General features: G+C 41.3%; 4 protein-coding genes and 2 long non-coding RNA genes across 7 annotated transcripts; 4 read left to right on the forward strand and 2 right to left on the reverse strand.

Annotated features, from left to right (window-relative positions):
- Positions 1–27,757: 27,757 nt before the first annotated feature.
- On the forward strand, positions 27,758–34,039 carry LOC124262630. 2 transcript variants are annotated; one of them, XM_046697138.1, is made up of 3 exons: positions 27,758–27,898; positions 31,583–31,893; positions 32,618–34,039. In XM_046697138.1, the coding sequence occupies exons 2-3, from the start codon at positions 31,599–31,601 to the stop codon at positions 33,595–33,597; spliced, it is 1,275 nt and encodes a 424-aa protein (XP_046553094.1). In that variant the 5' UTR covers positions 27,758–27,898; positions 31,583–31,598; the 3' UTR covers positions 33,598–34,039. The 2 variants fall into 2 exon arrangements, with proteins under 2 accessions (XP_046553094.1, XP_046553095.1); XM_046697139.1 differs by lacking the exon at positions 27,758–27,898 and adding an exon at positions 27,936–28,066.
- LOC124262632 lies at positions 29,541–46,905 on the reverse strand. Its single transcript, XR_006894656.1, has 3 exons — positions 46,846–46,905; positions 29,702–30,031; positions 29,541–29,649 (listed from the first exon to the last, which is right to left on the reverse strand). It is a non-coding gene; the product is annotated as an uncharacterized LOC124262632 (long non-coding RNA).
- LOC124262633 lies at positions 34,681–53,991 on the forward strand. The gene is made up of 2 exons (XR_006894657.1): positions 34,681–35,179; positions 53,535–53,991. It is a non-coding gene; the product is annotated as an uncharacterized LOC124262633 (long non-coding RNA).
- On the forward strand, positions 45,588–52,156 carry LOC124262631 (tripartite motif-containing protein 59-like). Its single transcript, XM_046697140.1, has 3 exons — positions 45,588–45,761; positions 49,911–50,218; positions 50,793–52,156. Exons 2-3 carry the CDS (start codon positions 49,927–49,929, stop codon positions 51,230–51,232), a joined length of 732 nt encoding a protein of 243 aa, XP_046553096.1. The 5' UTR covers positions 45,588–45,761; positions 49,911–49,926; the 3' UTR covers positions 51,233–52,156.
- A 3,922-nt stretch (positions 53,992–57,913) lies between the features above and the next one.
- Positions 57,914–92,134, forward strand: LOC124262617 (neural cell adhesion molecule 2-like). The gene is made up of 24 exons (XM_046697123.1): positions 57,914–58,133; positions 63,713–63,887; positions 64,906–65,048; positions 66,294–66,406; positions 68,870–69,044; positions 70,152–70,294; positions 74,567–74,729; positions 75,638–75,834; positions 76,115–76,220; positions 77,464–77,628; positions 77,948–78,088; positions 78,325–78,452; positions 81,647–81,851; positions 83,507–83,671; positions 84,009–84,149; positions 84,556–84,683; positions 85,537–85,741; positions 85,930–86,094; positions 86,427–86,567; positions 88,332–88,499; positions 89,196–89,336; positions 89,915–90,010; positions 91,084–91,211; positions 91,789–92,134. The coding sequence occupies exons 1-24, from the start codon at positions 58,079–58,081 to the stop codon at positions 92,014–92,016; spliced, it is 3,615 nt and encodes a 1,204-aa protein (XP_046553079.1). The 5' UTR covers positions 57,914–58,078; the 3' UTR covers positions 92,017–92,134.
- A 39,949-nt stretch (positions 92,135–132,083) lies between these two features.
- On the reverse strand, positions 132,084–136,498 carry LOC124262618. The gene is made up of 3 exons (XM_046697124.1): positions 136,175–136,498; positions 135,204–135,395; positions 132,084–133,101 (listed from the first exon to the last, which is right to left on the reverse strand). The coding sequence occupies exons 1-3, from the start codon at positions 136,488–136,490 to the stop codon at positions 132,899–132,901; spliced, it is 711 nt and encodes a 236-aa protein (XP_046553080.1). The 5' UTR covers positions 136,491–136,498; the 3' UTR covers positions 132,084–132,898.
- Positions 136,499–144,179: the final 7,681 nt, after the last annotated feature.

Consider the following 144,179-nt stretch of genomic DNA (forward strand, 5'->3'; position numbering starts at 1 on the left):
GACCACCACATGCCATCAGTTGCCTTGTATAACAACAACAGGTTGCTGACGGCTAATTCTAATCCAGATCTTCATGGGTCACTTGTCCATGACTACTCTGCTGGTTTATACTTTCAACACAACCTCCTCCCTGGGAAACTCAAGCAAAACGTCCAGGACTTTTGATGTATTTAGTTACCTGCATACAGGGCTCCAGATAACTTTTGGGGGTGCGAGTGTACTTACACATCATATTGCAAGTGGAGGTGTACTGAGAATTTTGAAGGAGTACTGACATGTTTTTGTGTGAGTGAGTTGGTGATGGAGTTTGTCTGGACGATTTATCGATCACTATTTCCAGCCATGTACAGTATTTGTATTTGAAGACGCGTGAGAAATAACTGAGCGACCGTGTGATGCGCGAAATGTCAGGTCAGACTGGATATAAATACGAACAGTGTAGTTATTAGCCAATCGAAAAATTGTGACGCATATCGTTGCATGGCAATGCAATGGATTCCTACTGTTGGGGTTTCCTCATGTGTAAAATCGTGTTTCGCAAAAAAGGATTTATCTGAAATAGATTTCCATTTGCACAATACGCATGGAAATTAAATGTTAAACGTACAAAGGCATTTATGTGCATACGCGATACGCTTGAAATCTTATATTATGTCATACTTAATTGATTTTGAGGTATAAATTACGCCTGGACGCCCTTTATCTGTAGCCTTGTGCATAGACCAACACGCTTCACAATATACTCACCTTGGCCCAGTCCTGGTCCAGTGTAATGGCACGCAGTCCGTCACACAGCGCCTCCCTTCAACACAAGATAACAACAGTAAGTTGTGTTTAACTTTGAAAGACTGCCGTATGAAATTTGCAGGGCATGGAAACCGTAACATTAATTCACATGACACAGCCAATTCATAATTTGATTCTACATGTAGATGTGTATGAATACAATTAGCTCAGTTTTACTCCACATTTAGCCATATTCCAGCGATATCACAGCACGGTACATAAGAGATCTGCTTCATACATTTTGTCCGTGTGGGGAATTGAACCCGGGTCTTCGGTGGGACAAGCCAACGCTTTAACCACTAGAACTCACGATAGCTGTAAACGTGATATGTATTTTGTGATATCATAAAGCGTCTCGAACCCGTGTCTTCGTCGTGACAAGAGAATACTTTCACCACTAAGCTACCCAACATCCCACTGTGTATAGCAACACAGCAGGGATGTAATACTGTACATCTATTTCGAATCTAGGGGGATCTGATTCACTTGGTATACTTTGTTAGCAACTGAATCACAGCCTTCAATCATTTGCATTAAATTTCGGAGACAGAAGTTTGGATATTGTGTAACAGAATTATTGAGGTAAGAGGGCAATGTGAACGCTATGCTATATGGCGGCGGTCTGTAAATAATCAAGTCTAGGCCAGACAATCCAGTGATCAACAGCATGCACATCGAATCTACGCAGTTACAATACGATAACCAATTCTAACACTTCATGAACATTTCTTACATGCTTACCGGAATTTTTTCAACTTGAGATATGCTTGAGATCTGTTCCCAAAGAAGATGTGGCTCAGGGGACTGAAATAGACACATGATCATGTCAATCATGTGAGTGAGTGAGTGAGTTTAGTTCTACTCCACACTCAGCAATATTCCAGCTATATGGCAACGGTTTGTAAATAATCTAGTCTGGACCAGACAATCCAGTGATCAACAGCATGAGCATCGTTCTACACAAATGGGAACCAATGACATGTGTCAACCAAGTCAGCAAGCCTGACCACCCGATCGCTTTAAACGCCACTTACGAAAAGCAGGGTTACTGAAGGTTTGTTCTAACCCGGACCTTCACGGGTCGTCAGTCATGTTAACTGTGTTCTCATTAACCATATTAACATGAATGGAAATTAACTACACAAAGACAAACTCGCAGGGCTGATGGAATTATTTTCTACTAACCTTGGCAGGCCTTATAACACATCTGACAGGTATCACCGCATTTTGACTGTCTGTTAGCATTACTATTAATAACCAGCATTAAAACAGCGTCATTTTGTTCAAAACCATGAAAATTTGTCACAATGTTAAAATTGTTTTCTGAAATTTAGAAGCATTTAATATGTGACAATGTAAAACAAAGCAGTAAGTCTCCTTATAGGTCCTCCCACCAGTAAAACACAACCCACCTACATGAAGCCAGGACGTTAGTTAGATAAGTTGTTACAACAAAATGGCTTTGGAAATACTGAATTTCAATTCTGATTAATGGTCCTTCAGCTACTTCAATCCCAGCACTACTAACGGACAATCCGACATCATGAGCATCTATCTACGGATTTGGGATACGATGACATGTGTCAACCAAGTCAGAGGGTGTGACCACCTGATCTGGACCAGAGCCATGGAAACACTGACTGACTGACTGACTGACTGAGATTAGTTTTACGCCGCTTCTAGCAATATTCCAGCAATATCAGGGCGGGGGACACCAGAAATGGGCTTCACACATTGTGCCCATGTGGGGAATTGAACCCATGTCTTCGGCATGACGAGCCAACGCATTAACCACTAGGCTACCCCACCGCCCTGGAAACAACTGAGTGACTGGTGGTGATATGGCACTTACTCTTTTTTGATAGCTTGTGTGTACCATCTGACAGCCAGGTCAAATTTGTTCTCTTTGAAAGCCTTGTTTCCCTTTTCTTTGGACTGCTCTGCGTCATCAGGAGACTGAACACGGAGGAGGAGAGAGGTTACATGTAATACAGCTTCTGCACCAGTCGTGACCAATAGTCTAATACTAGTAGCTTATAGACCAGTCGTGACCAATAGTCTAATACAAGTAGCTTATAGACCAGTCGTGACCAATAGTCTAATACAAGTAGCTTATAGACCAGTCGTGACCAATAGTCTAATACTAGTAGCTTATAGACCAGTCGTGACCAATAGTCTAATACAAGTAGCTTATAGACCAGTCGTGACCAATAGTCTAATACAAGTAGCTTATAGACCAGTCATGACCAATAGTCTAATACAAGTAGCTTATAGACCAGTCGACCAACAGTCTACCAACAGTCTAATACAAGTAGCTTATAGACCAGTCGTGACCAATAGTCTAATACTAGTAGCTTATAGACCAGTCGTGACCAATAGTCTAATACTAGTAGCTTATAGACCAGTCGTGACCAATAGTCTAATACAAGTAGCTTATAGACCAGTCGTGACCAATAGTCTAATACTAGTAGCTTATAGACCAGTCGTGACCTATAGTCTAATACTAGTAGCTTATAGACCAGTCGTGACCAATAGTCTAATACAAGTAGCTTATAGACCAGTCGTGACCAATAGTCTAATACAAGTAGCTTATAGACCAGTCGTGACCAATAGTCTAATACAAGTAGCTTATAGACCAGTCGTGACCAATAGTCTAATACTAGTAGCTTATAGACCAGTCATGACCAATAGTCTAATACTAGTAGCTTATAGACCAGTCGTGACAAATAGTCTAATACTAGTAGCTTATAGACCAGTCGTGACCAATAGTCTAATACAAGTAGCTTATAGACCAGTCGTGACCAATAGTCTAATACAAGTAGCTTATAGACCAGTCGTGACCAATAGTCTAATACAAGTAGCTTATAGACCAGTCGTGACCAATAGTCTAATACTAGTAGCTTATAGACCAGTCATGACCAATAGTCTAATACTAGTAGCTTATAGACCAGTCGTGACAAATAGTCTAATACAAGTAGCTTATAGACCAGTCGTGACAAATAGTCTAATACAAGTAGCTTATAGACCAGTCGTGACCAATAGTCTAATACAAGTAGCTTATAGACCAGTCGTGACCAATAGTCTAATACAAGTAGCTTATAGACCAGTCGTGACCAATAGTCTAATACAAGTAGCTTATAGACCAGTCGTGACCAATAGTCTAATACAAGTAGCTTATAGACCAGTCGTGACCAATAGTCTAATACAAGTAGCTTATAGACCAGTCGTGACCAACAGTCTAATACAAGTAGCTTATATTCTGTTTGTTTGATGCTCAACGCCTCAATTAGAAATATTCCAGCTGTGTTGCAGCTGTCTGTAATTAACAGATTCTGGATCAGACAAACCAGTGATCAAGATCACAAACATCGGTCTACAAAAATATGACACAATGACACCTAAGTCAAAACTGGTGTAGTATAAGTGAGTTTAGTTTTACACCGCTTTTAGCAATATATTCCAGCAATATCACGGCAGGGACACCAGAAATGGGCTTTACACATTGTACCCATGTGGGGAATCGAACCCGGGTCTTCGGCGTGACGAGCGAACGCCTTAGTTATTAGGCTACCCCACCGCCCAGTGCAGTATGAAGTACAAAAAGGTTTGTATACCAGTATTGAAAAAGTGCTAAAGCAACAAACACAATCACCAACCTTGTTGAAGCTCCAGAGTGCCTTAATTTCATTTTCGATCAGTTTTCCGTCGCGACCGTAACCAAGGACATGGTAATGAACTGAAGGGAGATTGGAAATAGTATCAGCTTCATTGCTTCTAAACACAGTACACACAATTGGTCAGTGAGACAAGAAGAACAGGGTTTGTAGGGATTACCAGCCATCAAATATGAGTGGTTTTAGGGGCTTTTCAAGGCCAAATCAACAATTTTAAGGAACAAGAAACACATAAAACACACAAGTAGTTGAATACAAACAGGTTTGTCAACTGTAGGACACACCATCAGATTGTGTCCCGCTATGACCAACATCAGTTTTGTCGTAGGGTTTATGATTTACAATCGATTACTGACTGACTGAGTTTGGTTTTACGCCGCTTTTAGCAATATTCCAGCCACATCATGGCGGGGGACACCAGAAATGGGCTTCACACATTGTGCCCATGTGGGAATTCAAACCAGGGTCTTCGGCGTGACGAGCCAACGCTTTAACCATTAGGCTACCCCACCGCCCCACAATCCATTACTGAGGTCCCATTATCGATCTGTGTATTGTGAGTGATAACCAACTGAAATATGGAACTATCTGTGGCACATGAAGGAATCCTGTAAGTTAATCACCAAATGTTCTGTACTAATATCATAAATTCACTCGGGAAAGATAATCTGTAATCACCAGTAGTTTATTGGTTGTTTCCTAAATAGTGAGCGAGTGAGTTTGGTTTTACGCCACTTTTAACAACATTCCAGCTATATCATGACGGGAGACACCAGGAATGGGCTTCGCACAAAGTACCCATGTACAAATTGCAGCTGAATCTTTGACATACTTACAATTTTTAAAGACATAAAGAATACAGAACTGAGCTACTTGGGGGCTCTTCTTCATTCTAGTTTTCCCGGACATGTCATTCCTGAAAGCACAACAGGTATCACTAGAGTAACTATCATTAACAATCTATTACCCAAAAGGGAATTCTTTTTAAATCAAACAGAGCATGGCATAATATGATACAATAAAATATGTATGGCAATTACGACAATAGATGAGGCCAGACCAATTTTTATTTCTTGTTTTACGGATATTTGTTCTCAGAAAACCTAAAGGCAGGAGGGAAAAAACATAAAAATAAAATCACCAGTCAAAGTAATATTCCTTCAAATACTAAAGTATTTTACTTTTGGCAATTTATGAAGTGTCTATGTGGCAAAATACAATCTAAAAACTTTTTTTTTTTTGTAAGTTCACATTTTTGGCCAATAAAAACACTAGGATTTAATTTTTGGTGTGGGGCAAATAAATTATTATTTTTTCTTTCTTATTTTTGAAAAAATATGACCGACGGAACCGTAAAACAAGAGTGAGTGAGTTTAGTTTCATGCCGCACTCAGCAATATTCCAGTTATAAGACGGTCATCCGTAAATAATCAAGTCTGGACCAGACAACCCAGTGATCAACAGCATGAGCATCGATCTGCGCAATTGGGAACCGATGACATGTGTCAACCAAGTCAGCGAGCCTGACCACGCGATCACGTTAGTCGCCTCTTACGACAAGCATGGGTTTTCAATGAAGATCAATATTCTAACCCAGACCTTCACGAGTACCATAAAACAAGAAATAAAATTGGTCTGGCCTGATAAAATATGGACAAATATAAAACAAATACACCCACTCACACACATAATATACACCAACACTCATAATTGTACAAGTTATATGATACATTTACACTTTTCTGTATTCCACGGTAACTATCATTAACACATCATTACAACATCCACATTCAGCATACTGTCGAGCGAGTGAGTATGGTTCAACGCCGCTTTTAGCAATATTCCAGCAATATCACCAATTATAAAAAATGTTAAATCACGGCTGGGGAACACCAGAAATGGGCTTTACACATTGTACCCATGTGGGGAATCGAACCCGGGTCTTTAGCATGACAAACGGACACTTTAACCATTAGGCTACCCTACAGCCCTGCATACTGTCAGATTAACACATCAAATCTCTGTGTATGTGTGTTTGTATGTGTGTGATGTGTGTGATGTGAGGTTCTGTTGTGTATGTTATTCCACTTACGATTAACTTGTGTATTCGGTTTATTGAACTGTGTCCCTTCATGAATTAAATTTGTTTTTCGTAGTCACGAGAATGAAATATCTACAAATATTTTAAGGGTGTTTAATACTTAGAACTAGTTTGTTATTTATCTAAGATAATATACGCAAAATGAAACATATCCAAGACATGCAGGGGTTTTACTTTGCCAAAGCCTGTTTAGGGGCCTAATGTGGCATTGTTCGTTAGGCCACAAGCTGCATTGTCATTAAGCATTGCTTTCTGGATTTACAGAAATTATTGAAATGTTTATATCTAAGCAATTACAAGACATGTTTGTTTTTTAATTCTTTGATATAACAGGGTTTTACACATAATCAGAATCTGGGTGAACTGAGATGTAAATCCACAATCATTGCGTCTGACAATTCTCCACCACCGAGTGAGTCCCTTGAATGACTGGGCAACCCATGTTCCTCTTTCCTTGATGAACAAGTTCAATTTCTGTCTGCTTGTTGTTCAGCCATACTCAGCAATATTCCTGCTATATGGCGGCAGTCTGTTAATAACCGAGCATGAGCACTCAGAGCTCCAGATAAGATTTAGCTCATGTGGGTACTGTACCCACTGTAGTTTTTTGGAGTGGGTATTATGAATGTTGAGTGGGTATTTCATTTTCTGTTACCCACTGCTTTCAAATAAGTGCGTATTTCAGTCATTTTACTCACCTAAGTATTACGTCATTGAGTAAGTTTACTAAGCAGGTATGTTTTGCCTTATGTCATACCTAATCAAAACCAACTTAAATATAATGGAAATGATTTCATAAAAAAATCACTCATCCTACACTGACAGTACAACACTAGTCCTATACTAACAGTACAACTTGATAGCAATCGATGTCTTTTTCAAGTGATTTTTATAAATATATTCCGTACGCATTTGTTTTAAACTTTTTGCCTATCTAACATTTTAAATGCGTAATTGGTATGCAACAATTATTTTTCAATGCGTAATTGGAAATTTTCTATGCGTATTTTACCCGGATACGCAGCTTATCTGGGCCTCTGAGCACCGATACGATGACCCAACCCAACCAGATCCCTTTAGTCGCCTCTTATGGCATGCATGGATTGCTGAAGATCAATTCTAACCCGAATCTTCACGGGTGAGTTACAAATAGGACCCATGGCTCTTCTCTGACATGAATACCGATGGTGAAGGTCAAATACTTACCACAGATTCTGGAAAGTCTTAAATTCCTGCGCCTTCTCTATTGCCCTTTTGACATCTATAGTACCGTTTGAAATCACAGCCTGCTTTTCAATTTCATCCACCAAATCTAGAGCACACTTCAGGTGTTCCTGACATCTCTGTAAACAGAAACACTCCATTTAACTAACTGAGTTTGGTTTTAGGCCGCTTTTAGCAAAATTCCAACAACATCACGGCGGGGGACACCAGAAATGGGCTTCACACATTGCACCCATGTGGGGATTCGAACCCGGGTCTTCGGCGTGACGAGCCAACACTTTAACCACTGGGCTACCCAACTGCCCCCGCTTCATTTCAGCTTGGAGTGAGCGAGTATGTTTTTGCGATTCTTTAAGCAAGAATCCAGCAACATAACGACAGGGGACATCAGAAATGGACTTCACACACTGTACTCATGTGGGCGAATCGTAAATGCATGTCTCTATTATTGGTTCACAGTATGGTGAAGTGCTGATTTAAATATGTAACGATTCATCGATCACTGTTTCCAACCATGTATTTGTATTTGAAGACGCGTGAGAAATAACTGAGCGACCGTGTGATGCGCAAAATGTCAGGTCAGACTGGATATAAATACGAACAGTGTAGTTTTTAGCCAATCGAAAAATAGTGACGCATATCGTTGCATGGCAACGCAAGGGATCCCTACTGTCGGGTTTCCTCATGTGTCAAATCGTGTTTCGCAAAAGAAACTTGACAAGTATTTATCCGAAATAGATTTCCATTTGCACGATACGCACGGAAATTAAATGTTGGACGTACAAAGGTATTTATGTGCGTACACGATACGCTTGAAATCTTATATTATGTCATACTTAATTGATTTTACGCCTGTACGCCCCTTATCTGTAGCCCTGTGTAAACATTTGTGTGATACAAAAACGATCAGATTGCAACAGAAAATGTTCAACTGTTCATTTTGGTGTCTAATTGACAATAGTTGATTCTTAGTTTCAGTGTTGTTTAAGCTGCACTCATCAATATTACAGCGATATGGCATCATTGTGTAAATAATTAATCCTGGACCAGACAATCCAGTGATCAACATCATCAGCATCGAACTCAAAGTTGGGATACAATGACATGTGTCAACCAAGTCAGCAAGTCTGACAACCCGATCCCGATAGTCGCTTGTTACAACAAATATGTGTTGCTGAAGACCAATTCTAACCCGGATCCTTTCAGGTATTTGCTGTATAATTAGGCAATCAGCAGTCTTTCAGATCCAAGACAGGAGTTTACAATAAGTACAACCAGGAAACCTATATATGCCAATGGGTTGGATGTAGGGGTGAAACGGTATGCTCTTACCACGGTACGGTACGTATTGCGGTACAAAGCCTTCGATTCAGTCCGTTTTGGTTCAGTATGTGAGATTATTATTATTATTATTATGTTTTACAGATTAAAGATAATATGCAGCAGAGAGGGTTCGGGTGATCCTGGCAAAGTCAGGCTGGTAAGGCTCATCATCAGCTCAGGGCCCTTGCCCCCTCTACGCGCAGCCCAGACAGCGAATTGGACTTCTCCCAGGAAACACTGCCTAGTCGAACCCACCAAGAACTTTCCGGAGAATATGAAGGCTCCCCAACACTGCAGCCTTCTGCATTACCCAGAGTGTCAGAAGGGCTGTACTCCCTGTGGAGAACCCGGGCACTCTCCTGATCTGCGCCAAAAGATCAGGAGGTACCAAACCAAGGCCACCGAGAACAATGGGGAGCCTGACGACAGTGTACTTGGGATGCAAGCGAGACATTTCAAAGGCGAGGTCCGCATATTTATCATGCTTTTCCTAGATCTTGTCAATCACATTCCTGTCAAAAGGGACAGAAAATTCAATGATATATATAAATTCATTGGCTTTATCAAAAAGGACAAGATCAGGTTTGTTCGCAGGAATTCTTCTGAGGCTGTATATGGGCCTATTCCACAGAATTTTGAAAGCATCATTTTCCATGACGCCCTGGGCATGTTCAGGGTCGTACCATGGATGGACCTCGGAGTCAAAGCCACAGGCACCATGTCGTTTAAGATATGCTGTTTGCGCCAAGGAAGGGCATCCACTGACAAGGTGTTGGACAGTCTCTGTGAATTCATTGCAAAGTCGACATTTCATGTTAATATTCTCTTTAAGAATCACATTTAGGCGATTGCGAGTGGGAAGTGACTGGTCCTGAGCAGCAAAAAGGAAGCCCTCAGTTTCACATTTAAGACCAGCCGACTTCATCCTGGCGAAGGAGTCGGAGGGATTGCTATTCTGTTCAACACACTGCATGTAGACACGATGCAATGGCTTCTCAGAAAGCTTCTCCACAAAAGACCAACTCTGGGCAGACTTGGTAAAGGACTTCACCTGGTTTACTCCCATCGCTGTACCGTCCAGCAGTACATCGCCATCAGCAAAGTCAACCTCAAATTTCAGATTCTGTCCAACAACCTTGGCACACTTAAAATAGCTGTGGAATTCCTTGCTTTCATCATGAGTCTTCACAGGCATCACCAGAGGATCATCCGATAAATAAATATGTGCAAAAGTACACAATAAAATTCTGTCATGAAGAGCCTCCACATTAATCAAACCCCGACCTCCAGAATTGATTGGCATATATAAACGGTTAAGAGAGGAACGAGGGTGGTGGGCTCTGTTATGAGACATGATCCTTCTGGTCAGGCGGTCAAGACTCTGGATGTCTTGTTTCGTCCAATCAACTACTCCAAAGGAATAGGAGAGGACTGGCACAGCAAAAGTATTGGTGGCTTTGACCTTGTTTCGAGCATTTAGCTCTGAGCTCCAGATTTTCTTTAAACGAGATTTGTACTCGGCCCGAAGTTTGTCTTGAATCTGGGCATTCTGGAGCTTATCTCGAACTTGAATTCCAAGATAGGTGTAGGCCTGATCTTCCACAAGATGCTCAATAACTCCTCCCCCTTGTAACTTGACCGATCCATCATTAGTTACCTTGCCACGTTTCAAATGAAGAGTATTACATTTGTCGAGTCCAAATGTCATGCCAATATCATTCGAAAAGGACTCGACAAGGAGAACCTGCTCTTTCAAATTGGAATCTTTGGCAAGGAGCTCGATATCATCCATGTAAAGGAGATGAGTAAGAGGTGTTGGGGATCTGTGCTGAGGGAGGTCGGATGGTAACCCTCCTCTTTATTGAGCAGAAAGCTCAAAGGATTTAAAGACAAACAAAAAGCAAAGGACTAAAAGGAATCCCCTGAAATATTCCCCTTCTAATTGAATAGATTCCAAGTCTGCACCTGCCCCTTGTGAGTACATCTCAAGTTGAGTCGACCAGCAACTCATTAAAGACTTGAGTAAATCAAGTAGTCGCTCAGGGAGGTCAATACAATGAAGAGACTTCAGAATCCATTCGTGAGGGACAGAGTCATATGTTTTTTTGTAGTCAATCCAGCACATGGAGAGGTTGCGGTGATATGTTTTAGCCTCTTCCAAAATCATTTTCTGTACAAGAAGTTGATCCTTGCACCCCCAACATCCCTTTCTTGCTCCTTCTGCTCTCAGTAAATTATATCATTGGAAGAGCAGTAAGATGACAACAGGTTTGTCAAACACCCTGTGAATATTTTGTATTGTGTATTCAAACATGTGATAGGGCGGAAGTTTTTGGGATCAGTCAAGTCTCCTTCTTGGGGAGAAGTATTGTGCGACCTTTGCAGAACCATGGAGGAACATCACCTGTGTCCACAAGAGAATTGAAACAGTGTAGTAATGGTGTTTGGACACAGGGGAACAGTTTCCAATACCGATTTCCGAATGCCATCAGGCCCTGGAGCTGTATTTGATTTTGACTTTTTTATAACACTTTTCAGGCAATCTGGTGAGATGTAACAGACAAACGACCTAGTTACCTTCTCATGCATTGCATGGTCATAATCACGGCCCCATGGTGCCTCAAGGTTACAGTTGCCGGGTACAGACCACAACTGTTTCCAGAACCTTTCATTGGCATCCATGGGAGGCCGTTTGTCATGTTCACCATCACCCTTTGCTTTCAGTTGCCTGTAGAAGTGTTTTTCATTGTTTCTAAACAGTTATTATTATAATTATTATTATAGGATATTTATTGTGCTCACATATCAACGCACTAGTGCATGCTCAAGGCGCTGGTACTTTTCCCCTCAATCATTGGATGTCAATTTCAACTGCACATCGTATTAGCAATCTCAACTCCCTGAGGAGTATGATCATATGTGATCATAATGCAGAAAACTGACAACTAGAGCCAAACCTTACATTGTGTAATAAGATGGAGAGAAAAATAACCATAATCTTTGTTATTTGGAATGGACAAAACGGTCATTTAATGACTGGATAGAAATGACGGTACGAAAACCGAAAATGCCGAAAGTTTGGATTGCATTATGGTTTATTGCGGTTCTACTAATCCTGCGGTTCTACTAATACTGCAGTTCTACTAATACTGCAGTTCTACTAATACGCGGTTCTACCCTAGTTTGGTTCTACCAATACATCAACACTAATACTATGGTACACCGCACCCCTATTGGACGCAGTAGTACATCAACAAAGCTGGAGCGATCTGACTGGGTTGCATTGGGAGAAAAGATCGCTGTGAAAAACTGAAAACCAATTCTGACCAGAATCTGTGTCCCATCAATCAACCCCACACAAGAAGATTAATTCCAGAAATTGCAGTGCTATGGATTAGAAGATTCAGGTTAACATTCATTGACCTAACATGCTTACCATTCTAGGATTGGCATGCGTGAAAACTTCAGTCAATATATCAGTCAGCTCCCATTCTTCTTTAGACAGGGGTGTTACATCCTTCTCTCTGAAATATATCAACCAGGATATCAGGAAAAGCTGGAATATTATCAAGGCAAGTGTTACCTGTCTCGGGTGACTAACACGTGAATGAGATGTTGGGAGATCTCACCTGTTTTTGTTGACTAACACTTGAGAGTGAGAGAGCTCAAACACCAAAGGTCCTTATGTTTATTCACAGGAGGTTTTGCAAGTTCAAGAATCCCAAAACTTGCATGTATTTCGTTAAAAATTCCTTTACGGAAAATGCTCGATGAATGTTAGTTAATTTTACCCTCCGTAAGAACATTTTCAGGTTTTCGTTAAGAGGAAAAAAGATGGTTGATTCTTAATTTGCTTTCTGTTACACTCTTTCATTAGCACACGTGGGTTTCGCCATTATGGGGTTCACATTATAAAAAACAAGGGAGGTAACTCCCAAATATGATAATTAAAGCGATTACCGCTAAATCTCGACTGGAGACACCGGAAGTGGGCTTCAAACATTGTACCAATGCAGGGAATCGAACCCGGGTCTTCGGCGTGACGAGCGAACGCTTTAACCACTAACCTATCTGCTCCCTCGTCCAGAACGAAAACCCTTTGTCCGATAATGATGTATGTATTCCTTTATCGTGATATTTTCGTTCAACAGAATTGTTGTTAAAATAAGATAATTCATGATTCATTGCACTCCAGTGAACAATAATCAGATTGCAAAGACCATATCTTATTATATTTGATATTCTTAATTGATACTCATTTAACCCGGTGGTACATATTATAGTTATGTACAGAAGTATAGAGTTATTTTACCATTGAAAACCTATTCATGAACATCCTCGACCAGACTGGGAAGAGTATGTATACTGAATTTGATAAATACCCCACATCCATTTGTTACCACAGCTTCGTTAGGAGGCCAGTGAGCAGGTTCAGTTTTACGCCGCTTTTAGCAATATTCCAGCAATATTCCAGCAATATCATGGCAGGGGACACCATAAATGGGCTTCACAAGTTGTACCCATGCAGGGAATCGAACCCTGGTCTTCGGCATGACAAGTGAACGCTTTAACCACTAGGCTACCCTACCGCCCATCCAACACGTGAGAGTTTGGGCATATGTTACCTGTTTTTGTTGATCAACACTCGGCTGTCGTGCAGGGCAGTGATCCACATCTTAGGAACATTGTTAGAGAAACCAAAGAGTAGTGGGCCATAGGTGCACTTCCTGATGCTGTGATGGTGTTCAGCCAGGTGCTTCTTCCGACTTGTCAACCACGCTTTAACATAGTCAACTGGAAGAAATAACAATAATAGTAATCCATTCACAAAACAGCACAAAAACATGGTGGAAATGTACAAGAAAGGTTTCCCTACAGTCAGTGATTGTGAGCAGGGATTTACAGGGCGCGAATTACTGCATCCTATACGCATAAAAATTGACAATGGACGCAACAAAATTTTATTAGCTAGTCCATGGGGACTTAGAAAAAGTCCAAATACTTTTTGTACAAATTCCAATCAAGTGACAATTAGTTATCACTGAGTTTGCTACTAGCTGGGTTATGGTATTATTTGCAATTTAATTACTGTAACAATGTGTTGATCATGATACTGAAGACAATAACAGTATTAGTAATAATATTTAAGTATCTGGGACCCCCATTTTGTTGCCCAGGACCCCGAAAATTTACAGTATGAGTCCCAGGGACCCTCAAATGCAGTACTCCATGTAAACCCCTGTTTTGAGTTTCTTGTTTGAAGCAGCATTCAGCAATTTTACAGATATATGGCATTGGAATGTAAATTATAAAGTTTGGACCCGATAATCCCTTGATCAACAGCATGAGCATCATCGATCTACGCAACTGGGATACGATGTTCCAATTCAAACCGGGATCTTTGCGGGGCAATGAATGTAAGGTTGAAAAGTTGAGTGTCTGATCGATGTGAAGAGAGCCACAGAAACATCAAATTCAAGTCAATGAAAAATTTCTGATCAAATGAAATCAAGATGGTGACTGAACATATTCAACCATGAGGTTGATCACTGGATTGTCTGGTCCAAACTCCATTGTTTACAGATCGCCATATAGCTGAAATATTACTGAGGCAGTGTTAAATAAACATCATAGACAGTAGCTTTACCAAATCACACACCCCACCCACTTCCCCCGATTGATTGGATTTGGCTAATTAGCCTCGATCCATTTTATTATTCAGATACAAAAAAACTATTGATTCTTTTTCAATTATTTCTTCTGATATGCTTAGACAACATATTAAAGTATATTATATCAAAAAATGGCCTTTGTTGTTTGTTTAGTTAATCAGCGACAGCGAGGTGAATGTCAGCTTTGGCAATCTGTCAAGGGACTCGTCCCATAGACCCCTTGATGGCAGTGCCCAGTTTCGTCATGGTATTTTCAAAGCACCATGGTGCTGCTGTTTTGTGTTGAAATGTCATAAAAACTGGCGGATCATACAATCAGAAGATTGTCTTTTGGGTGGTATGTTTTATGAAGTGGAACGCTGGGGAATTGGCGTTTGAAAAACTCCCTCGTTTTCAAGTGAGTGAGTGAGTATGGTTTTACGCTGCCTTTTAGCAATATTCCAGCAATATCACGGCGGGGGACACCAGAAAAGGGCTTCACACATTGTACCCCATATGGGGAATCGAACCCGGGTCTTCGGTGTGACGAGTGAACGCTTTAACCACTAGGCTACCCCACTGCCCCCGTAGCATAAAGAGCAATGTTTCCCCTTTATTTTGATGTATATATCAACAATATTAAAATCAGGTAAAACGGCGTAGGTTCACGTAATATGAAACTAGTGCTGTTTAAAACTCACCACTCTCACTGCCTGGAGCCCAACCCGCTAACAGCAGCAGCCTGTAGAATACTTACGGTTTCGGCTACTGCTTTACAATCACAATGTTAAACAGGTACTGAGTGAGTGAGTGAGTGAGTTTAGTTTTACGCTGCACTCAGTAATATTCCAGCTATATGGCATCGGTCTGTAAATAATCAAGTCTGGACCAGACAATCCAGTGATCAACAGCATGAGCATTGATCTGCGCAATTGAGAACCGATGACATGTGTCAACCAAGTCAGCGAGTCTGACCACCCGATCCCGTTAGTCGCCTCTTATGAAAAGCATAGTCGCTAAACAGTTACTGCACAGTAAATAGTGAGATATGAAAGCTAAAATCATCATCTGCTGAAATTGATCTTTATGAAAATATTTTACGCATAATATTTCTTTCTCAGAAACAGTTCCTATCCAGTATTTACCCTTGGCTTGATTGTTCAGATTGTGTCTGTAAACAGCATGATATATAGCCATCCTCGTTATCTCCAGGGTATACGTTACGATCACTCTGCACTATACCCGGGATGCATCCACAGCTTTTTATGTTGAATTTATTACCTCCCTTGCCTGGCTTTTTATCCAATCAGGTGTCTACGCTGGGAAGTTGAGCGAACCAGTCACAACTCACTTTCACTTCTTAAATTATCTAACTGTTTAAACTTGGCAACAATAGATGCAGAGGTTACTCTGAAGATGTGGAAGGAGTTCTTTTACATAATTTTTAAAGTTTCAGATCTGTCAGTTTGTTTGTATTATTTCTCAAATCTGAGTGGTACTGCGAACAAACCTTCGCGAATCTGCGACAGCGACCGCTGTCAAGCTGTTGACACCAGCAAGCTCGGGTGTAACGGCGGCTTAGGTGATTGGCTTCTGTGAGAATGCCGAGCCAGCAAAGGGAGGTAATATAATTATCGGGCCAAGGCATGGATGCATCCCGGGTATAATGCAGAGTGATCGTAACGTATACCCTGGAGATATCGAGATGGATATATGGCTAGTGTAGTCTACAGGAAATGGATACGTATAATACAGCGAGATTAGAGTACTGATGACCAATCCCTACTGGTTATCATGTAATGATTATAAAACAACTCACGATTTGTGGCTAATTTAGTGACTTCCTCCCCATCTGAGGAGTCGACCAATTCCGGCATGTCATCCAGATCACCCATGTTGTTCAGCAGCTAATCTGAAACAAGTGACAAAAGTGACAAAAAGTTAAATAATGTTACAGTCCAGAAACTGACTCACATGACTGTAGCTGGCTGAGACAGAGAGATCACGAAGACTGATAATCAAGGGTGCGATTTCTCTATTTTAAACTTGCACTGAGGCATGTTAAAGATGTTTCGTCCAGGTTACCGTTAGTAACAGGTTGCAGTGTTCACGAATAGCGTCTGACCCTCGAAAAAGGTCTGATTCGAAAAAGGTCTGATAGAAGTCTGCAACCCGCCGGCCCCAGTGTCTGACTGTATATTTCACAACGGCTTTGACTGAAGTTGTTATATGTGACATGTGACACTTGTTTGCAGTTTGTAAATCTTATACCTGTTAATAATTTAATGCCAATTATAAGAAATGTTAAATCTGAAATGTGTGTTTAATTTTATTCTTTGGGTAGTGTGAAATTTCAATGGGTCAGGCAGACACCTGAAACTTACAGGACCCACTGTCCTGTTACTTTGAAACACCATTCGTGAACACTGCAGGTTGGCTCTGTTTTTTCAAAGTGATACATTTTATTTGTGGACATTCAAAACGCGAAGTTACATCAACCATTTCAAAAAGTTAAATCTTTAAATTAGAACAATTTTTATTTTGTTTAGGCCCAAAAAATAAATGTTATGGTTCCGATTTCCTACATTTCAGAACTAGGGTAGGTAGGTAGGGTTTTTTGCAAAATATTTTTACATTACTCATGTGTCAGAAAATAGATTTAATTTATTATGTGGTGAGTAAAATTGTTAGGCTCGGCAGGAATATTTAGGGTCGGGCGGGAAATCGGAACCACAAGCTTTTTTTTTTAGGCCTTATCATGTTTATTGCATGGTGCGATTTTTATATTTACAACCTGCACTGGTGCATGTAAACAATGGCTGGTGCAGGTTACCTATAGTACCAGATTACACCCAGTGCAGGTAACAATAAATCCTCCAACATCTTATTGCTGTCATCGTGAGGTGAGGTGCGGTGAGGTGAGGTGCGGTGAGGTGAAATTGGGTTTTAAGCCGTGCCTGAGAATATTTCGCTCATATGACGACGTGCATGCGTATGTATGTGTATGTGCGGCTGCTTGTACAAGCCCAGACTTAAGCTGGTTTTATAGTGCTAGCCCACTGAGATACCATGCCGCAGTGAAGCATAAAAATACCCCACTCAGACACATTATACTGACTCCGAGTTGAACAGTCCTTGTTGTACCCATTAATGCCGAGCACCAGGCAGGGACCAACAAGTACCATATTTTAACGTCTTTTGGTAAGACGTGGTCGGGGATTGAACCCGCGACCTTCCGCTCTCCGGGCGGACGCTCTAACCACGACACCACGGAGGCGGTCGTGTGTGTTTCAATTGAGAAGTAGTGAGTTTTGTTTTACGCCGCACTCATCAATATTCCAGCTGTATGGCGGCAATTGAGAAGTAAGTGGCTTGAAGTAATATGTTTCTCTTCGCATGACTTATTACAAGCAGTAGGGGTGGTCCGATTAATTGAAATAATCGAAGATTGGTCGCAGTGGCCAAACGACCAAGCAATCGATCACATTTTCTCATAATTGAACTCAAACGATTTTGGAACCGCTGTTCTTGAGTTTGAAATACTTGATGATGGAACATATCTAGGATGTTGTCAGGGCCTGAAAACGTGTTTATTTCTAAGAAAACTCTAACAAGCAGTAACATTTGTGTACGCAAAAATCAGTTACGTAGAAGTAATCAAATAACTGAGATTTATAAATAAAGGTAGTGCAAAATTGAAACAGAATCATTCATCATCATGGGGTCAGGGTTCTGTTGACTGAATCTGATACTGTGTACTTGTTACGAAAATTGCAAAACAAGTATTTATGTTACTTTTTAGAACCAGTGACATTAGTTTATGGTGCAGCCAAACCTATTAGCCAGGTTGCTCTCGGTGCAGATACTGAATAAAAATGAAATCACACCCTGTAAATATGACAGAAACATACTCAATATCTATTATCATCTATTATCATTTATAGTTTCACGGATATTTTCTAGGGCTGCTCAATATAACCGGTTTACCGGTATTTACCGGTTCAGACATGAAAACGATACGTATTGTGATACGCTGATCGAAAACCGGTATTTTGACATGCATTCGGAAAACTTCGTAACACTCGAAAATCTTCGGATATTTCCGTTTTTTGAATTGTTCTTTTTCCTGTTTCATTAGTGCCAAATGTTACTTACATTTTTATTTTGTCATGATTCAAAAAATTTATAAACGGTTAATCAATCATAGTGATTTTGTTGTGTTTATGCTTATAATCAAGCATTAACTCGATTATAAGTAGTTTTTGTTAAAAAAATAATCCTTGCAATATATTGCAATACATATCGCAATATAATATATGCTTCCGCATCACAATATATCGCAATATGAAAATTCTCTGCAATACCCACCCCTAATATTTTCAGAAAACTCTGCGTAAATAACGCAAATATTTATGTGAAAACTCAATTCCTATTAAGTCTATTGCGTACAACTAACAAGTATGCTTGAATTTTTGTAAATACTCAATAAATGTGATCTTACATGCATACAAACAAAACTGTCAAATCGTAGCTTGCATACCGGTGGATCGATAAAATAACTGAGGTATACTGAAAAGTTCTATTTCAGGAAATGAACTTGATCTTGCAGTTTCTCATAATACAGATAAAATATAAATTACAAACACTTACATTTAACCTTTATTATATTTTTAAAATTAATGGGAAATTTCAAATTACCCAATTAGTTTGAGTGAGGTGGGTACAATTTATTTGGTTACTGAAAGGAAAATTAGGATACCCAATTGAGATGAACACAAGTGAGTATATTATAACTCAATGACACAAAAAGTTATCTGTAGCTCTGAAACTCATTCTAATTTATATCAAGTAAACAATGATACAGACTCACTGAATTCATTGACAGAGAAAAGTGCTTTTTTTCACAAACGTATCCAATTAAAGTCTCCTTGTGTTCTGGTGTCAATATCATATAAGCCAACATCTTGTCGACAGGATCCATAGCACAGTTTGTCCTCTGGCGGTTTATACCAAACACAGAAATATTCCAACTATATAACTGGCAGTGAATTGAAATATGGACCTGACAACCTGTGACTGACGTCATGAGCACCAATCCAAACAATTCAGACATGATGAGACCTGTGAAGATCCGGGATAGAGTTGATCTTCAGTGACACAGGCTTGTCGCAAGAGGCAACTATCGGGATCAGACTCGCTGACTTGGTTGACACGTGTCATTGTATCCCAATTGCATAGATCGATGTTCATGCTGTTGATCAAGTGTCCAGACTTAATTATTTACATCTAGATGCCATATAGCCAGAATATTGCTGAGTGAGCTGTAAAACTTAACTCACTCGCTCACAGATGATCACATGCAACCGAGAAAGTCTCTGAGTGCGACCATATGATCCATTTTCAACGAGTCAGTCTAAGCACAGGTTGCTAGTGATCACCTTTGCCTGCATGATGAGATGAGGAGAAATGGGGTTTAATGTCATACTTAAGAACGACTAGTACTAGCCCAACAAGTACCATATTTACTTCAACGTTTTGGGGTAAGATGCGGACATCGTAGCCACGAACTTTACGCTCACTGGGAGGGCACTCTAACCACTACACCACTGATGCAGTCAACATATAATTAATCTGTTTGTTGGTGACTAATAAGAAAGGAAGATTGTTTATGGAAGTACTACAGCACAGAACAGACTTATATACATGAACAGGGATTAAGTAATAACATGTAGGTATGAATCAAGGGGATTGTTGTTGTTGTTAATCCCCTTGATTCATACCTACATGCTGTTATTACTTAATCCCTGTTCATGTATATAAGTCTGTTCTGTGCTGTAGTACTTCACTCTTGCTTGACAACGGTATAAGAATCCATACCAAAACGTCGGAATATATATATAATAAAAGAAGTTGTTATCCATAAACAATCTTACTTTCTTAACAAATAATTAAGTCGACTCTTATGACAAGCAACAGTTGTAGGCACATATTCTACAACAGACAAAATACTTAAGAACATTTTTATTTAGTCTTCTCACTAAGGGACCGGGACCGTTCATAGTTTATGGCTGGGGGTGGACGGGGTATTATGTGTGATGATATTTATGGGCAAGCATGTACAATGTGAATGCCCCCTCCCCCCATGTAATCATCATTACCCCACAGCCATAAATTACTAATGGTCCCATTACACAAACAACAGTTTCTACTTAATATCAGTGTAGGAAAGATAGCCCGTCCCAACGTCCGAGACGGGTGAATTTTGTGGAGGACGCGTTAAAAAAATATCTAGTCCGTCCTCATGTCGGGTCAATTTTAGCAAACCAATGACATATATATAATGATTATAACCTTTTTGAATATTTACTGCCGAAGGTGTTTTATTTATATTTGGAGAACAGGCTAGATTTTGGCAGGACTGGTAACAAATTTGACCTGCCAGTCCTGTGGACAGGCTAGATTTTCTACATCTTTCCTACACTGTTAATATGGCACTAACTTATGCTGAAGGGGTTGTTGTTGGCACGGGTACTACAGATATGTACCCCAGGTACGTTTCTGTATACAGACATGTACAGTGGCCATAATGAGAATACAGAAACGTACCCTAGGACGATTCCATTCCCATTGTCGTATTCTTGACCGGAACTGCCATACTGTTGTATTAGATACATTTGATTGCGTTATGTAAGTAATGAGAATACACAGTAACGGATATTTCGCGATGCACATGAATACCACTCGGAATCGGTTGAACGGGAACAACTACATACGGTTTCGGTTTTGGATTGCGGAATATGGACTCGTCCGCCTTTTAGGGTACCGGGTACGTTTCTGTATTTTGACTTTGTTTAGGGTACATATCTGTATACAGAAACGTACCTGCGGTACGTATCTGTAGGATACCTGTGCCGACGACCCCTTTCAGCCTAACTTATGCGAGACAACTACATCTTTGTATTACCAGTATTTGTATTACATTACATTACATGAAAATGTCATGCACATTATATGCTTTTTCGACTACATGCAGTAAAAATGGTGAAATGATTTACAAATGATTAAGACAGTAAACACAATTATCAAAATATTTTTTTCAGTTCTTGTTTCAGCAAATTTTCTGTCCGCAGCGTGACACAACTATATGGTGTTCGTTAAATCATACATGCCACATGTGCTTGATTCCGAATATGAAACTAGGATTTCCGATCAAGTAAATTTAGCACTTCACGTCCATGTAATGGCAGCACGTGACACGCGACAACCAGTCACGCACATTGTTTGAAACAACCAAGCACAAGGTTAAGGGAGTTCCCCTGTTTCAGAACTTGTGTGAGTAGAGTGCTTGTAATATACCACAAAAGTTAAAATTGGACCATTTCACATACACATAAACATATGTTGAACATAGTACATCGCATTTCAGATCATTTTGACCTCAATCTGTCCTAAACTTTGTTTATAGGTGAATATATTTACCGAACACTTTGGCGATTATATATAAGCCTCTGTGTGTCTATCTCTGACAAGGCTGCTTCGTCTACAAGGTTATGCTGGATGAATCTACTTCCTTCAGTTAACACATCGGACCTCTGCCCTAAGCGTGACCCGATGAAACTTATCTGATCTGTTTACAAAGTGTTGGCGACACTCGCGAAGACATACCACTTGTACCAAGTGACAAACTGTACGTACCATCGCCCAGAATTTCAGACCCCGTAATACGCAGATAACGACAAATAGATCTATATCACTGGTCGCCACTGCCATATGAAACGCAACTTCTGAAACCCTTACCTTCTACAACTTTCATATCCTGTTAGTGAATTCTCTCGCAAGATGGCGTCCGTGGCGGGACAAGGGCGATAACCCGTGTCGCTATATGTTGGCGTTGCCGATATGACCACATGCAAAAGCATGTTCAAGCGAGTTTCGGTTTATTAGAAGGTACAATAGAGTAAGGAGGAGTGTATTAGCAGAAGGTGGTCACATTGATAAGCTGTACAATGATTATCGACAGCTATCGATGGTCATTAGAAAACATCGATTTTTGGGGTATATTTTTAGCACATCATGCCACCTCGCTTGCATTGGATACAAAGAAATGTTTGTCACAACTAAGGCATGTCAACTGTTGTAGTACACGCAAGTTATCACAGATACGTACATTAAGCCATGAAATACTGACTATATTTATAGCAATGTATCCAGTGACTTTGTAAAGCGTCGACATTGTGTATATTGCGGTTGGACTAGCTTCTAGACGCTTTGTACAACGTGGACAACTAACTAGCGACGAATGTAAAACATGTGTTCAACAGACGCGATGTCAAGCGCAAATATATATTCCTTTGTGCAGCCAATAAAGTAATACTTACTGAAAAAAATCAACATACGGAAAATGGAGTGATCGAGTGAGTGAGCGAGCGAGAATATTCCAGCAAAATCACGGCGGGGGACACCAGAAATGGGCGTCACACGTCATAATGGCAGCTGATATGCGGTAAAAACAAACGTGAGTTTTGTGCCAATGTGGTCATAAAACAGATATGAAACTGTTCGCTTATGTGATTATATATGTATGTTATGCCATCTATGAATGTTAATAAATGAAAACAAGTATGTCTTGTTAGTATTTTTTTATTTCTGTGAATATTTTTACATACGATGAAGATAACTAGATCTACCATTTCTGATATGCATGCAACAGTATGACGATCATGACATTTAGTAAACATTGATATTTTCACACAAATACATTAATCCGACATTTTCGTTAATCCGACAATTTCGTTAATCCTACATATTTCTCTGCAACCACAAGTGTCGGATTAACGAGAGTTGACTGTACATTGTACTCATGTGGAGAATGAAACCCGGGTCTTCGATCGGTGTGACAAGCCAACGCTCTATTAACCACTATAAATCTTCCCCACTACCACCATCATTCACGAATTCACGATAGCTGTAAACCTGATATCTATTTTGTGATATCGTAAAACATATGTACAAAGAAGTCGAGTTGTTGTTTTTTTAAAACGTAGAAGTGTTTTAAATTCGTTCTGTCATCATAAGATAATGTTACGGTTTAAGTTTCAATAAATCGATTTTGTGAGATCAGTAATTTTACAGCACAGGTGAAATGTCAGTGCCGAAGAAGTTCTTTTATCCGCACAATTCACGTTAAATTTTTGTAAGAAATGTAGGAGATAAACTTTATGTATTTTCAGATTTAGGGTTTCACAGGGTACCTGATACCCCAAAATGTCAAACCAACGTTTCTAGCAGAAGGCTTCAAATTCCTTCCATTTTTGTACCAGGTGTAATATCACTATTCCACTTGATTTGATTTTACAATGGAATTTTGGTGGTTAAATACAGTTTGGCTTAAAGGTTACGATCTTTGAATCCAAAAAGTAATGGAATTTGTCAGCAATCGTTGGTTAACGCCACACTCAGCAGAATGACGGTGGCTGGTCTCTGAAATGAACATATTTTATAGTGAGTGAGTGAGTTTAGTTTTACGCTGCACTCAGCAATATTCCATCTATATGGCGTTGGTCTGTAAATAATCGAGTCTGGACCAGACAATCCAGTGACATGTGTCAACCAAGTCAGCGAACCTGACCACCCGATCCCGTTAGTCGCCTCTTACGACAAGCAGGGGTTAGGGAAGATTCATTCTAACCCGGACCTTCACAGGTCACATATTTTACAGAAAAGAAACACTTTCTAAATCATAATCATATAATATAAAAAAAGGAGACCAGAGACTTTCTTCATTTTGAAATTGTGGAAATCTAGACTTGCCACTAATTCTAGACTTGCATAGGCTTTCTTTGATATACATGTAGTTGTTTCAGGGTGTGTGTGACACACAAGACGGTGGCTTATAAGTAACGAACGAACGAATAAGAACAATTTCATTATCTTCAGATAATCCGCCACATCCTGCGGACAGTTGTATCCTGTAGCTGAACGTGGGGTAGAAGGTCACTAGATGATGATCTAATGCAAGATAGTGTGCTAATCGTTGACCGTTGTCATGGTGATAGCCCGGAAAATTAACGAAAACAGTGTTTAGAACTCATTCCCGTAGAACTGTTATATGGACTAATTCAGGACAGCCATCGTCCAAATATTTAAAAACTAAAAACTATGTACTCAAGACATGTGAGACTTTATTGTAATTTTTAAATATGACGCTAATCTGTATTCTATGTAATCCTTATCACTTCCGCATTGTACATTGACTTGTCAGGCAGTTAATTACTGTATATGACATTTACAACCTTATTTGGTCATCCCCCCTTTGCCGTGTCTGCCATCACATCAACTGGTCAAGGAAGTGCCATTGTTTTTATATGTGTCCATTGTTGAGTTAGTATACTTAGTATGCTCACATCTAGAGGACCGCCTCCGTGGTGTAGTGGTTAGAGCGTCCGCCCGGAGAGCGGAAGGTCGCGGGTTCGATCCCCGACCGCGCCATGCCAAAAGACGTTCAAATATGGTACTTGTTGGTCCCTGCCTGGCGCTCGGCATTAATGGGTACAACAAGGACTGGTCGGCTCGGAGTCAGTATACTGTGTCTGAGTGGGGTATTCATGCTTCACTGCGGCATGGTATCTAAGTGGGCTAGCACTATAAAACCAGCTTAAGTCTGCGCTAGTACAAGCAGCCGCACATACACATACACACACGCATGCACGTCGTCATATGAACGAAATATTCTCAAGCACGACGTAAAACCCAATTTCACCTCACCTCATATCTAGAGTGTGAAGGAAAACAGAGTCGAGTCCGGTATACCGACTGTCTGTGTAAGGACGACCGCGAGCAGGATATAATGCCGCTCGTAGGAAACGCCCTGGGGTTGAGCAGGTTCTCCGCTCACCACATTTATGTCTTGTGTATTTGTTTGCCATGTACCTAAAGAAGTTTGAACTCAACTATGCCTTCGTCTTCATCAATGCACACTTCATCTTAACATGAGCTTATTCCCCAGTTGACGCATATCCACGCGTTGACAGTAGGGGTGGGTATTGCAGAGAATTTTCATATTGCGATATATTGCGATGCGGAAGCATATATTGCGATATGTGTTGCAATATATTGCAAGGATTATTTTTTAAACAAAAACTACTTATAATCGAGTTAATGCTTGATTATAAGCAAAAACACAACACAATCACTATGATTGATTAACCGTGTATAAAAACTTTTAATCATGACAAAATAAAAATGTAATTAACATTTGGCACTAAGGAAACAGGGAAAAGAACAATTCAAAAAACGGAAATATCCGAAGATTTCCGAGTGTTACGAAGTTTTCCGAATGCATGTCTTCACCGGTAAATACCGGTAAACCGGTTATATTGCGCAGCCCTAGTTGACAGAAATAACGTCATCCTAGTCAAGTGGTTGTCGTTTAGAATAGAACATGTGTTAGTTATCTTGATGTGTGACATTACATACCAGAAACTGTAGGCGTCAAGTGGCACGTGACCGGTATAGTCCCGTGGTCGATACCCGAACTGGTATGGTGTTAGATGTTAGGCTCGATATTGTTCCAATTAAATACATGCGCGTGTCTACGTGCGTGCGTGCGTATGCGCGTGAGCTTACTGAGATAATATGGGTTTGAAGATGAATACCCCTCTTGAACAAAGTGTACCGACTCCGAGATGACCCAGTCTTATGTCCTCAATGCAGAGGGGCGGTGGGTTAGCCTAGTGGGTAGAGCGTTCGCTTGTCATGCCGATGACCCGGGTTTGATTCCCCATATGGATTACAATAAGTGAAGCCCATTTCTGGTGTCCCCCTCCGTGATATTGCTGGAATATAGCTACAAGAGGCGTAAAACTAAACTGCTCGTAAAAGGCGACAAACGGGACGGGTGGTCAGGCTCGCAGAAGATCTGGGTTAGAATGTATCTTCAGTAACCCATGCTTGTCGTAAGAGCCGACTAACGGGATTGCGTGGTCAGGCTCGCTGACTTGGTTGATACGTGTCATCGGTTCCCGATTGCGAAGATCGATGTTCATGCTGTTGATCACTGGATTGTCTGCTCCACACTCGATTATTTACTGACCGCCGCCATATAGCTGGAATATTACTGAGTGCGTCATAAAACTAAATTCACTCACATTAAAGCGTCGGCCTTTTTTAGTCGGCCTCACCACAATAAATTCAATGCTCGTTTCCAGTATCGTACAAAGCTGATCTTTTTGGCATTTATAACATGGACTCCATTAAAAATGTATTCTCCCATTTCATACGTGTTTATTATTTATTCAATATATCTGTTATTTGTCAAATCTAATTTTAAGACACCGTTAGGTTATAAATTGAAACTGATACTTGCACCGTCTCATCCAGTAGCAGAATATGGGTCAGTGGGGTAGCCTAGTGGTTAAAGCGTTTGCTGGTCACGCCGATGACCCGGGTTCGATTCCCCACGTGGGTACAATGTGTGGAGCCCATTTCTGGTGACTCCCGGCGTGATATTGCTGGAATATTGCTAAAAGCGGCGTAAAACCATACTCACTCACTCAGTCAGTTGCAGAATATATTGAGAATTCGTGTCTTATTATATAAGCTAACCATTACCTCAAAATTTTATTTTAATCTTATAATATTTACAGTTGTTTTTTTTCAGGATCAAGCCGTGTTTTGATTCTGGTTACTTCCATTCTAGATTTCACCAACCGCATTACTGAAGACAGACTGGTATATATACATTCGTCACCACTCGCCCATTTCCGTAACCTCCAAGGTATTCGGCTTGTCCCGGAATAACACGAGTTGGTCACGAATGGTATATATACTGCCACTCTCACCACAGCGGCAACGCGTGCGGCGAGCAGCGCAAGCGTAAAAGAACAGACAAACTAGTCTATACTAAAGATGGCCTCGTTTGGGAATCTAATCTATTAATAGTCACCAATATTCGGATTTTCCATCACGTTTCGTTTCCGAGTAATCCAGAGAGTATTAACATGAAATAGACATTGACAGTGCTCGATTGGGGCGGTGCTTGTCAAACACCCAGCCCTTAATGAGGACAACTAAAACAATTCTGGTTTCTCTGTCAGACGAATACTGTCAACAGGCACTGCAAGCTTGTCTGGGCTGGTATGGTAAGGAATAAGAAGCGTTGCTATAAATTGGCTTATTTAAATTTGATATCAGACCGGTCACTTGCTTGACAGTGGAATTGGTGCTCTGACACTTGGACTCCCGTAATATGAATGGGGTGATCAAGCTGTTTGTTTCACCTGGCTTCCGCCATGGTGTCTTTACCTTAGGTGAGGTGAAATAGGGTTAACGTCGAACTTAGAATATTTCGCTCATATTACGACATGCATGCGTTTGCATGTGTGGCTGCTTGTACTAGCCCAGTCTTTAAAAAGCTGCATGTTTTTACAGTGCTAGCTCACTGAGATACCATGCCGCAGTTAAGCATGAATACCCCACACATACACACTATACCGACTCCGATCCTGGTGTTTTGTCAATATTTTTTACAGGCATGTACATTATAGGATCATATACAGGTAGGCAGCAAGCCGTACATGATGATTCATCTGAGGTACATAACATGTAAAAACATGTACACAGTATTATAGATTAATATACATCTATCCTAACAACAAGTGTAACGTTGACCAGAATTGAAGAAAACATTTGTTCAGTACCATTTGATAAATGGAGATATTTGGTAGCATCATAATACTTAATAACGTCTTTTTTAATAAAATTGATATTAGGCAAATAGTTTCCAGTAGCACATTTGAATATACTTTGTTTGACTAGACTGACTGACTGACTGACAGAGTTGGTTTTACGCCGCTTTTAGCAATATTCCAGCAACATCACGGCGGGGAACACCAGAAGTGGGCTTCACACATTGTACCCATGTGGGGATTCGAACCCGGGTCTTTGGCGTGACGATCGAGCCAACACTTTAACCACTAGGCTACCCCACCGCCCCTGTTTGACTAGAAGGATGATTACATTTATAGGATTATTATTTTCACCAAACAAAACCTTTTCAAACGTAAAATTTACTGATAGTTGAACAGCATGAAGCCATTTTGTTACTTCGTTCCAAACTTTCTTTACATGCTCCCATTTCCATAAGCGTTGGCCAGTAGTTTCTAGATCTTTTTGGCAAAAGGAGCATAAAATGTTGTGGATAATCCTGCTAGGGTACATTTGTTTGTAAAATGTTGTGGATAATCCTATATTGTAGCCACCTAAGTTCAGTACTTATAGTACATTTGTTTGGTAAAATGTTGTGGATAATCCTATATTGTAACCACCTAAGTTCAGTACTTATAGTACATTTGTTTGGTAAAATGTTGTGGATAATCCTATATTGTAACCACCTAAGTTCAGTACTTATAGTACATTTGTTTGGGATGAATGTTGTGGATAATCCTATATTGTAACCACCTAAGTTCAGTACTTATAGTACATTTGTTTGGTAAAATGTTGTGGATAATCCTATATTGTAACCACCTAAGTTCAGTACTTATAGTACATTTGTTTGGTAAAATGTTGTGGATAATCCTATATTGTAACCACCTAAGTTCTAAGTTCAGTAAGTACTTATAGTACATTTGTTTGGTAAAATGTTGTGGATAATCCTATATTGTAACCACCTAAGTTCAGTACTTATAGTACATTTGTTTGGGAAAATGTTGTGGATAATCCTATATAAAATGTTGTGTTGATAATCCTATATTGTAACCACCTAAGTTCAGTACTTATAGTACATTTGTTTGGGATAATGTTGTGGATAATCCTATATTGTAACCACCTAAGTTCAGTACTTATAGTACATTTGTTTGGGATGATGTTGTGGATAATCCTATATTGTAACCACCTGTTCAGTACTTATAGATAAAATGTTGTGGATAATCCTATATTGTAACCACCTAAGTTCAGTACTTATAGTATATTTGTTTGGGATAATGTTGTGGATAATCCTATATTGTAACCACCTAAGTTCAGTACTTATAGTACATTTGTTTGGGATGATGTTGTGGATAATCCTATATTGTAACCACCTAAGTTCAGTACTTATAGTACATTTGTTTGGTAAAATGTTGTGGATAATCCTATATTGTAACCACGTAAGTGCAGTACTTATAGTACATTTGTTTGGTAAAATGTTGTAGATAATCCTATATTGTAACCACGTAAGTTCAGTACTTATAGTACATTTGTTTGGTAAAATGTTGTGAATAATCCTATATTGTAACCACCTAAGTTCAGTTCGGATCGGATCGAACCCGCGACCTCTACCCACTACACCACGGAGGCGGTTACCTACACTAGGACTCAGTGTGACCAAGCAGGCTCCTCGATGCTCACTCCACATATTTTATAGCAGAAAAATAAAACGGATGCTGGACGATCCGTACTCACGGAGAGTCGTACCCAATGGCTAAGCCACGCCTAAATTTCTCATCAGATGTATGTTTCTAACCGTTTATTCAGCTCTAAAGTCCTATATATTCAGACCTGCACTTTCAAACAAATTCATTCCTAGCAGTACTATATTCATTACACGCCTCCCACATTAAGTCATTTACATTCCCAGCTTTCATTCATTAAACATTTGAAACATTCATTCGTTTTATATGTTTAACATTCTGTCTTTTTACATTTGAAACATTCTTCTAATTTACATTTACATCTTTATTTTACATTTCAAAAGGGGCGGTGGGGTAGCCTAGTGGTTAAAGCGTTGGCTCGTCACGCTGAGGATCCGGGTTCGATTCCCCACATGGGCACAATGTGTTAAGCACATTTTTGGTGTCCCCCGCCGTGATATTGCTGGAATATTGCTAAAAGCGGCGTAAAACTAAACTCAGTCAGTCAGTTACATTTCAAAAATTCATTTTCATTTAATTCATTCATTTGAAACATTCATTCCATAAATATTTGAAGCTTTACGTTTCAAACATTCAGTGATTATATTTGACATGTGACGTTACTCCTGGGGCGGTGGGGATGCCTAGTGATTAAAGCGTTGTCACGCCGAAGACCCGGGTTCGATTCCTCACATGGGTACAATGTGTGAATCCCATTTCTGGTGTTCCCCCGCCGTGATATTGATGGAAGATTGCTAAAATCTACTTAAAAGTGAACTCACTCACTCACTCGCTTTACTCCTCAAGACGTCTGGCACCCGTGAAGATCTGGGTTCGATTCCCCACATGGGTACAATGTGTGGAGCCCATTTCTGGTGTCCCCCCAGCCGTGATATTGATGGAATATTCCTATCGGCTTAAAACTAAACTCCCTTTACTACTGGAGACGCCTGGTCTTGGCTTTAGTTGTATTTACTGCTGATATCTCTCTCAATTTGCTATATTTTACCTTAGGGACCGTTCATAATTTATGGCTAGGGGTGTGTGGGATGTGGGGTGATGATGATTTTTATGGAGTAGCATGTACAATGTGAGTGACCCCCCCAAAAAAAAATAAAATTAAAAAAATTATGTACAAAGTAAGTGACCCCCTGCATGTCGTGTACAAATTCAATGCCCCCCCCCCTATTTTTTAAGCATACTGTTTTAATAGATTTATGTACAAAATTGCTGACCCCCCTAGTACATGTATACAAAATTGATGACCCTTCCCACTTCCCCAGAACATTATGGGTGAACCCCCCTTAAAATCATCATCACCCCCCACCCTTATCCATAAATTATGAACGGTCCCTTAGTCTGAAGAATTAGGAGAGCAGCCATATAACCCCAGAGGGCAGTATTCTAAAATGTATTTATGTTTCTTTCACAATCTGGCAGCTGCAGGTTACGAAAGATGGCAACAGCTAAATTCATAGAGACACACCTGACGTGTGCTATCTGCAAGGACGAGTTCAAGGATCCACGTTGTCTCCCATGCATGCATAGGTTCTGTCTGGCATGCCTAGATGATCTCATTCAATCAAATGTAAAAAACAAGGGCAAGAAAAAGAATAAGAAACCTTCAGGAATTGATTGTCCACAATGCAGACTGTTTGTCAAGCTACGGAACACAACTCAGCCCCGAGAGGTATGGGCGGAGCAGTTTCCTGCTGATTTCGCCTTGAAAAACATCCAGGGAGAAATACAAAGTGAGTATGGTAAACCTTAAACAATCTAGGGCCGGTTGTTGCCGGTTATCTTAACTGCCGGTTGTTGAATACCCGGTTATCTTAACTGCCGGTTATCGTAACTGCCGGTTAACTCCTTACTGCCGGTTATCTTAACTGCCGGTTATCTTAACTGCCGGTTAAATCCTTACTGCCGGTTAACTCCTTACTGCCGGTTAACTCCTTACTGCCGGTTAACTCCTTACTGCCGGTTAACTCCTTACTGCCGGTTAACTCCTTACTGCCGGTTAACTCCTTACTGCCGGTTAACTCCTTACTGCCGGTTAACTCCTTAACTGCCCGTTAAATCCGCCGGTTAACTTACTGCCGGTTAACTCCTTACTGCCGGTTAACTCCTTACTGCCCGTTAAATCCTTACTGCCGGTTAACTCCTTACTGCCGGTTAAATCCTTACTGCCGGTTAACTCCTTACTGCCGGTTAAATCCTTACTGCCGGTTAACTCCTTACTACAGGTTAAATCCTTAACCGGCCTTTAGCCAACCGAACGTTAAATATGCTGAACACTTACCTAAAACCGGATTATTCTTCACACCCTATCAGTTTATCTTTTTGACAGCATTGTGCCTTTTTTGTTCACATTGGGGATAGCTGATTTTGGATTATTAATTGCATTGTGCTTTTTAAAGATCCAGACAACGATGAATGCAGAAATAAATAGTAAAGACTGATGTACTTTCTTTGTAGGTGGTGATGTTGTATTGTCAGAAACAAACCACGGTGATGGCAGCAAAGAAGATAAGGTCGCTGACGAGAGTTCTGCGAAAGGAACACCATCACAGCTGCGGGGGGCAGACTGGAACACCACTACCAACACTGATAGGGGTGACAAGAAACAGGACCGGAAAGCCACTCGGAAAATGACAGGAAGCTTTCATAAAGTGATCCCTCTTCAACCCGACAAGACGCAGCCAGATGCCTATGACCTCGCTGTTTTGGTGCAGGGTGACAAGAAATTGATCGTCGTCCCAGATTTTGCGAATCACAAATTGCTTCTTTTGACCTTAAATATTGACATGGAAGTGGCACAAAGAAGTAAGTATGATCTTGGCGCCAAACCTTGGAGGATTTGTGAGGTGGAACAGAACCAGGTTGCTGTCACTGTGAGCGAGCCATCTGGGGTTGTGATATGTACCGTGGACGTTGAGCGATCTCATGTTGAGGAGAAATTGTTTTTTCCAACCAAAAAGCGGTATGATGGAATCTGTGCCTTACCTGGTAGAAAATTTGTTGTGACTGTTGATGACAGTGTTGATATAATACAAGACAACGGCACAGTGCTGAAAGAGCATGAAATCAAGGCTCCTCACGTCAAATTTCCAGACACCTCCTACGTCACCGTCACACCAAACAGCACCATCGTTGTCACAGACTGCGGGGGCAACACAGCATCTTTCCTCAAACAGGATGGTATTGTGATGTGGCGCAAAAACATAAAGTGCTTAGGCGTGGCTTGTGACAGTGATGGGAATGTTTACGTTGCCGAAACCGGCCAAGGATCCATCGTGCAGTTCTCCAGCAGAGGAAGGCTCGTATGCAGGGTGATAGGGGAATCAGAACACTTCAGTAAGCCCTCGGGAGTAGCAGTTGATAACATGGGTTATCTGTATGTTATGTGCAACTATAAGGATGTCACAGTGTGGAAGCTCGGACATGAGGCTGTGTGAGTGTATGATAGAATGGCGAGGGCGCCAGACTGTTGTGTCCATTGGGTGACAGAAAGAGATGACCTGAGACTGTAGACCACATCGAGTGTCTTGACCCAAGAAGGAGAAGGTGACTTTGGATCCCATCAGAGTGTCTTGGTCTGAAACGGAAAGTATACCATGTTGTGAATCCATTTAGGGTGTCTTGACCGAAGACAGAACGAGCACCTGTCTGTGAGTCCCTTGTCTTGTGGTAGACATGATGTGTCTTTAGGTAGAAATTGACTTGAAGGTTGGCATTCACGTCTCATATTTTGCGTTTATTTGATTACATGATTACATAGTTATTGAGTACAGGTACAGTCCGTTTGAGTCAGAAACGGACCGATGAATTGCAAATTTTATCATTGTACAAAATTGCCACATAAATATAAATAGTACACATGTTTATCATTTACTAATACCCAACAGCTTTCTTATATTTGAAAATTTTCCGGACTCCACCCGAAAAGTTCTTTAAGAAACTATCATTAAACTTTTGACACAGTTCACTATTTGTTACGAGGGAGGAGTGCAGAGAAAGAGACAGCCAGGTGTGCGAGAAAGGATGGAGACGGCACAGCACAGGCTAATGAATCAATAACTTGGTGGGCACTTATGCACGTGCTTCTCTAACACCTGGCTGGTAAAGGGGGGTGATAGTGGGTAATCATGTGGCTCAGAAGTCATCTTAGTCCATAGTAGTGCTGGGAATTGGTTGAAATCTCATACTAGTAATTGATGATTGCTTCATTACCAACGAACAATCATCGATAAAAATTGGTTAGCGTCAATTTTCAGATTTTCCTATCCAGGTTGTTATTGCAGATATGTATAACATGATGCAACTTGCTTCTTTTAAGTGATGTTGATATATCATGAACATAAACCTTCTGGGGTCTTCAAGAAATATTCAGTCATGACTTTTCAGTTAGTGAAGTGAGTTTTCTAAGAATTAAACAAGTTTTCAGGCCCTGACAACTTCGAAGATATGTTCCATCGTCAAGTGTTTCAAAGACTAAAACAGCAGTTCCAAAATCGTTTGTGTTCGATTATGAGAATGTGAATGCATGGCACCCTTTAAGAGTTATGTACAAAGTAAGTGACGCCCCACCGCCCCTGCATGACATGTACAAAATCAGTGACCACCCCATACATTTTAAGCATATTATTAAAATTATTATTCATATTAACATGCACAATGTGTACAAAATTTATGTAGACAAAATTGATGACCCCTACCTCCCAAGAACAAAATGCGTGACCCCCCTTAAAGTCACAATCATCACCCACCCCCATCCCCCACTCACCCCGCAATAAATTATGAACGGTCCTTAATCACATCTTGCTCCTTTATTGAGATCATATTGATACAGCCAATTTTTGAGCTTTTCACGGACCTATGTGAGCTCAAGGTTCGTTTAGATTATTTATGAAAACAGTCCTGTTTGTTTTGTATCATATTTTACACTACTGCGCTGACTATATGTACAATCTGGATGTTCAATCCTCAGGACAGACGCGCTCATACCGCAATGTCTAAAGGCAGATAAGCCAGTAAACAGTGTATTTGGAAACGTGCTACTGGTTTACAACCCACTGAAGAGAAAGGGAAAGAAAATTATTGTTTTGATCTCATATTACTGTAATTTCATATTTTGTCTTGTACCCTAAGCTTCTGTTTTCTTTCTGGTGAGAACTAGCCTTTGCACGTGTTCATGACGGGAGCCACAGGTGGGGCTGAATAGGCTGATATCATAACTATCTGATAGTGAATCATAAACACGACTGTTGTCGTATCTCATGATAGCAAGCAGTGAAGTGTAGGGTCCGCCGTCATACCGAGCAGTTGGTGAGCGTGACGTTAACAGACGTACAAACACATGCTCATAATATCTGCTGTTAGCAGACATGTCTTATGGTTGTGGATATAGTTTTGTGGCCAGTATTTTATACCAGTCAACACTCGTACTCTTAATCAATGCAGTATTTATATTTACTCTTTAAAATTTCTTAACATTCCTTGTAGAGTTAATTTTATGGCAATGCGTATCTGTAAATGATTCTACATCTGAGTAGCATGCCAGTGATGTATTCCATGGTGATGCATGTGTGTTTGTAAAACATACTTTCTTTGGGACAATAAAGTGTTATCAATCTATCAGTGGATACCTTACTCAGTTTACATTTATAACTAGAATATATTTAAACTATTTAAACTATTTAAAGTGTGTATGCCATCTCTAAGAACAACTGAACAGGCATTGCCCATTATAAGTTGTATGCTTCTCTCGAGGGTAATACGGTCTGATGTACGCCTTTTTGAAGCAGTGTCACCCGAGCCGTTAGACCGTATTACCCGTGGGAGAAGCATAGAATGTATTTCTCTTACCGCCATGTTAAATGTACAAAATACCATTTTATTTTATGTTAAAGATCGTGACCGACTATATGACATGTAAACAAAATGGCGTCTGTTTCTCTACTGGATTTTTAAAATCAGTGAAACATGTTCTGACAAACCTAAAACTGCTATAAAAATGGTTAATTTTGTTTAAGTTGAGTGTGCAAATGATTCAATGTATAAAATAGTTTAAATAAAGCAGCGAAAGTCAGTAAAATAAATGTGTACTTCATGAACTCAGAAAGAGCTAATCGAACGGTTTTCGAACCCCATGCACTGCATGCGTCATATTGTAACGTCATGCGATTGTTAGCGATACAGCATCTCGGCGGAGAATTTGGCGGTACCGTGGCAGCGGGTAATATTTTTCCAGTTGTGACCCTCCTGGGAGGGGTGACACCGAAATTGTTAAAGCATCATTGACCAATGAAATTAAAGTATTTTACATGAAGGTAAGATAAGTTGTAATGTTCTTAAGTGTTTTAATTTTGTTCTTCTTATTTACAAAATAATGATGATGATTTGTGCCAATGATAAAAAAAACCCCTCATTCATGTACCCATAGAGATCTGCATACCTTTTTTCATGTAATGGTATTAGATGTCACGTTCATCATTTAAACCATGGTTCCTAGTTTGGTGATCTACCTTCGGTTGCTGATGATCTCCAGTCAGTTTTTTATATTTATATATATATATATATATATATATTGTTTTGTCCGCAATAGAGGTTTAATTGGTTTCAAGTCCCAATCTGTCACAATCTAGTCATTTTACTGTCCTTCGTAGACAGGTTTTTATATTTTAACTGTGTTTATCATGAACTTTTGTAGTCATGATATGGCTGAAATATTGCTGATGTGACTAGAAATCTTAACTCACTCACGCCCCTCCTGAAGAATTCTGGATTAGACAAGGGGATACTGAAGAACTACCTTCCGGTTTCGAAAAGTTGTTTCGTCCCGTTTTCAACAAAATCTGATCACCAACAACCTGCAGGACAACTTCCAGTCAGCCTACCGCACTGGACACTCCACAGAGACAACTCTTCTTTGTGTTCATCATGACATTGCCACGGTTCTCGACAACAGGGCTGAACCCAACAAGTAGCAATATTTAGGACCAGCTTTGTCGATAGCCAAGTGTCTTGAATTCAGTATGCCACAAGGTTTCAGTTCTCAGACCAATTCTTTACTGCCACTATTCCATGCCAATGAGTGAGTGAGTTTAGTTTTATGCCGCTTTTAGCAATATTCCTGAAATATCACGACGGGGTACACCAGAAACGAGCTTTCACACATTGTACCCATTTGGGGATTCGACTCCAGGTCTTTGGAGTGAAGAGCGAACGCTTTGACCACGAGGCTTCCCCCACCGCCCTGATAACGAGTGATGAGGGTCGTTGATGCCTACTAAGAGGAGGGGACAATCGAGTGGACAATATACTGCCTCCAAATCTCAACACTATCAAACACAACCAGCAGCCATTTGCGATGTCGTACATCCATCCACTGATTGGATTTCTGTCCAACATGCATGACTGACATCCCCAACTGGACCAACTACAGTATGTTGACGGTCAACAAAGAGAAGACTGTGATGATGGTTTTCAAACCCAAGAGTCATTCACAGGCTACCGAGGACATCGGGCTGACAGTTGGAACAAGCACAAAAGCCAACTGCAGACTCTGTAAAGAAATATTGGGGTCGCCAGCTCTCTCTCAATGGAGAAGCAGGTAAATGCCATCAGTAAATCCTGCTTCTACCAAATCAGGAACCTTGGAACAATCAGACCATACAAAATCTCTTGTCTGACTATGGACACGCCCTCCTGGTGGACTGCCCTAATCCCTTGTAAACAGTGTGGCTCGACTCTCATCTGTCTGACTTGCCTGGACACGCCCTCCTACAAGTGCTGCATGGCACTGCCCTCAGTCTCATCATACGATCCCGTCTCAATCAGAGTGCAGTAACAGTGTGGCTCGACTCTTTAGAAACTCTCTGGAACAATCTACCCTACCAGAGGCCCTGATTCAGACGACTGTTTAAAAATGGGCGTCAAAACCCATCTATATAAAACCTGTGGACCCCTGAACTAATGCGCTCACAACAAATAGCAGCAAATTTATGCCGTCATCCCAGTCGTTCTTAGCCTCAAAACGTATTGATGAAATTCTTAAGAGTCTGATGAAATACTAATCTAATACCCACGGAGTGTCAGGATGATATGCCAAACTGATGCATAACCTGCCGGAAAACACCAAACGTAAAACTGAAGCCCTGATCTGACTGACCAATCCAAAGCAAAACACTCATGGTGAAAGAACTTCACGAAAGCCTTGATAATGAACTGAGTTCATTTTTTCATAAAGATCGACTCTGTAAACCTTGCTTAAGCACACATGACAGTGAGCATGTACTGATTATCTGAGCTTGTTTAAGGCAAAGAACAAGAAACACATTGTGCCTCTTCAAAGTCTGGACTGGGTTCCAAGGGAGCATCGGGAGTTTTCATATTGGCTACAGAGGTGGCATGTTTTGCAAAACCTATCCACATCATGCCGCATATTTAGACAAAAGAGATGGGTCAAAATATTTGTGATAAGTTTTGTTTACACCTAGATGACCTGTCAAAGGAGTGTAATGTGCCAAACTCAAAAACATGGTTTTGATATATATTTTGAAGAACAGTCTGATGAAAAAGCATCCATTCGTTTTCAGCAGGAACATCTGGAAGCCACCTTTTCCTCAATGATGTCCTTAAAACAATAACCACATCAGAATCTTTAAACAGAGCAAGAGAATGCTGCAAGAAGTAACATTGGAATCATTCTCTTAAGACATTAACATGAATATAAACACACGGAAGAAAAATATCTGCCTGTTCTTCTTAAGACTTTCAGTAGTTTCTGCTGACAAATGACATGGTCATTTCCTCTGGCCCAATCAATTTAAATAGAGAGACTTTGAAGAAGCTCCACCTCAACCAACCCAGTCACCAAGTTAGTAAAGCTAGAAAAAACATTTAACAAAACCTCAGAGTTAGCTGGTAACTCCCCAGACATCCAAAATCAGAGTTTGAAGAGCACCTCAAAACAATAATCGGCTAAACATTTGAACTGTCACTTTCAGCTAACATAAAATCTTTACTGCAAAAGCTGAATCATGGACATGTTTTACAAAGAAATTATCATCAAGCTTCACCTCAACCAAACAAATTCACAATTAGAACTGGTAAAGTTAGGAACAAAACCTCAGAAATGGCAGACACTAGGTGGCACTGTTGCGCCCAGAACCAGAGTTTGAAGATCCCCTCAAAATGGTTATGAGCTTAACGCTGGAACTTGCACCTTTAGCTGACACAAAACCTTTACTAAGAAAAAGGAAAATACTCCTCTTTCACATCAACGACCTCTATAAAAAAGCCGAGTTACAACAAGGCTGCAATCTGACACTTACAAAAGCTTCGGGAGAAAGCTTACCTAGACTCACGCTTAGTCTCTGAATATAGTCAATTTTTGATAACTCACTTAAACCATTTAAGCTGAAAATGTGATTCAGAACCTTGGGAAATCTTGACTTGCATTTATAGAGGGGTTTAGCATTGCAGGGAGGGCAAGGCCGTAGGAAGAACGTCCGCAAAACCCTATTCCATTATGCTACCGCTATCAAATCTGTCCACTTCACGGACGCAGACCTGAGAATGGCGTTCACCTTGCCTGTGGTACATTCAGGCCCTGTCGTCGGCAAATCTTAATGTGAATCGAGATTCGTTGCTGAAGACAACCGAATTCCACTGTCTGTGATTGAACCTCATGTGTCTTGTGCCCCACACCAGTGGGTTGCAGCGATGAAGAGGCGTTAAAATTGGTCCATTATGGGGTCTTCGGATGCGAAGTCCATCGGTCCGTAAGTTATTTCTGACAGGTTGTGTAGTTTTATTTCTCCCTACTTGTGGAAGTTGCATTAACAAATCTGTTCCGAAGATGACGTAATCGTATTGCTTGATCTTCCCGGAGTGACGTCACGCATGACGGTCGGCAACAGTTCCGGTTTGATGCACTCTGATCCTAAGATTTAAAATTGTTTATCGTGAACAAGTAAAGGCTTGCAACAGCGACCACAGACTGACCACTATCAAGACTCCCAATAGCACGGTGACGTTCTTAAAAGGCGTGGCATTTCCAATAAAAGATTAAAGTAGAAAAAATGTGCATTTCGTGTTTTTCATCTTTCTAGGCTACAAGGTCAAGACTCGCACGCGAACTTACACTTTTACCAAATTAAAGCATTCACACTGTTTACTACTTGTTAATATACGTGTAAATTTGTTTGACTAAACAGAAAAAGAAAATGTCGAAATTTATCAGCGTCAAGATTTCAATCTTGTTGAGTATAGTCCAACTGTGCAATCAAGTCTGCTTTTAGCAGAGGTTTCTTATGAATGTGGAAAGGGGTTTGTGGCTTCTATTAGAAAGTCAGTTTGGTTAAAATTCTTCAAAGGCATTTAGAAGTTGGTGTGTTAATACAAGACAAATCTTATGGATAACAAGAAGGGGCAAGACCAAGCCCGGAAACGTCATGATAAACAAATATACAAGTTGTTATCCATAAGATTTGTCCTGTGTCAGTGGACGTGCAGTTTAATGAAAAATGTAGGCCCACACATTTCTTTCTCAATTATATCAGCATAAAAACGTGTTTTTATAAGATATGTCTGATTTCTATGTCTTACTGTCAACCCTCAAACAAAGACCATTGTATCGGGTTTCGGTTTGGTACAGCTCGAGTGGGTAACACCTCCAGGGATGACAACACTTTCAACTGGAAGCGACGGAAGTGCTTGGGTTAGGTCGTGAGTGTGTTGGTGACCCACGTGACTATCACCAGATCAAAGGAGACATCCCATCTCTGAGCTCCGCACAGTTTATTACAATGAACTTGAATTTCCGACAGTTGCTATTTTCCAAAATGCTGGATATATTAGATAAAATGAGACAAACAATATTTTTCATAGATGGCGCTTGTGGCTCATTTGTCTGAGGTGGCGCAATTCGTGGTGCTGAGTGGTATGCCTAAAGTTTGCCAGGGTCTTGTAACCGTGGGATAGAGTGGCTGAGTGAGTATGGTTTTACGCCGTTTTCGCAATATTCAAGCAATATCACGGCGGGGACACCAGAAATGGGCTTCACACATTGTAACCATGTGGGGAATCGAACCCGGATCTTCGACGTGACGAGCGAACGTGCTAACCACAAGGCTACCAAACCGACCCTCCTGGGGTCTAATCCAATATTCGGTGTGAATATGTTCTCTGTTTCAGAACAACGTGGTAAACGTGGTAAACATCCGAGATATGACACATAGTTTACCTCACTGCCCGTGACGTCACTGAGTGAACATACTCACCAGTGTACTAAATGCTGAAGGACTGCACAGGTCAGATTGGGTCAAAGTTACCCGTCAGTTTAATGACAAAATAAAACTGAATCGTTGCCATGTCTGAAACAGTTATCCCTCATGGTCACAGATTACATTGTACACGTCAGGTCATTATGCTTAGAGTGAGTGAGTGAGTGAGTGGTGGTTGAGGTGTGAGTTGTTGAGTGAGTGAGTGGTTGTTGAGGTGTGAGCTGTTGAGTGAGTGAGTGGTGGTTGAAGTGTGACTGGTTGAGTTGTTGAGTGAGTGAGTGGTGGTTGAGGTGTGAGTGGTTGAGTTGTTGAGTGAGTGAGTGGTTGTTGAGGTGTGACTGGTTGAGCTGTTGAGTGAGTGAGTGGTGGTTGAAGTGTGACTGGTTGAGTGAGTGAGTGGTGGTTGAGGTGTGACTGGTTGAATGGTTGACAGAGGGAGTGGTGGTTGAGGTGTGACTGGTTGAATGGTTGACAGAGGGAGTGGTGGTTGAGTTGTTGAGTGAGTGAGAGGTGGTTGAGGTGTGAGTGATTGAGTTGTTGAGTGAGTGAGTGGTGGTTGAGGTGTGACTGGTTAAGTTGTTGAGTGAGTGAGAGGTGGTTGAGGTGTGACTGGCTGAGTTGTTGAGTGAGTGAGTGGTGGTTGAGGTCTGAGGGATTGAGTTGTTGAGTGAGTGAGTGGTGGTTGAGGTGTGACTGGTTGAATTGTTGAGTGAGTGAGTGGTGGTTGAGGTGTGACTGGGTCAGTTGTTGAGTGAGTGAGTGGTGGTTGAGGTGTGACTGGTTGAGTTGTTGAGTGAGTGAGTGGTGGTTGAGGTGTGACTGACTGAGTTGTTGAGTGAGTGATAGGTGGTTGAGGTGTGACTGGTTAAGTTGTTGGGTTAGTGAGTGGTGGTTGAGGTGTGACTGGCTGAGTTGTTGAGTGCGTGAGTGGTGGTTGAGGTGTGACTGGTTGAGTTGTTGAGTGAGTGAGTGGTGGTTGAGGTGTGACTGACTGAGTTGTTGAGTGAGTGAGAGGTGGTTGAGGTGTGACTGGCTGAGCTTGTTGAGTGAGTGAGTGGTGGCTGAGGTGTGACTGACTGAGTTGTTGGAGTGAGTGAGAAGGTGGTTGAGGTGTGACTGACTGAGTTGTTGAGTGGTGGTAGAGGTGTGATTGGTTCAGTTGTTGAGTGAGTGAGAGGTGGTTGAGGTGTGACTGACTGAGTTGTTGAGTGAGTGAGTGGTGGTTGAGGTGTGACTGGCTGAGTTGTTGAGTGAGTGAGTGGTGGTTGAGGTGTGACTGGTTGAGTTGTTGAGTGAGTGAGTGGTGGTTGAGGTGTGACTGACTGAGTTGTTGAGTGAGTGAGAGGTGGTTGAGGTGTGACTGGCTGAGTTGTTGAGTGAGTGAGTGGTGGTTGAGGTGTGACTGACTGAGTTGTTGAGTGAGTGAGAGGTGGTTGAGGTGTGACTGACTGAGTTGTTGAGTGGTGGTAGAGGTGTGATTGGTTCAGTTGTTGAGTGAGTGAGAGGTGGTTGAGGTGTGACTGACTGAGTTGTTGAGTGAGTGAGTGGTGGTTGAGGTGTGACTGGTTGAGTTGTTGAGTGAGTGAGAGGTGGTTGAGGTGTGACTGGTTCAGTTGTTGAGTGAGTGAGTGGTGGTTGAGGTGTGACTGGCTGAGCTGTTGAGTGAGTGAGTGGTGGTTGAGGTGTGACTGACTGAGTTGTTGAGTGAGTGAGAGGTGGTTGAGGTGTGACTGACTGAGTTGTTGAGTGAGTGAGTGGTGGTTGAGGTGTGACTGGCTGAGTTGTTGAGTGAGTGAGAGGTGGTTGAGGTGTGACTGGTTCAGTTGTTGAGTGAGTGAGTGGTGGTTGAGGTGTGACTGACTGAGTTGTTGAGTGAGTGAGAGGTGGTTGAGGTGTGACTGGTTAAGTTGTTGGGTTAGTGAGTTGTGGTTTACTTGTTAGGCAGTTAATTACCGTATATGACATTTACAACCTTATTTGGTCATCCCCCTTTGCCGTGTCTGCCATCACATCAACTGGTCAAGGAAGTGCTATTGTTTTTCTATGTGTCCATGGTTGAGTTAGTATACTTAGTATGGTCACATCTACAGGACCGCCTCCGTGGTGTAGTGGTAGCAGCGTCCGCCCGGAGAGCGGAAGGTCGCGGGTTCGATCCCCGACCGCGCCATACCAAAAGACGTTCAAATATGGTACTTGTTGGTCCCTGCCTGGCGCTCGGCATTAATGGGTACAACAAGGACTGGTCGGCTCGGAGTCAGTATACTGTGTCTGAGTGGGGTATTCATGCTTCACTGCGGCCTGGTATCTCAGTGGGCTAGCTCTATAAAACCAGCTTAAGTCTGCGCTAGTACAAGCAGCCGCACATACACATACACACGCATGCACGTCGTCATATGAACGAAATATTCTCAAGCACGACGAAAAAACCCAATTTCACCTCACCTCATACCTAGAGTGTGAAGGAAAACAGAGTCGAGTCCGGTATTCCGACTGTCTGTGTTTGGACGACCGCGAGCAGGATAATGCCGCTCGTAGGAAACGCCCTGGAGTTTAGCAGGTTCTCCGCTCACCACATTTATGTCTTGTATTTGTTTGTCATGAAACTAAATAAGTTTGAACTCAACTATGCCTTCGTCTTCATCAACGCACACTTCATCTTAACGTGAGCTAATTCCCCACTTGACTCATATCCACGCGTTGTCGTTCAGAATAGAAAATGTGTTAAGATGTGCTAAGACGTGTTAAGAACATTACATACCAGAAACTGTAGGCATCAAGTGGCATGGGACCGGTATAGTCCCGTGGTCGATACCCGAACTGGTATGATGTTAGGCGACGTACCGCTCGATATTGTTCCAATTAAATACATGCGCGTGTCTGCGTGCGTGCGTGCGTATGCGTGTGTGCTTACTGAGATAATATGGTTTGAAGATGAATACCCCACTTAGACAAAGTGTACCGACTCCGAGATGACCCAATCTTATGTCCTCAATGCAGAGGGGCGGTGGGGTAGCCTAGTGGGTAAAGCGTTCGCTTGTCATGCCGATGACCCGGGTTTGATTGCCCATATGGATTACAATAAGTGAAGCCCATTTCTGGTGTCCCCCTCCGTGATATTGCTGGAATATAGCTACAAGAGGCGTAAAACTAAACTTCTCGTAAAAGGCGACAAACGGGAGCGGGTGGTCAGGCTCGCTGAAGATCTGGGTTAGAATGTATCTTCAGTAACCCATGCTTGTCGTAAGAGGCGACTAACGGGATTGCGTGGTCAGGCTCGCTGACTTGGTTGATACGTATCATCGGTTCCCAATTGCGTAGATCGATGTTCATGCTGGCGATCACTGGATTGTCTGCTCCAAACTCGATTATGTACTGACCGCCGCCATATAGCTGGAATATTGCTGAGTGTGGCATAAAACTAAATTCACTCACTCACTCACATTAAAGCGTCGGCCTTTTTTAGTCGGCCTCACCACAATAAATTCAGTGCTTGTTTCCAGTATCGTACAAAGCTGACCTTTTTGGCATTTATTACATGGACTCCATTAAAAATGTATTCTCCCATTTCATACGTGTTTATTATTTTATTCAATATATCTGTTATTTTTTAAATCTAATTTTAAGACACCGTTAGGTTATAAATTGAAACTGATACTTGCACCGTCTCATCCAGTAGCAGAATAAGGGTCAGTGGGGTAGCCTAGTGGTTAAAGCGTTTGCTGGTCACGCTGATGACCCGGGTTCGATTCCCCAAGTGGGTACAATGTATTGAGCCCATTTCTGGTGACTCCCGGCGTGATATTGCTGGAATATTGCTAAAAGCGGCGTCAAACCACACTCACTCACTCACTCAGTTGCAGAATATATTGAGAAATCGTGTCTTATTATATAAGCTAACCATTACCTCAAAATTTTATTTTAATCTTATAATATTTACAGTTGTTTTTTTCAGGAACAAGCCGTGTTTTGATTCTGGGTACTACCGCATTACTAAGACAGACTGGTATATACATGTATACTGCCACTCTCACCACAGCGGCAACGCGTGCGGCGAGCAGCGCAAGCGTAAAAGAACAGACAAACTAGTCTATACTAAAGATGGCCTCGTTTTGGAATCTAATCTATTAATAGTCACCAATATTCGGATTTTCCATCACGTTTCGTTTCCGAGTAATCCTGATAGTATTAACATGAAATAGACATTGACAGTGCTCGATTGGGGCGGCGCTTGTCAAACACCCAGCCCTTAATGAGGACAACTAAAACAATTCTGGTTTCTATGTCAGACGAATACTGTCAACAGGAACTGCAAGCTTGTCTGGGCTGCTATGGTAAGGAATAAGGAGCGTTGCTATAAACTTGCTTATTTAAATTGATATCAGACCTGCTTGACTGGGATTGGTGCTCTGACACTTGGACTCCCGTAATATGAATGGGGTGATCAAGCTGTTTGTTTCACCTGTCTTCCGCCATGGTGTCTTTACCTTAGGTGAGGTGAAATGGGGTTAACGTCATACTTAGAATATTTCGCTCATATTACGACATGCATGCGTTTGTATGTGTGGCTGCTTGTACTAGCCCAGTCTTTAAAAAGCTGCATGTTTTTACAGTGCTAGCTCACTGAGATACGATGCCGCAGTTAAGCATGAATACCCAAAATAGACACACTATACCGACTCCGATCCTGGTGTTTTTTTCAATATTTTTTTACAGGCATACATTATAGGATCATATACAGGTAGGCAGCAAACAGTACATGGTGAATCATCTGAGGTACGTAACATGTAAAAACATGTACACAGTATTATAGATTAATATACATCTATCCTAACAACAAGTGTTACGTTGACCAGAATTGAAGAAAACATTTGTTCAGTACCATTTGATAAATGGAGATATTTGGTAGCATCATTATACTTAATAGCTTCTTTTTTAATAAAATTGATATTAGGCAAATAGTTTCCAGTAGCACATTTGAATATACTTTGTTTGACTAGACTGACTGACTGACTGACAGAGTTGGTTTTACGCCGCTTTTAGCAATATTCCAGCAACATCACGGCGGGGAACACCAGAAATGGGCTTAACACATTGTACCCATGTGGGGATTCGAACCCGGGTCTTTGGCGTGACGATCGAGCCAACACTTTAACCACTAGCCTACTCCACCGCCCCTGTTTGACTAGAAGGATGATTACATTTATAGGATTATTATTTTCACCAAACAAAACCTTTTCAAACGTAAAATTTACTGATAGTTGAACAGCATGAAGCCATTTTGTTACTTCGTTCCATACTTTCTTTACATGCTCCCATTTCCATAAGCGTTGGCCAGTAGTTTCTAGATCTTTTTGGCAAAAGGAGCAAAGGGGTGATTGTTGCAAAATGTTGTGGATAATCCTATATTGTAGCCACCTAAGTTCAGTACTTATAGTACATTTGTTTGGTAAAATGTTGTGGATAATCCTATATTGTAGCCACCTAAGTTCAGTACTTATAGTACATTTGTTTGGGGAAAATTTGTAATACCTAAGTCCAGTATATTACATTTGTTTGGGAGTTGTGGATAATCCACCTAAGTTCAGTACTTATAGTACATTTGTTTGGTAAAATGTTGTGGATAATCCTATATTGTAACCACCTAAGTTCAGTACTTATAGTACATTTGTTTGGGATAATGTTGTGGATAATCCTATATTGTAACCACCTAAGTTCAGTACTTATAGTACATTTGTTTGGGAAAATGTTGTGGATAATCCTATATTGTAACCACCTAAGTTCAGTACTTATAGTACATTTGTTTGGGATGATGTTGTGGATAATCCTATATTGTAACCACCTAAGTTCAGTACTTATAGTACATTTGTTTGGGATAATGTTGTGGATAATCCTATATTGTAACCACCTAAGTTCAGTACTTATAGTACATTTGTTTGGTAAAATGTTGTGGATAATCCTATATTGTAGCCACCTAAGTTCAGTACTTTTGTTTAGTACATTTGTTTGGGATAATGTTGTGGATAATCCTATATTGTAACCACCTAAGTTCAGTACTTATAGTACATTTGTTTGGTAAAATGTTGTGGATAATCCTATATTGTAACCACCTAAGTTCAGTACTTATAGTACATTTGTTTGGGAAAATGTTGTGGATAATCCTATATTGTAACCACCTAAGTTCAGTACTTATAGTACATTTGTTTGGTAAAATGTTGTGGATAATCCTATATTGTAACCACCTAAGTTCAGTACTTATAGTACATTTGTTTGGTAAAATGTTGTGGATAATCCTATATTGTAGCCACCTAAGTTCAGTACTTATAGTACATTTGTTTGGTAAAATGTTGTGGATAATCCTATATTGTAACCACCTAAGTTCAGTACTTATAGTACATTTGTTTGGGATAATGTTGTGGATAATCCTATATTGTAACCACCTAAGTTCAGTACTTATAGTACATTTGTTTGGTATAATGTTGTGGATAATCCTATATTGTAACCACCTAAGTTCAGTACTTATAGTACATTTGTTTGGGATAATGTTGTGGATAATCCTATATTGTAACCACCTAAGTTCAGTACTTATAGTACATTTGTTTGGTAAAATGTTGTGGATAATCCTATATTGTAACCACCTAAGTTCAGTACTTATAGTACATTTGTTTGGGATGATGTTGTGGATAATCCTATATTGTAACCACCTAAGTTCAGTACTTATAGTACATTTGTTTGGGAAAATGTTGTGGATAATCCTATATTGTAACCACCTAAGTTCAGTACTTATAGTACATTTGTTTGGTAAAATGTTGTGGATAATCCTATATTGTAACCACCTAAGTTCAGTACTTATAGTACATTTGTTTGGGATAATGTTGTGGATAATCCTATATACCATTGTTCAACCATAGTACATTTGTTTAATGTTGTGGATAATCCTATATTGTACATTTGTTCATTACTTGTAGTACAATTGTTTGGGATAATGTTATATTCCATTCTTTGTAACCATCACTGTCTAAAATAAGTTCATTTGTACATTATAGTGACATGAATTCAAAGAGTTTATGTAAATGTTTATTTCCCGCAGAATTATGGACCAACAAGTACTTGCCCAATGGCTAAGCCACGCCTAAATTTCTCATCAGATGTATGTTGCTAACCATTTATTCAGCTCTAAAGTCCTGTATATTCAGACCTGCACTTTCAAACAAATTCATTCCTAGCAGTACTATATTCATTACACGCCTCCCACATTAAGTCATTTACATTCCCAGCTTTCATTCATTAAACATTTGAAACACTCATTCGTTTTATATGTTTAACATTCTGTCTTTTTACATTTGAAACATTCTTCTAATTTACATTTACATCTTTATTTTACATTTCAAAAGGGGCGGTGGGGCAGCCTAGTGGTTTAATCGTTGGCTCGTCACGCCGAGGATCCGGGTTCGATTCCCCACATGGGCACAATGTGTTAAGCACATTTCTGGTGTCCCCCGCCGTGATATTGCTGGAATATTGCTAAAAGTGGCGTAAAACTAAACTCAGTCAGTCAGTTACATTTCAAAAATTCATTTTCATTTAATTCATTCATTTGAAACATTCATTCCATAAATATCTGAAGCTTTACGTTTCAAACATTCAGTGATTATATTTGACATGTGACGTTACTCCTGGGGCGGTGGGGTTGCCTAGTGATTAAAGCGTTGTCACGCCGAAGACCCGGGTTCGATTCCTCACATGGGTACAATGTGTGAATCCCATTTCTAGTGTCACCCGGACGTACTATTGATGGAACATTGCTAAAATTTACTTAAAAGTAAACTCACTCAGTCACTCGCTTTACTCCTCAAGACGTCTGGTACCCGTGAAGATCTGAGTTCGATTCCCCAGATGGGTACAATGTGTGGAGCCCATTTCTGGTGTCCCCCAGCCGTGATATTGATGGAATATTCCTGTCGGCTTAAATCTAAACTCCCTTTACTACTGGAGACGCCTGGTCTTGGCTTTAGTTGTATTTACTGCTGATATCTCTCTCAATTTGCTATATTTTAACTTAGGGACCGTTCATAATTTATGGCTAGGGGTGTGTGGGATGTGGGGTGATGATGATTTTATGGAGTAACATGTACAATGTGGTGACACCCCCAAAAAAAAAAATTTAAAAAATATCTACAAAGTAGTAAGTGACCCCTGCATGTCGTGTACAAATTCAATGCCCCCACACTATTTTTTAAGCATACTGTTTTAATAAATTTATATACAAAATTGCTGACCCCCCTAGTACATGTATACAAACTTGATGACCCTTCCCACTTCCCCAGAACAAAATGGGTGAACCCCCTTAAAATCATCATCAACCCCCCACCCTTATCCATAAATTATGAACGGTCCCCTAGTCTGAAGAATTAGGAGAGCAGACATATAACCCCGAAGACAGTATTCTAAAGAGTATTTATGTTTCATTCACAATCTTGCAGCTGCAGGTTACGAAAGATGGCAGCTAAATTCATAGAGACACACCTCACGTGTGCTATCTGCAAGGACGAGTTCAAGGAACCACATGGTCTCCGTTGCATGCATAGTTTCTGTCTGGAATGCCTACGTGAACACATTCAATCAAATGTAAAAACCAAGGGCAAGAAAAAGAAAAAGAAACCTCCAGGAATTTATTGTCCAGAATGCAGACTGTTTGTCGAGATACCGGACCCAACTCAGCCCCGAGAGGTATGGGCGGAGCAGTTTCCTGTTGCTTTCGCCCTGAAAAACATCCAGGGAGAAATACAAAGTAAGTATGGTAAACCTTTAACAATCTAGGGCCGGTTGTTCAATACACGGTTACCTTAACTGCCGGTTAACTCCTTACTGCAGGTTAACTCCTTACAGCCGGTTAACTCCTTACTGCCGGTTAACTCCTTACTGCCGGTTAACTCCTTACTGCCGGTTAACTCCTTACTGCAGGTTAACTCCTTACTGCAGTTTAACTCCTTACTGCCGGTTAACTCCTTACTGCCGGTTAACTCCTTACTGCCGGTTAACACCTTACTGCCGGTTAACTCCTTACTGCAGGTTAACTCCTTACTGCTGGTTAAATCCTTACTGCCGGTTAAATCCTTACTGCCGGTTAAATCCTTAACCGGCCTTTACTCAACCGAACGTTAAATATGCTTTTTAAACACTTACCTAAAACCGGATTATTCTTCACACCCTATCAGTTTATCTTTTTGACAGCATTGTGCCTTTTTTTGTTCCCATTGGGGATAGCTGATTTTGGATTATGAATTGCATTGTGCTTTTTAAAGATCCAGACAACAATGAATGCAGAAATAAATAGTAAAGACTGTGATGTACTTTCTTTGTAGGTGGTGATGTTGTATTGTCAGAAACAAACCACGGTGATGGCAGCAAAGAAGATAAGGTCGCTGACGAGAGTTCTGCGAAAGGAACACCATCACAGCTGCGGGAGGCAGACTGGAACACCACTACCAACACTGATAGGGGTGACAAGAAACAGGACCGGAAAGCCACTCGGAAAATGACAGGAAGCTTTCATAAAGTGATCCCTCTTCAACCCGACAAGACGCAGCCAGATGCCAATGACCTCGCTGTTTTGGTGCAGGGTGACAAGAAATTGATCGTCGTCCCAGATTATGCGAATCACAAATTGCTTCTTTTGACCTTAAATATTGACATGGAAGTGGCACAAAGAAGTAAGTATGATCTTGGCGCCAAACCTTGGAGGATTTGTGAGGTGGAACAGAACCAGGTTGCTGTCACTGTGAGCGAGCCATCGGGGTTGTGATATGTACCGTGGACGTTGAGCGATGTCATGTTGAGGAGAAATTGTTTTTTCCAACCAAAAAGCAGTATGATGGAATCTGTGCCTTACCTGGTAGAAAATTTGTTGCGACTGTTGATGACAGTGTTGATATAATACAAGACAACGGCACAGTGCTGAAAGAGCATGACATTAAGGCTCCTCACGTCAAAGATGCAGACAATTCCTACGTCACCGTCACACCAAACAACACCATCGTTGTCACAGACTGCCGGGGCAACACAGCATCTTGCCTCAAACAGGATGGTATTAGGACGTGGTGGAAAAGCATAAAGTGCTTAGGCGTGGCTTGTGACAGTGATGGGAATGTTTACGTTGCCGAAACCGGCCAAGGATCCATCGTGCAGTTCTCCAGTAGGGGAAGGCTAGTATGCAGGGTGATAGGGGAATCAGAACACCTCAGTAAGCCCTCGGGAGTAGCAGTTGATAACATGGGTTATCTGTATGTTATCTGTAACTCTAAGGATGTCACAGTGTGGAAGCTCGGACATTAGGCTGTGTGAGTGTATGATAGAATGGCGAGGGCGCCAGACTGTTTTGTCCATTGGGTGACAGAAAGAGATGACCTGAGACTGTAGACCACATCGAGTGTCTTGACCCAAGAAGGAGAAGGTGACTTTGGATCCCATCAGAGTGTCTTGGTCTGAAACGGAAAGTATACATGTTGTGAATCCATTTAGGGTGTCTCGACCGAAGACAGAACGAGCACCTGTCTATGAGTCCCTTGTCTTGTGGTAGACATGCTGTGTCTTTAGGTAGAAATTGACTTCAAGGTTGGCATTCACGTGTCATATTTTGCGTTTATTTGATTACATGATTACATAGTTATTGAGTACAGGTACAGTCCGTTTGAGTCAGAAACGGACCGATGAATTGCAAATTTTATCATTGTACAGAATTGCCACATAAATATGAATAGTACACATGTTTATCATTTACTAATACCCAACAGCTTTCTTATATTTGAAAATTTTCCGGACTCCACCCGAAAAGTTCTTTAAGAAACTATCATTAAAATTTTGACACAGTTGACTATTTGTTACGAGGGAGGAGGGCAGAGAAAGGGACAGCCAGGTGTGCGAGAAAGGATGGAGACGGCACAGCACAGGCTAATGAATCAATAACTTGGTGGGCACTTGTGCACGTGCTTCTCTAACACCTGATAGGGGGTAATCATGTGGCTCAGAAGTCATCTTAGTCCATATTAGTGTTGGGAATTGGTTGAAATCTCATACTAGTAATTGATGATTGCTTCATTACTAACGAACAATCATCGATATAAATTGGTTAGCGTCAATTTTCAGATTTTCATATCCAGGTTGTTATTGCAGATATGTATAACATGATGCACCTTGCTACTTTAAAGTGATGTTGATATATCATGAACATAAACCTTCTGGGGTCTTCAAGAAATATTCAGTCATGACGTTTCAGTTAGTGAAGTGAGTTTTCTAAGAATTAAACAAGTTTTCAGGCCCTGACAACTTCGAAGTTATGTTCCATCGTCAAGTGTTTCAAAGACTAAAACAGCAGTTTTAGCATTTTCTGAGAAAATGAGATCGATTGCTTGGTTGTTTGGTCACTTCGACCAATCTTCGATTATTTCAATTAATCGGAACACCACTGGTCCATAGCTATGGAAAGGATGAACTTGTGAGACATCCTCTCGACATCGACATCATAGTGACCGAAACAGAGATAAGAGACCGTTCATAATACATCTCACGGGGGGTCGGGTCTGTGTGTGTCGATGATGATTTTGATAATTTTTATGGAGAAGCTTGTACAATGTGAATGCATGGCAGCCTTTAAAAGTTATGTACAAAGTAAGTGACGCCCCCCCCCCCCCCCTGCATGTCATGTACAAAATCAATGACCACCCCATACATTTTAAGCATATTAATTTTCATATTAAAATGTACAATGTGTACAAAATTTATGTAGACAAAATTGATGACCCCCCTACCTCCCAAGAACAAAATGCGTGACCCCCCTTGAAGTCACAATCATCACGCACCCCTCACCCCCCACTTATCCCGCCATAAATTATGAACGGTCCCTAATCACATCTTGCTCTCTCATTGAGATCATATTGATACAGCCAGATTTTGAGCTTTTCACTGACCCCTGTGAGCTCAAGGTTCGTTTAGATTTATTTTAGATTATTTACACTACTGCGCTGACTATACGTACAATCTGGATGTTCAATGCCCAGAATACACGCGCTCATACCGCAATGGCTAAAGGCAGATAAACCAGTATACAGTTTATTTGGAAACATGCTACTGGTTGACAACCCACTGAAGAGAAACGGAAAGAAAATTATTGTTTTGATCGCATATTACTGTAATTTCATATTTTGTCTTGTACCCTACGTTTCTGTTTTCCTTCTGGTGAGAACTAGCCTTTGCACGTGTTCATGACGGTGGCCACAGGTGGGGCTGAATAGGCTGATATCATAACTATCTGATAGTGATTCATAAACACGACTGTTGTCGTATCTCATGATAGCAAGCAATGAAGTGTAGGGTCCGCCGTCATACCGAGCAGTTGGTGAGCATGACGTTAACAGACGAACAAACACATGCTCATAATATCTGCTGTTAGCAGACGTGTCTTATGGTTGTGGATATAGTTTTGTGGTCAGTATTTTATACCAGTCAGCACTCGTGCTCTGAATCAATGCAGTATTTATATTTACTCTTTAACATTTCTTAACATTCCTTGAATTAACTAGTTTTCTCTACATCTAGTAGAGTGCTAGGTTTTTTATGGCAATGCGTATCTGTAAATGATTCTTCTATCTGTTTTGTTTTGTTCTTCTTAAGACTTTCAGTAGTTTCTGCTGACAAATGACATGGTCATTTCCTCTGGCCCAATCAATTTAAATAGAGAGACTTTGAAGAAGCTCCACCTCAACCAACCCAGTCACCAAGTTAGTAAAGCTAGAAAAACCCATCTAACAAAACCTCCAAGTTAGCTAGTAACTCCCCAGACAGTTGCACTAGGGCATCCAAAATCAGAGTTTGAAGAGCACATCAAAACAATGATCGGCTAAACATTTGAACTGTCACTTTCAGCTAACATAAAATCTGTACTGCAAAAGCTGAATCATGGACATGTTTTACAAAGAAATTATCATCAAGCTTCACCTCAACCAAACAAATTCACAATTAGCACTGGTAAAGTTAAGAACAAAACCTCAGAAATGGCAGACACTAGGTGGCACTGTTGCGCCCAGAACCAGAGTTTGAAGATCCCCTCAAGATGGTAATGAGCTTAACGCTGGAACTTGCACCTTTAGCTGACACAAAACCTTTACTAAGAAAAAGGAAAATACTCCTCTTTCACATCAACGACCTGTATAAAAAAGCCGAGTTACAACAAGGCTGCAATCTGACACTTACAAAAGCTTACCTAGACTCACACTTAGTCTCCGAATATAGTCAATTTTGATAACTACCTGAACCCATTTAAGCTGAACATGAGATTCAGAACCTTGGGAAATCTTGACTTAGGGGATAACTGTACTGTGTGTGACGAATTGGGGACGTACACCGGTGGTTATATAGCCGCAAATTTAGTTATATCGGCGACACGTAAGCTATTTATATTTAATGATGTATTTATGCTAGTACGTGCTTTTTCTTTGCTAGCTGTATTCTAAGACTATATAGACAGTGTAATACATGTATACGTAAGCAATGTTATACCTTTATGTTCAAATATTTTCAGGACCCGTGAAGATCCGGGGTAGAATAGGTCTTCAGCAACCCATGTGCTTGCCATAAAAAGGCGACTATCTTGTCGTAAGAGGCGACTAACAGGATCGGGTGGACAGTTTCGCTGACTTGGTTGACACATGTCATCGGTTCCCAATTGTGCAGATCGATGCTCATGCTGTTGATCACTGGATTGTCTGGTCCAGACTCGATTATTTACAGACTGCCGCCATATAGCTGGAATATTGCTGAGTGCGGCGTAAAACTAAACTCACTCACTCACTCACTCAAATATTTTCAGAGTTATTCAAACATTCCTCTGAATGGATAAATAAAGTGGCTGTCATCTGTGACCACAAGTAGCGTTGTGTTGTGTGCGCTCCACCCACCCACCAACATTCACCCATATCCGCTACTATGTTTGATTAAACAGAAAAAGAAAATGTCGAAATTTATCAGCGTCAAGCTTTCAATCTTGTTGAGTATAGTCCAACTGTACAATCAATTCTGCTTTTAGCAGAGGTTTCTTATGAATGTGGAAAGGGGTTTGTCGCTTCCATTAGAAAGTCAGCTTGGTTAAAAGTCTTCAAAGGCATTTAGAAGTTGGTGTGTTAATACAAGACAAATCTTATGGATAACAAGAAGGGGCAAGAACCAGCCCGGAAACGTCATGATAAACAAATAAACAAGTTGTTATCCATAACATTTGTCTTGTGTCAGTTTAGTTGGACGTGCAGTTTAATGAAAAATTTATGCCCACACATTTTTTTCTCAATTATGTCAGCATAAAAACTTATGCGTTTTTATAAGATATGTCTGATTTCTATGTCATACTGTCAACCCTCAAACAAAGACCACTGTATCGGGTTTCGGTTTGGTACAGCTGAGTGGATAACGCCTCCAGGGATGACAACACTTTCAACTGGAAGCGACGGAAGTGCTTGGGTTAGGTCGTGAGTGTGTTGGTGACACACGTGACTATCACCCGATCAAAGGAAACATCCCATCTCTGAGCTCCGCACAGTTTAGTACAATGAACTTGAATTTCCGACAGTCGCTATATAAATTAGATAAATTGAGATAAACAATATTTTTCATAGATGGCGCTTGTGGCTCATTTGTCTGAGGTGGCGCAATTCGTGGTGCTGAGTGGTATGCCTAAAGTTTGCCAGGGTCTTGTAACCGTGAGATAGAGTGACTGAGTGAGTATGGTTTTACGCCGTTTTCACAATATTCCAGCAATATCATGGCGGGGACACCAGAAATGGGCTTCACACATTGTAACCATGAGGGGAATCGAACCCGGATCTTCGACGTGACGAGCGAACGTGTTAACCACAAGGCTACCAAACCGACCCTCCTGGGGTCTAATCCAATATTCGGTGTGAATATGTTTCTCGTTTTCAGAACAACATGGTAAACGTGGTGAACATCCGAGATATGACACATAGTTTACCTCCCTGCCCGTGACGTCACTGAGTGAACGCTCTCACCAGTGTACTAAATGCTGAAGGACTGCACAGGTCAGATTGGGTCAAAGTTACCCGTCAGGTTAATGACAAAATAAAACTGAATGGTTGCCATGCCTGAAACAGTTATCCCTCATGGTCACAGATTACATTGTACACGTCAGGTCATTATGATTAGAGTGAGTGAGTGAGTGAGTGCCGGTTGAGGTGTGACTAGTTGAGTTGTTGAGTTGCTGGGTGAGTTGTTGGTTGTTGAGGTGTGACTGGTTGAGTTGTTGACTGAGGAAGTGGTGGTTGAGGTGTGACTGGTTGAGTTGTTGACTGAGGAAGTGGTGGTTGAGGTGTGACTGGTTGAGTTGTTGATAGAATGAGTGGTGGTTGAGGTGTGACTGGTGGTTGAGGTGTGAGTTGTTGAGTGGGTAAGTGGTGGTTGAGGTGTGACTGGTTGAGTTGTTGAGTGAGTGAGTGATGGCTGAGGTGTGAGTGGTTGTGTTGTTGAGAGAGTGAGTGGTGGTTGAGGTGTGACTGGTTGAGTTGTTGAGTGAGTGAGTGATGGTTGAGGTGTGACTGGTTGAGGTGTTGAGTGAGTGAGTGGTGGTTGAGATGTGAGTGGTTGTGTTGTTGAGAGAGTGAGTGGTGGTTGAGGTGTGACTGGTTTTGTTGTTGAGAGAGTGAGTGGTGGTTGAGGTGTGACTGGTTGAGGTGTTGAGTGAGTGAGTGATGGCTGAGGTGTGAGTGGTTGAGTTGTTGAGTGAGTGAGTGGTGGTTGAGATGTGAGTGGTTGTGTTGTTGAGAGAGTGAGTGGTGGTTGAGGTGTGACTGGTTGAGTTGTTGAGTGAGTGAGTGATGGTTGAGGTGTGACTGGTTGAGTTGTTGAGTGAGTGAGTGGTGGTTGAGATGTGAGTGGTTGTGTTGTTGAGAGAGTGAGTGGTGGTTGAGATGTGAGTGGTTGTGTTGTTGAGTGAGTGAGTGGTGGTTGAGGTGTGACTGGTTGAGTTGTTGAGTGAGTGAGTGATGGTTGAGGTGTGACTGGTTGAGTTGTTGAGTGAGTGAGTGATGGTTGAGGTGTGACTGGTTGAGTTGTTGAGTGAGTGAATGCTGGTTGAGGTGTGACTGGTTGAGTGAGTGAGTGGTGGTAGAGGTGTGAGTGGTTCAGTTGTTGAGTGAGTGAGTGGTGGTTGAGGTTTCACTGGTTCAGTTGTTGAGTGAGTGAGTGGTGGTTGAGGTTTCACTGGTTCAGTTGTTGAGTGAGTGAGAGGTGGTTGAGTTGTTGAGAGAGTGAGCTGTTGAGTGAGTGAGTGAGTGGTGTCCCATGTGGCACGACTCCGCTGTAAAATTGCTGACAGGTAAAATTAGCCACGACACTCCGTGACTTTCATAACAGATGTGCTCGAAAACGGAAACTAAGTTGACACTACCAACAATTACTGTCACATTAACAGCCCCCGTAACGGTTTATCTCGCGGAGGAGATAGGTGTTACTGCCTCATTCCCGCGTAGGAATATCTGAAGCACTTGCTCTGAGTCCGCGTGTGGAAACAGTGCGTGTTTATGAAGTCGGAGTGAGGGACAGAGGCTACTAACAGACGTTGCTTGGTCAAGCCAGGACAGTGTCCGGAATGGATTTATCTATTATGCCTGTTGTGTTGTCATTGCTGCTCATAGGAATTAGCTGTGAGTATTGTGAATTAGTGTGTGATCACTGTCGGAAGCCCAGCTTCGACATGACAGCGTTATTCAAATGATGATACCCAGGTATCGCGCGAGATTGTCACGTTTTTCTGTTTCTGTTGCAAAGTCGTGACATAGCATGATCATTTATGGCCTAAGAATGAAATGTGGTGGAATGATTTTGTGTAATAAGTTTCCAATTTGCATATGCAGATTTTAGCGATTGGTAATTTTGATGGGTCATTCAGTTGGCTGGTTGTTGTGGTGTGTTGGTGGGTGTGTTGGTGTGTTGGTGGGTGTGTTGGCGTGTTGGTGGGTGGGTTGGTGTGTTGGTGGGTTGGCGTGTGGGTGGGTGGGTTGGTGTGTTGGTTGGTGTGTTGGTTGGTGTGTTGGTGGGTGTGTTGGTGGGTGGGTTGGTGTGTTGGTGGGTAGGTTGGCGTGTTGGTTTGTGTGTTGGTTGGTGGGTTGTTGTGTTGGTGGGTGTGTTGGCGTGTTGGTGGGTGGGTTGGTGTGTTTGTGGGTGGGTGGGTTGGTGTGTTGGTTGGTGTGTTGGTGGGTTAGCATGTTGGTGGGTGGGTTGGAGTGTTGGTTGGTGTGTTGGTGTGTTGGTATGTTGGTGTGTTGGTGGGTGGGTTGTTCTGTTGTTGTGTTGCTGTGTTGGTGTGTTGTTGTGTGTGTTGTTGTGTTGGTGTGTTGTTGGGTGGGTTGTTGTGTTGTTGTGTTGCTGTGTTGGTTGGAGTGTTGGTTGGTGTGTTGGTTGGTGTGTTGGTGGGTGGGTTGTTCTGTTGGTGTGTTGGTGTGTTGGTGTGTTGTTGGGTGTGTTGTTGGGTTGGTTGGTGGGTTGGTGTGTCGGTTGGTGTGTTGGTGGATGGGTTGTTGTGCTGGTGGGTGTGTTGATTGGTGTGTTGGTGGGTGTGTTGATTGGTGTGTTGGTTGGTGTGTTGGTTGGTGTGTTGATTGGTGTGTTGATTGGTGTGTTGGTGAGTGTGTTGATTGGTGTGTTGGTGGGTTTGTTGGTTGGTGTGTTGATTGGTGTGTGTGTTGGTTGGTGTGTTGATTGGTGTGTTCGTTGGTGTGTTGATTGGTGTGTTGATGGGTGTGTTGGTGAGTGTGTTGATTGGTGTGTTGGTGGGTGTGTTGGTTGGTGTGTTGATTGGTGTGTGTGTTGGTTGGTGTGTTGATTGGTGTGTTGGTTGGTGTGTTGATTGGTGTGTTGGTGGGTGTGTTGATTGGTGTGTTGGTTGGTGTGTTGATTGGTGTGTCGGTTGATGTGTTGGTGGGTGTGTTGATTGGTGTGTTGGTTGGTGTGTTGATTGGTGTGTTGGTTGGTGTGTTGGTGGGTGTGTTGACTGGTGTGTTGGTTGGTGTGTTGATTGGTGTGTTGGTTGGTGTGTTGATTGGTGTGTTGATTGGTGTGTTGGTGGGTCTGTTGGTGGGTGTGTTGGTGGGTGTGTTGATTGGTGTGTTGATTGGTGTGTTGGTGGGTGAGTTTGTGGGTGTGTTCGTGGGTGTGTTGGTGGGTATGTTGATTGGTGTGTTGGTTGGTATGTTGGTGGGTGGGTTGTTGTGTTGGTGGGTGGGTTGTTGTGTTGGTTGGTGTGTTGATGGGTTGGTTGGTGGGTTTGTGTGTTGGTTGGTGTGTTGGTGTGTGTGTTGGTGTGGTTGTGGGTTGGTTGTTGTGTTGGTGGGTGTGTTGGTGTGTGTGTTGGTGTGTTGGTGGGTGGGTTGGTGTTGGTTGGTGTGTTGGTGGGTGTGTTGGTGGGTGGGTTGGTGCGTTGGTGTGTTGGTGGGTGGGTTGTTGTGTTGGTGGGTTTGTTGGTGGGTGGGTTGGTGTGTTAGTGGGTTGGTTGGTGTGTTGGTCGGTCGAATCTGGACCAGACAATCTAGTGGTCAACAGCATGAACATCGATCTGCGCAATTGGGATACGATGACATGTGTCAACCAAATCAGGGAGCTTTACCACCCGATCCCGTTAGTCGCCACGTACGGCAAGCATGGGTTGCTGAAGATCACTTCTAACCCGGTTGATCTTCACTGGTCGATGGGTCATTTGAAACTATATGACGACTCATCGCTTCGTTGTAGAGACATTCATGAAATGACGTCACCCCTTGTTCCTGATGTAACAAACTGATCAGATGACGTCATCTGAACAGTTAATTAGTAATTAGGGTTGATATTACCGAACGTTTCGTTACATTTTCTCTAAAGAAGCAGTGATTAATGCAGACCAACTTCGACTTACAGTCACTGTGATATCGTGCTGCATTTAGGGGAAACTTGTCTCTCGTGCGTGGTGGAACGCTGTCGACCACCTGCCAGTCCAGTGATGCATGTCCACCCGATACCAGGTTTAGTCAATGCCTTCATCATTTCTGTGTCTTTGTCGGTAAATACTGTCAAACACACCCTCCTATCCATGACAGCAGACAAAATGAGAATCACCTGCTGGGTAGCCGATCCAAACGTTTACAATCAATTGCTATCGAGTGAGGAGTGAGTTTAGTTTTACGCCGCACTCAGCAATATCCCAGCTATATGGTGGCGGTCTGTAAATAATCGAGTCAACCATGTGTCAACCATGTCAGCGAGCCTGACCACCCGATCCCGTTAGTCGCCTCTTACGACAAGCATAGTGGCCTTTATGGCAAGCACATGGGTTGCTGAAGACCTATTCTACCCCGGATCTTCACGGGTCCAGTTGCTATCGACACCAAGGACATTTCCAATTTAACGTTGTGCTGACCCAGTTTCAAACATGACCTTTCATCTGGTCAGTATTTCGATCGCCGTACTGTGACTTTGATGCTGAAGGGGCATAAGTGCTTTTAACTGTTTAAAGCAACAACAGGAAATGGTTAACTATTTGATAATGAAACACAGTGGTTCTGTCACGATCTGTCTAAACACAGGTTCTTGAAACATCCGGTACACATCCTGTCATGAGTCTTGGGAGTACCCAGGAAAGAAATGAGAGGGTGGTTTGGGGGTATGTTACCTCTTGAACCCCTCATTGCACTAAAGGATCTCTCGCTCGATGCCGATGTCACGCCATGTTGGCATCAATGTAGCATGAGAGTTATGCCCCTTTTATAGAAAGGGAGATAAATCTATAACGTACCACATGTAAAATATATTGCCGAAAAAAAAAGTGTAAGCACGTGCCTAAAGTGCAGGCACGCTACTGACTGCATTCCGGTGTCCGTTTATCATAAAACTGGGACCCTATATAACTTTGTGATATCAAAAATGATTCTTAACAAACTTTGAGTAGTATAGTTTTACCGCTCCTAAGAGTACTAGTGTCCGACAGTCCACGAGGTCACGTTACATGTAGCCCGCCTACAAGTTAAGGTGGATTGCAATACCTGGGTAGTCCAGTTCCAACACCAGGACAGTTTCTCTTCTCTAAACAATGTGTGTACGGTTGACACACAATCATCTCCCGGGATCGTACAAACTGTATCTATGTCCCAGTTTACGTGACCCCAAAACGAGGTCACTGTTGGGTGCCTCCAGGATTCTTCAGCTTAGCTGTACATACTGAACTGCGATATTTGAATGAGTGAGTGAGTATGGTTTTACGCCGCTTTTAGCAATATTCCTGCAATACCACGGCGGGGGCACCAGAAATAGGCTTCACACATTATATCATGTTAAGAATCGATCCCGGGTCTTCGGCGTGACGAGCGAACACTTTCACCACTGGGTTACCCCACCGCCCCCTGATATCTGAAGGCCATTTGCAGCGACTTGTGGTGGAGAGGAAGCAGACTATGAGACTAAAAGAAAGTAAGGAACCTAAATATTTCTTACTGACAGGCGCAAGAGGCGACTAACGGGATCGGGTGGTCAGGCTGACTTGGTTGACACATGTCATCGGTTCCCAAATACGTAGATCGATGCTCATCCTGTTGATCACTGGATTGTCTGGTCCAGACTCGATTATGTACAGACCGCAGCCATACAGCTGGAATATTGCTGAGTGCGGCGTAAAACTAAGCTCAGTCACTCACTCACTTACTGACAGGACCAACCTTGCAACAACATAATTACGGGGCAGACATTAACCTCAAAACTGATATTGTGTGTGGATGACGTTTCAGAATTTAAATATCGTGATTTGTCTTTAGTCTCAGGACATTTGCACTCATCTGCAATTCAAAACATGATCCTCGATTCCTGGTTGCCAACGGTACAAGAATCTGTATCGACACCTCGTAATAATGAAGTTATCCACAAAGTATGTCTATTTTGAACATTCTCGAGATGCATCCTCCCATGCTCTTTCTTTTGCTTAACGGGGCGGTGGGGTAGTCTAGTGGTTTAAGCGTTCGCTCGTCACGCCGAGGACTGGGTTCGATTCCCCACATGGATACAATGTGCAAACCGAAACATGAGTCTCATTAACCCATTCAGACAATGACCTACTTTTCAGCCGATCCTAATTTTCTCGTGTGAAGGTGAAAATAGACATCATAAACAACTATGGTTACACTGAATTTCAATTCCTGGTTTCATAAGAAAATGCTATTTACAAATTAATTTTAATTTTAAACTTTAATAGCATCGTATTTCTATATTTTATGGCGAGGAGTAGGCAGCATGACCTTAACTAAGACGTCACAGACTGCCCCTGTTTGATGAGGTCGTAAAATGATTCACAATGCATCTGGCTCAGTGGTTACATCTGTTATGTGTTTTTTGGGTAGTTCTGTAACGCACAATGTGATTTATATCAAGTCCGTACCAGACCGCCAAACTTTTCTAGCGGCAGAGCCTCGTTTTGAGATTTCCACGATTTCCAGGTTTCTGTTTGTCAGAGCTCGCTGTACGACAGAGCACGCTGCGCGACATGTTTGTAAGGGTTAGAAGGAGCGTAGTGTTGCAATATACGTGTGCTTAGATGTATCAAATAATACTGATTAATATTTATGTATCCAGTTAAATGAATTGGTCTCAAAATTCTGGACTGTTTATTGTACCAAGTTGCGCAATAGGACGGAACCCAGTCAACAGGAAACGAGACTGCTTTGTAATCAATATTTTGACTTGGAAGCACAGGCGCCCGACTCTGATATATTTATAAGCATGACCTATATATATATAAGATATAAGAAAGGTGTGTCAGTAAATCGAAACAAAATGGCGGCCCGGCTCGGCTCGGCTCGGTTTCGTTCTGACAAACGCTTCCATCGCTTTGACCGCTGAATAAACTGCACAATTTATACTCAGTTGACCACTGTAAAGTACCTTGCGTATCACAAACCTGATGATTTTATTCCCATTTAAAGATTTCAATAATTTTGCCGTCCATTCTCGGGCGAAGTCAGTACATATGCCCGGAAGTAAACAAATCTCAGGCTACAGACCCGCACCGAATAGTAGAGCGAGTCTCTAATTGGATAATATAGTTGCACGTTAAAGAGGTGGGAATAATAGAAGACGCTATCCAATCAGAGACTCGCCCATTTCTGGTGTCCCCCGCCGTGATATTGCTGGAATATTGGTAAAAGCGGCGTAAAACCAAACCTTCCCACTCACACTTTTGCGTAACATTTTTTTTCCAATTTTGTTGCAGACGCCCAAGAACTCGTGCTTAATCCGAACACTACGATTGTGATGAATTCACCAAACAAAGGATTAGTAATAAACTGCGAGGTTCGAGGAATAACTGACGGGCAAAGAGCAAACGTACAATGGTTGGACACAAAGGGCAATGTCATAGGACCTTACAGCAACATGCGAACACCCAGGTAGGAAAGCTGAAGTGCACGCTTCATATCATCGCACGTTGATTTGATCTCTTTAATACTCTCAATGTTTCTTACAATTATACGGGATCGGGTGGTCAGGCACGCTGACCTGGTTGACACATGTCATCGTATCCATGCTCATGCTGTTGATTACTGGATTGTCTGGTCCAGACTTGATTAATTACAGGCACCCGCCATATAGCTGGAATATTGCTGAGTAAAATTAAACTCACTCACTCACTCTTACAATTGTAGTTCAGTTAGAAACACTATATTTCTCTATATAAATATTCTCACTATAGCTCTCGCATTCACTTTCTTTCTCTCACAAGCAAGTTATTTCCCGCGTTTTTCTGTCTATTTTCTCCACAGTCACTATATTTCTCTCACAATCATAATTCTGGTATATATCTCACGTTTGGTATTCTTCTCTCTCATTCATTCCATATCCCCACATTCCTGCTATTTATCTAATATTTATTTTATTTCTCTCACATCCACTCTGTAATTCTCACATTCACACCATGCCTCTCAAAAACACTATACTTCAATCCTGCTGAATGTGTCACATTTACTATTTGTCTCTCGCATTCCAGCCATATATATCTCACTTTCATTCTATAATTGGCCCGGGAAGATCCGGGTTAAAATTGATCTTCAACAACCCCTGCTTGTCGTAAGACGCGACTAACGGGATCGGGTGGTCAGGCTCGCTGACTTGGTTGACACATGTCATCGGTTCCCTATTCCGCAGATCGATGCTAATGCTGTTGATCACTGATTGTCTGGTCCAGACTCGATTATTTACAGACCGCCGTCATGTAGCTGGAATATTACTGAGTGCGGCGTAAAACAACAAACAGCAATAACTGTAATCCTCTAACGCGGAGAAGAATATTTAGAATCTTTACTGTCATAAAAGTCACATGGAAATCAGTTCTTAAATACCTGTCCTAGCTGTAGAGTTCACCTAATTTACACGTCAAGTGGAATGTGTTACCTCCCCTTGTTGTTGCAGGATTTACTCCGAGCAGATGGGCAACCGTAACCGACTGCGGTTTGCAACGCTGGTGAATGGAGATGCAGGAACGTATACATGTCGAGGCACCGTCGTAGGCAAGACCATGACAAAAGATATACAGCTCAGTCTCAATAAAAACGGTAAATGGATATCGTGGTAATCATGAAACGCAAAGTTTGTGAAAATTATTGATATCTAACAAAGTCAATCTCGGTAAACATGGTAAATACATGTCCTAGTCCACATGAAAAAACTGTGAAAACTATAAATTTTAAGCAAAGTCAATATCGGAAAAGTAACTGTGTATCGTAATCTGCAATTAATACAAGTTTAAAATCAGTGGCATTAAAAATACTCTCCCACCCCACAAGACATATCTTTTTGAAGCAATGTAGACACCAGCAATGCCCGTGTCCATAACGAGTATTCGATGTATGTTTGTGAGAAATTGCTTAACTGGTGTTTGGATAAGCAGTGCCCGGCTTAACGGGCGTTGTTTTGTGAACTTCTTCAAAGGCGTTCAGAAGTTGGATTACGAAATACATGATCAGATACGTGGATAATAACAACGAGTGAGTGAGTTTAGTTTTACGCCGCACTCAGCAATATTTCAGCTATATGGCGGCGGTCTGTAAATAATCGAGTCTGAACCAGACAATCCAGTGATCAACAGCATGATCATCGATCTGCGCAACTGGGAACCGATGACATTTGTCAACCAAGTAGTGAACCTGACCACCCGATCCCGTTAGTCACCTCTTACGACAAGCATGGGTTACTGAAGATCAATATTCTAACCCGGACCTTCAAGGGTGTATAACAAAGAGGAGTGACGTTTTAGTATACATGTATATTCATTTGTAAAAACATATTTCAAGTTAGATATTCTGAACACCCCTCTCTGCTCTATTGTGAAAATAACCTGACCATAAACTGTGTTTATATTAGAATTTAAACTGAAACCTCGCTCCTTATTGTAAAGAAGTTCATTCATGTATCATATCTTTACTACTATGATCTCCATGTCTGGTGTCCTCCGCCGTGATATTGCTTGAATATTGCTAAAAGCGGCGTAAAACTAAACTCAGTCAGTCAGTACTACTATGATCTCTTGTTGCCCACAGACAGTTTAAAATGACTTAGTCACTCATATTTAAACTGGGCGGTGGGGTAGCCTAGTGGTTAAAGTGTTCGCTCGTCACGCCGAGGACCCGGGTTCGATTCCCCACATAGGTACAATGTGTGAAGCCCATTTCTGGTGTCCCCCGCGGTGATTTTGCTGGAATATTGCTAAAAGCGGCGTAAAACCAAACTCACTCACTCATAATATTTAAACCCACAACAGAATCCGTTGGCGTCTTTCTGAACTAGAGTCCACGTTTCAGTTCTGCCTTCTATCACGGCGCCCCCCACTTGGAGTACACCCACTGTCGGCAAGAGGTTCGAGTTGACATGCCTAGCGGAGGGCATTCCACCACCCTCCTTCATCTTTGACAAGGTGAGACATTGTTCCACTCAGTGGGACCCCCTACAAAGCGTCGACAGTACCTCGCGTTTACAACGAAAAAATATTTACCAAACTATTTCTGTGTGAATCCCTCAATCTGTAAAAAATTTATTTTTCTCATGGAATGTGACTATGAACCACTCATCCTCAAATTATCGAAATATATAAAACACTGTTTGTGCAGCATCAAATGATATTATGTGAAAGTTTCATTTATATTTGTAACATACCTCCGTGGTGTAGTGTTCTCTGTTTCCGCCTCGGAGAGCGGAAGGTCGCTTGTTTTTCCCCGACCGCGTCATAATAAAGTTCTGTTCTGTTCTGGTGTATGTTACTCATGCCTGGACGCTCGGCATTAAAGGGTACAACAAGGACTGTCGGCTCCATGTTTATTCATGTGTGGCTCAATTAAAACTGAAACAAGCTAGCACTATAAAACGACATGAAGGCATCACTGTAGAAAATAAAGTTCTGTTGTTTTTCTTGTATAAAGATTGCGTAGAAGATGGTCGGTACTTCATGTTTTGTTTCACTGCGTATTATATGACGATAAATCTTGTAAATGAATGCATTGTTAAATCTAGGTGTTGTTTTAATATGCCTGATACTGATAAGTTTGATTTTATGTTTATTGATGCTAATGTCTGTTTTTCATTTGCCCAAATCTGTTATTTAATTTTAAATGGTAGAAAGCATATATTATATGGATAACATATAATGTTTTATGGTATTTTACTGTTGTGGTATTATTTAATGAGAACTTAGAATACCATTTGGTTGTTTGTTGTTTAACGCAGCCCGTACAATATTCCAGCCATATGGCGGCGGTCTGTAAATAATCGAGTCTGGACCAGACAATCCAGTTATCAACAGCATGAACATCGATCTACGCAATTGGGATACGATGACATGTGTCAACCAGGTCAGTGTGGCTGACCACCCGATCCCGTATAATTGTAAGAAACATTGAGAGTATTAAAGAGATCAAATCAACGTGGGAGGATAGGAAGCGTGCACTTCAGCTTTCCTACCTGGGTGTTCTCGTGTTGCTGTAAGGTCCTATGACATTGCCCTTTGTGTCCAACCATTGGACGTTTGCTCACGTGCCCATTGTGCCCTTTGTGCCCAGCCATTGGACGTGTGCCCTTGTGCCCAGCCATTGGAGCCATTGGACGTGTGCCCTTTGTGTCCAGCCATTGGACGTGTGCCCCTTTGACTCCAGCCATTGGACGTATGCCCTTTGTGTCCAGCCATTGGACGTGTGCCCTTGTGCCCAGCCATTGGACGTGTGCCCTTTGTGTCCAGCCATTGGACGTGTGCCCTTTGTGCCCAGCCATTGGACGTGTGCCCTTTGTGCCCAGCCATTGGACGTGTGCCCTTTGTGTCCAGCCATTGGACGTGTGCCCTTTGTGTCCAGCCATTGGACGTATGCCCAGCCATTGACGTGTGTGTCCAGCCATTGGACGTATGCCCTTTGTGTCCAGCCATTGGACGTGTGCCCTTTGTGTCCAGCCATTGGACGTGTGCCCTTTGTGCCCAGCCATTGGACGTATGCCCTTTGTGCCCAGCCATTGGACGTGTGCCCTTTGTGCCCAGCCATTGGACGTATGCCCTTTGTGGTCCAGCCATTGGACGCCATTGTCCAGCCACTGGACGTGTGCCCATTGTGTCCAGCCATTGGACGTGTGGACGTATGCCCTTTGCCTTTGTGCCCAGCCGTTGGACGTATGACCTTTGACTCCAGCCATTGGACGTATGCCCTTTGTGTCCAGCCATTAGACGTATGCCCTTAGACTCCAGAGATTTGCTGAAAGATATTGAAAGGTTTTTAAATTGCGCCCCTGTCCATTTTGAGACGAAGTCCAAATCGTTTCCATGGGAACCGCCGAGAAAATAATAATAACAAAAAATGGGCGTGCATTTTAGATAGCAAAGGCACCACCTTTCGGTTCTGTTTGATATATCTACCAATTTTGTTGAGAAAATATTGAATGTTTTATTAGTTTTACTCCTGGTCAAAATGATTACGGACGGACGCCTGTACGGACAAGGCGTCGCCTACATTCCACCCTGTATCATCACCTATCCTCCCAGTGTTGTAATTAGTCCTTCAACCCTGCAACGTTCAGACGTTTCAACAAGAGTCATCAGCTGTGGAAAGAACAAATCATCTGATAGTTAAAAAGTCTTGATTTTTATAGACTTCCGAATCGTTTCAGGGACAAAATGGCTGAAAGGCACCACTTCAAGATGTCTTCCCTGACCGTTTCCATGCGTCACAGACCTTTTCGCAACATCGTTGTAACACGTCAAGTGTCTACACCTCAAAGAGGGCTATGTAGAAAAATAATTGGAAACCGTAGACTTTGTACAGATCTTTCACAGTTAGGCTTAGAACTTTTCAGCCTGCCCTCGTAATTGCATCTAATGTCCTCGTGCCGTCCTATGTTCCAGGACAAGTTCGCATTGTCGGGTGATAGATACAACGTGAGCGTCACAAAGGGTGTGAATGAAACCCAAGGGGTGTTGGTGATCGAGGACTTCCATTACGCCGACAGGGGAAACTACTCCTGCATCGCCTACAACCAGGCTGGTCACGTGACCCGGACTGTCTTCATCGACACACATGGTGAGTAGGGGTGAAACGGAACGCTCTTACCACGGTACGGTACGTATTGCGGTACAAGGCCTTCGGTTCGGTGTATGAGACATGATCATAATGCAGAAAATTGACAAGAGACAAATCTTACATTGTTTATAACATGGATAAAATATCACCATAATCTTTGTTTTTTGTTGAGATGTCATTTTATGACTGGATATTGACGGTAAGAAAACCGAAAATATCGAATTTTTGGATTGCATTACGGTATTACAAAATACCGCTGTGTACCGTTTCACCCCACATGGTGAGTGAGTGAGCAGTGTGGACTATCAACTCCAGAGTACGTGAGGGGCGGTGTGGGGTCGCCTAGTGGTTAAGGCGTTCGCTCGTCAAGTTGAAGACACGAGTTTGATTCCCCACATGGGCTCATTGTGTGAAGCCCATGTCTGGTGTCCCCCGCCGTGATATTGCTGGAATGTTGTTAAAAGCGGCGTAAAACCCAACTTACTGACCCAAAGTGAATGAAGTGCATCATGGTACAAGTAGAACAATAGCCGGAAGAATCTTACCAAGAATATCATCCGAAGTATGACCAGTTTGACCAGACCAGTAGGGCCCGTAAGTGGGTCACCGCACTTCACAAGACCTTAGTTCTTCCAGTGACAAACAATGTTTCATGCCATTTCAAATGGTCTCCTAGGAACCGATAAACCTTACAGGAATAACACATTCCCGATCCATTCATCCTCAAATTAGTCAACTATTACGACTGTCAACAGCTGTGACAGTCAACAAATGGTTGTATACTTGGTCCGGTCTAGTTAAGTCATGTTTGGCGGTCGCGCAAATTGGAACCAGAACTGGTTCTTGAATAAACGCTTGCCAACGGAAATCTGGTACCGGAAGTAAGCTGGGCCCAGTCTCGCATATCGCAAGTTGGCCCGCTCAAAGGGAGCCGGGAGCCAGCTTTGTACCGCAAAAGTGCCTTGCGAGACTTACAGACCCTATACGTCAGTGACAAAGAATGTATTTTATTAAGTCTGTTGGCGAACTGACCACGTTGATTTTCTTATTATTATCAGTGACGATTTCACTTTGGTCATAAAACAATATATGTTCTACTCCTTACAGTGCCTCCTGTTATTGAACCTATCCTAAACATATCGAAGCCAGAGGGCAGTGCTGCGGAGCTCGTGTGTGTTGCCAAGGGAAACCCTTCCTCGGTGGTGACATGGAGACTCAAGGGCTCCGGTGTCCCCATCACAGACAGTCGGGTGAGTTCTTCTCAGAGTGTTAGAGTGTGTTGCCAAGGGAAACCCTTCCCCAGTGGTGACATGGAGACTCAAGGGATCCGGTGTCCCCATCACAGACAGTCGGGTGAGTTCTTCTCAGAGTGTTAGAGTGTGTTGCCAAGGGAAACCCTTCCTCAGTGGTGACATGGAGACTCAAGGGCTCCGGTGTCCCCATCACAGACAGTCGGGTGAGTTCTTCTCAGAGTGTTAGAGTGTGTTGCCAAGGGAGACCCTTCCTCAGTGGTGACATGGAGACTCAAGGGCTCCGGTGTCCCCATCACAGAGACAGTCGGGTGAGTTCTTCTCAGAGTGTTAGAGGTGTGTTGCCAAGGGAAACCCTTCCTCAGTGGTGACATGGAGACTCAAGGGATCCGGTGTCCCCATCACAGACAGTCGGGTGAGTTCTTCTCAGAGTGTTAGAGTGTGTTGCTGCCAAGGGAAGCCCTTCCTCAGTGGTGACATGGAGAGTCAAGGGCTCCGGTGTCCCCATCACAGACAGTCGGGTGAGTTGTTCTCAGAGTGTTAGAGTGTGTTGCCAAGGGAGACCCTTCCCCAGTTGTGACATGGAGTGTCAAGGGCTCCGGTGTCCCTATCACAGACAGTTGGGTGAGTTGTTCTCAGAGTGTTAGAGTGTGTTGCCAAGGAAACCCTTCCTCAGTGGTGACATGGAGAGTCAAGGGCTCCGGTGTCCCCATCACAGACAGTCGGGTGAGTTCTTCTCAGAGTGTTAGAGTGTGTTGCCAAGGGAAACCCTTCCTCCAGTGGTGACATGGAGAGTCAAGGGGCTCCGGTGTCCCCATCACAGACAGTCGGGTGAGTTCTTCTCAGAGTGTTAGAGTGTGTTGTTAAGGGAAACCCTTCCCAGTGGTGACATGGAGACTCAAGGGATCCGGTGTCCCCATCACAGACAGTCGGGTGAGTTCTTCTCAGAGTGTTAGAGTGTGTTGCCAAGGGAAACCCTTCCCCAGTGGTGACATGGAGACTCAAGGGATCCGGTGTCCCCATCACAGACAGTCGGGTGAGTTCTTCTCAGAGTGTTAGAGCGTTGCCAAGGGAAACCCTTCCTCAGTGGTGACATGGAGACTCAAGGGATCCGGTGTCCCCATCACAGACAGTCGGGTGAGTTCTTCTCAGAGTGTTAGAGTGTGTTGCCAAGGGAAACCCTTCCTCAGTGGTGACATGGAGACTCAAGGGATCCGGTGTCCCCATCACAGACAGTCGGGTGAGTTCTTCTCAGAGTGTTAGAGTGTGTTGCCAAGGGAAACCCTTCCTCAGTGGTGACATGGAGACTCAAGGGCTCCGGTGTCCCCATCACAGACAGTCGGGTGAGTTCTTCTCAGAGTGTTAGAGTGTGTTGCCAAGGGAAACCCTTCCTCAGTGGTGACATGGAGACTCAAGGGATCCGGTGTCCCCATCACAGACAGTCAGGTGAGTTCTTCTCAGAGTGTTAGAGTGGTGTTGCCAAGGGAAACCCTTCCTCAGTGGTGACATGGAGACTCAAGGGATCCGGTGTCCCCATCACAGACAGTCGGGTGAGTTCTTCTCAGAGTGTTAGAGTGTGTTGCCAAGGGACACCCTTCCCCAGTGGTGACATGGAGACTCAAGGGCTCCGGTGTCCCCATCACAGACAGTCGGGTGAGTTCTTCTCAGAGTGTTAGAGTGTGTTGCCAAGGGAGACCCTTCCTCAGTGGTGACATGGAGACTCAAGGGATCCGACCTTCCAATCACAAACAGTCGGGTGAGTTCTTCTCAGAGTGTTAGAGTGTGTTGTCAAGGGAAACCCTTCCCCTGTGGTGACATGGAGAGTCAAGGGCTCCGACCTTCCAATCACAGACAGTCGGGTAAGTTGTGTGAGAGAGTGTTTTTGCAGACTTAACTCTTATTAATAAGTGCATTTATGATGAATTTATGTTGTGCATATCCTTTCTCTAGGTGAATGCTCATAGCGCTAACAATCAAAGCGCAGCAAATAATTTTCCGGGATAACCCAAGCAGCCTGTGAGGCGCTAGAAGGTTATAGTCACATGACTTATCCCACCTGGTACCCATTTTCCGCTCGGTGAACAGAGGCAATTTTGAACGAACTCACTTGCCTAAAGCGAAACCACATGTATCACATGTGCTTCCTTGTGGGGCAGGACTGAAGTCCTAGAAACTCTCAGGAGTCAAGCTCCCAAACACGGTCACCCATCCCAGGACTCTCCGCGCTCAACGTTCCTTAACTACAACTGATTTATGACCTGAGCTCTATGTACAGGTACACACACTACACTTAAAAGTCGGTTGTAGCCCGCCAGCAGGAAGACTATTGATGATACGGGGTCTGAGACCAGCATTTGCTGTTTGTCACTATATTATTGCAGTAACAGTATCAGTTAAACAACCCGGCCATCAGAACAATGTATAGTCTGGAAATACGTTCCACTGGGTGAGTGAGTGAGTGAGTTAATATTTAACGTCACATCGGCAATATTTCAGCCATATCGTGACGTGAACATTATACATTGAAATGGATGTAGATTATACAACCTGCCTACGAAGGACAGTAAAACAACTAGAATATCACAGATATACATGTAAAACTAGTAATTAAATCTAAAATATTTGAACTATAGGTGACAAGACAATATAAAAATAGGCTATATATCGCCAACAACTGAAGGTAGATCACCATACTAGAGACCATGGGGACTTACAATATATTTGCTTCCTGTATGGAACGTTCCAATGGAATTCATAGTCAAATGTCAATAATTTGAACATACTTCCCACATTACCAGCGTTCGGCACGACTTGGCCCGGGATACGATCAGGGTGGATACCACTTGAATACCTCATTTTGTGTTTATTGTACAAAAGGCCTCTGACCCGTGAAGATCCGGGGTAGAATAGGTCTTCAGCAACACATGTGCTTGCCATAAAGAGGCGACTATCTTGTCGTAAGAGGCGACTAACGGGATCGGGTGGTCAGTTTCGCTGACTTGGTTGACAAATGTCATCGGTTCCCAATTGGGCAGATCGATGCTCATGCTGTTGATCACTGGATTGTCTGGTCCAGACTCGATTATTTACAGACCGCCGCCATATAGCTGGAATATTGCTAAGTGCGGCGTAAAACTAAACTCACTCACTCACTCACTCACAAAAGGCCTCCAGCCCATATACATTGGGGTTGTACATTATACATATCTTGCTTTAAGCAAATCATGTACATTCCTACAGTGATCCTAAACGTTGCTCGTCACATCATGTTACAGGCCCCCGCCGTGAGTTCCTACAATATTGCTAAAAGTGAACTACGATGGATCTGTTACAAAACTTTATATCAAATAGTTACGTAACATAAGAGCATGATTAATATAGTACGACAGCTGTATTACTATATGCTGGTTAGTTGAAATAAGTAGTTTAACGCTAATGAAGGTGACTTACATAGATAATATTCAGTTATATATTTAGTACGCAAATCTTCATAAAAAGGACATACAAGTAAAAAATGACAAATTCATACTCCTTCTCAAACCATTCAAGCAACGAAGATGAGTGAGTGATTATGACATGGCGAAGTTCTTGCATGTTCATTCCACCCTTCTGTGGTACCAAGCGCTAGCAAAGGCGTTTCATTGAAACATCAACATGGCTGATGAAACTGATGGTCAAGTCAAAAGGAGGCATTGAGTAAATATGGTCTTTGGCTGCTTTTAGCAATAATGTGCCGGGGACACAAAAAGTTGGCTTGACGCATTGTACCCCTATATGCCAAGCTCTCTACTAAATCACTCCAGAAACTGCAAAGAATCCAAGATTCTGCTTGCCAGATGTATCACCCACACTCCTCGTCATGACTATATCACTGTACCTCAGCGAAGTCTCCGATCCTCCTCTGACTCTCTTCTCACCCAACACAGATCTCCAAACCAACTGTCTGACCGAGCCTTTTCCTTTGGCATTCCTCAACTGTGGAACTCTCTCCGAAAGGAAACCAGGAACACTTCATCGAAAGAAACGTTTAAATCTCTGCTAAAGAATCATCTGTTCATTGCTGCCTTTCTGTAAAAAGTTATATGAACTATTTCCTTCCCCAATATTGTCCCATCGCCACTGAGCATCTCAATGGTGGATATTAGGCGCTTTATAAATACATTTTTATTATTATTACCCATATGGGAATCGAACTCGAGTTCTCGGCGAGACCACTGGGCTCCCCCACCACACCAAGGGGGCACTGAAGTAAGTTAATTGCGTCTGTTGTAGGACATCACTGTTGAATACATTCAGAAGGAACAGCCTCTGATGCATGTCACAACCGTGAAACTCAAGTTCGCCAGACTGGAACAAAAAGACGCCAACACCTACACCTGTTCGGCCTCCAACGTGGCTGGAACTGATGAAAAGGAGGGCAGGCTTGCCGTTGAATGTGAGTAACAGGTCATGTCTTTGTGCTTAAACCTGTTTGATCCACACCACCTTGTTATTTTCTAAGCGTCAAACAAATATATGCAGCTCGATATTAACAGTGTTTCCCCAGGATCCAAAAAGGGCAGGACGACAGAAGTCCAAAAAGGCCCCCATATTCCCAATGAGAGATGTCCAAGTATCAAGTTATCATATGATTCTGAAAGGCTCAAAAAGCGCCACTTAAGTTCAACATAACAGAAAAAAAGCCCCTAAAACAAACAAGTGTTGATATCAGTTATTGTATTCTTTGTACAGAAAACGTTTCAAGAACACACTGAGAGAGCATTCCATTCTCTTCTGTCCTCCCTGAACATGAATTGTGCCAGAATTTTGCAAGAAGGACAGGGTGCCTTAGAAAAGGGAAGGGTGCAAATAAGAAAGATCACGGCATTGTGCCCTGCTAAAATGCCTTGGGGAAACACTGATTTAATTGGCAGTCTTTCGATGATTTGGTCATAAGATAACTACCTATAATAAATCTATGCACTGGCCCAAATGCTGAAGCTTACCAGCCAGTACATGTGTTATTTCCTAGATCAGTCGATAACCAAGGTGCTTGGTGTTATAGAAAGCGATATCCACGTGTCAGTGTGTACTGAATGACAATACCAATGGGAAAGGATTGCACCAAATACAATACCTGGTGACACAGGCAATCCGTTGTGTTACATCATCAGGAATCACTTATTTTTTTCCAGGACAAAATCGATAAAGACATAAGCAAATGACATTAAAAAACCCCAACTCAAAACAAACAATAAAAAGCTAACCTCTGACATATTCTGAGATCACTTAAGTTTTCTAGTATATATCTGAACACGTATCTGAACACCATAATGTCATTATTGTCCCATGTGTTTGTCTAAGTCAAGCCTAACCTTGCGGACACTCCCTACTCGTCAATCTATGGCTCGGTGAACCACAAGACGGAGATCAAGTGTGTTGCTAATGCCGTACCTCTTCCTGTACTGTTTTGGAAACACAACAGCGTCATGATCAGTCAAGGCCCATCCTTCAGGATCAGTTCGAAGCATGAAAATCAAACGATTATCAGCATTCTGGAGGTATGTTTGTATACCAAACCATTCACTCGTTTCATAAATATGGTATTTAATGGGGCATCGTTTAGTATTCTCTATATACAATACTATTTGGTTCAGTATTTACCAGAGTCCCATGCCTGCCTCTGACCAGGAAGGGCACCTGATTTGTACATTCTATAAACCCAAGCCTCATTTGAACCTAGTCAGTTTCTTATCGTCATCCACCATGACCATCGTGTATCATATTTTCAATGGTAATACATGTTCGATTGGTTGTTTTCATTATAATTGTGTCCATCAGGTGTCGGTGACTGCTGAAAACGAAAACACCATCTTTGGGAAATACACGTGTGTTGCCCAGAACATCCTAGGATCGTCTGAGAAGGACATCATACTAAAGCAGGCTGGTGAGTGCTTGAGGCCTGACATGTGCTTGTTGTCTGGAATTGTTTCTCATGCTGTTGACCACGGTTTTACAAAAGAAACTCTGAAACTGTTTCTTTATTTTTCATTATTTTGACGATGTCACTTCCATTGAATCAACATATATCAGCTTCATTACTATATGTTTTGTGTTTTCTCAATGTCATGAGTTGGTATGACACTATATACTAATTTCACTACGTCACAACTGATCCCGTCGATATCTCTCACTGTGTCCTGATTTAACCTTTGGTATGGTAATATACATTTCTTTCCCTGTGTCGTGATTTATCTGTTTGGTTATCCGTTATTTCACTATGTCATGATATATCTCTTTCACTATATCATTAAAGTAGTATCCGAAAAAGAAAAAAAGACATTTTTTTTCACATTTATGTCTACAGTTTAGGTAGTTAATATGTGAATGTGTGAAATATCTGTTAAACTAAGTTCGGCCTAACTACAGTCCCAGTGGTAAGGAGATAGGAAACGTTAGAAAAGGATTTTGCTGAGGAGAGATTAGTGCAGAAATGAGCAATGCTTTTTTTCTAAGTCCAAAGCGACTTATTTCGAACAGACCATGACTTTATGCAAATTAGTGTGCGATGATAATTGTATTACGAAGGACACTTTTTAAATGCCCATTTTAAAATTGAACTTAGTTTCATTATAAACGAGAGCTGACGTAAAAAAAATAATTTTAATACTGAAACTATTAAGGATGTAGCTACCCTGGAGTCTCACTATAACTATAAAAAGAAACAGGTAGGAGGGGTCGTTTCAAACACAAAGCCAGGACGGGTGTCGCAGACAATAGTTTGGGTCGGGCTGGGGGATAGAGTTATCAGCTAAGATAAGATAAGTTTTGTCCGATTTTACGAGTAATCATGATTTTCCGGATGTCCTATTACGCATCCAACTGAACGCCTAGTTAGGCCTAGTTAGGCCGATGGGGGTTATTAGAGCCTAACCTGTGTGATTTTTTGTAAGCGATTCGAAGCATCGGTTTAGGAGTTATGATTGGTACAAAAATCGACGGAATAATAAATAATAATAATAATATTATATAATAATAATCCGAACGATTACAAGGAGGAGCCCAAATAATCCAATTGTAAAACGACACTGTCATAGGAGAATGAAAACTAAAACATTAAAGAATGATTTCCATCATATGACTTTCCAGACTTGTTATCAGTTGATTTGATGCTTCTGTTCACACTTCAGCGGTGCCATCTGCCCCTGGTGTTTCAATTAAAGCTGTGTCGCCAACGACCATCTCGCTACTGATAAAGGCAAGTGGGACTGGTGGGCAGCCCATCGAGGCCTACAAGGTTGTGTTTTACGCCGAGGGCGATGATCAAAACAAGGTCTCACAACTGATACCTGTCAGTAAGCAACATTCTTGTTCAGTTTGGTAAAGGTTTACCCGAAAGAAAGGAAAGTGTTTTGATTCTCTTTTCCACAGGCACAATTTTCAGTCTTGATTTAAATTCATCTTTGCAACTCACCTTGAAAGCTAGTTTAACTGTTTCAGTAAGAGGAACTCTAGCATAGCTCCATTAAATAAAGAATTGAAAGTTATTTTGATTCACTCTTATTCAGCGGCTATGTTTGTAGATGAGGACCTCATCTACTTAACTGTTAAATCATCGAGTGACCCTTCTGTTGAACTGTCCTGTTTCACCAGCCTGTGTTGTGTGTTTGTTAGACTCAACGTCCCAGGGGATGCAGACCCAGTTCGTCATCAATAATCTTTTACCAAGCCGACAATACGTCATCAGTGTGGAGGCTCGCAACAACGTGGGGTATGGGGCCAAGGCTGCAATCACTACCATGACTCGCCCAGTCCGTAAGTCACGTAGAGGAGCTCATCTCTGAGAAGCTCTGGAGTGTGTCAAGAGTCGTTACTCACAATATCAATCACTTGATTGTCTACAGGTCAACACCTCATAGCTTAAATATTCAAGAATATAGCATACGTGTCTTAAGTGCAGTAACTTAACCTACAAACGAGAAGGACGTGTTATCCCTAAATGTTTGCCTGTCAGCCTCTGTATCTTTACCTGACATGTTGTGTGTCTTCAGGTCAACCGAATCATCCAACAGTTACCTCCCCTAGATTTAGTGAGGATCCGAACAGTTACAAGTTGGTTTGGGAGAAACCTGGGACTGGAGGCATGCCCCTGACTGGATACATGGTCAAGTATTACCAGGTATACTTGCTTCAGTCTCTCACCACCATGTTTTATATACACTGACAAGTTTAAGTTAATGCAATCTGTGCTTCAGACATGGATTGTGGTGTAGCCTGGTGTACCTGAACCATGGTTGCGAACACCCAAGATTTGTGGATTTAGATAAGACCTAAATGCAGGTCTAAATATCACAACGAAAATCACAATACCAACAGACTACGCACGCACGCACGCTCGCACGCGTATGTTGGTGTATAACAATCACACTTTAATGCACAAATAACACAAAACCCTTGTATAACAATCCGTGTCACAATACAACACATGTATGACAATCCATCTCACAATACAATCCATGTATGTCAATTCATGTCACAATACAGACCCATGTATGTCAATTCATGTCACAATACAACCCATGTATGACAATCCATCTCACAATACAACCCATGTAAGTCAATTCATGTTACAATACAGCCCCACGTATGTCAATCCATGTCACAATACAGACCCATGTATGACAATCCATGTCACAATACAGACACATGTATGTCAATCCATGTCACAATACAACACATGTAAGTCAATCCATCTCACAATACAACCCATGTAAGTCAATCCATGTCACAATACAACACATGTATGACAATCCATCTCACAATACAACACATGTATGACAATCCATGTCACAATACAGACCCATGTATGACAATCCATGTCACAAAACAGACCCATATGTGACAATCCATGTCACAATACAACCCATGTATGACAATCCATGTCACAATAGAGACCCATGTATGACAATTCATGTCACAATACAGACCCATGTATGACAACCCATGTCACAATACAGACCCACGTATGACAATCCATGTCACAATGCAGACCCATGTAAGTCAATCCATGTCACAATAAGACCCATGTTTGACAATCCATGTCACAATACAGACCCATGTATGACAATCCATGTCACAATACACACCCACGTATGTCAATTCATGTCAAAATGCAGACCAATGTATGTCAATCCATGTCACAATACAGACCCATGTATATCAATCCATGTCACAAAACAGACCCATGTATGTCAATGAATTTCACAATACAGACCAATGTATGTCAATCCATTTCACAATACAGACCAATGTATATCAATCCATGTCACAAAACAGACCCATGTATGTCAATGAATTTCACAATACAGACCAATGTATGTCAATCCATGTCACAATACAGACAAATGTATGTCAATCCATGTCACAATACAGACAAATGTATGTCAATTCATGTCACAATACAACCCATGTATGACAATCCATCTCACAATACAACCCATGTAAGTCAATTCATGTTACAATACAGCCCCACGTATGTCAATCCATGTCACAATACAGACCCATACGTGACAATCCATGTCACAATACAGACCCATGTATGACAATCCATGTCACAAAACAGACCCATATGTGACAATCCATGTCACAATACAACCCATGTATCACAATCCATGTCACAATAGAGACCAATGTATGACAATCCATGTCACAATACAGGCCCGTGTATGTCAATCCATGTGACAATAAATTACCATATATGTCAATCCATGTCACAATACAGACCCATGTATGTCAATCCATGTCACAATACAGCCCCACGTATGACAATGCAAGTCACAATACAACCCATGTATGTCAATCCATGTCAGAATAGAGACCTATGTATGACAATTCATGTCACAATACAGACCCATGTATGTCAATCCATGTCACAATACAGACCCATGTAATACAATCCATGTCACAATACAGACCCATGTATGTCAATCCATGTCAAAATGCAGACCAATGTATGTCAATCCATGTCACAATACAGACCCATTTGTGACAATCCATGTAAAAATACTGACCCATGTATGACAATCCATGTCACAATGCAGATCCATATCTTACAATCCATGTCACAATACAGACCCATGTATGGCAATCCATGTCACAATGCAGACCCATATCTTACAATCCATGTCACAATACAGAACCATATGTGGCAATCCATGTCACAATACAGACCCATGTATGTGAATCCATGTCACAATACAAACCGATGTATGACAATCCATGTCACAATACAGACCCATGTATCACAATCCATGACACAATACAGACCAATGTATGACAATCCATGTCACAATACAGACCCATGTATCACAATCCATGACACAATACAGACCAATGTATGACAATCCATGTCACAATACAGACCCATGTATCACAACCCAAGTCACAATACAGACCCATGTATGGCAATCCATGTCACAATACCCATGTGTGAAAAAGCCACAATAGAGACCTGACGTTTGCAAAACATCTTCTCTTTTGCAATACGTATCTTAGTACAACTATATATGTGGTGAATGCATTTCATAACATGTCACACTAGAAACCAATCTATTGCAATACGTGTCACACTCAAGATGTAACTATCACAATCTATTGCAATACGTGTCACACTCAAGATGTAACTATCACAATCTATTGCAATACGTGTCACACTCAAGATGTAACTATCACAATCTATTGCAATACGTGTCACACTCAAGATGTAACTATCACAATCTATTGCAATACGTGTCACACTCAAGATGTAACTATCACAATCTATTGCAATACGTGTCACACTCAAGATGTAACTATCACAATCTATTGCAATACCTGTCACACTCAAGATGTAACTATCACAATCTATTGCAATTCACAGTGTAATATGTGTAAGCACCGCAATATATTGCAATACGTATCAAGATATAATATGAAAATATTCCAAAACAACACACCAAGCACTGCAAAGGCACATGAGAGTTCCATTCCCCGGACTTGTCACACATGGAACTAAATTTCACTTTGCGAAGGATGGATATTTTATAACAATAATTTTGCAATGTTGCACATTTGTTCGTCGTTTTCACGACGGCACATACAAAGGTGCTCTTTTACATTCGTTGTAAATTTCGGGGCGGTGGGTTAGCCTAATGGTTAATGCGTTGGCTCGTCACGCCGAATACCCGGGTTCGATTCCCCACATGGGTGCAATGTGTGAAGCCCATATCTGGTGTCCCCCGCCGGGATGTTGCTGGAATATTGCTAAAAGTGGCGTAAAACCAAACTCAGCCAGTCAGTCGCTGTGAATTTCACGTCATTTCTGCACGTGTTTAGGTGGAACTGTCCGAGGGTCAGCCCGATAAAGTGAAGGCGGTGGTTGGAGACATGAAAACGCTAAGAATTAACCAGGGCAATGTGACTGAGATTACACTGACTGGACTGATGCCCAACTCCACTTACCAACTGCAGATCCTTGCTACCAACGATATCGGGCTGTCCATGCCCACACGTAAAATATTCACAACACCACCTGGTGCATGTACGTAACATGGTATTTCATCTTTCCTTGTGAATGGAAACCTGCATGGTCTGCTTGACATGAATCCATAGCAGTCTTTATATCTAAGCAACTACTGCAACAATGTTGAGTGTATTGTCATCTTTGATACAAGATAGATCTTAAAATTATACCACTCTTTCTTGGAATGTATGCTTGCGTCCGTGCACTCTTTCTGAGACCTAACATCATAATATTATTTAGCTAATCCTTGCCTCTGTTGGGAGGCCGAAACAGATGGAATAGGTACAATTTATTGTTTGTTATTTTGTTGTTTCGTATGGTTTAGACCACAATTTTACCACAAAAAAGCCTTTGAAACTGTTTGTAATGTTTCATTATTTTGACGATTTTTAGATCCATTGTGTCAAGATACATCAGCTTGGTTAATCTTTTCTCTATGTCATGAGATATGCGTTTGGTAGGTCACTAATTATTTCTTTAACTGTGTCAGAACTGATCCATTCGATATGTTGCTATTTCATTCTCTCGCTATGTCATAATTTATCCCTTTGGTGACACTAGATGTTTAGTTCCCAGTGTCATGGTTTATATACACTGTGAATTGCAGTGAATTGTGCAGATTTACAAAAATATTTCTAAAACTGAAATGTTTCATTAGTTTGACGAAGTCAGTTCCACTGCGTCATCTTTTCTTGTCAATGGAAACGTGTATTGACTTTATGACATAAAGCCTACATCAAGTATTATATCTAAGCAATTAGTCATGTAATGTCGAATCGTTTTATCTTTGATACAAGATAGATCTTGAAATCATTGCACTGACACTTGCATCCCTGTAGGGATTCCGAAACAGAAGATATCTTATTCTGACACTATTCTATGATGGGAGGAGGAAGCGGACATAATACTTACTGCATTCCTGATGGTTGTCGCGGAAAATCCTTGTCCATGGGTACAATGTGTTTGTTGTCAAGAATTGTGTCGCATGGTTTTGACCTCGATCTTTCTGAAAGTGTTTAAATTTAAATTTGACGATACTAGTTCTATTACATCAACACATATCAGCTTCACTACTATATGGTTTGTCTTTTATCTGTGTCATGAGTTATGTTTTTGGCATGTCACTATTTAATTCTTTAACAATGTCATGAGATATGCGAATGGAACTTTACTATGTATTTCTTTAGCTGTGTCAAAACTGATCCGTTCGAAATATCGCTATTTCATTCTCTCTCTATGTCCTCATTTAACCATTTAGTATGCTAATATATATTTCTTTCCCTGTGTCATGATTTACCCGCTTGTTGTGTCACTATTTATTTCAGTATATCATGATTTAATCATTGGCCATGTCACCATTCATCCGTCATGTATCATTTCTTTCACCATGTCAGATATTTCTCTTCAATCATATCATGTTTAAATCATTCACTAGTTCACAAGTCACATCTTTTATTATGTCACGATGTATCTCTTTCAGCATTATGATTTTACCAATCACTGTGCTAAGATTTTATTTACCTTCACCAAGTCATAATGTATCCCTTTTAACTATGTCATGATATATTCATCTACTTATCTATGCCGCTTGCAAAATGACTCTGTCAAAAGAGAATGAACACTAAAATATCTACTGATTCTTAAATGGATGGCTTCTTCTGTTCACACTTCAGCAGTGCCATCTGCCCCTGATGTTTCAATTAAAGCTGTGTCGCCAACGACCATCCCGCTACTGATAACGGCAAGTGGGACTGGTGGGCAGCCCATCGAGGCCTACAAGATTGTGTTTTACGCCGAGGGTGATGATCAAAACAAGGTCTTACAACTGGTACCTGTCAGTAAGCAACATTCTTGTTCAGTTTGGTAAAGGTTTACCCGGAACAAAGAAAAGTGTTTTGATTCCCTTTCCCACAGTCACAATTTCAAACTTATCAGTCTTCTTGATTTAATTCGTCTTTTCAACTCACCTTGAGAGCTAGTTTAACTGATTCAGTAAGAGGAAGTCTTGCACATTTCCACCATGAAACAACCGAAAGGTATTTTGTTTGACTCTTCCGCGGGTACGACTGGTATATGAGGAGCTCGTTCAGCTCTACTTAACTGGTAGTTGATCGGAGTGGCCCTTCAACTGAACTGCCCTGTTTGATCATCCTAAGTGTGTTGTGTGTTTGTTAGACTCAACGTCCCAGGGGATGCAGACCCAGTTCGTCATCAATAATCTAGCACCCAGGCGACGATACGTCATCAGTGTGGAGGCGCGCAACAACGTGGGGTATGGGGCCAAGGCTGCAATCGCTGCCATGACTCTGGCCATCCGTAAGTTAAGTCGAAAACTTGATCAACTCTGGGGTCACCGTAGTTAGTTACTCATCAGAAAAAGTCATTTGAGACATATATGTCCCTTTGTAGTTCTTGGTGAGTTTAGGAAACTATGGTGTTGTAAGAGCTGACTACATGCATCATGTAGTCAGGCTGTGCTTGCTTGGTTGTCGTCGTACTCTGTTGACACGAATCGTTGCTCACAAAATACATCACTGGATTGTCTGGTCAGGATTCGATTATTTACAGGTCATTACCTCATAGCTTAAATATTCATGAATGTAGCATACATGTCTTAAGTGCAGTAACTTGAAGTACGAATGAGAAGCATGTGATACCCATAAATGACTGTGTGTCAGCCTCATACAGCCCCTTTCAGTGACCTATTGTTGTGTGTCTTCAGGGGAACCGAACCCTCCAACAGTTACCTCCCCTAGATTTAGTGACTATCCGAACAGCTACAAACTGGTTTGGGAGAAACCTGGGACTGGAGGCATGCCCCTGACTCGATACATGGTCAGGTATTATCAGGTATACTTGCTTCAGTCTCTCACCACTGTGGTAGTTATGAACAACATGTTTGAAACAAGCTGTTATATCTGAATGTTATCTGTGATGCAGACATGGATTGTGGTGTAGCCTGGTACCTGAAATGTTGACTGAAATATTGCAATTTATTTCAACGCATATTATTTGTTGCAATACGTGTCACAATGCAACCATATGTGCTGAATGTTTTTTATAACATGTCACACTATCGCAATTATATTGCAACACCTGTCAAAATAAATACCTAATTGTCACAATCGACTGCGATTCACATTGCAATATGTGTTAAAATGGATTCGTAACTATCACAAAATATTTGCAATACCTGTCAAAATAAATATGTAACAATGACAACCTACTGCAATTCACTGTGTAATATGTGTTATAATGTGGCTGTAAGTATCTCGATGTATATACTGTATAACACAATACAGACCTATGCATCTCAGTATATCGCAAAACAATCCAACAAGCACAGATAAGCCACAATCAAATGAGAGTTCAATTCCTGGAGTGAATGAGTGAGTGAGTATGCTTTAAAGTTGCTTTTATCAATATTCCAGCAATATCACGGCGGGGGACACCAGGAATGGGCCTCACACATTGTACCCATGTGGGGAATCGAACCCGGATCTTCAACGTGACTGCAGATACCTTAAAAATTAGGCTACCCTTCCACCCCTCATTATTTGGAATAAATGTCACTTTGCAAAGCATGTATGTAATAACCCGAATTTTTCAACATTGAACATATGTTCCTCGTTAACATTAGGGCACAAACGAAGGTGCTTTTTACATTCGTTGTAAATTTCACGTCATTTCTGAACGTGTTTAGGTGGAACTATCCGAGGGTCAGCCTGAGAAAGTGAAGGCGGCGGTTGGAGACATGAAAACGCTGCTAATTGACCAGAGCAATGTGACTGAGATTACATTGACGGAATTGATGCCCAACTGCACTTATGAACTGCAGATCAGCGCTATGAACCCTATGGGAGTGTCCAAGGCCACACGTAAAATATTCACCACACCACCTGGGGGATGTAAGCAACACCTTATTTCATCTTTTCTTGTCAATGAAAACATGCATTGACTGTGTGACATAGGGTCCCCATCAGGTATTATATCTAAGCAATTAGAGAATGAAAACGAAAACATTAAGGAATGTTTTCATCCATTTGTATTTCCATGCCAGTTATCAGTTGATTTGATGGTACTGTTTATACTTCAGCGGTGCCATCTGATCCTGATGTTTCAATTAAAGAGGTGTCGCCAACGACCATCTCGTTACTGATAACGGCAAGTGGGTCTGGTGGGCAGCCCATCGAGGCCTACAAGATTGTGTTTTACGCCGAGGGCGATGATCAAAACAAGGTCTTACAACTGGTACCTGTCAGTAAGCAATATTCTTTTTCAGTTTGGTAAAGGTTTAGCCGAAACAAAAAAAGTGTTTTGATGCACTCTTATTCCGGCACAATTTCAAACTTTTCAGTCTTGTTAATTTGATTTCGTCTTTTCAACTCACCTTGAAAGCAAGTTTAACTGTTTCAGTAAGAGGATGTCTTGCACATTTCCACTATGAAACAACCGAAAGGTATTTTGTTTGACTCTTCCACGGGTACGATTGGTAAATGAGGAGCTCGTTGAGCAATACTTAACTGGCAGTTCATCGAGTGACCCTTCTGTTGAACTGTCCTGTTTCACCAGCCTGTGCTGTGTGTTTGTTAGACTCAACGTCCCAGGGGATGCAGACCCAGTTCGTCATTAATAATCTTTTACCAAGCCGACGATACGTCATCAGTGTGGAGGCTCGCAACAACGTGGGGTATGGGGCCAAGGCTGCAATCTCTGCCATGACTCAGTCCGTCCGTAAGTTAAGTCGAGAAGCTGATCAACTCTGGGGTCACCGCAATTAGTTACTCATCAGAAATGTATTGTGTAACAGATATATACTCGGCGTCATTAATGAAGGGTCAAGCTATTGGCAACAGTATTTTTGTGAATTTTGTAAAATCTTCCTTGTTGTTTAAAATATGTACAACCGAATGTTTCACTAACTTTCTTAACAGTATGGAAAAACACATCAGGCCATTGAAATGTCATCATTATGTTCGTTAACGTTGTGCTGTTACAAAGGGCGCATATGTTATTCTGATTTTTTTAATATGGAAATCCAACTGCCACTTAATGTCAGTGATTTGCACGTGCAAGTCCCCCTATACATGGGAAAAGGAGGACCATACACATGCATTGATGCTTTTTCACTGTCGTTCACTGTTCAGGTACCTCTTTGAAATCGCAGCTTAAAATGAGACGGTTTTTTTACACTTGCTGAAAGGGGTCAGGCTATTGTCCTCTTGGAATCAGATCCGCCTCAGCGGCAGCTTGCTGACCGCTTTAATGTAAGTCAGAGTGCTTTTGGTAGACTGGCAGAGATTAAGCCAATGGGTCCGTGGAATATGCACGTCGACCAGGTCGCCACGGAGTCACAACAGTCCGAGATGTTAGGCACATGATTAACACCGCATTTCGTAACAGATTCCTTAACACAGCAGATATTCAAACAGAACAGTTCAATGTTAACAATGTAAGGCTATCGAGGGGCACCTTTCGTAAACGTTTAAGGGCAGCCGGACTCCGTTGTAGGCGACCTGCAGTTTGTCCACCACGTCGACCCTCGTTACTGCAAGACACCAACGATAGGCGTAACAGGGCCATTATTGTCACGGAATACCTTAGGCAACAGGGTGTAGAGCAGATGGAGTGGCCAGAATGTTCGCTAGACCTCAACCCAGGTAAGCATCCCTGGGATAAACTCAGACGACGTCACCCAGCACCAGTGTATCTCCCAGGACTCCGCAGGGCTCTAGTAGAGGAATGGAAGCTTTCTTTGTGAACTTGATATGGAGCATGAGAACGAGGTGCACCAGTGTCTTGGACGCGCGAGGAGGGTACACAAGATATTGAATGACCGAGTGATTCATGTCTGTCATTTTCATTTTGGGGGTTGGTCTACACAACTGATGTTTGCTAGTGCTGTGTGAACTTTCTGTCTGTATGTCACGATGTGTCACGTTGGTCAACATATTAAACGTTATGACACTCTTAGTTCTATTATTTCTGAGAAACCTTTCTTTACATATATATAATATGACCCTTCATTAATGACACCTAGTATGTATATTCTTAAAAAAAACTCAATTTTATTTACGATTGAAAACATCGGGAGATATATCGGAGTCAATTAATGCTGATATGATAATAATGAATGTTTTGAGATAGCATCACCACTTGCACTTCCTTATGACCATAGTTGTTTGTACAGTAATCGCTCTTGAAAGATGATTGGTGTATGAAAACCCTCAAAATCAAGAATTACACCCATACACATGTATGGGACTACTACGTTGTGCACGTGCATCCCATGCGTTGAACTGAGGGGTGGCGATATTGAGAAATGCCGGTGCGTTCATAAGATGACTGCATTTGAAAAGTTTGTTAACGCTTATACTTCCTATTGCTATTGAAAGTTTTTTATCCCATCCCAAAATTGTCCACTTAAGGCATAACGAGAATCCATTTGACTCTGCACATTGTTTGCCCATCTATTTGACCTTCCTGATCAAATTTCAGAGAAGCCATCAGCTCCGAGCATTTCAGCTGATGAAGTGACGTCCACAAGCATCCGTCTGCTGATTGCGAAAGAACAAGAAACTTGGGGGCTGCCCGTCATGGAGTACAGGGTCGTTTATTATGCCAAAGGCAATGTAAAAGGAAAGATCAGAAGAAAGGTTCCTGTCAGTAAGTTGAGTTGTTTATCAATTACAGTAACAGACGGTTAACTCCCCTCCTCAATACAAATGAAAAAACCAGACCGGAGTGGTGGAGTGGTGGGCGAGCTGGCTAAGGCGCCAGGTAGTAATCCAGCGAGCTTGAGTTGACGGGATCGAGCCCAGGGGACCAGGTGTAAAAACCTCGGATTCAACTTTGTGTGCAGACTCTTTCAGTGTTGTCACAACCCCTAGTGTACAGTACACAACCCTGTGCACTTAAAAGAACCCACCAGCCCTTTGGTATTTGACCAGATGGTGGCCACATGAATACGTGCAAACACCTAGTTGCGGGTACAGCAACATGCAGTAAACTTGGACAAAGTACTGTGACTTTCTGTTGCAGTCCACCCAGCTGTGAATTGGGTACCTCGTAGTGATGGGAAAGCCACATTAACTCGGTGCGCCTGGTAGGCAGCAAGAGTTGTATGCTCCCCAGGGAGTTAATACGAAGTGCCGTTGAGACTGACATCCTAAGATCGAGGGAAAAAATCAAAGCGCCTGTGTGCAGCCTAGCTGGAACTCGGCGCTATATAAATAGATTATAATAAAATAATTATGATAATACCTCAGACACAATGTAATGCTCACCTTTCCTCCCAGTTCTCTGGAGTGTTGTTTCAGTCTAACCAGTTTAGGTGTGTCATGTGTTATATGGTTTTGTCAGACAGAAACTCCAAGGACCTGCAGACTGTGTTCCTCATTGACAATCTGGGAGCCGGGGTTCAGTACTTCATCAGGGTAATGGCTCGCAACAACCTGGGTTATGGAGCCAAGGCTAAAATGTCTGTCAAGACAGCGTTCTTCAGTGAGTTGAAACCAAACAATAATGACCCTGTTTTATGGAGGGGGTTATCTTGGACTCCATTCGAGTGAATGATATATTATACTCAGGTCTATAATTGTGTGGGGCTGTGGGGTAGCCTAATGGTTAAAGTGTTCGCTCGTCACGCCACAGACCCGGTTTCGATTCCCCACATGGGTACAATGTGTGAACCCCATTTCTGGTGTCCCCCGCCGTGATATTGCTGGAATATTGCTAAAAGCTGCGTAAAACCATACTCACACACTCACTCTAAAATTGTGAATTGTGCTTTACTTTTTTGGAATCAACACTTACTGATTGAGGAGCTCTGACACTGACTAACACAGAATCTTCTCAGAAAGACATCACAGATATATTGTAGGCACTGACTGACTGACTGATTATACAGTGGCCGGGTTTTATAAGAACGTTTTGTATACTGTTAGGCAGTTATGAATAAAATGTGTGTTGTTTGACATATACCCAACAACCAATTCCACAACCAACCACAGCAGTCTTCTATCCATTCCATCTTCCAGATTGATTGTCCATTGATTTAAATTTTCTGTTCAAACTTTCAGCGGTACCATCACTACCGAGTCTGTCATTTGCCTCCAGGCTTGTGTACTTCACAGAGGCTGACGACGAGAGAAACGTCACACCAACGGCACCAGTCAGTAAGTGGAACTCTAGCTACGTTCCCTTAAATTAAGGTTAAGTTGAGGCAGCGAAAGGTTTGTTGGAGTCGAGACGTGACAATTGTGTGGTACCCATTCAAGGCCAGCAAGTCCTCATGATCCCTCGGAGTAATGAGCCGAGACAAAAGGTGCTTCACGTGTCTCCAGCTGGGCGCAGAGCTAGTGTTAACTTTTTTGGTCTTGGAGTTATGAACTCGCTTGTGTATCCTAACTTTCCTTTGAACGACCAAATTCATTATAACCACCTCACTCAAACTCAATTGTTTTTTTTTTTTTTTGCCATTTTCAATTAATTGTCAAAATATAATAACATTTAAATGTTGGTTTACGTGTTTGTTATTTATATGAGAAACGATAAGAAAGACTTCAAACTGCCAAGTTCATGTGCAGAACCAGAACATCTCAATGTACCTTACTTATTTTATCTATCCTCAGTAACCTTAATGTGTGCCACATGGGTTTCTTGCTCCAAGTTCTAGTAGGAACTAATTCACCGGTAACATTTGTTGACATTTGGCATTTTAGTGTGTAGCCATGTAAGATGAAATTTATTGAGTGTTTACAAAAATTCAATCATACTTTTACGCAACAGACTTAATATGTTTTGAATTTTCACATAAATATTTGCGTAATTTACGCAGATACGCAGCTTATCTGTATACCTGGCCAGGTGTGATGTAAACTGTTTAGTTCATCCCGTGAGCGATAGTTAACAAGATGAACCAAATGAATGCTGTACCATGGACTGAAAGTATAACTGTGCTCTGTGTTAGTCATCCACTTCAAGAAACTGAAGACAGATTTACAGGCAGGTGTTCTTCTATGTCTGTAGTGAGTGAGTGAGTGAGTTTAGTTTTACGCCGCTTTTAGCAATATTCCAGCAATATCACGGCGGGGGACACCAGTAATGGGCTTCACACATTGCACCAATGTGGGGAATCGAACCCAGGTCTGTGGCGTGACGAGCCAACGCTTTAACCACTAGGCTACCCCACCGCCCCCCATTCGTCTTTAAGTGACCCTTTTACCAAAATGTTGTTTTGACCCTTCAGGTCAGCCGGACCCTCGAAGAGTTACCTCCCCTAGGTCTAGTGATAATCCTAACAGCAACAAGTTGGTTTGGGAGAAACCGGACACTGGCGGCAAACCCCTGACTCTCTATAAGTACAAGTCTTACCAGGTAGGTCAGGACATGCTAGCGAACACCTGGTGTTCATTCGGATAGGTATATAAATTTCACCGTTATTTTTGCTCTTTACACCAGATTAAATCTCATTCTGGGGATAATAAAGAAAAGGCATTCTTTTCCACTGATGTTTTTTTTTAAAGTACCCCTGTTCCTCATCAACATGGCAGTTACTTTAAAAAGATGTTTCTGAAACAGGCTGCCTACTCCATCCTCTGTACCACATACTACGTTATATGAAGTGTGGTCGAGCCAAGTAGATTCATGGTTGCTTGAAACAACTATTTCTGGTGTCCTTAAAGTTGGAGCTGTTTTGAAAATGCCTTTGATCAAATAAAATAAAACTTAGTATCAAAGGCACTTTTGTAACAGGGGACCAAAGTATAATTAATGTTTCAACATCATCACAGAACACCATTGTCGTATATTGTTCATGTTGGAACAAAAGACCTACCCAAGTAACTTTCACAGTGCTAGTGTTGGCAGCCATATGTATTGAAGAACACATGATTGTAATCGGGGAATGCTTGTTTATTGATACCCTTTACCATGAGGTTACATATTGGAAAAGGTGGACGAGTACGAGGGTGATCCAGCCACGAAATACCCGATAATTGACCAGGACGATACCACTGAGATGGAACTCACTGACGCGAGGCCCAACTCCACCTACAAGCTGCTGATCACTTCCATGAACACCACAGAAGAATCCCTGGCCACTAAAATACTATTCACGACACCACCTGGCGGACGTAAGTGGTATCTTTTGCTGTTTGAATCTTATATTTTTTATACATAATGAAACACTTCCGCTCCGTCTAGGTTCACTTTCATGATTGTTTTCCTGTCCGGATTCTGACTGACTGACTGAGTTTGGTTTTACGCCGCTTTCAGCAATATTCCAGCAACATCACGGCGGGCTGTCCGGATGCTGAGTGAGTGAGGGAATTTTGTTTGATTTCCGTTTTTAGCAATATTCCAGCAACATCACGGCGGGAGACACCAGAAATGGGCTTCACATATTGTACCCATGTGTGGAATCGAACCCGAGTCTTCGGGTTGACCACTAGACCAGTTGGGGTTCTGAGGCTGGAGATCCTCTTCTTTATATCCTGGAACACTTTACGTTCTCATTATACGGTAGACCCGTGCAGATCCGGGTTAGAACTTCAGTAACCCATGCTTGTCGTAAGAGGCGACTAACGGGATCGGATGGTGAGGCTCGCTGACTTGGTTCACATATGTCATCGTTTCCCAGTTGGGTAGATCGATGCTCATGCTGTTGAATGTCTGGCCCTGGATTGTCTGCCCCAGACTCGATCAATTACAGACCGCCTTCATACAGCTGGAATATCGCCGAGTGCGGCGTAAAAATATACTCACTCACAATGAAAATAAAAAAAATAAGTCTCTTCATGCCCTTGAGAAAATTCGGAATTTGTTTCAAAGGTGAGTAACATGTGTCATGCTTTTTCTAGTTTGACTAGGTTTATCAGTTCCACTTTGCCATGTGGTATCTTCCCACTGTGTCATGTGATATTTTCCCACTGTGTCATGTGATATTTCCCACTGTGTCATGTGATATTTTCCCACTGTGTCATGTGATATTTTCCCACTGTGTCATGTGATATTTTCCCACTGTGTCATGTGATATTTTCCCACTGTGTCATGTGATAATTTCCTACTGTGTCATGTGATATTTTCCCACTGTGTCATGTGATATTTTCCCACTGTATCATGTGATATTTTCCCACTGTGTCATGTGTGTTATATCTCATTTGTCTGTGTTTTATGTTTCATGTTTTATGCGTTGACAATTCCATGCTGTACCGTATTATATTTTATCCATTTCACCATATCATGATTTATTACATTCATTGTACCATACTTAACCAGTTTCGCTGTGGTCTGCTGTATTGCTTTAACTGGCTGTTTCACCTCATATTTAATAATTCATCCATTGCGTTATATTATGCCTTCTGTGTTTCACTGTGTCACGTTTCACCCATTTCATCGTCAGTTTCACCATGCCAAGTATTACTCGTTACACCATTATGTTGTCTCATTTTCACCACCTCATGTTTTATTTGTTTCACCATCTCATGTTTTGATCTGTTTGATTGGCATTTAGAAGTTGGTGACTAATAAGAAAGTAAGAAAGTTTATGGATAACAACGTCTTTATTATATATGATGCGACGTTTCGGTATGGATTCTTATACCGTTGTCAAGCAAGAGTGCGACGTTTCGGTATGGATTCTTATACCGTTGTCAAGCAAGAGTTAGCTTGACAACGGTATAAGAATCCATACCGAAACGTCGCATCATATATAATAAATAAGATGTTATCCATAAACTTTCTTACTTTCTCATCTCATGTTTTACCTGTTTCACCGTCTCATGTTTAATTTGTTTCACCTTCTCGTGTTTTACCTGTTTGACCCTCTCACGTTGTATGTTTCACCAACTCATGTTTTTTCTTTCACCATCTCATGTTTTATCTGTTTCAACACCTCATGTTTTCAAATGTTTAAATGCGTCAGTTTTATCAACTGAAGAATGTCATGCGTCCCAGGAATTCGGACTTAATTTCGACTTGGCCAAGGTTTATGGAGCCTCGCGGCACTCTTGGCAGCGGCGGAACATATGGAATCATCCCTGACATGATACCACCTTGCCATAAACTGAACTTGAAAATATTTTGCAATGTTTTATTCGCTGTTTAATGTCGCATTTAACAATACTCCAGCTGCTTGTGTAACATTCAAATCGTATGTTTCGCCTGGCATTGGTTGCTTTGGACATATTCTGACCTGGCATATATACGAGGGATATCATTGGATGATACTGTATGATAGGATCCGTAAGTAGGTCACGGCACTTCCCGATACCTTTGTACTTCCGGTGACAAACAACGTTTCATGCCTTTTCGATTGGACTCACGGTTGTCAGTTGACAGTAAGGACCCGATAATTCTTGCAGGAATAACATATTTCCCATCTATCCATCTCCAAATTAGCCAACTTCTACGACTGTCAACAGCAGTGACCAGTCAAGGATGTACACTTGGTCCGGAACAGTAATGTCATATATGGCGGTCGCGCAGTTTGGAACCAGAACTGGTTCTTGAATTAACAGGAAATCTGCTACCGGAAGTAAGCTGGGTCCGGTCTCGCAAAGGGCGTAAAGGGAGCCGGGAACTAGCTAAAGTACCGTAAGCAGGCTTACAGGCTCTATTACAGTCAATTATTATGATAATTCACCCCCAAAGTGTCTGACTTTCAAGTAAGGATGCTGCTCAGAGGCACTTAGCCTTACGCTTAAATTGAAAGGTAGCCCCAGGGAGACCAGAGATTCAGATTCCTTTCCCAAAGATTTTGCTTAAACTGTGCACAAGACTTACACTATAGCTTCATGTCACCCCGAGTGCTTGTAAGGTAAGAGTTGACAGATGAAAATGTGAGGCAAGATTCCAGACCACTGGTGAGGATGTTGGTCCAGCCTGCTATGGCAGTTTGTAAACCGAGTTAGTTTTCTTTCAGATGTTAAGAGACCTTGAACCTGAGGAAATCTAGACATGCTTCATTTAGGGCTTCAGCATTGCAGGGATGGAGTAGGGGAAACGATGTGGTTGAGGGACAGTGAGACGGATTGAGAGGCATTATTAGGACTCTATTGCAGGACGCCATCTCTTCAAAGGTTGGTTAGCTTGCTGTTTTACGCCGCAATATTCCAGCTACATGGCGGCGGTCTGTAAATAATTCAATCTGGAGCACACAGTCCAGTGATCAACACACAAGCATCGATCTACGCAGTTGGGAACCGATGCCATGTGCCATGTAAGTCAGCGAGCCTGACCATCGATCCCGCCTCTTACGACAAGCATAGGTTACTGAAGATCAATTTTAACCCAGATCTTCACGGGTTATTCAGACGTAGGTCTTCTGAGAAGAATAACGTTATACTGTTGAGAGGATTAACATGTATAGTGTTGACCTGGCTTTGAGGTAGGCCTTCTGAGAGAATAGTGGAAGAAGCCGGGTTTTGTTGAAGTCCTGATATAGACAGGTTGTGTATTAAACAGAGTGGGAGAAGCTCCTGAAAAAACTTTCGCACAGTGCGAGGACGTTGGTTGTGACGAGGACGTGAATTTATCGTCCAGTTGAAGATACTGTTGATACTGAGGATCGTGCATATCGCTGTAATATAGCTCGAACATTATCAGTTGTTTAACGAGCATTCAATGAAGACTACAGCATAATGTTGGATGTATGTTATAAATGTTGTTAATGGTTTTTAGCTAACATATGTCACTGTGTAGATTTACGTGCAATATATTAATGAAGCTGAATACATTACTAAGTTTTGTTTTTGTTTTTGAGGTTGTAGAGAGGCAGCAAATATTGTGTCACTATGTATTTTGAATTTTAGTACATGAAAATACATATTTATTGATTGCTCTTCATTTTGTCTCTGTTATTGTCTCTGTCTCTCTTTCGGCTCCTCAACAGATACATGAAGCACATAGCTTAAACCTACACGTCGTGGAGACCTCGAGTCACCTACTTTGGCAGTTCTTCCGATACGTCAAGACAATACAAACTGTCCCAGAACCATCCAGCCTGCCATGTCCAGCCTAAGTCCTGGGACAAAAGCGTTGTGAAAAGTTCCACTAGCGGTTGTCCACGACAGCGCTAGATATATCTTCACCGATATTTCAATTTTGTAATGCCACTGGCTATTACACCAGTGACCATATAATAGAGGCTTCTGATTACACCAACTAAACTGAGTTTAAAACAGTCTATACTGCCACCGTACTTACTTGTTGTCGTATCTCACATCTTCACTGTTAACCAGCAACTTCCGCGAGTGGTACAATGTGTGAAGCCCAAGTCTTGTGTCCACCCGATCCCACCACCCCCGTGATTGTTCTGAAATATTGCTATTCCCGAGAGTGCGAGACTACAACGCACTCGAATATGGCCGCCGAGTGACGTCACACCGCACTCGCATCCCTAATAGGCTGGGACCAAAGGAAAACTTGGCTTTCCTGCACGAGATAGCGTAGAACCATGAGTCGATCCATTAATCCATTACACTTACTCTTACAACAATATACTTAGTATAACATATGATGGATATTCCCATTTCATAATATACATTTCGATATATCTTTTATGAATAGTGGCGCTCGTATTGAACACTCGTTGTCCTGAAGATGTGCTTTGATATTTTTTGGTGTAATAGACTCTTCATCTCGAAACAATTAGTAATGTGCTATTCTCTGTTTTCATGTTTTTTTGTTTTGTTAAAAACCTTGACGTTGGGTGTGTAGGCCCAAACGATTATGGTAGCTCATTCATCAACACATGCAATACATACAAAGGACAGACCCGTGAAGGATCCGGGGTAGAATAGGTCTTCATTCAGCGACTAACGGGATCGGGTGGTCAGGCTCGCTGACTTGGTTGACACATGTCATCAGTTCCCAATTGCGCAGATCGATGCTCATGCTGTTGATCACTGGATTGTCTGGTCCAGACTTGATTATTTACAGACCGCCGCCATATTGCTGGAATATTGCTGAGTGCGGCGTAAAACTAAACTCACTCACTCACTCACAAAGGACAAAAATATACCCAAAATGTTTTGATTGCGGAAATAAAATAAAACATTCATGAATCTTCTGATTCGACTATTGTAAATCGTGACTCCATTGTCCATACTCCAAGTATAGCCATGAGAATAGTACTGACTGACTGACTGAGATTGGTTTTACGCCGCTTTTAGCAATATTCCAGCAACATCACGGCGGGGGACACCAGAAATGGGCTTCACACATTGTGCCCATGAGGGGAATCGAACCGGGGTCTTCGGCGTGACGAGCCAACGCTTTAACCACTAGGCTACCCCACCGCCCCCATGAGAATAGTAACAATTACACCCAAAACAGATAGTGCCTCAATTATTATAATGGCACTTGAAGTTGTTAAAGAATGTTTCCATTATTCATATTAATATTTTATTTAGCTTTCAAAAAACGTAAAAGGATTCAACCAATAAATCACAACAATTAAAAAAAAAACGAGTACAAACTATCTTTTACTGACTTTTCTACGATAGCAAAGTAAAGCTTTGAGAATAACAACAATTACACCAAAACAGTCTCTCTCTTCATATCAGTATTGTATTTAGTTTTCAAAAACGCAAAAGGACTTTACCAATACATCACCAATCAACAATTTAAATTAAAATACGACCTCAAACATTAATTTAATATATGAATGTGCCGAACTCTCATTTCAACGGGGTGTTATCGTGTAACATTAACTGTCATCAGGACAATATGGAACTGATCGTAACATCGCCTGATTCTGTGAATTCAGATGGTTGAATTAACGATTACCGTTGATTCCAACATAAAATGAATGAAGCGGTTGTTTCGATTTAAAACAAATTGTGTTTGGTATATTCCTCTATCATTTTGCATACTATCATTAGTGCATCACTTTCACCAGTAGAAATGACGTTCGGAATGGCCAGTGACTTCACTGCTCCAAAATCTACCGTAACATTAATAACGAGAAATCGATGCTCATGCTGTTGATCACTGGATCGTCTGACCCCGACTCGATTATTTTCCTCCTATCATTGTAATCGTCAGTGACCCAGCCTATCCTATCTGAAAATTACTTTATCAGAATTACCTGTTTTAGATCAATTTCATTTGATCAGACGCCATCAAACGGCATCAAAGGGCTGCTGTCCTCTATACTATACTCAAAGAACTTCTTTTTTTTTTTTTTTTTATTAGCACAGGGAAAGATGTTACATATCTGATACATAAGTACATATATATAACGAGATGGTACACTGCTACTATGTGAATACAAATAAAGGAGTATATTTTCTGACTTTTCTCATAGCGATGAAGATCTTATCCACGGATGTGAAAGTAACATCCTCGGAAATGTACAGCATTTGCTTTACATACTATATTGAAAAAATAGGGCAGATAGATGATAAGTACTAGAAGTGAAAGTGTGGAAATAGGGAGAGGAAGATAGGAGAGGGGGAAAGAGTAGATGAGAATGGAGGGAAAAAGACGGGGGAGGGGGCGTGTTGGTGGCTGCGTGTTTACGCTGGAAGTGTTGGCATCAATGTTGACCATTTATTTTTTAGTGTGGTATTGGCAGGGCCGTAAATATATTTTTCAATATTATAAATATGCTTGATATTTGTTATCAAACCATGGAAATACAAATTTGTTTCTTTATGTTTACAAGTATAAATATACATGTTGAGAATGTTATACCAATGGTTTAACAGAAGGCTTTGATTGGGGTCTCCAAGTAAGATAATTGATTTCGATATTTTTAATTTCGTCTTGGTTGTTTCTTCAAACCATATTCGAATCTGTCTCATCAGATTTTGAGATTTCCTGCAATCATAGAAAAGATGTTCGAGTGTTTCTGGTTCCTCAGTGCAGAAAAAGCAGTGACTGCTGTCAGATATCCCTATATGCTGAAGGAAGGTTTGTGTTGTTAAAATGCGATGAAGAATTTTGTACTGAAAATTTCTTGTCTTATTATCAAGGCAACAGTAAGTGTTGTTGATAATAGAAAAACACTTTGACATAAAGTCTGTTGAGATTTGCATGTCTAGTTTGGATTCCCATTTATTTGTAATTTTGTCTAATTCGGCTCTAACCTTATCACATAATGTTTGGTAGATGAACTTACTGTCTCTTGACGATATTAACCGTTTCAGCATGTCACTTGTGCTTTCTTTATCAATTATATATGTAAGGTCATTTTTCAACTTGTTTGTAAATTCCTTTGGAAGAGCTTTTAGTAATTTGAAATTACGCAAATATGTTTCAGTAAGTTTATACTTTTCTTTAAAGCGTGTTGAAATCAATTAGGACTCCTGCATCTGTGTAAAGGTCATACATGTTTTCCAGGCCACTGTCATGCCATTTAAGGAACTCTTTAAAATCATGTAGTTTTATAAAATTTAAAATGGGAAGTTTCACGAATTCATTGATGGTTGTTAGTTTTTCATTTGCTATATGGCTGTAGCTGAAAATGACATTTTGCCAACATTTATTTTTCAATACTTTACTGTACTAATATTGTAATTGTTTTTTTGGGAAGTTGAAGATTGTTGTGTTTCCATATGGGCGAAGAATTTAATTCACTAAAGATTGCCATGGGCCTTCCGATGATAAGAATCGTTTGGTCCAAATTATTGTCATATATTTATCAAACATTTCCACGTTCACCATTTTCGTCCACCGTTTTCGTATTCGTTTATAACCATTGTTCTCTTTATTTTATCCCATTTACCAGACCATACAAATTGATAGAACAGAGAGTTTAGTCTTTTGAAGGATTCTTTGTCTGGACTTGGAAGAGAACTGAAGAGATGTGTGAATAGTGGTAATATTTGTGATTTAAGAATAGTGATTTTGCCTCTAAGAGTGAGACATCTCTTTGCCCATGAGAAAATAGCTTTTCTTGCTTTTTAAATTTTGTATAGTCAAGTTCATCGCAGTCATCGCAGTTAGATTGTGCATCAAAAATATTACCTAAAATCTTGAAAGATTCTTTCGACCACAGCATAGGGATATGTGGGCAGAGTTGTTCATTGCTATGTTTCTTATATCCTATCCATATTGCTCTAGTTTTATCACAATATATTTTTAATCCTGAGCATTAAATAAAATCTCGACTAAAGATTTAAAAAAGCCGGGAGTATCGGTATTTGGACCGTAGATATTTGTAATAGAAAATCGAATGTTTTCAACTGTCATATCAAGTATTATATATCGACCGTTTTCATCACTTTGATATCATACTCAAAATTATTTGTTATAAGTACCGCAACGCCCGAGCTATTACTTATTCCATGCGCGAAATAGCAACGATAGCCCCATTCTGCTGTCCATTCAAGTTCATTAATTTTACTGCTGTGAGTTTCTTGGAGAAAAGCAATTGAACATCGTTTAGATTTGAGGAAATTGAATATATCTCTTCGCTTGTTTGTATCTGATTGGAAGCCTCTAGCATTCATTAACGGAATAATAAAATTATCCATTGTCATACATTGTTTCATTTATCTGCAGTTATCATGTGTGCGGGCTGAATTTGAGAAGTCACGCAGCACACAGACGCCCAGTAGATGTGTGAGAGAGAAAGAAAAGAAGGAAGCTGGGAGCAAATGAGAAATGAGATGAGATAAAAATATAATGGTTACCTGAAAGCCACCCAATTGCATCACATAAGGGGCCAAGAGGGAGAGTATACAAACGAAAGATAAGTATACATTATACAACTTAACATATGGATTAAGACTTAACATATATAAGTCACCATATTGCTATGTAGAACAGAAAAGCGTTTCAGCATAAATTAACAGAGAAGAAGAGTTGTGTTGTATTAATTAGGCAGTCATTCATGATAAAGGGAAGTAATTCGTAAGCAAGTGATTGGGGGATTTTATGGTGCTTCCTATCGCCTCAAAGTTGAGGTGACACTGAGTATTTTATGGGCAAAAAGTCACACAATCATTAAGTCTTAACACATATCCTTAACACATCGTGTTTATCATTCAATAGGAAATATCCACACCCTTATTGGTGATCCATATGTGTCTCACAGTATGTGAAAGTCCTTTTTCACAAGGCAACTTTCACACCTGCATACCCGTGCTCAGTCAAGCAGGGGCACCCAGGTACGACAACGTTATTGAGTATTCATACAAGATTCCAGCATTATTACCGCATTATGTCTGCACACAGATAGCGTGGCTTGGGAATCCATGTGTCTAATGTGGATTCTATGTATAGACAGACGGTTTGAAATAGCGCTGACTTCTGGCTTTAAACCTGTTTCTGTAAGTCAGCCTGTTGATACGTAGGGCGGAGAACAAACAATTCATCATGAATTAATATACAGAAAAGAAGATTCGTGTTGTATTGATATGGCAGTTATTCATGATAAAGGGAAATAATTCGTAAGCAAGTACTTAGGGGATTTTATGGTCCTTCCTGTCACCTCAACTATATTTTTTTCTTGCATTAAAGTTCAATTGTTCATTTGTAAATTTGCACAGTATCTAATTGCTTGTTTTAGAACAACTTTTAAAATAAACGGAGAACTTGAGGAGGTTCCGGTTCAAACAAAGTTTTCTCGTGCGCAAGGTCTAGTGTTTGATGACTGACTCCACTGAAACGTTGGGGTGGAACTTGAACTTTCTTCCTTCTATCGTCATACCGTACACTCTGCCGTTAAAGTACCAGACATTTTCTATTTAGCTGTGTTTCTTCAGTCGGTTGATTAACATGACGTTGGCTCTTGTGACATCATCTGCCAAGCGGATGAATTTATTATCCTCTAGAGACTGTCTTGCTTTCAGCAGGGTGAGTTAAGCATCCAGTGTTTTCAGTTTGACTAAAACTGGCTTGGTTTGTTAGCTTGGTCGGTTCTGTGAATAGCCACAATATCACTTCTCTTTATTGTAACTCCACCCTTATCTTTCATAGTTTCGCAGAAGAGCTCCATGAGGTTCTCATCTGTCTCGGTCGGCATGTCGAACACTTTAATGTTTAATTTCCGTGAATACTGTTCGTTCTGATTGGTTAACTTAAATGCCGCATCTGCTTGGGAGGCCAGATTGCTCAATTTAGACTCAAAATCGGCAATTTTTAAAGATTTGGCCTCAACAAGTTTATAAAGTTCATCATACACTAATTTAGGAGTGTGGATTTCGCTCTGCATTTTGTCAATATTGAGCTCAGCGGAGATTTCTGCCTTCAAACTCATTTTAAGCTCTTTCATAGCCTCAGATATTGAAGCAACAATTAACTCTTTCAGTTCTGTTCTCAAAGTGCCTGGTAGTTCGGCAAGTGTTTTGTTGAACATGAGCGATATCGTTTGTTAATTCCGTCAAATAATTCTTTTTAGAGCCCATGTTTCGTGTTGTAGCGGAATCACTCGTATAATATAACTTGTCTGGTACGTTGCCCTTTGACCTCAAAGTTGATTACAGGTGACACTGAGTTTTCTATGGGCAATAAGTCACAAAATATTCAAGCTTTAACACATATCCTTAACACAGCGTATTTATCATTCAATAGGAAATGTCCATACCCTTATTGGTGATCCATATGTGTCTCAGAGTCTCAGTTTGTGAAATTGATTTCTCGGAGCGAATTTCACACCTGCATTTCCGTGCTCAGCCAAGGGAGGCAACTGACATATTTCTCGATTGAATGAGCCCCGATCTTAACCCTTTGGAGCATATCTGGGACGTGACTGGTAGTCGTGGATACTCCTGTGTACAGAACCTGGCCAAATTGGAAGCTGCTTTACGCAGGAAATGGCGTAGACTGCCCCTTCAGAGGATCAGGAAGCTGACAAGGGGTATGGAGAGGAGAGTGCTGGCTGTCATACAGTCACATGGAGATTACACTCGGTATTGACCTTGAATCATGTAAGACACGTAAAATGAATGTTCACATTCACCAATTAAATCAACATTAAACATTCCTGGCCCATAGTTGTACAGACATGGTTTGTATGAAGATCAGTGTTTTTCAAATGAGCAATTATCATAATAAATCAACATGGATTCCAATAATTTTGTCCTACGGGTCAGAAAATGTCTTGTTTTTCCACCGTGGTCACCACGAGAGGTTTTATGTATGTGTTGAAAACTGTCTCATGGACAAAAATATTTTTAAAAAATGTACATTTATGGGAGAAATGAGAATCTAATGAAGGAATATCCGGTTAAACATACAATTTACGTCAACAAAATATACTTCCAAATACATAACATCTGTAAATAAAGTAACATGGATACACGAGTAAACATAAACAAAGAAAATAAACAAGACTGACTAAAAGCAATATAGAAATTATAACGAAAGCGTTTTAGAGCCACGGACTAATCACAATTTAACAGCTACGTAGATAATACAAATATGATGCTTACAATTACGTAGAAGATACTTTCACCTTCGTAGAAGATACTTTCATCATAATATTAGTATGGCGCTAACATTTACATGAAGATACTTTCATCTGCGAAATTAAACTTCTTTGCTTCTACGAAATTAATACTTTACGAACCTGGGCCCTTATTCTCGAAACGTTCGTAGCCCTAAGAATTCTTAACTTTGATCGTAGCATATGTGTTAAGAATGGGCTTAAGAAGTTCGTAGGGCTACGAACGTTTCCAGAATAGCTAGCCTGATACTTTACTTCTACGAAGATGATACTTTACTTCTACAAAGATGATACTTTATTTCTACGAAGATGATGCTATACTTCTACGAAGATGATACTTTACGAAGATGATACTTTACTTCTAGGAAGAATTTCCTTTACTTCTACAAAGATGATACTTTATTTCTACAAAGATGATACTTTACTTCTACGAAGATGATACTTTATTTCTATGAAGATGATACTTTACTTCTACGAAGATTCTACTTTATTTCTACAAAGATGATACTTTACTTCTACGAAGATGATACTTTACTTCTACAAAGATGATACTTTATTTCTACAAAGATGATACTTTACTTCTACGAAGATGGCACTTTACTTCTACAAAGATTTTACTTTATTTCTACGAAGATGATACTTTACTTCTTTACTTAACGTCTCACAACGATAGTTTCAGCCATTTGGCATTCTGGTTTTGTAAATAATGAATGATGTGTTTGACTTCAACCGTGATGTGTAAATACTGAGGTACTATCAAAGCACTCAGTATAGTAACTCTTCATTTGAATGCGTAGTTCTAAAGCTTGTTAGGGTGAAAATGTTAGTGCGCAGGGTGAGGATGGTGAGTTGCAGAAATTGTCTAGTAAGACTATTTCTGTTGAGGTTAGCAAGGTTCCAGTCTGTTATTACTTCAAGGTACAAACTTGAATACTTTCAAATAGCTACAGTTATGAATATAGTAAAACCGCCTAATGAATATGTATGACTAACATGCTCCCAAACATAACTTATATAGTTAAATAAACTATATTAAACGCTTGGCTAGCTATTCTCGAAATGTTCGTAGCCCTACGAACTTCTTAAGCCCATTCTTAACACATTGGCTACGATCAAAGTTACGAATTCTTAGGGCTATGAACGTTTCGAGAATAAGGGCCTTGGATCGGAACTTTATAATGTACTGACTGACTGAGTGAGTTTAGTTTTACGCCGCTTTTAGCAATATTCCAGCAATATCACGGCGGGGGACACCAGAAATTGGCTTCAAATATTATGCCCATGTGGGAATCGAACCGGGTCTTCGGCGTGACGAGCCAACGCTTTAACCACTAGGCTACCCCGCCGCCCCTCTTTATAATGTAACGATAGGTACGATTATAATATCATATATTGAGATGAAAGTATCTTCTAGATAGATGTTATTATCTTCCCGTAGATGAACATTCATTGTATCTTCTGGGACTGTGGCTCCAATACGCTTCCATGAATTGTATCTCGTATAGTTATATCAGTTTTATTCCCGTGACATCAATATGGCTTCATATCGACTGACTTCTTGACTACAAAAATGCGTGTTCAAGGAGAATGTTTCTGATGGTAAAATATCTCGTGACATGGGGTTCCAGTGCAAATGAGATTGGTGTGGCTTTGGGAACGCTCCATCACTACTATTCATCTTTGTCCAATTTCAGTTTTCTTAATCCAGTTTGAAAATATTAGAGACATGATATCCGACTGAAGTTAAAAATGGAAGAAAGTGAATAGGCTTTCTTTCTTATGAATTACAAGTCAAGAGTTTACAATAAGAACTTGGAACAAGTTAAGAAAGGCCGTGTTTGCTACCAACATGAATAGTCCGGGAAGTATTCCTAATTTTTAGCTTACTGTGGTGTGTTTTTCCTTTGGCGCTTCTTCGTCTTGTAATTGAGCGTCGTGCATCTTTTGCCGTCTTGATAAGAAGTACTCACCGACCCTTCTACGATAGCGCACTAGAACTATGATAACGATAATAATCACACCCAGGACAGACAATCCGACTGCGAGGCCCGTAGTGTTGTCTGGATCTCCAGGGGACACGCTGTCCACCGTTGTTGGTGTTGGTGTTGTAGATGTCTCTGGTGCAGTATTTCCAGGGCTGGAGTTGGGTGTTTCTGAAACAAGGGAGGGTAATTAATTTCTTCTATTGTAATGAAGTAACCCGTGCTTGCCGTAAGAGGCGAGTAACGGGATTGGGTGGTCAGGCTCGCGTAGATCGATGCTCATGCTGTTGATCACTGGTTTGTCTGGTCCAGACTCGGTTATTTACAGACCGCCGCCATATAGCTGGAATATTGCTGAGTGCGGCGTAAAACTAAACTCACTCACTCTCTTGTAATGAAAACATCTTGCTCATACCCATTAAAGAATCGCCATAAGTGAGTAAGTGACTGAGTGAGTGAGTGACTTTATAGTTTTACGCTGCTTTTAGCAATATTCCTGCAATATCACGACGGGGGACAACAGAAATGGGCTTCACATATTATACCCATGTGGGGAATCAAACCCGGGTCTTAGACGTGACGAGCAAACACTTTAACCACTAGGCTACCTCACCGCACCGACTCACCACGAAGAGTGGAGAGCATTTGTGGAAATAGAAAACAAGATTCAATTTAATACAAGACATTCTTTTTTTTTGGTTCTGTGTACTGAGTTAAATCACATAGCCTATTGTACAGTTCCTGTAGCATACTTGGCATAACAGAGTGAGTAGCTCCGAAGTTGGCGTGTAGAAACAATGAATATGGAAGAAAGAGGAAAGAATACAGACCAACACTATTTCCAGGAACCCACCCACTGTGGCTTCCACAAAATTGAAAGTGCGACTACTGGTAATTTAGATGTCATACTATTGAATAGAATGTGTAATCACCGGCAGTAGCTGTTGATTGGGATCTTTCTGTTAGAGTTGATGTTATGGTAGCTGCTGCCTCTGCGGAAAGACAAAAAGAAATACACGCATTAATTTCCAAAGTAGCATGTTAATATTATAGATAGTATTAGAATTTGTTTACAATACTGACATTTTGGAAATATGAGCACCATTTCCATATAGAAATGAACCTTATAGTCAGCACCTAAGTGATGAACATTTCTCTTTAATGTATTACTTTCAAATTGAAGTAAACAGCTGGCTTGCATTTCGTCTTCTGGTCTTGTGACCTTCGTTTTCCTATCAATAAGACAAAACATGTTCAACGGTCTTCGGTGTGACGAGCGATCACTTGAACCACAAAGACATCCCACAACCAACGAGAAACGAAGATCAGTTTCAGGGTCTCGATCCACAAAGCATTCGTAGCGCTATGACATTCGTAAGCATAGTTAAATATAGAATTACGACAGATCGTACGTAACGTTACGACGCTCTGTGGATCGGGACCCTGGCGTCATAAGTCAGTGCAGAAATATAAGCACGTGTATAAAAATTGTACGAACCACTCAGTCTGTTAACACCATCGCAGGCAATCGTCGTTGTGCTGTTGCCACACACGAGGCTAACGCCGACGTCCCCAAAACTATCAGTTGTGACGAGGAAGTATGATTGTAAGGATAAATCCATGATATCGTCCATTGTCTGGTTCTGTTGCAGCGTCTGGGTAATGGTCCCAGTAGTCAGGAGGACTCCAGCCTGTTGAGGACAGTAGAAGCTCCTGATGTCAACTACCAGAGTCAGGTCAGTTCCAGGTTCCAGAGAAGCTGTGTTCTTATCACTCGTGATGGTACACAGAGGTGGACCTGGTTATAATATATACAGTGTACATGTATCCCAGCAATGTTATGCGAACGTAATGAATCTCACACCAAATACATAACATTAACAGCAATAAAAGTAACACCTTCAAATACCTTTTGACAAGGTATTTCCAGTAAGATCAGCATTTATTCAGTCATGCATACATGCATATATATTTTAGAAACAGGCGTGAAACTGTCGACAAAGTAAATTCTACATTACAAGTCAGTGTGTAGATTATGTCGTAGTAGCATTGTGTATAGCTGCTTCGGATACGCCCCTTTCCAGAAAAAATATCTGGTATGATAATGAATGTGATCATTGAAAAAAAACAAAGGCGTAAACTTCCGAAAAGATAAGACCTTGAGATTTGCCCCTCAATCCCTGGAGAGTTATCACAAAACTAGAAATAGATATAATACAACTTGAAAAGAGAAGGTTTTTTATGAAACAAAAAAGAAATCTTATAGTGCATAGTCTAATACAAAAATATCTCAACTTAAAAGGTAGAAAGTTCCACGAATTATTCGTGGATTTTGCAAAGCTTTTTGATTCTGTGCAGCGGAATAAACTATGGGGACTTCTGCAATCGCACGGTCTTAGTGGTAAAATGAATAAAATGTTCAAGAGTACATGTATATACGAAAATGTTAAAGTGTGTGTAAGGAATAAGCATGAAGTATCTGTTCATTTTTTAGTGAACTAGTGTTAGACAAGGCTGTATTTTCGGCTCTTTCATTTTTATGTTTTTCATTAATAAATTGGCAATGCTAATATGTGACACTTGTACGAACCCAACTACATCCAGATACAATACAACTATTTCTACTACTCCTGCAGACGATGTTGTATTATTCCATAGTACTGTTAGCGGTTTACGGAAACAAATCAGTATAAATTTTGCGTAAACAGAGACAAAACCAAAATTATCGACTTGGAAAGGTGGAAAAATTCTAAATTTGAAAAATGGTATTACAACTACTCCAAACTGCTCTATAAGTATATTTCTCTGATAGCCTTTCCTGGTCCAAACACACAAAACAAGCGCCAGTACAAGCCTTGAAAATCGTAATCGGTGTTTGTAAAAATATGAGATCTTTTGGTGAAATATCCTTTAACTCATTCTTTAAAATATTCGATATGAGGATAAGTCCAATACTTCTATATGGCTCTGAAATATGGGGATTACAACAATATGACAGTATTAAAAGTTATCATTTATATGCACCCAAAAAGCGTATTGGTGTAAAACCGAACACATGTAATATGATGGTTTACGGAGAAATAGGTAGAGTCCCCTTGTTTATAGATTCATCCATTAAAGCCATAAAGAATTGGGTAAGATTACTGCATATGCCATGCCACAGGTTTCCGAAAAAATGTTATGATATGATGAAATTGTATGACGAAAATGGGAAAAGAAATTGGGTGACTGATATTAGAGAGTTGTTGTGCAAAACAGGTTATGGTTATGTATGGTGTGATCACAATGTACAGTCCCATGCAAATTTTATCATATCACTTACACCAAGAATGAAAGATATGTATTTCCAATCTTGGTCGGAATCATTACATCTATCAACAAAATGTTTATATTATAATCATTGGAAATCGGATATACGTTTTGATGACTATTTAGCATCTCTCTCTCGTTTTCGTTGCTCTTCCCATTAATTATTTATTGAAACTGGCAGATATGCAGGTGTGCAAAGAGAAAACAGAATATGTCAATTATGTAATATGAATACTGTTGATATCTCCTTCTAATCTGCCCTGTTTATACGACTCTACGAACGATCTACCTAAAGCCATACTATTATAAGCATCCAAGTGTAAGAACATTAATTTCACTATTAACAGATACTACCACATCAATATTACAGAATCTGGCAATGTACATCTATTTCGTTATGAGTTTAAGGAAAAGGAATTGTTTTAGAAAAGAATTTGTAAATGACTTCTGACTACTCATGTAAACTTTAAATGTACTACAGGTCTATAGCCTCTTCATGTCCTGAATAAAGGTTGATTGACTATATTAACACGGAAAACCTGGACAAAGTTTTACCAATAGTTATGACAGTATATATTATTGAAAATTGGACATGTAAAATTAATTGACCACGTTTCACAATCTTCAAACGGCCAAGGGTCACATTGCGAACGAACGTGCGATACCGGTATCTTGTCTGTTGTCTGTCTAACACTACGCTAATCTAATTCACTGTGAACTTCACTCATCAACACCGATGTCTTCAATATGAAAATTATCATATAATCCCGTCAAGATAGAGTAGCTTAAGTGCGCAGTTGGCACCGTATCGTCAGTCGAGTTAGGCAATAGGATTTAGATATAGCAACTGAAGTTCACAACAACTTAATCGTCAGTGTATCAGTCAATGGGATTATCTATGATAATTGGAATAGGTATTAAACAGGGACGACACACAGTCACAAATCGTTCAGTGACTGCGCTGTAATAAATTCTTCGTCTATTTACTCAGGTTTTGTGTTGTGTTGTGTTGTGTTGATTGTGGGTTGGTATGGTCAGATCTCTTCCCAAGCGAACTGATTCCCCAAACTCTCGCGTTTTAATAACCCCATTATACAAAATAACAGTTTATCATAATAATAAGACATAAGCATAGATAACAATACATCTATAAGAGATCAACATTCAAAACTAGGCCACCGGTAAAGGCATCATAGAGACTAGGTCAAAATATTTAATTTACGGACAAAAATCAAAGTGGAGATATTAGGGTTAGTGATACTGACGACGGTGAACACACTGGAAAAGCAAATTGTATAATCCAAATTTGTTCTGTCTCAAAATGAGCAAGGAAATGTCACCGAAAATGAACATGAATACAATAAACTATGTTTATAACGAACACGTTTATAACTCGTGGTTAATACAAACAATTTTTTCGTCTTTGCTACTGGGCGGTGATTAAGCGTTGGCTCGTCACGCCGAAGACCCGGGTTCGAATCCCCACATGGGCACAATGAGTGAAGCCCATTTCTGGTGTCCCCCCGCCGTGATGTTGCTGGACTGTTGCTAAAAGCGGCGTAAAACAAAACTAAGTCAGTCAGTCAGTCAGTTAGTCTTTGCTACTTCTTGTTTCTCTTAGTCGAAATGGGTTTAACCAACTATGGTTGTAACGAAATTAAGTCAGCGGTTCCTCGGGGTTCGTTACAACCGTAGTTTACTATTGCTGACGACTTGAATTTCAACTTACTTTTCTGTAGCCTCTTCACCCCATCACAAGTCAGAGGACGCCGTCCGTCACATATAAAGTCCAGCGTTACATCACCTAATCGTGTGATGTCTACACTGAAGTTTGTGTTAGCGGTGAAGTCTGTTACAACACTGACGTTGTGTCTCATCCCCAACTGTCCAGTCACATCACCAGTAGTGAGATCAAAGCCAGTCTCCACAGAACAGTAGTAGCCTGTGATGTCCACAGTCAGAGTCAGCTGTGTTCCAGGTTCCAGGGAGGCGGGGTCCTCGTCACTGCTGATGTTACAGTGTGGAACCTCTGATAGCAGGAAAACAAAATATAAACAATGTGATGACTTGGTATTTCACTCAAACATTTACACAGTTGAAAAAGTTACTTAAACATCCACTACCTTTTGAATGCATATGATACGAGTATTACCATCATGTGTTAGAAATGAAACACTGTGCCCGTCCCAGTGACGACACATGTCAGCAGATAAGCATCTACCTATTTATCTATCGAAAGAGGATGTATTGTTTAATTCTGAAGGCACGAATGATTGTAGCAATAGGTAATATAGTAGCATGGCCATATCATTTCTGGGATTCCTGATTGCAGGACAATATGGAGAAACAGAAGTAAAAACCACATGAAGACTTTCTCAATGTATATGATACCAGTATTACCATTGTGTGTTAGGAATGCTAAATGAAAACTGCTCGTCAAAGTGATGATATATGTTGTATATTCTGACGGCATGGATGATTGTCCCGATAGTCAATATGGTAACTGTGGGATATCTGATAGCAGGACAATATGGACAAGATATTCAAAAACCCTGACGAAGGGCAAGAAGTATCCCAGAAACGTTGTGAAAAAACAAATCAAGAAGTTGTTATCCATAAGATTTTTCTTGTATTACTACACCAACTTCTAAATGCCTTGATTGTTAAATTGACAAATGACGCGTTCGTTTATACGTTATTTTGTTCCATCATATTCTGAATGTACTTTGAAAGTTGTAGACATTTTATAGTGCCCTACAATGTATGCATTTTGAAAAATCTTTTTCAGTGTTTCAGGATGTAGACAGTTTTATTCTATTGTTCCTATTGTCTGACCTCTAAAACAGAATTTGGTGAAAACTGCTACAATTATTTAGTTACTGCTACATTTATATACATGTATATCCAAAATTATCACATATCAAGTTATGCAATATAATTAACTTGTTAACGTCACATTAAATTTATCAATTTGCTTTGAACAAATGCCCATAATACTTGTTTTCATTCATTGTCGAATACAGTGATCAAAATTGACTGTTATTTTGTTTTCGGCCAAAGATTTTCATATCATGTATAAGTGAACCGCCACCAAATTATGTTTGCAAATTTGGCAACACTTTTTAGTCAGTCTATGACAGTGTGTCAGACTTTAGAAAATCAGAAACAATGTAGAGACAACAACCAATCAGATAACCACGGTCTGGTCTGATGGTGGGGAAAGACAACCAATCAGATAGCCACGGTCTGGTCTGATGTTTGGAGAAGACAACCAATCAGATAGCCACGGTCTGGTCTGATGTTTGGAGAAGACAACCAATCAGATAGCCACGGTCTGGTCTGATAGCCACGGTCTGGTCTGATGGTGGGAGAAGAAAACCAATCAGATAGCCACGGTCTGGTCTGATGGTGGGGGAAGACAACAGGTCTGATAGCCACGGTCTGGTCTGATGGTGGGAGAAGACAACCAATCAGATAGCCACGGTCTGGTCTGATGGTGGGATAAGACAACCAATCAGATAGCCACGGTCTGATCTGATGGTGGGGGAAGACAACCAATCAGATAGCCACGGTCTGGTCTGATGATGGGGGAAGACAACCAATCAGATAGCCACGGTCTGGTCTGATGGTGGGGGAAGACAACCAATCAGATAGCCACGGTCTGGTCTGATTCTGGGGGAAGACAACCAATCAGATAGCCACGGTCTGGTCTGATGGTGGGGGAAGACAACCAATCAGATAGCCACGGTCTGGTCTGATGGTGGGGGAAGACAACCAATCAGATAGCCACGGTCTGGTCTGATGGTGGGGGAAGACAACCAATCAGATAGCCACGGTCTGGTCTGATGGTGGGGGAAGACAACCAATCAGATAGCCACGGTCTGGCCTGATGGTGGGAGAAGACAACCAATCAGATAGCCACGGTCTGGTCTGATTCTGGGGGAAGACAACCAATCAGATAGCCACGGTCAGGCCTGATGGTGGGAGAAGACAACCAATCAGATAGCCACGGTCTGGTCTGATTCTGGGGGAAGACAACCAATCAGATAGCCACGGTCTGGTCTGATGGTGGAGGAAGACAACCAATCAGATAGCCACGGTCTGGCCTGATGGTGGGGGAAGACAACCAATCAGATAGCCACGGTCTGGTCTGATGGTGGGAGAAGACAACCAATCAGATAGCCACGGTCTGGCCTGATGGTGGGTGAAGACATTCAACACTGAAAACATTATTATGCTCTATGTATAACAAGTTCTTTATATATTGTGATGCGACGTTTGGATATAGATTCGTATACCGTTGTCAAGCAGTGTGTTCTTACTTAATAGTGTTCACGAATGGTGTTTCAAAGTAACAGGACAGTGGGTCCTGTAAGCTTCAGATGTTTGTCTGACCCATAGAATAAAATTAAACACACATTTTATAAACAGCAAACAAGTGTCACATGTCACATATAACAACTTCAGTCAAAGTCATTGGGAAATATACAGTCAGACACTGGGTTGTAGACTTCTATCAGACCTTTGGCAAATCTGCCAGAGGGTCAGACGCTATTCGTGAACACTGTGTTAGATGTACATGAGTCGGTTCTGTGTTATGTTACTTTACACTTGCTTGACAACGGTATACGAATCTATACCGAACGTCGCATCATAATATAACAAGAAGCTGTTGTTTATCAAGTAGTGTACCTTTTCTTATCATTCACCAACTTCTAAAATACCAATTAAACAGATTACTCAACACTCACGAACTGCCGTCAGTTGACACACTTCGACAGGAGTGGCATCCACTACAGTCGCATCCGCGATCTTCCATGTGCCAGCATCTGCTGCTCTATTATTCTCAATAGTAAGCGTGGAGTTTGCGGTGTTCATCGTTGCTCTGTATCCTGCAGTAGGGCTGCAGCTGGGGTTGCAGGTGACGACGTAGCGACCATCACTTGGTCGGACCCACATGAAGCCTGTATAGTTGCTTCTGTCACCTACAATGGTGAACTCTTTTCCAAGCTGACCAGCACCGCCCGGACACGTGGAATCTACCTGTGGGGGATCTGCAATGAAAGGCAGTGTGTTGCTGTTAATGTATGTACACTACCCGTTCTGCCTTAGTGGGGAAGTAGTCTATTGTACCGCAGTAAAATGCTTGATAGCAGTGTTAGCATCAACATCTAAAAGTCCCATCTATTCCAAATGAGACGTCGTCGATGAATAAACCTTTTTTATCAAAATCATAACAGCTTCTAATAAAATGCCGTGTATAGACCTGAAGTTATTGCACCAAAGTAATGATCAGTTGATTTGAGAGCGAGAAGAGAGAGAGAGAGAGAGAGAGAGAGAGAGAGACATCAATCTAGAGAGAGAGAGAGAGAGAGAGAGAGAGAGAGAGAGAGAGAGAGAGAGAGAGAGAGAGAGAGAGAGAGAGAGAGACTGAACATCAATCTATGTAACTGGGATATGAAACACCATGTCAGCGAGCCTGATCACCCGATCCCGTTAGTCGCCTCTTACTACAAACATGAGTTGCTGAACACCAACTGTAACCTGGACCATCACGGGTCTGTTTAATTGATTGTATTACGGGAATTGACTGATTACAGGTAATTATTTTCCGATATCTCTCATATAATACCCACAGTAGCTACACCTGATGCAGACTAGATTATTGGCATAGACAGAGCAGGGTATTGCTTCAAAACACAATCAAACAAGGGCTGAAACCGGACAAGGGGTGACTACTTGTCGCAGTTTACAAACAAGGCTGATGCCTAGATCGTTACAACTTAGCCAGCGGTAAGCCTGCTGTTTGCGCAGTGACGACAGCTTAACAAGCCGATGACCTGTTTGAAGCAAACTGTACTTGTTGGACCATTATCAGATATCGTACGAATATTCGCTACTACAACCAAGAACCGCACCCGAGGCGGCTCCACTCAGGCTCCGCGCTCACCTCGGCGACCCCAGTACACGTTGTGACTCCTACTCGTTGCCAACTACCTTGAAGTGCTTCATGTCCATTACAAAATAAACAAAGTCATTCCCAGTGCTTCGGAATTGGGGAACATTATGTCCAATATTCCCAGGTATGGCTGCGTTTCAGTTATTGTATTCAACTATCGAGGAATCATTGTGTAGTTGGATTGGTCTTCGGAGAGATTCCCGGAATTGGGTGCATCTTCACACGTGAATTACAATAACTCCGCCTTTTATTTAAATGGTGAATGCTAGTATGTGTTAGCTTGTTATGTTTATACTTGACAACGATACTATACAGAAACAATAAACTAATCGTAACAGAAATAGCGGATAATCTGTACCTCGTGAATTCGGGGTTGCAAGTCTTGACCTTTTAGTCAGTTAAGTTAAGGGAATACCTGTACTTGGAAAAGGCGTTGTTGTTGTTGCTGTTGTTGTTGGTGGTGTTGTTGTTGTTGGTGTTGTTGTTGTAGTTGTTGTTGCAAACACGATTGTCTCTGTTGTTTCCGTTGATGGCGTCACTGTTGGGAAAATATCAAATTAATGTCCTCCATATCTGGTAAAGACAGTTTGCGACTAATACTACTCCACTGTTATGATAGATCATAGGAAAACGATTCAAAGTAGAAATAAAATGAATATGACAAGAAATGAGAACAGCTTTGTAATGTCTCCTAATGTCTTTGTTGTGCAATTATTTTATTAGTGTTATTTTATTTCAGTTTTGTGGATGAGTGTGAAGACATCTACCTTCATCTTCTGTTACCACGATCACATCTACAACCACCACTCACTGCGTACCATCTGACACTAAAATATGGATTCTCGTGTTTACATACCTGTCGTTGTCCAAGGTATCGTGGAGTCATTCACTGGTAAGAGAGATGTTGATAATTAAGCCAAATATCGTATTAACTGATCATGCAGGTTACATGCAGGTTATATTTACTGTCAGACAGAGGAAAAGATACACTTGAAAGTTGGGTTTGAGGTGAGGTGAAATGGAGTTTACTTGAGACTGTGTATGACGACGTCCATGCATGTGTATGTGTATGTGTATGTGTGGCTGCTTGTACTAGCCCAGACTGAAGATGGTTTTATAGTGCTAGCCCACTGAGATACCATGCCGCAGTGAAGCATGAATACCCCACTCAGACACATTATACTGACTCCGAGCCGACCAGTCCTTGTTGTACCCATTAATGCCGAGCGCCAGGCAGGGACCAACAAGTACCATATTTTAGCGTCTTTTGGTATGACGCGGCCGGGGATCGAACTCGCGACCTTCCGCTCTCCGGGCGGACGCTCTAACCACTACACCACGGAGGCGGTCTCACATTGATCTAACGAAAACATACACATGTAAACTATTCATATGCTAGCATGCTTGTACTAACAACAGACTGCCACGGTTTGATGTACCTCAGTAATGTTCATACATAAATATAGTGGCAGTGTTGAATTATGTCATTAGGTTCTTGAATACCCACAAAGTGGAATTAGAGTATTGAAAGGTTTTTAAGTTCTGCTCCGGAAACGAGCACTACCACCAATTTCAATCAAAGTAAAACTTGTCGCCACGGAACAGCAAAAAATATTTTAGTCAGATATCCCAAACTACCAAAAAGAACCAGGGGCCCTATTCTCGAAACGTTCGTAGCCCTAAGAATTTTTAACTTTGACCGTAGCCAATGTCTTAGGAATGGGCTTAAGAAGTTCGTAGGGCTACGTTTCGAGAATAGCTAGCCTGTTCACCACCAGACCTATCTATGTGCCAAGTTTGGTGACGAGATTTGTTATGGTTTTTATGTTCTGCTCCGGAAAAGACGAATTTGCACGGACGGACGGAGTCCAAAATGCTTCTGCCTTATCCCTTCTGTGTGTTCCACTTTATCCTTTACTTACTGCCAGTAACTACCCTAGCCTATATATACCCTGGTATATATGCTCTGCTTTATCCTTTACTCCCTCCTAGTTGAGGGGGTTATAAAAGTCTGCAACCAAAGCTGCTTTGTTCGATGTTCAACATCGAAGCAGAGTGTAATCTCTTTGGAGATGTTATTTACAGAAGGGCAACACTTATGACATGCCACGGATCGGACGTTTATTTGATATTTCTGTTCAACACTATAACCAGTGCAACAGCTCGGGCACTTCCTGGGTGGAGACCAACGAGTGACAGAACAGTATGTAACAAGTTATAGATATATAAACCCCAAACTGTTACGCATGGGCATTCATGCATACTCAACAACTATCTGATTTACGATAATGGATGTATGTATACGAAGTGCAATCTAGGAGATGATTTTATTGTTTAGCTAATTTTCGGAATATGTCTATGTTTACAAACCAGTAGATGTTGGTGTATCAGATGTCGTCGAAGACGTATCTGCAAGAATCAAGAAAAATAACACTCATCACCCATGTCATATAATACTATACCAACAATGTACATATACATTTCCTTTGTTAAATACTGTTCTATGCACGTCTTCTCATGGGCCTGGCGTATGTGTCCTGCTTTATCCTTTACTTACTACACAAGTTATGCTTAGCCTGGTCTGTGTGTCCTGCTTTATCCTTTACTTACTACACGAGTTATGCTTAGCCTCGTCTGTGTGTTCTACTTTATCCTTGACTCACTACACAAGTTATGCTTAGCCTCGTCTGTGTGTCCTGCTTTATCCTTGACTCACTACACAAGTTATGCTAAGCCAGGTCTGTGTGTCCTGCTTTATCCTTTACTCACTACACAAGTTATGCTTAGCCTCGTCTGTGTGTTCTGCTTTATCGTTTACTTAGTCGCAATAACTACCCTAGCCTATGAGTTTTGTTTTGTGCATGTATTCTGCTTTATCCTTTACTCACTTCTGCTTTATCCTTTACTTATAGTGGCTACCCTGGTATATATAGTCTGCTTTATCCTTTACTTATAGTGGCTGGTTATGTGCTCTACTTTCTGTTTTACTTAGTAGAAACCCGATCTCTGCTGTTGTAGCATGCTAAACTGGCACGTAGAAAGGAAGTATATATTAGAAGTTGTAGCGACATTGCCAAACAGCCTCCTAGTCAGGTAAGGACAAACATTGTGGATGAACAACACGAATCAATATCGAAACGTCGCATCACCTGAATAAAGAAGTTGTTCATCCATAAAGTCTGTCCTTATCTGACTCTCCATCTTCGAAAATATGTTGCTCTAAGAAGTAATCCTCAAACTCCAAATCGATCCTAATCGACCAGTAAATACTATAATGCCATATAGTTCCACGATCTGATAAAGCAATTTGATTTGTCCATATCTGACATGTTATCAGTCATTCATTGGCCATTTATCAAATGCAGTCAAATGCAAGGTTCATGAAAATAATATGTACTGGCGCATTTCCTTTGAGTTCTTATTAATTGCTTACAATCATTACATGTGCGTATGAGCTTGTTTTTATCTTCGTTTTTTATACAACCAGGAGAAGGCATTTGCAGGACTCATTATGATACTTCACACATTTCAACCTACCTGTCATTGTCTCAGGTGATGTCGAGGCATTCACTAGTAACAGAAATATTGATAATTAAACCAAACATCGTATTAATTCATTAATCAAGGCATTCAAACGTCACCTTTGTTTCACACACACGTTGCTGGACAAAATTAAGTATACAAAAATTAAAAAACCCAAAACAAGCAAAACAAAGTAAACAACAACAACAACAACAATACCCTCCCAAAAAATAAAAAATATAAAAAAATAAATAAAAAAATAAAATAAAATAAATAACACTAAAAAACAAACAAACAAAAACAACCAACAACACAAATAGAAACAATCAAGCAAGCAAAAACCATTTCAAAGTAAAACATATGGAGTCGGCTAAGCACGGCAAACTTGAGTTCTATAAGACAACTGTGATACTTCTAATCATATTCACCATCCATTAACCACTTCTCGTGTGTTTCAGTTGCTTCCACTAACCAACATTGTACACTGTCTGTTGCCACAAGTCGCATAAGACACCCTTTCATTCAAACTTCTATGGCGGCGGTGGGGTAGCCGAGTGGTTAAAGTGTCCGCTCGTCATGCTGAACACCCGGGTTCGATTCTTGTGTGAAGCCTATTTCTGGTTTCCCCCTCCGTGATATTGCTGGGATATTGCCAACAGCGGCGTACCATACTCACCCACACGACAATGTCCATACCTCGTACAATGTATAAACACAAAGGAAGAGATTTCTGTGTTCCGCAGAGACAGGCAGTGGCTAACATTGAACGAAAGAATGACACCCGGTGTTCCGAAAGGTCAGAAACAGATGTCAGCGTACGCAATGAGAAAAGTGTTGTTTAACGCCGCACTCAGCAATATTCCTGCTATATGGCGGGGGTCTGTAAATAATCGAGTCTGGACCAGACAGTCCAGTGATCAACATGATGAACATCGATCTACACAATGTGCCAACCAAAGTCAGCGAGCCCGTTAGTCGCCACTTACAGAAAAAATATAATGCTTATCGAAACAATACCGTTTTCAGTATTTTCAATTTCACACAGACAAAACAAATGACGTACTATTGGGATATCTATCAACATAAAGTGTTTTGTGTATTTATATGGAATGCGACTCACAAGCTTTATCCACTCATTACTAACTTCTATACATTTGCAGAAGCAGGTATCCATTGAATTGTAATGTCAGTCTATGCAATACAACAAGAATATATTGGTGAGTGAGTGAGTGAGTGACTTTAAATTCAAAGTCACATCGGCAGTATTTTAGCCGTGACTGTGTCGTGACTATGAATGTTACAAATTTTTAAATTTATTATGAATAAAAACAAGCGTAGTCAACATATATTTACCTGTCTGCAAAGGACTTTAAAATAACTAGTCTATGGCAGCTTTACACGTAAGAGTAATATAGTCATGCCAATAATTGTTGTCCCCACCCCAAGCCCCACACACACCCCACCCCCTCTCCAATTAAAAAAAAATGAAGGGGGTGACAACTACTATTGGCATGAGTATATATAACCATAAAACGCTATTCCTAGATGCAACAATACAATATCAAAATGAGCCAACAACTGAAGGTAGATCACGATACTAGGGACCATGGGACTAACAGAACCTTTTGTACCTGCATGGACACTAGTTGGATGTACACCATCCCTTTAGCTGGTGGCAATTTACACAAATTTAGCCATTAGTGTAAATGAACATGTAGACTTCGATTAAACAAAGTGGTCAGATTAAATATACTTTAAAAGACGTGGTCTTAAATTCACTCTCAGGGGACAATATTATTACAATACTTTAACCCCCTTTGAGGATACAGCCATCAACAATCTCAGTTACTATTTTGATCTACCAGTTTGAAATACCATTGATCTATTTACAAAACATATTATTCAAAGGAGAATACTGTTCTTACCACATGACGTCGAAGCCAGGATCACTAACACCACCATCAGAGTATAATCCTGCGACATTTTTCCTCGAAGCAGCAACTGTGAAAATATTGCTGATACCACAACCACTGTCCTTTAACAGTTAGCATAGGGGTGAATGATAACCTTGAGGTATATCTAAGAAACTGGGCCAGATTGTTGCCCAATAGACAGTTCATGCATTCCAAATCTCTAAATAAAACATTTTGGACGGACATCAGATTTCAAAGTAAACTTTGAAGGATATGTCAACGTGATCTGGAGGACATCTACCGGGCACCTGTACATAGCAAACATCACGTAATGCAACACTGGCGCGTGTTGCTTGTAATCCATAAAGAGGAGGGGTTGGCATACACATATGAACTGATACTGCGGGGATTAAAACGTTTAGAGGGGCGTTAGCGTGAGTGCATGTCCCTCCCTAAAAATATGTCATCTCTTGCGACTACAGTTACAAATCCTACAGACAAAATGGTACGACGAAACGAAGCACCTGTACACATAAACCATCCCCCTCTAACTCATACCTTTTGTCCCTCATCTCGACACTCCATTGGGTGCCTCACTCATCCTATGACTGAACCGCCATCTGATCGACAACATCCAATATCGGCCGTCACCGATGTCACCCTGCCGACTTTCATTTCGACACTTCAATCATTCATCTCACCCGTAATACTACCCACTTCACCATTTTAGTCATCCAACTCACCCATACTGCTGTGCATATCCCTTCATCTATAATCAATCTCACCCTTTCTACTATCCATTATACCACTTTCATCATCCATCTAACCCTTTCCCTATCATTTCACTACTTCTATCATTCACCCCTTCTACTATCCATGTCATCATATCTATAATCCATCTCACAAGTCAACCACCTACCAAACGCTTTCAACCACCCATGACTGCCGCTTTACAACTCAATACAACCGTGATTCTATCAATCACAAGGCCAAATTACAGATCCTGACCAGCAAAGCTTCACACGTCACCACACGTCACTACACGTCACTACACGTCACCGACCGCCTCCGTGGTGTAGTGGTTAGAGCGTCCGCCCGGAGAGCGGAAGGTCGCGGGTTCGATCCCCGACTGCGTCATACCAAAAGACGTTAAAATATGGTACTTGTTGGTCCCTGCCTGGCGCTCGGCATTAATGGGTACAACAAGGACTGGAGTCAGTATAATGTGTCTGAGTGGGGTATTCATGCTTCACTGCGGCATGGTATCTCAGTGGGCTAGCACTATAAAACCAGCTTAAGTCTGGGCTAGTACAAGCAGCCACACATACACATACACATACACGCGCATGCACGTCGTCATATGAGCGAAATATTCTCAAAAACGACGTTAAAGCCAATTTCACCTCACCTCACCTACACGTCACCACACGTCACCACACGTCACTTCATCTAGTTTCGTACCTAGATTATCACTAGGTAAAGCTATGGACACAGACGCTTGACTGAAGGACGCCCAACTTACCAGTTACATCAAATTAACAGGACAAGACTCTACTTGACGCTAATGAGGTACAATCTTTTGACGACAGGTTTTAGGAAGTACCACCATGCACGACACGTACTACCTTCCAGAATGCTGACAGACGTGAAATAATCCGGTGATTGCATCGAGTGTCACATCATACTGCTCTCAGCGGAAAACTTGCTACATTGCGTCATACCCTTACAAAGCTGAACTCTTGTCAATGTGTTTTCCCTTACAGGAAAAATGAATTACATTTTGAAAACTGTAAAGGTAAAAGAAATCGGTTACAGATTGAAGAGTGAGTGAGTGAGATTCATTTTACGCCGCTTTTAACAATATTCCAGCAATATCGCGGGGGGAATACCAGACATGTGCTTCGCACATTGCACCCATGTGGGAAATTGAACCCGGATCTGCGGCATGACGAGCGAATGCTATAACCATCAGGCTACCCCACCGACCCAGAGATTGGAGTGTTATAAGTGTATGTTTACACCGAGACGGGTGACCGACACACGACACTTTACGACACAACACGTCACCACACGACAGTACACGTGCGGCGTAAAACTAAACTCTTGAACCTTGATGCGTTCATGAATGTCACTGATCTCGTGACAGAAAAAGCGGGGTATTGCTCAATTCACTTTAGGCTGTTTGAATGCCTGTGATATAACACATTCATCCTATGAGCTCAAAGCCCAGCTTGTTGATATTTCTATGAACACAGCTTTGCCTGCTCATGTTGAATCAGGGCACCTACTTGTGGCCGACCATACCATGTACTTTTATTAAGCAGCTCAGCTATCTGCTGGGGATACATTGTGAGTATTCTGTTTACATAAAACATGTGACAGAGTATTATGCATACGTGTTGTAACAACCGGCTTAGACTAAGATCAGGTAGGTTTAATGTGTGACCTGACCAGTGCTTCTTTTCTTTTTGAACAGCAGTTCAGCGGGTCCAGTTTTCAATGGGTTTGAATGTTTTGGGGTCGATAATCATTGAAAGACGGGTTCTTGTACCACCTTCCATTCGAAACCATCACAAGCGAATCCGTGCAACAGCAAGGGAAGCAACTGTTGTTCACTTTGACTGCGTGCAGGAATGCCTCAACGGTTATAGCAGCCTTAAAATACTTGACAGGAATACGCCTGTCTCGACCTGACGCACACGCTTGGACCTTTGCAATTTGTTAAGCAATATTATTGCAGTGTTGGTTGTTTGGTTGGTTGGTTGGTTGTTCTTTAACGCCGCACTCACCAATATTCCAGCTATATGGCGGCTGTCTCTGTATAACCGAGTCTGGATCAGACAATCCGGTGATCAACAGCATGAGCAACGATCTACGCAATTGCCCAGCTCTATGGCGCCGGTCTGTAAATAATCGACCAGACAATTCAGTGATCAACGCAACTGAGATACGATGACATGTGTTAACATGTCAGCCAGCCTGGCCACCGGACCCCGTTAATCGCCTCTTACGACAAGCATCGGTTGCTGAAGGCTAATTTTAACCCGGATCTTCACTCAAAAATTACTTTACAGGCAACATCTAACGTCTTTGAGTACCACAACACTCAAGCAAGGTTATCGCTCAGCCTGGCTACCTACTCAAATCGCGTTGTATAACTATCATCGATAGCTGCAAACTATTCCAATGCAAGGTCACACACAAGAATTACACTTCATAACAACTGCATAATTTACAACAAATTTTAGGTAACGTCACACAATGTCATGAGATAATGTCATGAATGGATTGTTACACTATTCTTCTACACGATCCCCGCCCTCCGAACTCATACGACCTGAAACAAATGGAAGTCTGCACATTTTTTACCATACCTCCTCTAGAGACACACTTCCCAGACATAAAATCCCACAAGAGACCGTCATAAATTGAGTGAACTGAATTAATGGACCATCAAACTCCCATGACTCGTACAAAAGGTGCACATGGTTTTCCACAATAAAACAAATATCCGTAACGCATGAAAACGCCTCACGAAAAACAGTTTTGAACTGTTACACAAATGTGCACCCTCACTGTTGTACTGTTGTCTTCAGTTTTAGAAATGGAAACAGCATTGGGATCAGGCAAAACCCATGCCATAAAAATCATCGTCTCCTCAACAAAGAAGACTGCAACGTACGTAACGACCTTACATGAAGATACTACTTCGGTACTGCTAAGCATTATATATGCAAACACACACATATATATATATATATATATATAATATTATATATAGATACACCCACACGATCGCGAGTCCTTGCATGTGTCCATTGGCTCGACGGTGCAGTTTACATCTTCACTAATTTAGCCAATCAGTGCTGGAGAAGCATTGTAGTGATGTCTGTAATGTTCGACCTAGTGCTGTGTGTAGTTCTGTTAAGAACGATGAAGGAGATACTGTTTGTCCTCCCTTTCTTTAGTTCACTCGCCATCGCACAAGAAGTTTTGGGGTATTTCTTTGCAAGACGTGAAACTCTAGACAACCAGAAGGCTGGAGAGATCCCTTCTTACGTACTTCGTACTGATATGCTGAGATGCACGATACTCTGTTCCAGAGATGACGCCTGTGCTGCTGTGACCCATCTTGAAGGACAGTGTTTCTTCTACAGTTCATCTCTGGCAACATCTGGCTTACCAGCTCCAGGTGCCAATAGACTCATATCTGACGTTGCAGCCCCTGGTGCCAGAACATTCTTCAAACAAGGTGAGTCATATGCCCATTGGATTGAATTCATGTTTTAATGATTTGTATATGTTTGAAGGTCAATAACTGATCTTTTGTCTTGAATCCTCCACGGGGTATCATCAATATTTTCTCCTTGTGTCCATGGTTCTTAAAACTTGGTCAATCATTAAAGCTTGAGGTGTATATTTTTCATTTATAAGTTACGATTTCACTAAAATTATATATCCTCTAAATGACAATCTTGAAGCAACAGCTGTAAGTAGCTTTATAAAGGTGTGTTCGGAGGCCAAACTTGAACGTTTGTCATTAACCCCCTTCATCCACGGGGTAGCATCAATATTATTTCCTTTGCTTATATACGTGTTTTTGACTCTATGAAAAAAATTGATAACACAGCCGGAAATATAATACTATTCTGTCAACCTCCTTAGATGCTCTTGATTTAATAGAGATGATCAAATTCAACCACAGGCTCAACTTGAATTTGAGACAATGATACAAGAGTAGAACAAATTCTCCAAGGCTGGGGTCACTCTTAGGTTCTCCGTTCCATTCCCTACAAACAATGTATTCAAGGTGCTAAGGTGCAAGAGTGCAAAACATACACTTACATGAATGAGTGAGTGAGTGAGTGTGCAAAAATTTTAGTCACACCGGCAATATTACAGCCATATCGTGACTAAAAAAGTCATTTACTGATAAAAATAAAGCTTTATTATAAAATCTGTTGAGAATTAAAGCTAGATTGTAACTTTTATACCAAAGCTACATTTTGGACAGTACAATACAGAAGCGGGATATAGATCGCCAGCAACTGAAGGTAGATCCCCATACTAGTTTGGGGGGATATACAATACCTTTGCTACCTGCATGGAACCTAGCTGGATTTACGATTTACACCATCACTTCAGATATTGGCGATTGTGCTCTAATTTATCCATCACTTAAAAACACAAATATTCTACGATTAAAAACCAAGTAAATATAAAATTTACGTCGAATATTTTTGGAATTTATGTTCAAGGGATGCGTGGCTGGTACATTGTAAAGGCCAGATATCGTTCCTAATATATACGTGATTACACTCTCAATGTTGCATTTCTTGTACCATGGATAACGATGCCATAAAATGATGCTGCCCTTGTGGTATCCAGGTCCGTGCCCCGTGTCTCAAGGCTACACGTCAGTCCCGTCAGTTGACCTGTGTTTCAAATACCAAGAGATACCAATGACATGGACAGCTAACCAAGATCAATGTGAGAGTAACGGCGGCCGCCTGATCATCCTGAACACGGTGGAGAAACGTGACTACATCGTTGCCACATTGGGTAATAAGTACATATATCGTAAGTACCCTTGTTCGTCTATTTTACCAGACGTCTAAATTAATTCACTTATCTGTGAACAGGGTAGTATATGCTTAGTCGAGATCTCGGGAATGCTGGAAATAACATGGGGTATAATGAGGCTGCTACTGTTTTAACGTATTTCATTTGTATTTATTAATGAATTGTTTCATTTCTTCTTATTGTAGCGTATGTTGGTCTCAAAAAGTCTGGTGGAGCGATCAGCTGGACAGACGGTTCAACCTATTTCCCTGGAAAACATTCGTTCTCCACAAATGGATGTGGACACCTGTATCGTGGGTACATAACGTCTTATTATTGCCATTGGAAACGGCCATCCTTTTGTGAAATACCGGTGTAACAATGGACAGATCAGGTATATTGTCCATCTGGCTGAAACCAGTATGTTATCGGGAAGCGTGAAACAAGAATATCATACGATCAACGCAATTATAATTATTATGTATCATTCGAACAATAACAGGCTCACTTGAGCATTCACATTTCACTTCACATACAATCAAATACCGTTGTATTGTACACTGGATCATAGATGGATTCACAGCATGTGGCAGTGTACATTGGAAACATTTGACCAGTACAGACATGCAACCGCCTGCCCGCCTATTTGAAAAGTTCAGTACTTCATATTCCGGGTATGAAGCATCCTATTCCGGGTATGAAGCATCCTATTCCGGTTCCTGCAGCATCAGCAAATCCAAATGGATCAAGGCAAACATAAAACATTCGCGCTGTTCCAGCACTCAAAGTGTGTCTCTTACTAGCAAACTGCTGACAGTGTTAATATTCATCACTACCTATGAAGACACGGTTCAGAATTGATCTTCTGTAACCCATGCTTGTCGTAAAAGGCGACTAACGGGATCGGGTGGTCAGGCTTGGTTGACACATGCCATTGTACCCCATTTGCGTAGATCGATGCAATCACTGGATTGTCTGGTCCATATTCGATTATTTACAGACCGCAGCCATACAGCCGGTATATTGAGTGGGGTTACGCAAAGAAATAATACCCATCACAATATGACAGAGTCTCTGTTTTCAAACCTGTTTTTGGCTATTATTTTAAAACCACATTTCGTATCTTTTAAGATAATAAAAAGCACATAGGTTCATCTTTACGTGTTGCTGTATTATTGTCTCGTTCATTATACCCACTACTGGCGTCGTGAGATTACTGTCATCAGTGACAGGACAGTGACAATAAAGACGTCATCGGAGAAAAATAGGGCCCCCGGCGTAAAATGCGTGTGGGTGTTGAAGGACCCCAGCCCGTAATTCCCTGCAAATGTCAAATACAACGGTAGTTCCTTTTTAACAGAGTTCCGTTTTCTGCCTAACGGGACGGTTTCTCATACAACCGCGAAGGAGGGTTTCTCATACCACCGTGAGGGAGGTTTTCTCATACCACCTTGAGGGAGGGTTTCTTTATCACCGTGAAGGAGGTTTGTGTTAACACCGTGAAGGAGGGTTTCTCTAACACCGCGAAGGAGGGTTTCTCTTACCACCGCAAAGAAGGGTTTCTCTTACCACCGCAAAGGAGGGTTTCTCTTACCACCGCGAAGGAGGGTCTCTCTTACCACCGTGAAGGAGGGTTTCTCTTAACACCTCAAAGGAGGGTTTCTCTTAACACCGTGAAGGATGGTCTCTCTTACCACCGTGAAGGAGGGTTTCTCTTAACACTGCGAAGGAGGGTTTCTCTTACCACCGTGAAGGAGGGTTTCTCTTAACACTGTGAAGGAGGGTTTCTCTTACCACCGTGAAGGAGGGTTTCTCTTAACACTGTGAAGGAGGGTTTCTCTTACCATCGTGAAGGAGGGTCTCTCTTACCACCGTGAAGGAGGGTTTCTCTTAACACTGTCAAGGAGGGCGGTGGGGTAGCCTAGTGGTTAAAGCGTTCGCTCGTCACGCCGAAGATCCGGGTTCGATTCCTCACGTGGGTACAATGTGTTAAGCCCATTTCTGGTGTCCCCCGCCGTGATATTGCTGAAATATTGCTAAAAGCGGTGTAAAACTAAACTCACTCACTCACTCACTGTGAAGGAGGGTTTCTCTTAACACCATGAAGAAGGGTCTCTCTTAACACCGTGAAGGAGGGTTTCTCTTAACACCGTGAAGGAGGGTTTCTCTTAATACCATGAAGGAGGGTTTCTCTTAATACCATGAAGGAGGGTTTCTCTTAACACTGTGAAGGAGGGTTTCTGTGAATACCGTGAAAGAGGGTTTCTCTTAATACCGTGAAGGAGGGTTTCTTTAACACTGTGAAGGAGGGTTTCTCTTAATACCGTGATGGAGGGTTTCTCTTAATACCGTGAAGGAGGGTTTCTGTTAACACTGTGAAGGAGGTTTTCTCTTAATACCGCGAAGGAGGGTTTCTCTTAATACCATGAAGGAGGGTTTCTCTTAATACCGTGAAGGAGGGTTTCTCTGCATACCGTGAAGGAGGGTTTCTCTTAACTCTGTGAATGAGGTTTTCTCTTAATACCGTGAAGGAGGGTTTTCTTAATACCGTGAAGGAGGGTTTCTCTGAACAGTGTGAAGGAGGGTTTCTTTTAACACTGTGAAGGGGGTTTCTCTTAATACCGTGAAGGAGGGTTTCTCTTAACACTGTGAAGGAGGGTTTCTCTTAATACCGTGAATGAGGGGTTTTCTTAACACTGTGAAGGAGGGTTTCTCTTCATACCGTGAGGGTAACAATGGTGGCAAGCACTGGGCGACAAACGACCATAAGAGTGAGAGAGTGAATTTAGTTTTACGCTGCTTTTAGCAATATTCCAGCAGCATCAAGTCGGAGAACACCAGAATTGAGATTCACAGATCGTGCCCAGGTTGGGAATCGAACCCGGGTCTTCGGCGTGACGAGCGAACGCCTTAGACCACTATCCACCCCACCGCCCAACGGCTGTAAGAACAAGGTAACTGCCAAGTTAACATGTACGAGGGCCTTAATCAACCTGCTGCCAGTTTTAAGCGACATGAAGACATTTATTGATCACGTAAATTCTTCCAGGAGTGATTTCATCTTAGGTTACCGTAGAGTGACGTTTATGGGGAGTGATTTCATCTTAGGTTACCGTAGAGTGACGTTTATGGGGAGTGATTTCATCCTAGGTTACCGTAGAGTGACGTTTAGGGGGAGTGATTTCATCCTAAGTCACCGTAGGGTGACGTTTATGGGGAGTGATTTCATCTTAGGTTACCGTAGGGTGACGTTTATGGGGAGTGATTTCATCCTAGGTTACCGTAGAGTGACGTTTAGGGGGAGTGATTTCATCCTAAGTCACCGTAGGGTGACGTTTATGGGGAGTGATTTCATCCTAGGGTACCGTAGAGTGACGTTTATGGGGAGTGATTTCATCCTAGGTTACCGTAGGGTGACGTTTATGGGGAGTGATTTCATCCTAGGCTACCGTAGAGTGACGTTTAGGGGGAGTGATTTCATCCTAGGTTACCGTAGAGTGACGTTTATGGGGAGTGATTTCATCCTAGGTTACCGTAGAGTGACGTTTAGGGGGAGTGATTTCATCCTGCCTCACCCAATATATCCAACCACTCGTTCAGGTGAAATATTGGTCGGAGTTGTGTGTTGAGGAAAGGAAAGCTATTCCTGGAGTCCGCCTTCTGTCTCCTGTCCTCAACTGAGACTGGACACAACTCATGGGAAGCGTATAGCCTTCTTTAGATGCCTAATTACGACTGGCAATGGGGAAAAGGCTTTAACGAACCTATTGACAAAACATGTGATATGGTTGTGGATTATCGATGGCTTACCACAGGCGTCAGTAAGTCAAGGGACGAATTGACGTTACTGAGGTTTCAGCATATTTGACCGAACAGAACTGAATTTTATATACACTCTGGTCGCGTTCATTTGAGCTACATGTTTACATCATTATGTACAACATATATATGTTACATGCATGTATGATACGCAAAATATTAGAATATTGGGTTTGAATATGGATCTTCAATAACCCATGCTTGTCGTAAGAGGCGACTAACGGGATCGGGTGGTCAGGATCGCTGACTTGGTTGATCGATGCTCATGCTGTTGTTCACTGGACTGTCTGGTCCAGATCGAATATTTACAGACCGCCACCACACATACCGGGAATATTGCTGAGTGTTGCGTTAAACAACAACCAAACCAAACCAAACCAAAACCAAACCTTGTCTGGGTGAGACAGTATTTTGAGACCAGCATGATTCTGGACTGGAAGAGTTGCTTAAAGGCACAGACATACACAGAGGTTTACCGAGGATTGTGATTTGGGCGGTGGGAAAGCACAGTGATTAAAACATTCACAAGTTTGTCTTGAATCTGGGCATTCTGGAGCTTGTCTCGAACTTGCATTCCAAGATAGGTGTAGGCCTGATATTTCACAAGATGCTCAATAACTCATCCCCACTGCAACTTGACTGATCTACCATTAACTACCTTGCCACGTTTCAAATGAAGAGTGTTACATTTGTCGAGTCCAAAAGTCATGCCAATATCATTAGAAAAGGACTCGACATTTGTATGGCACCAATATCCAGCTCAGCTGCTCAAATCATTGGATGTCAAACTCAAACAGCATACCGTATTCTTTAAATCTGAACTCCATGGGGATCAAAACAAGTTTCATTTCTTTCATGAACCCTAATAAATGTGAACTGACATGATTTGCACGATCTTTTGAATGATGAGGTCTAATGTGCTCTCAGGAGGACACTATGTTTGTCCCCTTCCACCGGACAATCAACATCAAATGAATCAAATTCCAGTGATATGACAGTGCAGTTAACGATCGGTCCAAACATTTCTTTTGCAAGCAACTAGCATTCTACACTTAGCTTCACAGCCAGTTAATCAACCATAGCCTCCACATAGCGGGAAAAAGCAACAATCTTTATACAAATTATCGTCAGTAAGGAAATGGACGAACGAAATTGAAGAGTGAATATATTTATTTTTGCTAACACATATGCATGCTGTAATAGGAAAAATCCTGAAATACATGCAAGACAAAAACAGAATCATCTAGAGGAAAGAATATTACAAATATCCCAATCCAAACCAAATGCCTTTCAGTTTTAACTTATGTTATATTTTGGATTTCACGATCTCGGTAAAGCACAGATTCTAGTACTATTGTAAAACGCGGTGGGTCAGTGGGTTAGACGGCTTTGAGTGCTTGTGATTGTATGCGGGGATTAGGATGTGGGTTCGAATCCCGGATGGAACTCAACACAGCAAAAGTACTAGAATCTGTACTGACCTAAGAAAGTGTAACCCCAAAAGTAACATATGTTACATTTGAGCACTTTCTAGATGACATTTTGTTACTATTGAAGTACGTTTCAAAGAATTAACCCAGGGTTCTCACAGAATACCTTTACAATAGGTGAGCAAATCGCTTCAAACACAGAGGTGTACACACATATACGTCTCGATAGATATGCGGATTTATACACAGGGTTGTAGGCACATACAGGACTAGCTATATAGGGCTTGTAAGTCTCGCAAGGCGCTACTTCCGGTACTACGCTGGTTCCCAGCTCCCCTTTGCGCCCGCCAACTTGCGATATGAGAGACGGGATCCAGCTTACTTCCGCTACCAGATTTCTGGTGACAAGCGTATTTTCAAGAAGCAGTTCTGGTTCAAAATTGCGCGACCACCAAAAATGACTTTCCTTGACCGGACCAAGTGTACAACCATGATTTGCTGCCAAAGTCGTAATAGTTGACAATTGGATATTCCTGCAAGGGTTATCGGTTCCTTACTGTCAACTGACAACCATGAGACCATCCTAAAATGTATGAAACGTTTTTGTTCCCGAAAGTACTAAGGTCTCACGAAGTGCCGTGACCTACTTACGGGCCCTATTGTTTGATATAGGTGCATGTGTCAAATACGAAGCGGTGGTACTATAACAAATATGTAGAAAAGCGTCGTTAAAGTACAATTAGAAATATGATAAGACATAGCGCTAATTGAGGACATTGTCAACATATTTCGGGCATAATGACACGGTTTCAGAGTAAAAAGTTTGTAGTGAAGCTCCGACAGTGTATTCATGTTTTAAATTCTTTTTAGAAAGATCTACAACATATTTGCATAAATGAAACAAAACTTAGGTTTCCAGCAACATTTTTGTACATAATCTGTAGTTTTCCAATTCTGAAAAAAGGACCAAAGGAGATGCGTAACATTCTATGGTGACTTCAGTAAATACTGGATTGGTTGATTAAAGTCATTGAGAGGTACATTTTCCAACACAGAATGTAATTTCTCTAAATCTTATTAACGCGGTTGTGGTAGAATGGAGATAAAAATACTGTGCTGGAAAATCAGAGGTATATAACGAAATTATAATAGCTCTAAATTTCATTCAAAACAGAACGCGAATTTAGAGCTATTATAATAGCGTGAGGTTTTAAATAATATAAATAGAGTTGTTATAATAACGTGAGGTTTTAAGTAAACAATTTAGAGCTTGTATAATTTCATTATATGCCTCTGATTTTCCAGCACAGTATTTTTATCTCCATTCTACCATAATCGCGTTAATAAGATTTAGAGAAAGGGAAACAAACATTTGAAGCCATATCTAATAAAGTACTTTCTTAACGCTTAAAGCACATGCAATTCTGCAATGATCATCCATTGTTCTCAGTATATCATGTAAGTTAACACCGATATCAAACTCATCAGGAAACACTGTGAAATGTGAACTTTTAAACAATTACGCCATTTAATAAAACAATATGACATTTAATAAAACAATATGACATTTAATAAAACAATATGACATTTAATAAAATAATATGACTCCATGAAACAGTAGATTGTTCCAAGCACTTTCGTTTTCGAGGACGTCCACTTCATATGGGAGAGAAATCATTTCACAAAGAACTCTTCTCAATTTCTAACCCGGTACATTTTGCTGAAGATCGAAGGGGAGGATTCAAAGGACTGGGACGGTGACGACTGTGATAACAAGACACTCCTTAATTTGAGTAAGCTGTCTCCCACATTCACAATTGGAATCTTCTGCTAAACACAGGATCAATTGTTCTCAAGCAGACGTCCTAAGTACGTCTTCAACTACTGGATGCAGCAGCAATATGGACTTGACACAGAGCAGCGTCCATCAAGTCGGCAACGCGTCAGTGACTGAAAGAGTTTCCACTATATTATTTTAGGAAAACTGTCATTTGCTGGGGATCTAAACAGTCACCAACACAGATTATGCAGTGTGTAAAATGTTTCCATCAGAGTGTATTGGAATGTATTTGTGAAGGCAGACAGATTTATTGTGCATAGGCTCCGTCAATGCTACGCCAATATTGTAGTCATTGATCATGTCAAATTAAAGCCATTTCATATGTTTCATTAACAGAATGGCCTGGCGACTTGTGAATAGTTAACCGGTATTTCACAAAAGGAAGGCCGGAGCCAATTGCAATAATAGGTACTTATGGCCCCATGATACAAAATTCCGCATCCGTTAAGGTTGATTGCTACCTTTCCAGGAAGATAGGTTGAACCATCTAGCCAGCTTGTCAATCCGCCCACCCTTCGCAGACCAATATGCGCTGTAATAAATGAAAATATACGGTGATAGAAGTTACCCACATGTGGTTGTATACGCATACAAAAACAGCAGCATTCCCAATCTACTCCCTGTCATTTTTTTAGAATTCCCCAGTGTGAGTGAGTTAAGGTGTACATTTGCAATATTTCAGCCATATCGTGACTAAAGCAGATCATACCGAAATCATTTACAGTTATATATTATAAAATATGTCGCCAGCGGACAAAAAACCCAACTAGAATGTCACATTAAGTGATTTACCTCTGGCAATTATATACTAGTGCTCAAAACCCACTTACAATAAACAGTGGGTTTGACCAAATTTTAATAGAAAAGAACAGCATATATAAATCAACATCTATTTAATTTCATAAGGGTATTCTACCCGTGAAGGTCCGGGTTAGAATATTGATCTTCAGTAACCCATGCTTGTCGTAAGAGGCGACTAACGGGATCAGATGGTCAGGCTCGCTGACTTGGTTGACACATGTCATCGGTTCCCAGTTGCGCAGATGGATGCTCATGCTGTTGATCACTGGATTATCTGGTCCAGGCCCGATTATTTAAAGACCGCCGCCATATAGCTGGGTGCGGCGTAAAGCTAAACTCTCTCATTCAATAGGGTATTCAGTTGTACAGCAAGTGTGTACGATGTCATTTCATGCGATGTCGAAAGTACCGTTTGATTGACACTGAAAGACACGTGGTATCACAGTGGGAACTTTTACACAAATCAACAAGGCAGGGTTTTTTTCTCCAGAATATCATCACATGTTGAATCAGTAGTGAGAGTGACCACCATTGGCTTCAATACACGCCAAAACACGTCGACACATTGGTGACGTGAGATGATGATTGACGTTAGGCGTGATCCATTGCCATTCCTGTAGGAGAAACGTGGCATTTTTGTGTTCTTTTCACTACTGCGTTGCTCACTTGTTATACCCTCAGTGTGCACGTGTGTGCATTTCGCATTACATCAGAAAAGTCGTTTTGGATTTTTTGCAACGCTTAGGCGATTTGTTAACCTGTTTCGCCGTTTGTTCCCGGAATGGATGTATCTGTAGGTGTATGACATGGGTCAGTATTGTTTTATCATTTTATTAATATTTTTGTGAATATTTATGTAATATTTTGCGGTGTATAGCTTCTTCTGAGCAATACTCTATATCATTTAGGACATTACAATATAAACTGGGCACCAGCAACTGAGAATTCTCCTCCGTATCACCATGGTAAGACAATGGCAGCACCTTGTGAAATAAACGAGGAACAAGAACGCAAAGTCTCCTCCCAAATTCCTGGTGTCTGACGACCAGGGTTAAGACAGTGCTAAAGCAGGGCATATTTATGCTAGTACGGCCAAGTAAACCTATCCTGAATGAGCCACCTCATGAGATGGGAAGTAAAAACATATTCATCATGTGCTTTGGCAGTACAAGCAAGAGGAGGAAACATGATCAAAGAATGGTACTTTATAAACGCGAGTGAATGAGTTAAAATTTTACGTCACATCGGCAGTATTTCAGCCATATCGTGACAACAAAAAATCATTTACAAAGAACAAATATATTCTTACCTTTATAAAAAGCTGTTAGCGAAGGACAGTATAACAACTAAATTATCACAATTTAATTAAAACTAGTTTGAGATCAATGTAAAATGCGTAATCAATTTCCAACAACACAATATAAATTCGGGCTATAGATCGCAACTGAAGGTATATCACCATGCTAGGGGCCATGGGGACTTACATTATTACCTGCATGGACACTAACGGGATTTACACAATCCCTGCCGCCGCTGGCGATTTTTGGAGAAATTGGCCATGCATCAAAATAACACAAATTCCACTATAAAACTTCTGGCAATGGTTAACATATATGGAATGATGTGGTGAATGATGGACCTAGCTAGATTTATGTCATCACTGCAGCCGTTGGCGATTTTTGAGCAAATTAGCCATAAATTAAAATAACACAAATGATACGATAAAAACTCTGGCAATGATAGATATACATTGGATGATGTGGTCTGGTGTACTCTCTTCGGAGGACAATTATTTTAAACTACTTGATTTAAGGAACGTCACGGGAAACTTACGATAGATCAACTTAACTCCCAGTGTGGCAACAATATAGTCTCGTTTCTCCACGGTGTTCAGGATGACCAGGCGGCCACCGTCACTCTCACATTGTTCCTGACTGGCTGTATAATTCATTGAAACATCGTGGTATTTGAAACACAGGTCTGCAGACGGGACTGACGTGTAACCCAGAGACAGAGGGCAGTGATCTGTATTTTGCAGAGAAAAATGCATGTGTAAGCACTAGTTCTAATCCATCATTTAAAAATACCATTATTATTTTCAAGGTAAACGCAAAATTAAAATTAATTTTCAAAGTAAAAACGATACCTCCTCCTTTACATGAACCATCCTGGTTTTCATAAAAAAGACATGCTATTACAATTGCATTCAACATTTCAATTTATTTCCAAGACCAAGGTTTCAAAATACTATCCTTTTACAGTGTATCAACTGTGCATTACTTAACAATTTTGATTTGGGGACGGGAGGAATTTTCTGATCTTCACGGAGAAACATATGATTTCCTTTTGATCAGCATTTGGCTCCTTGTATGGACAAGCTTTCGGATAATTTCAACATGCACTGTAAGTGGTTTTGTAAAACCTTAGCTTTAAACCTACAGTTAATTAAACCCAGAACATATTGACCAATATCCCCAGATGTTCTTCAAAACAATCTGACTTTCAGATATGAGGTATAAATTGTAAATGTTTGTTTTACTCTTGGAAATACGTCTTAAGTAAAGCCAGATAGAGATATTGCTTCAGTATTGTCAACTTGAGGACATATCATTTAGTCGAAATGCATACGTAACTTCCGAATGAAGTGCTAGACCTCAAAGTTATATGATCAAGCAGGGATGCAAAGTAGATAATGCTGAAGCGACCTCATGGATTATTCAAGAAAATACGCAGTCCTTGACCTTCAAACATTTCAAATTAATTCTATTAAATGGGCATATCTAAAGTGTTTGGTTATGACTAACCTCGTTTGATGAATGTTCTGGCATCAGGAGCTGGGACATCAGATATGAACCCACTGGCACCTGGGCTTGGTAAGCCAGATGTTGACAAGGATGAATTGTAGAGGAAACACTGTCCATCATGGTATGTGAGGGCCGCACATGTGTCCTCCTGGGCACAGAGTATCCCGCAGTCCACTTTACTGTCGGAATGAAGGACGCTGGATGGGATCTCTCCAGCCTTTTTGTTGTCCAGGTCCGTTCGTCTTAAAAGGGAATAGCCCCAAACAGTTCCCTGAGCAATGAAGATTGAACTGACAAGAGTGCGGACAAGTAACATCCACTTCATCTTTCTTCACAGAACATCTGGCAGCTCTTGATGGCCAGTGCACAGATACTACCCACGCTTTCTCCAGCATTGTCTGTTTGGCGTCACGAATCAATATGTAAATAGCCCAGTACGTGGTGAGCGACAGGGCATCTGTCACAAACAATGGACTCATTCACTATATCCTTTGGGTGGAACATGGTTTAATAGAAGGTACCTATGGCGGAGCCTAGTGGTTAAAGCGTTCGTTCGTCAAGCCGAAGACCCGGGTTCGATTCTCCACATTGGCACAATGTGTGAAGCCCATTTCTGGTGTCCCCCGCCGATATATTGCTGGATTATTACTAAAATCGGCGTAGAACCCGATCAGGGTGCGATGTACAAAGCAGCCTTAGCGCTACGACAGACGTACGTCTATGTTCAGGTATGGGGGGTTACGATCACCCAAGCGCTAAGATCGCTTTGTACAACGGCACCCAGGGACCCGAGGATTTAGATTTGTTTCATTCATAAGGTCAGTAGTCAGTATTAGCTCCAAGTGAGGTTTTGTGAGGTACGATAGTCCTATCTATGTAAAGAAGAAGGATTTTTACGACACAGATTAATGTACATCCAAGAGAACATTGAGTGCTTAATGTTTTAAACATAGGTTCGCTTCGTCGAGTTTATTCAATTGAATATGTGACGCCAATTGGATTATACACAGTTCTATGATCATTCGTTTAGCAGGTCATCATGTTTTTCATGAGATGTGTGCATATAAATAATACATATGTTATACTGAAAAACATGTGTTCGGTGCGAGTCTTGTTTGTTTCATGGTGAATGTTACTTGGATTTAAAAAACAATGATGTGCAATTCATGACGATCTCTCAGTGGGATTTTATGCCCATAAGAAACATACGTAAAATACATTGTGATTTATGCAGGGTTGTATTTAAATGCAAATCAGGTGTGTTCACAGGGCGGGGACCCTGACGATAAAAGTTACCAGCAATCAGTTGAAGGCGGTTTCTCTTGAGACTGGTTCTGGAAGTTTCTCCTTAAAGAAGGTATGTAAAACATGTTATACATTATGAAGGCCTGTACTTTAATGTACTGGTTCCCAGGGCCAAGTATCGTGCATAAGAATAGATTCCAGCAATCACTGTGAGTACAAAGTGTCTTTATTCAGATTAGTTGGTTTGTGGAAATTGAACGCCACACCATCTCCATGATGAGGTCATATATGATCTCAGGAGAACTTCATGTTGTCACTTCTTTACCCCCTTCCAGGGTACAGACTACTGAAACTGAAAATGCTAACTATCTGCAAAATTTCAAAATACATAAAAAGGTTAAATCTCTTTTATAAACGCAACTATTAAATGTGAACTTACATGATTCTTTTATGGATGAAATAGTTATCCCATCTGATTGAAGAAAATCAACACGCATTCTTTCCTCGTCTTTCAATAAATATTGGTGAGGTTTTAGTGGATGACCAGGACGACATAGTCTCAAATGACCTCTTCAATTCTGGAGAAAGAACCTGAACTAGTTATTGCCAATATTTTGGTTAACTGCATGTAATTTATTTACACGTTCTCGAGTGCCCTATGTTTTGTACCGCCGACCCCAATTGGTCGGGTGAGTATGGTGATGCCATCCATCCGTCCATGAGACATTTCTGTTCAACCAATAACTTCAAAGCTACTAGTTGGACTAACTTCTTTGTTTGAAAGAGATACTATATTTGTTGTAATTTTGTCAAGAATTATAGCAATGTAAAATTTACAAATTACTCGTCAGAGTATAACTCGGAAAATAAGCGCCAATATAGACCAGTTGCACCTCCAACATGGCAGCGGATACCCACGTTAAACCAGGCTCAGTCTGTAATCAACAGAGGTACTTGGCAAAACACCGTCATTTATTTTGTCTAGAATATACTCATGATAACGAATAAGGGTACACCTGAAAGTACACGTGTTCCTTTTATTCTTTTCAAGGTTTCTTCACAAGCTTTGTATTGCACTGTGTGTGAAATTCTGGAACAAGGAACACTTGTACTTTCATGTGTTCCCTTATTCGTTTCCATGAGTATATATTCCTGTTGCTTACAGCAATCTATTCTCCGATCCAACATGCTAAGAAATATCACACCATAAGCAACATCACACCATAACCAACATCATTTGTTTAACTTGATTTTAGTCTTTTACTTGATATAAACTGAACTGGAAAAAAACCTTTGCACCATATTGAAGTGACTGTAATTAATAAACTAAAAATAACAAAAGTTTTATATAAAGTATGTATAAACCAACAATTCCACAAAGCAGTCAACAACTCAAACTTGACATCTTGTGGTTAAATATTGAACACCAGACAAACTCATTGGGGGTTGAAAACTCAGTTGTCCAGATTTTCACTGCAATGCATTCAAACACGGAAAGTGGTCACAGACACAAAATGTGTCCCTCTAATACTGAGTATGGCCACCACGTGCCTCCATACATGCAAAGACTCTGCGTCGGACGGAAAACGTCAAACGTCGGATGAGGGCATATGGCAGGCGGTTGCCTTGAACTTGTAGAGCTTGTATCAAGTCTTGTCTGTTGCCGGGAGGGTGTGGTCCGTCTCTAACTCGCCTGTCCAAGACGTCCCAGAGGTGTTCTGTGGGTGATAAGTCAGGAGAATATGGCAGCCACGGTAACACGTTGTCGTTGTTGGTGGCAAGGAAGTCCACTACGATGCGAGCTGCGTGGGGCCAACCGTTGTGTTGATACATAACACCTTGGGGTTGTTGCTGAAGGAAGGGCAGCACTACTGGACGGGGAATGTCATCTCTATAGCGGTGTGCATTGAGGTTTCCATTGAAGACGAGGATTGGCGTTGTCTGGTCTCCACAAAATCACCCCCACCCCCACCCCCACCCCACCCGCACACACACACACACACACACACAAACCATAACGCCACCTCCACCGTATGGAACAACTTCCTGAACGCAGCAAGCAGCTGTCCGTTCACCTCTGCGATGGTAATCACGAGAACCTGCTTTCGTCCGTAAAGACCACGCGCTGCCAATCCATACACTGATACCGTCTTACTGTATTAGCCCATCGTAGTCTTCTGAGTCAATGTTTAATATTTAGCGGTTAACATTTGTCCTCTAAACGGTCGGTAGGACCTGATACCTGCTGCCCGAAGTCTTCTGGTGTTACTCTGTAGGTGCTCACCTGTCGACCCTAGGCATGCGCCGCCGATGACGTCACTGTGAGGAAGCGGTTCCGCAGTGCAACGTTCGGAGATACCAGTCTTCCTGTGGCGTAGTGACCCGTGGTCTCCCTGTTCAGGACCTGTCCGATGTGCGCCCAGTCTGTCTGAAACGTTGCAACAAGTTTCCAACGGCAACAAGGGAACAACCAAAGGTTCTTGCAAAGTGCCTGTGCGTGGCCCCCATCTGGACCATCCCAGTTGCTCGCTCACGTTGTTCTGATGTCAGTCTTGGTTTTTATACCCTTTTGGCACGTGCATTTCTACCAGCAATGAGAGCAGGTGATTTTCCAGTTTTTCGCATTTTCACAAAATCACGTGCGCATTGTTGATAAAAATTACCGGTATAACAACGCTGCATTTGGGCTATGTGTTTGTGTCTATTTATGTTTTTACCAGTGCAACGGATTTACAAGAACATTATTTTTAAATGTGCAAAGTTGCTTTTGTAGTTTAGTTTATTTCTAAATGCTTTTCTTTCAGGTAATCAATTTAATTGTTTTGTCTTATCTCACACAGGCTACTAAGCTGAGCCAGAACTTCATGTTTCAATGGACATTTTACATTTCTCCTTCTAGGTACTCTTTCAATGGAGACAACGTAAATATACTGAAAATACATTCGGTGTTAATCGGTACGTATGGTAAGTATCATGCATATTTCAGGTAATAGAAAAGGACTTGATACCCCATCAGAGAACAGCTGCCATATATCTGAATCAATATACAGCCATGGATAGGCTAAAATGTTCAGAATTTCACAAAAGCGGTATCTGGCAGATGCGTCCTAGTTCACCTCTACGGCGTGAATCGCTGCTCCAGTAGTCGCCATCTGTCTCATGAAATCTTAATGATACTTAACAACAATAGTTATTCTTACAGATCAGCAGTATCCCATAAGGTAGAATCTTATTTCCATATAACAACTTGCAGTCTGCACTCGGGCATGACCTTTTTTGGTATAAACAAACATACATTCAGGGACAACTTATTCTTTGAAGATCTTTAAAGGTGTTAAGAAGTTGGGCGAACATGAATACACTGGGGTTTTTTATATACAACTTCTATTTATTCTTTATACGACGTTTCAGAGCTAAGTATTGCTCCTTAATCAGGTGAATGCTGAGGATTTATTTTGATAAAAACATGTTAACACAACTCAAAGTGGGCGAACGTTCAAAGATTCTTTGTAAGATATACATTGAGTTCCCATCAAGGACGGCGTAATTTACCAACAAGAGGACATTTTAGATGGGGGAATTGATTCATGCATAAGTCATAAAAGCTGCCTGGTGAGTGATTATTGTTCAATCAAATCGTCAGGTGGACAGATCAATATTGCAGACTTCTGGGAGAGAAGTAAATATTTATTTTCTTTCGCACAACAGAAAGGGCTGCGCCTTTGTGAACAGGCTCACAAGTCGAGATTTTCTTTCAAGGCCAACTATCATTCATTTATGATTTACGTCACATTATATTTGCTTTTAAATAAGCCGAGCTATATATAATTGAAAGCGTCCCGGCAGTGATGAAACATTCATTATACTTTGTGGCATCCTTCGTCAGACCAGCCAGCTTTATTGTTTATAAAGACGCATGGAACATCACGCCTCAATTCCATTATCGATCAGCTAAGAGACTGTATGTACTCTTAATTGAAGAGTATATACTACTCTTAATTATTCTTACACAGTGGCTGGAAAGAACAAAAAAGGCAAGACGTTGCCAAGCGACCTAAACACCATTCTGTTAGCCACAGTGTAAATTTAAGTGAGCCTGTCTATCCGCTCCAGTGAGTTGCCTCCCCAGACAATCGACACGATGTGACCCTTTCTCTAAATGTATATATGTATGTCATCTCTGCCCTTCTTTACCCGTCCCTGTCTCGTCATCTCTCTATCGTTATCTGTCTCTATCTCACGCTTTCTTCGTCTGTCACCCTCTCCTAGTTCCACCCTTGTATCTTTATCGAGGGTCGATGGGGTAGTCTCGTGGTTAATGCGTTTGCTCGTCACGCCGAAGACCCGGGTTCGATTCCCCACACGGGTACAATGTGTGATGTTCATTTCTGGTGTCCCCCGCCGTGATATTAAAGCGGAGGAAAACCATATTCACTCACACACATAAGGAGCATCGCAGATTGTCCTTGATTGGCCCTGGTCTGGAGCCGCAACAAAGGTGACCGCTAACTTGCTGTAACTGCTTTGTGGCAAAGAACTTGACCATCGGGAACTGTCTCAGAAGGCATCATCTTAAGGTCTGTCCTGGTTCCATATCACTGCCAGAGACGGCTGGGCAATTCACCATCTTCAATGTACACGGGGACAATGGGCAGCTGTCTCTTTAGAAACAAGTCCCGATTGTCACACGGCAGCACAATGGTGGCAAGATTCTAGTTTATAGACGTCTCGGTGAGAGTTTTGACAACGTCAACGTAAATGAACACAATCATTTTGGTTACGCATATGTGATGGTGTGGGGTGGAGCTTCGTACAGAGAGCTCTGTGTTGAACGGCAATATCAATGCTGTTCATTACAGGGATAAAATGCTCGAAATACTGGTGAACCCATGCCTGCAACGGATATGTGTAAGAGCTGTCCATGATGACAATGCCAGGTCTCAGCCTTCTTGTTTCGTCACAGTGAGTGAGTTCAATTTTACGCCGCTTTTAGCAAGACGTGGGCCGAAACGATCTGACATTATCAAATAGGTACATGAATAAAACTATTTGTGTCCTGATCTCTGGAATATCACCTCCTTGTATCTCTGGTGTCAGCATCTTTCATATTCTGTGCTGTTTGACACTGTCCTTGTTGACACTCCCTGGTGGGTAGGGAGCAGAGGTGCTGAATCATTTTCTTTTGATCATGCCAACCCTATCATGACGATCATTTCGCAGCTAATATCTTCAAATTGTGATTCCTGGGATAGATTCCTAGTGACTGAAGCTTCCAACTATCTACCCATTAAACTGAACCCTTATGCTGTATCTGAACCTATCTTTTGGATTTGGTGGGGAATGGTGGAGTGCGGACGCCGACAGAAATCTTTTGCCTTTCAAAACATTTGCCAATATTGAGGTTGCTGTTTCGTGCACATAACTCTCAGTTCTTCTCAGGTCTTGTGGTATCGTGAGTGAGGGAATTTAGTTTTACGCCGCTTTTAGCAATATGTTAGCAATATCACGACAGGGGACACCAGAAATGGGCTTCACTCATTGTACCCATGTGGGGAATCGAACCCGGGTCTTCGGCGTGACGAGCGAACGCTTTAACTAGTAGGCTACCCAACCGCCCCCGGGATTGTAAGAAACATTTCGCAACCGTGTGGGTCAGATACCCTTTATCTCATAGTTACAAGGGCTTGCTAAATCGCTTACGATGGTTGGATTCGTTTTGATAGCATCTGACGAACATTTATGCAGTAGCACAAAAGAAATGATGCTTTACAAAAATGACTTTTAAATCATATTCATAAAATATGTAATTTCTTCATTTTCGGAAACTGTGGTAATATGGACTTGCCACATGGGGTGGATTGAGTATATTTGTTTCACTGCACACTCCATGCCCCACTAATACCACAATAGCAGGACGTACAAACTGCATTTAGCATTACATACCAGTTATGTCCCTTTGCGCATGTTTTCAAAAATTGTAAATGTCTTTTAAATCTCACCTTCACAAGACATTTATAAGCTTGTTAATGTAGACATTGTTGCAGAGTAATCCCTACAGTGAGAGAGTGACACATCAATAAACTCTCTCTCTCTCTGTCTCTCTCTCTCTCTCTCTCTCTCTCTCTCTCTCTCTATCTATCTATCTATCTATCTATCTATCTATCTATCTATCTATCTATCTATCTATCTATCTATCTCGACGTTTAACAACACACGCGTCAGAATGACCTTCACCTCGCCGTCTGTACACCCTTGTCCTGCCATCTGAACTGTCCAGATGACATCTCGACTCGTCAGGGAACAAAACACCATCCCAATCGTGTCTCTGTACCGTAGATGCTGTCGGTGCCGTTGGAACAAATGTTGTTCTCCCTCGGTCGGTTCCGTACAATCCTGGAACTGATTGGAAGTAAGCCAGGAATGGTCCGAGTAGTCAAACTGGCAGTCTGGATTCCTTATATGCATGGGTCAGCTTGTCTTGCTGACGTGACGTCATCCGTGGATGGCCGGACCGAGGCAAATATCACGTGTTCCATTATGTCGAAAACGTCTTTTTGTGTTTGGATGGACACCAAAATCTCTGGCACTTCATTTTGGGCCATTCCAGTCCATACCCACGGCGCGGAGACGCTGATTTTCTGTAAGCCGTGGCATGACGTTCACGCAGTTTAGGTTGAAATTAACGTGGTTTCCACAACATTCAGCAGCAAGAGAATAATCAACCGTTCAATTTTCAACATCAGCTGTGTGAACTTCGGGT

This window comes from Haliotis rubra, unplaced genomic scaffold (assembly GCF_003918875.1).
Source record: "Haliotis rubra isolate DU_JTF1 unplaced genomic scaffold, ASM391887v1 Scf848, whole genome shotgun sequence".
In the NCBI taxonomy this organism is placed as follows: Eukaryota; Metazoa; Mollusca; class Gastropoda; order Lepetellida; family Haliotidae; genus Haliotis; species Haliotis rubra.

What these genes read in the sequence shown, in the direction of transcription:
- LOC124262617 (XM_046697123.1), top strand. Translation starts at nt 58,079, where the DNA reads ATGGATTTATCTATTATGCCTGTTGTGTTGTCATTGCTGCTCATAGGA. An exon ending in GCTGCTCATAGGAATTAGCT is followed by an intron (nt 58,134 to 63,712) that starts GTGAGTATTGTG and finishes ATTTTGTTGCAG; the next exon opens with ACGCCCAAGAACTCGTGCTT. An exon ending in CAGAAGAAAGGTTCCTGTCA is followed by an intron (nt 88,500 to 89,195) that starts GTAAGTTGAGTT and finishes TGGTTTTGTCAG; the next exon opens with ACAGAAACTCCAAGGACCTG.
- LOC124262631 (XM_046697140.1), top strand. Translation starts at nt 49,927, where the DNA reads ATGGCAGCTAAATTCATAGAGACACACCTCACGTGTGCTATCTGCAAG. An exon ending in CATCCAGGGAGAAATACAAA is followed by an intron (nt 50,219 to 50,792) that starts GTAAGTATGGTA and finishes CTTTCTTTGTAG; the next exon opens with GTGGTGATGTTGTATTGTCA.
- LOC124262618 (XM_046697124.1), bottom strand. Translation starts at nt 136,490, where the DNA reads ATGTTACTTGTCCGCACTCTTGTCAGTTCAATCTTCATTGCTCAGGGA. An exon ending in CAGAACATTCATCAAACGAG is followed by an intron (nt 135,396 to 136,174) that starts GTTAGTCATAAC and finishes TGCAAAATACAG; the next exon opens with ATCACTGCCCTCTGTCTCTG. An exon ending in GGGAGTTAAGTTGATCTATC is followed by an intron (nt 133,102 to 135,203) that starts GTAAGTTTCCCG and finishes CATTTATTACAG; the next exon opens with CGCATATTGGTCTGCGAAGG.
- LOC124262630 (XM_046697138.1), top strand. Translation starts at nt 31,599, where the DNA reads ATGGCAACAGCTAAATTCATAGAGACACACCTGACGTGTGCTATCTGC. An exon ending in CATCCAGGGAGAAATACAAA is followed by an intron (nt 31,894 to 32,617) that starts GTGAGTATGGTA and finishes CTTTCTTTGTAG; the next exon opens with GTGGTGATGTTGTATTGTCA.